The sequence below is a fragment of the Amphiura filiformis genome, chromosome 6, assembly GCF_039555335.1.
Source record: "Amphiura filiformis chromosome 6, Afil_fr2py, whole genome shotgun sequence".
Taxonomy (NCBI): domain Eukaryota; kingdom Metazoa; phylum Echinodermata; class Ophiuroidea; order Amphilepidida; family Amphiuridae; genus Amphiura; species Amphiura filiformis.
This window is the reverse complement of record NC_092633.1, coordinates 65205868-65350046: the sequence shown is the minus strand read 5'-3', so window position 1 is coordinate 65350046 and position 144179 is coordinate 65205868. Positions and strand designations below refer to the sequence as shown.

Sequence of the window (144179 nt, the reverse complement as noted above, 5' to 3'; positions counted from 1 at the left end):
GAATTATTGACTTGAAATGTTAAAATATAATCAATATGATAAATGCGATTATCATATTTTGTATTTGGTGATGAGCATTGTTGAATGTGATATCTTTGGAAGCTGAGGAGTAAAATTATAATACATTGGTAATAATAGGTTTACTTTTACAGTTTTAAAATACTTTATGAGAGGTAGTTTTGAATGGTATTAAAAACAATATAATATTGTTGTTATAGTCATGATTAATGAAAGACGCATAATAAGATAAGTTCGATCTGATGTCAGCAAAAGAAGTGCGTGCGATTGATTGTTGATTCTGCAGCTTTGTTTTGTTTCATTGGTGGAATTGCAGACGCGAACTTATCTTTTGATCTTTGTCGTTTGAGATGTTTTTAATACTACAAGTTTGTCCTTAAAGTTACAAAATAAAACAGATAACATTAAATAGTATGTGTGAAGTGCTAATACTACACTAGTTTTGAATATTTACATAATCATGTTTTGAAGGAAATATTTGTTATGTGCATTTATATCCTTTATGTTATAAGTAGGTGACTTTGTTAAACCTGCTACAGATGTAGTGAGGTTGTGTAACAAAGTAGCAGTGACAATAAGTTATATGTATATGAATTTTGTTGAAGTGCCAAAAAAGTGAGTGGAATTTGTTACCTTTTGTTGTTACAATGAATATTTGTTTTGGCAATTTTTGGTCTGAGCATGACGTGTGCTGCCTTTTTTTATTTGACAAACGTCACTTCTACAGCACCACACAGCTGACATTATACATAAAAATATACCTTACATTTTGACAGTATAAACCAGTTTTGATTTCTTAAAAGTTTAACAAAAGTAAGATATATGCAAAAACAAATTTTGATGTATGTCATCAAAGTGTTAGCATTTGATTATACTAGTATTTGTTTCACAAAATTCACATGGCTTATGTTTGTTGTTATTCTACACCAAATGATCTTGTTAACAAGTTCATAGATAATACAGCAATTGTTTTGTATTATGTTCTGTAATGCTTGAAGAAATTGATATATAATTTACAATACTTTGAATAAATATAGAGGTATTGGCAGAACCGTATCAAGGTGTTTGGTACAAAAATAGAGAAGTCATTTAGTATATTTGATATATTATATTAACATCAATGGTCTAAAATGCTTTATACATTTGTCTACATACATGAAATCACAGTATGTGCTTACATTTTAAATAGCTTAGATACATGGATCTACTGCCTTGTTACGTATTACACAATAGTGGGAGTAGTTGATCTCTGTACATACATAAGAAAATATTTCATATTCATGGGTAAAAAAGAATACAGAAACTGTTTTTTCAGTATTGGAATGGGGTTTTGTTTAGAAATAAACAATGTGATGTATATTGACAATGAGACTATATTGTAGTAGCACAAATGCGACTTCTTTGTTTTGTATTACACAATAGTGGAAGTTGTTGATCTCTGTACATTATATACTTAAAAAAATATTTATATATATAGGTAAAAAAAATACAGGAATTGTTTTCATTGTGGAATGGTTATTTTTAGAAATAAACAATGTGATGTATATTTTACAATATGACATTATATTGTAGTAGAGGTAGTAGTGAAAAATTGGCAAGGTGTCGGTAAATCTAATATTCAAAATTAGGAGTTACTTGCATTGTCGGTTTTTATACATTTCATTTTTGTTTAACTTTATTTGGTTGGTATGCACAAAATAGTTAAGGAATGGTGTCATGTGTTATTATGTCAATATAATAGAAGCTAGGACATTTTGAAGGTTGAATTTCAAAGTTAAAACAATTATTACTGACATTCAAATTTACTTAGACGAGATCGAATTTGATGATACTATTGTGTGCATACGATCAGGCAAACTCAACACGCACATGTGGTGAAACGTAAAACCTGTTTGTCTTTCTCACGTGAACTGTCAAACGAGACCTACTTCCAAGAAAAACAGCGACCGAATGACGTCGAAGGTTATCAAAACCCAAACACATCGTTCAAAACACAATCAGTTCGCTAAGACTAAAATAGTACCATCGCTCACAATATAAAATAAACCCTTTCGTGCTTTTTGACCATCAAAACATCATAAAAGCACAATGATAATCAATATTACGATGACATTGGCATACTGAAGTATTGGACGGCGAACTTGACATTCACGTGATAACACGTCAATATTAAACAACACGCGTACTAATATTAAAAAAATTTCGGTAATTCGCCAAAATTTCCAGAAGAAATTAACGGAGTATACATGAATACTTTTGTAAGAGTTGGGAAAAACTTACCTCGGACAAAAACTTGCCTCGAACATCAATTTTTAAAACCAACCATCAATTCGACGACGTCCAATAACAACAATGCTTACTATAAATTCTTCCCTAACACGTGTAATATTAAAATCTAAACCAAAATAAACAAAAACACCTTCGTACATAAAACATCGTCATTCAACTTTATGATTGTTCCCTAATACGTCACAATCGCCATAGCTTCATCGTGCAAGGCTTTCACGTCATCATGGTCATTGGTGATATGCTGTATAACATGGACGATATACTTACATTTAGGCATAAACGTATAATATTTAAGCCATAAATAATTCAAATATAACTTTGGAAATACTCACTCGTTTTCGTTCGTTGAAACGGCAAAACATACTTACTTTTCCTAACAAATCGAATTAAAATATTTAAAAAAATTTAACCACAAAAAGTAAAAAAAAAATCATTCCAATACCACTAAAATATAATCTCTTGAGTAAACTGACCCCAAACCTGAAACAGATCCAGCCCCGAATGGGCTGGCGAAAAGCACCGACAGTAGCGAAAGAAGGAAGAACATGGGATGCCAAGTCATTGAGCATGATGAGCAAACTTAGCCACAAGTCAATAATCATAGAGGAAGACCTATATGACCACCTTATACTAGGCCACACTGCGAGAGTTGGTGCTATAGAAGGGGTATGACTTAAACCTTGATGTCATTACTTACTGTGGTTGTACTCTTATCCTTTGGCTAATTTTGACAGACAATGAATCATATTTACATCGGTTGCTATCCTGGATGTCCATCTTATCAAAGGTAAGTGAAATACGAGAACCTTTTGGGACCTGTGATTTAAAGAAAGCAACAACATACTACAATTTTGTAATAATATATAGACTAACGCTCAATATATTTGCCTGGAATAGCACAGGTTGGACCAGTTGCTGCGCCTCGTGGATTCGTATCCAAGAATCAACACTTTCGCGTGTATTCTGAATTTAGTGCCTCCAACAAACAGAAACGAATCAACTATTTTTTTAATGTACAGACAATATCTTGTAGAAGCGGCTGACAGGTGTGATCGCGAAGTTGATAGCTCATTGCTGAAGTGAGATCAGGGCTATGCGCAGGGAGAACATATGTGATGCGATCAAGTTAAATCAGTCGGAACTCGGAAATATTGATTTTGAGATATAGCCAAACAAAGGTAATATTTCCTTTTGTTTCCGCTTGTTTTAGAAACTCTTTAATTGGTCATATGTTTAGAACTGTTTGTTCAATTTCAATGGGGTTTTCTGCAAACTGCAGCTTTGTAAATGCTTTTTGCTAACCTATAAGAAACTGAAAATTTAATATTTCCGAGTTCCGACTGATTTTGCTTGATCGCGTCACATATGCATGATATGCGAGCCATAGATGACAAGTGTTACGAGTCGTTAAGATTCAAAGCCAAAATCACCTTTTCCCAGTTCTCACACGAACTTCACAACAAAACACACTGTTTGATTAAGTTAACAATATCTGAATATGTAACGAAAAGTAAAATATGATACATGAATAATAAATGCACACACAATATAATCACAGCAACCATGTGAGGTATAAGAGATGGGCATCCCCTGTTCAAGTAATCATGCAAGAGTTTGTTAATAAAGACAACCCGTTTTTCAGAAGAAAAACTAGTCTAATCATATTTACATGTAAAATAAAAAGGCTCATAAAAATTTAATAGCACTTAGTTCGGATGTAAAATTCACACAAAATGCTTTTTGAGTGATTACAAAGATAATTAAATACTTTTCATGCGGGGGCTATGTGGAATTTTTTTTTAATGTATTCCTTGTACAATGAAATTTCACAATAAAATGTCCATTGGAAACAAAGGTGAGAAGCTCATAGATGACGACTCCCAAAATGATGTTCCTTTCAACAAACATTCACTTTCTCCAGCAAACAGGCATTATCTGCACTGATCCACTTTATTGACAGATGTGTTGTTTTATCAACCAGACTCCAGCAAGTTCACAGAAGAATTCTAATCCCTCGGCATCTCATGTGATCTAATACTCTTCTAGCCTGGGATCTGGGATGAGAACGTGTGCTGGTAAACTGGCAAAGAAGCTCGAGCCGCCTATTTGAAAACATGTGATTAAAGTGGCTTCACCGACTGCCCACTGTTGATGATGTGGATGAATGTGGAGGTCCAGGGACTCCTTCTCCATTAGTCCAACGATTCGCACAGCTCTACTTTATTTTTAATCAATGGGACTTGCCAACCAAATATCAAAAGTTACAACAGGATATCAGGCAATAGAAACTGAAGTATTGTCATGCAATACATGCGAAAAACTAGATTTACCCAATTTATATCTACAGATACCTCGTGGGCATGGTGGGTCAAGTATTCCTTTTACCATTACTATGCTATTGATAATAATGACCGACACCACCCATACTCCTACACCCCACCCCACATACACACACCCAACCACCCCCGCATAATATTTAATACGTCACCTGGATCTGCCAAAGGCATGTTTGCAAGTTATTGTACGGTCCAAATTCAATCGTTGCACATGTGTCGGTGATATAATCTTTCCCGTTGCCACAACCAATGTATTCTATATATGAAACAGCGAAAAAAACCCCAATATTATAACATTTCTGTACAAATAGATTAGTATTTATTTTCCATAAAATGTTAGCTTTTACTGTCAGATATGTCCCCTTTTAATTTTGAGCCGAACAAGTGAGGTAAAGCATAGAAAATTGGATTTACTACTAGCGCCAATGCATGTTACTCCCGCGGTTGTAATACGGTACGATCCTCGGGGTGTGTGTGTATATGTATCCCGCACGCCGTGTACGTACTGTGCATACGTGTTAGACTAATAATTCCATCGTAATAATCAAACGCCGGTTCCATCGTTTTATTCAAAATCTCGGATTTTGACAAAACTACAGCACCTAAAGTCTTGATTTTTGCGGAGTATCTTTATTGACTACAGTACATTACAATCGTGTAAAAACCAGAATTTAAAATATTTTTGAGGGCGTTCTCCTCAGCAAATGTTATAATATGGCTTTAAGTGCATGAAACATTTCTCCTTTTAAAGCATACAATCGGTTTCAGGGTCTATGACTATAATGGCTCACTGGCTATAAACGAAGTTTGCTGTGGCGAACCAGATATGGGGAAAAACCCAAACAACACTATTTTTACATAGCATACGGAAATGACCAGTTCATTGTCATCATCATCGACATCAAACTATAGTTCATCTGTTATCATGGTTGTTATAAAGACATAATCAAGTTCCCACATCGAAAGTCAACAGTTAACAAGGTGAATTAATAAATGTAATGTGAGCATGATGGAGTTTTAATTGTCGATCCTCCTGATGGGAGGAGTAGCCTTCCAGGACGGTCACTTCTGGGTCATGAGGTCAAAGGTCACGAGGTCACTCCCGGTTCTGGGTCAGGAGATCAAAGGTCAACCGAGTCACTTTTGGGTCATGAGGTCATGAATATTAATGCGGTAGGTGTGACTAATTATAGCATTGTTGGCGTTCGACCTCGTGACCAGGAAGTGAACGTCCTGGAAGGCTATGTTACTACTGTTGGGTGGAGTAATGTTAAAACCGCATTCATGCTTAAAGCATGTTTTAAAATATGATCCATCTCACCTGCACAAACTTCTGGTGTAGTTGGTGGTAAACTTGGTGATTGTGTGCTTGGTAATAGTTGTAGTGTTGTCGGTTCTGGTGGGTCGTTAATGACCCAACTTGCTTTAAAACCAGGAGCACCTAAAAGATAATCAGCTACGAATTCAACAACCATTTCACTCCCTATGGACTTGACCACTCCTGGAGAATTGATACCACAGTATCTTTTGAATAAAGAAGGACAATTTATCACATAGTTCGTTTAAGTAACTCACTCACTCAGGAAGCCCCTGCTTCTCATCTCCCTTTTCCCTCCCCGCTTCCATTTTACTTCCTCCTTTCCTTATTGCCTTGCCTCGATTGGACAAGTCCGAGGGCAAGTCACTCACCCGGGAAGCTCATCATATACCTGTTGTCTATGAGTACTTTTGCATTAGTCCGATATTACTTACTTGAGACCTCCGTTAATAAATGGTGGCTCTGTACGTATTTGCACCCAGTCGTAGTCGCATGTTTCATCTTCCTCTATTGAAAACGTCTCAAATGATAAGGTTATGGCGGAGCCTTCGGAACCCTGAATTAAGAAAGGAAATATTGAAGACTGTTTGAACACATCTCAATGTCCATTACATGATAATTATTATCTACACAGGGTGTCCCATAAAAAGTGGGCCTAACGAATGTGGTGATATATTTCAAAATGAGTCTTCAAGAATCAATATGAAAGCCACATATTTTAGATATCATTTACCCCCCCCCCCCTGCTTGTAACTCGAGCTAGCTTGAACCTCGGGACATGAACAACCTGACATTTGTGCGTTGTGAGAAAAGTGGACAGAAGCGGCAATCATGTAGGATGTATTGAAGAGAATGCATAACCATTTACATTTGTTGTAGTCTTACTTTTATATACCAAAGACACTTATCGTAGTTGCCATAGTTTCCAGGATAATTTGGGCTTTCGATGACACCGGTGATGTCGGTTACTTCTTTGATGCATCCTGTAAATATATGTATTAACAGCATTTACTGAAGATGATAATTTTGTCTTGAAAATCGAGACACTGAATGTAAAAGCAAGACGATATTCTTACACGCGACTCCTTGTTAGTCATATAGTGTATCGTATAATGTGCTACAGCAACAAGAGTCTCGTTAACCCAAGACCTTGCTCTACGTCACCATGTCAGGTAGGATTCTTTCCTGTGTCTATAAACGAATTATGAAAATCCTTTGCAATAAATGTCTTTCCCTGATTGGTTGCCAAAAGTTGCTTGCTAATCTATATCTCGGCATTTTAAAATATCCTCCCTTTTTAAACAGATCATGTTTAGTAACCATTCTCCGTGAAGATCCCATCCATTTCTCTGCATCTACCCCGGGCATCTACATGATCTATGCATCTTGTAAAGGTCAAACTGTGTAGACTCTCATTCATCTGGGTATGTTGAAATTAAGATTTAATTTAAATTTGGTCAACCAGACATACCTATTTTTGACGGACGAACCGACGTTGCGACTGAAACCTTCAGTCTTCAGCTGGGTTGTAATACAAATGACCTTGAGGACAAGCAGCCCAAGGGTAGGATCAGTGGAGTGGACTACGGGGTACGCTGTTCGGGTGTGCAAGCCTGTCAGGACTCCTATGAGAAACCGCCCAACCTCTTCATAATCGCACGCTACAACACCGCGGAGCTAGCTCATCAGGTGGAAACGACTCAGCGGTTTTTCTACATCTGAAAGCCAGCGGACACCACTTTAAACACCAAGGATGTCCGTATTTTAGACCATGTGAGCAGCGTTGGTTTGAGCGGGGTGTGAAAGACGCTATCTGGGTGAGAGCGGAGCAACCATCTCTCAACCGTGGAGGAGGTGTCCGGGCCGCTTAATATTTTTCTGCAACCATAACGGGACGCAAACATTTTATAACCCATAGGAACACATAGGAAAGGATTAGGGTTAGGGTAAGTGTTAGGGTTATGGTAAGTGTTAGGGTTAGGGTTATTTATTTATTTATTTATTTATTTAAACTTTCTTTAGGCAGGGTAGCCCCTTCAATGACAAAGCACTGATTTCCAAGGAGGCCCTGCAAGTACATAACATAGTTAAAACAACATAGTAAAACATAACATAATTAATACAATACAGCAAAATGTGAGATGCAGATTTGTACAATGATAATATAAATTAAAACTAATTTACATGACATCACCATGTACAGTGATAACAACATTTTACAAAAATATTATTTTAAGGCAGGTTTTAGGGTTAGGGTAAGGGTTTAATAACATTTTGCGTCCCGTTATGGTTGCAGAAATAATTACGCGTCCGGGCCAAGCTGTCACACGGCTGGGACCGAATCATAAAAGACATTCCTCGTCGATTGTCATCATTACCGGAAGTGTCCGGTACTCAAGGTCATTTGCATCACAACCCAGCTGAAGACTGAAGGTTTCAGTCGGTTCATCCGTCAAAATAGGTATGTCTGGTTGACCAGATTTAAAATTAAATATTAATCTTGTAAAGGTCATTTTTAATTTTTCGAATTTGATCTCTTCGACTGATTCGTGGGGATCCCGGTGGTCTTGGTTTGCTCAAGTCATTCAAATATAGGTTTTGCCGAGGAATACCGTTTTATGTCTTCATGAAGACATGCGAAGCTCCCTGCAGGCTAAGCCAATTTCAAAAGTCTCCAGTTAAATAGCCTCAACGAAAGAGTCTGAGATGGCGTGTCTGTGTCTCGTGAAGTCGTAACTGACTTACTTCGTCTACAAGGGACACTTCACGGATTGATTAACAATGTATTCATATCATTTACAAATGACTTGATTCCCTACCCAAATGCAATAAAATGGATACATTTTGTTGCATGTCTTTTATAATTATATACTACGAAAAATATCATTAACTGATTTGGTTGGATACTATCATTTCCCAAAAAGATACCAACAGGGCTACACCTACCTGTATCTTCGTCTATAACCTCGCACATCGTACCAGAATATCCAGGTGGGCATATACATGTGCAATCAGGTCCTAAGTACCCATCGTGTAGACACGAAATGGAAACGTGATCACAAGCGTCTAGATGGGAGAAAATAAAGAACGTCGGTAAAACAAGAGTTTGGTCGATTATGTTTTGGAGGTACAAATGATAGCCTATAATAATAATCAGTTTAATAAACCGTAAGATAAAGACACATCTTCTCCCAGCTATGCCAAGAGTTGCCGTCGCACATGAACGTTGCAAAACACAAAACAATTCGAGCTGGCAACCTCGGTTCGACTCATATGAGTATAGTGATGAGCAGGTTTTCAACTGCTAGCCTTATACATTTTATATGTTAATATTTAAAAATGTAACTGTTACCGCCAAATCCACCACACCCGTAAACAGCGTTTGCAAGTTTGATATCTGCAAATGAAAGGCCTTCCCTATTGCCCATCTGTATCTGATCAAGTGGTGAGTCCGCCGTAATTGTGGGCTCGTCGTTAGTGCTGAAGTACTGTAATGAAAAATGAAGAAAAGAAGGAACGCCTTCAAATGATTTTAAGGTTGAAAAAAATGTTCGCAGACTTGCTGTTCAATACCGCAGAGTGGAAAAGTAATACGCAGTGGAATTGCAAATAACGGTTAGCAGCTAAATTGTTGAATAATATTGTACTTCTTTCTGTTGTACGTCATGTCATGTGTGTGGGTAATCCAATGATGCGGATCATGATAGTGGGGTAGGCCTATTATGAGCTGTTTAATTACCAGTGGATCTCCAAATGTCTTTGCACTGTGTGCTGCATCGTTTTCCCAATTTTACCAACTTAACTTGGCCACAAACGCATTTTCAAATACTGCTGAATATCTAACTTTTGATTTTATCAATGTCATGTTGCCTCGTTTATTGTTCTTGCACGACAATTTCACGAAATCAGTAAAATTATGCATGTACTTACGTACGGACCGTAGTGCATCACTGAACCGTAATCATACGGTATTTGATGGGTAACGACTTCGAACGACGAGTACTTGTAGAAATTTACATAGAGTGTTGGATCTATGTTGTCATAATGAACTCGCACGTAATTATCACGATCCGGCCTGGTTTGCTCATGATGAAATCCAAGTACGTGACCAATCTCGTGAGCTATTGTACCGAGCTAGAATTATGACAAATCAGATCATCATCATCATCATCATCATCATCATCATCATCATCATCATCATCATCATCATCATCATCATCATCATCAATTCATCATCATCATCATTATCTTTATCATCATCAGCATCATCATCATCTCATCATCATCACCATCTTTATCATTGTCGTCATCATCTTCGTCGTCGTCGTCGTCGTCGTCGTCATCATCATCATCATCATCTTCGTTGGCATCATCATAAACATCATCCTTATCATCGTCGTTGTCTTATCATCATCGTCATCGTCTTCTTTGTCATGATCGTGATGATCATCATTATCATCTTTATTATCATCTTCGTTATCATCATCGTCATCTTCGTTGTCATCAACATCATTTTCATCGTCGTCGTCATTTTCATCATCATCGTCGTCGTCATCATCATCTTCATCATTGTCATCGTCATGTTCGTCGACATCGTCATCGTTGAAACCATCCTATCAAAGCTTTTGCTATACTGAAGTTTGTTATAATCCAAGTTTTTAAGATCCCCGGGTTAAGATCATGCTAGCCATATAGCCAGTGGTGTAGCTAGGATTTTAGTGTGAAGGCATGGCCAAATTTTTGTCTCCATTTGTCTCATTTTTAGTCATTTGCAATGACACTTTACTCTTTGCCGTCCCCATTTTATCCCTGAAAAATATTTGTGGGTGCAATATGCTTCCCCAACGCCCCCACCCCAGCTGGCTACACCCCTGTGAATAGCTATAGGCCTAATCCAGTATTAAACACGTACACCTGCGCATCCTGAATCAATAGATAAATCTTGTCGCCCACCAATTCGACCGACGTTAGACCAACATCTGCGAAAAATAATAATTATTATTAATGTATCACTTTTGTTTCAGGCAAGTCGGATGGCAGGCGCCATGTCCCGTTTTAGCTATTTAACTAAAAAACGACATACTTCATAATACCGTAAAGATTCGCCTAATGGCGCACTTGGGCTCATTTGCCTTGGGATAAATTTCATGTGTAGAGAGCATCCTCCTCTGAAATCCTTACAAGAATTAAGGTTCCGTATCCTTATTTGCTGGTGGGAATTTTACGGGAGGGCACCTTTAGGTTGTGCCTAAAATGCCACTTATGTCAAAGGAGCACATAGCACCATTAGGTGAACTAATACGGTATTAATACATACCAAAATGTTGGGGAAATTTCAAATATTTTGGCTACAATACAGTGAAGCAAAATTTTGGCTATATATTTTCAGGAAAATTTAGATAATTTTTAAAAGGGACCCATCCACATACCAAATTGGCCTAAAAACGGGTCATTGATTAAGGCCAAAAATGGCTGTCCTCTTTCATAATGAAATAATCATTATACTGCATGGATGCCCCAATTTATCAGTTAGTTTTGTATCAATAAATTATGTCACAATGATATATTTTTGCACGAACGTAGAGCCAATAGTTCTTTAACGTGATCTACGATCGCTTGTGACGACTAGTCGTATCCGGGTTAAATATTAAAATGTTCACGAGTGTTGAAGCGATTTTATTCAGCTGTTTATATTTTCTTTATTCATGTAACACGTTCAAGAGATTCTCCCTTTCAAGCATTTTAAGGTTAGCAACTATTTTAAACTGTTGCGATTTGGTAGCTCTCAGTATCTTGCAAACAGTAGTGAGCTTTGGCAAAAAATTGCATTGATCATTTCATAGCGAGTGTCTAGAAGAATTCAAATATCACAGATATACTTTTGTAGGTTCTGTGGTTCTTGAGTTATGTTGTAAAGAGGGCTGAAACAACAACACTTCTGTAAAACGAATAAAACTAATTCACAATCAACATGATCAATCAAGCAAGTTTTTAAAGTATATGATTTGTAGAATGAACTTTTGCAAAACATCAAAGTGTTATTTTCCAATAATATATTGATTTAGATAATTAAAAAAAAATCGATTTTTGTTTGGCTTCTTCGACCAACAATACAGCTGGATAAATCTCAAATTTGAGTTCATTCCACGACACCGCATTATGACCGTTTATATTCTATAGCTGAGACTTCTGACAACTGACTTACCCGTCTTCTCTGATGAAATTAATGTAGTCTGTTTCTTGCGTTCGTTCGTGAAATCTGATACAGGTATGCTCCTCCCAGTGGTACATGGCTGTCTGTATAGCCAACGTATCAGGAGCTTCAAATACAGTAAAAGTTATGTTTTGATGTCAAAACACACATGAGCACGTGTCATGTGCAAATATTGATATTGACGATATAGAAAACAAACGTACAAATGTATAGGCCTACCTCACAACTCGCCGACATTTTGCAAACTGTCAACACAAGGGGACCAGTTTTACCACTCTAACGGTTGAATTTGTGTCCGGTAATTAAGTAGTGCATACACCTGACATACACCTCCTCCTCCTACACACACACCCCGACCCTGCACACACCCTTCGCCGTATACCCAAACTCCGCACACACACACCCACCCGGGCTCATCACCCCAACAGTCCCACATACTACTCAAACTCAGAATGTCAGATACAATGCACTTATCCCATTTCTGGCATTGAGTAATAATTTCATCTTTATTCCTTACCTGATGACAATGATATTTTGTATGGTATTCTAGCTCCTGGCCATAGATATTGTAGCATTGAAGTAGCTTTTCTTTTGCTGATCCCCGTTCCGTTCAGTCTGAGTTGTCTCATTCCCTCCTCTATTTCAGCTCGCTGTTCTGAAGTAAGTTTCATATCTGATTGAAACATACCAGATGATGCCTTTTCTTCTGGTGGTTCTTCTTTGTTGAATGGATCCTGAAACTATATGAGCAGGAGATAATGAGGAAAACAAAAATAGAAAATATAAAGTTGGAAAATAAAGTCGCACTACCAATCAGCAATTAATTTATAGGAAAGTTACTAACATGTTCAGTAAGTTAAGTTGTATTTTGAATATCATTACAAGACCCATAAAAACAACAATGTTGGAAGTGTAAAATTCTCTACAGAATTCTCTAAAAAGTCTAAAAGCACTTTCTTAGCTCTCAAAATTCTTAAGAAAAAAAAATTCATCTCATCCAGTTAGGGCTGTGGAGTGGGGAAATAATTTGTTGGGAAGCCAAGGGGTGGGGCGGAGCAAAACTTTGGCACTAGTGTCGAAAAAAGGAAGCACATTTGGCACACATTAATAATGCTAATGTACGATCTTATAATATGAAATTGGTTAATTTGTTCAAATCTGATATTTTGCCATAATTAGTAATGTTTGCACTCCTAATGGGCTCAGTCAAATTTCGTTGTGTTTGTAGATCAACCCAGCAAACCCAAAACAATTGACAGAAAACGGTTTGAATGTCGCGTTATAAAAAGGACATGAAACATTTTAATAACATTCAGAAAACATTTTTGAAAACTTATTGCAAAACAATTCTAACATAATGTAATATAGTGTTGACAAAATATTTTTCCAAAATGTTTGCCAACAATGTAGTACTAGTGGTTTTTTTTTTCATATAAAACATTTTAAAAATGTTTCGTTTACCTTTATATAATCCAACATTTAATGTTATTAAGGAGGCACACAGGATCACTAATTATCCATTATTATTCACCTCCTAACTCGAAAACTATTTATGTAAAGTATATAAAAGTATACATTTTTTGAACGGAAATGAGCTCATCAATCCATTTAAAATATCAGTTTTGGGTCAAAAAGTACAATTTTCGAGAAAATCCCAAAAACGGCTTTTTGACCAAAAATTTTGGCCCGCCATAAAAAAAATTATTTGAAAATCAAAAACTGTAAAACATGAATTTTTTTTTAATTTAGACAAATAAATCTAGAAAGTGTTTTTTATTTTTCGAAATTTTGCTTAGTTTTTAAAATACAGGCAAAAAATCAGTAAAAACGTATGACCCGTGTTCAAATTTTTGAATCATGGGTGATAAAAAAAAGTTCTAGGCCCTAATTTTAAAAAATGAAAAAACACTATCTAGATTTTGGCCATATCTAAACGTTTGACTTAAAAAAACTTACCTCAGTGATGCTTCATTTAGACGCTATGGCGGACCAAAAATGGTTAAAAGTGGTCAAAAGTGAACTTGCCGAAAATCGCGATTTAGAAAAATACAGCGGATTTTAGGTCCATTTTGAAGATTATTCCATAAATATATAATCCGGTGACTTGTGACGTTTGGTCAAGTTAGAAAATGAGAAGGGCGTCCAACTGCAGCAGATTGGCATTTTTTGGTGAATTAGAAGGTAAAATATACAATTATACTAAATTATCCGTGCACATTCGGCAGATATTTATCCACATGGTGTAATCATTTTATTTACTGCAGTCTTGTTTCCATGGTGCAGCAGAGCTTCCGGCAAGGCCGCGGCGCGCCGCGGCGTCTCGTCAGCGTTTGAGGAGCGACAGGAGGGCGCGCGGACAGACAGACAGGTTACGCGAATAAGTTGCACAGTGCATGGTAGTGTTGCCGCGAACGAAACCATGATTATTTAAGCACAATTTTGTCCTGTTCCGTACAAAAAAAGATCATGCTCTGTATTAAAATTTGCGGACATCAGAACATTAAAAGTAGCATAGAATAACTGACAAGCAATTATTTTAGCAGATAATCAGGAAGTTTTATGAAATGAAGAATAAATTGAGACATATTATAATTGTGATTTCTGTTTTGTCCTAATTTTCTTAATTTTGTTTTAAAAATGCAATGTTTTTAATTTATCGTTTTTGGTGATTTTCTTTCCTTTTTTTTTTTTTTGTGTTGACAAATATTGCATTTTATGTTCATTGTCCTTTTCTGAACCGCAAACATGATGTTGTTACTACTCGTTGCTTTTTCTTTTTAGTTAGTGCTTGAGAGGCACCACAACGGCCCGTCCGCGCCGATGAGATTTTAACGCCCGTTATAGCTAGGCCTACACCACAGGAATCCCAAGTAAAATTTGAAAAGATTCTGATGTGTCGCATTACTCAATATTCCGTTTTTGTTATTGTAATTGTTTGTTGTTATCATATTTTATTTTTAACTTTTTACGGAATATCAAACACGTACAAAGGTCATAGCCTATTATAGGCCTAAAGCTACAATAAAGTTGTAAAATATTTTGTACCGCATAAAAAGTGAATAAAATACAACAACAACAAAAAAAAAAAAGTGTGTCTGTTGTTGTTTTCAATCAAATAAACGTGTAAAAATTGGGGTAAAAGTTGCAATATGTCTTGAATAAACTTCTTTTAAAACGGACAAAAAGTAGGCCTATATATTAGGCCGTATAAAATTAATATTTTGGTTCTCGTCCAGAGGATTTTCATGAATTGATGAGGGAGGGAGGTTTTTTGTTTTGTTTTTTCAGTGTAAAATCAGCATTGTCTGTAGTTTTCGGTCTTTTCCAACAGTGCTCGAGGAAACGATGAGGCACTTTTTTTTTTCAAATGTGAGATTCTGAGGATAAACCCCTAGAGTACCACAAAAGACTTGGAAGTGGTCCTTGTTCTCTAATAAACTTATTTATATGTATGAAAAATTCATCAATCATTCCAAAGTCTTAAATAATTGAAAAATCTAAAAAAAATAAAAAATCTGACAAATCCCAGAAATTGAGGAGGGAGGGGACGAGAACCAAAACATTAATTTTATACGGCCTTATGTTAAACGGGCAAAAGAGAGGTCACAAGAAAAGCTATAAAGAGCGTTTTAAAACACTGCATGAAAACATTCACGAAAAATGCTTTAAAGCAGTTTACCTTTTAAAGTATGTAGAAAACATTATAAACGTGAAAGTTGAAAACCAGGCAAACATTGCAAATAAAAAGGCATTCGGCCAAAACATTCGCAAAAAGTGTTGTAAAACCAAAAGCTTTTATCGCAATCATAATCAATCAGGAGTAGAGAACGTTTGAAAACGAATCTTAAATCCGTGTTTTAATAACACTTTGAAACATTATTCGGGGCCTTGGGTATCTAATATAGGCCTACCGGTAGTAACTGCTTGCCTATTTTTTATGGTCTTCAAAATTAAGACGAGACTGATTTTTAAACATAAAATAATAAGCCTAATGATGTACGGGCTAAGTCTAGCCTACTAGCAAAATATTTAGGGCCTACGTTTTCTATCGTATCTACCAGATTGCGTCATCATTACAGGGCTTCTTACGGGTAACTACTTCTTACAGATAAATTTCATCTTTTCAAGTTCAGAATGAAACTTGAAAAACAAAATAAAAACAAACAAAAAATTCACTAAATTATGTTCATATAAAAAACCTATAATTTATACCACTATATCAGCACTTTTTTTGGCGAAATTTATCGAGTAGGCCTACTGATTCTAGGATGGGGACGGTGTTGGTCTGTCGGCCCGCAGTTTCGCAATGCAATGGTGCAAGCTTTACCTATACCTTGGAAGAGATCAATACGATAAAATACGGTAGTGATCGCGATTGGCGACTCCAGCGCCTCAATCAGCAATCACCTCGCCCATCCAGTTTACCATGTGTGCGTGTCTTTGCTAGCTGTACGCCGCAGTACGCGTTTCGAGAACGCGATATATTGCGGGAAAACAATGATTTATTTGCTTTTGCATTTTGACCAATTTTTAATGAAAAAGGGTCTTTAAAATAGCTTTTCTTATGGTTCAAATTTTAAGATTTCTTTAAAATCTATTAATGACAAGATAAAATACGGTTTGAAGATGACATTAGTGATGAAAACTCAATTTTGGCCATGCAACACTTCAGTGATCCTGTGTGCATCCTTAAAACGCTTTTATAATACGTTTAGGCCTGAACGTTTTGAAAACATTTGTGTCATCATGCAGTTATTGTTAACTACATGTATGCACACAACACAGGGCCACTCACAATAGGCAATTGAACCCTACTGGTAGCGCTGTGTTGTAGCTATATGGGATGAACTAGTTAGCATCATATATCAAAAAGTATAAAAGCTATGATTTTAGTACTTGCTCTATGTTTGAATTACTTATTCTTTTCCAAATAATTGAATCTTCAATCCGGTACAAGCTTTAATAACGGGGGAACATACATTTTTATTAAAAAGAAATCCTACCATCTATCCAAACTCGCCGTGTTATTCCAATGCACATTTTGCTTCACCGGGAAGCCTTGGCTTGGTCATATTTGGAAGATTGGTGTCATAAAACCGTCATAGGTACAAATTTAGTACTTTCTGTCAATCAAGTATGGCTTATTCTCTACATGTCAATCTTTAAATAATTGGCATAGTCCTTATAATAACGGTGGTCCGCCTTGATGAGTATAAATGACAGCAAACAGCTGCCTTTCACTAGCAGTGAAAAATACTCCAAAACTCGGTCAGTGGAGCTCCGCTCGTACATGTCAATAGCGTCATTATCGATTGGATTAGTCGTCCGTAACGGACAATTCGGACGCTCATTGGATTAATATTATCAGGTGGTAATAAATTTGCACTGGACAATAGATTTACTATATAATGGTTTAGTACTGCATATATCGGTTTAATCTTCAATAAGCGGGTTTATGGCTGGAAAGGTCACGGTGAATTTGCCGTGGACGTGACTGCACTATGTTTATGATATTTCACTATAGGCCTAAATGAAATCGGTAATTTTCACCCGCGTCCTGCCCCGCCCCTCTTCGCTTTGTATTTAAAATGATACTTTTAATTTATAGGTTTAAACGTTTTAAAAACTGATTCAGCTAGCCTCTTACCTTTCCATGAGGAAGCAGACTTCTAGCTTTCGCCAGACTGAAGATTGCCAACATCATAGAGAATACGAACACACGCATGTTTTATTTCGTTTTATTTTGTTTGCATCCGTTGATTTGAGGATTTCACCCAAGAAGTTGCACAAATCTTAGTTGCTTAACTATTTGAATCATGCGTCTTTCTACGTTTATTCCTTTTGCACAGCTGATGAGTACAAACTCATAAGCTACCCTCAAAAGAGACAAACCATAAACCTAATATTAAAACTGTAATCTGCATTTGATAAAATGTGTCCTTTTTGTTCAAAAACGAGTTTATCAATACCGTTTGGGACAAGAGACAAACATCTGTTGACGTTCCAATTCAGCTCAATTCAAACCCGGATTTGAAGTGAATGCTATTATTTAGAAAAACAAAAATGCATTAAAATCATATAGAAATAAAAACACGCACACAAGAAAGTTGAAAATGTGACATATCATGCTTGCTGTTGACATCCGGTTCTGAACGCCCAATTCTGTCCGTATGTTAGTTTCATTGTTGTTGTTGTTTTTTTTTGGTTTTTTTACTTTTTCTTAAAGTGGGAAGTTTTTTCTTAAAAATCATTGGGAAAAGGTAATCTTTCTTTAATAAAGCAAGTAAACAAACAAAACAGTTCAAGTTTTTTCTTCGACTTACAAGAAGCTTCAAATAAAACTGTTCGTGTTTTTACCGAACAAGTCACCAAAAACCTTACATAGCCTATTTGTTTATCGGAAACAAAATCGAGTTAGTTTTGAATATTCTGACTCCGACTATGGCTATAGCTTTATCATGGGGCGTCAATCCCCCCATGAGCTGTAGGCCTATACCGGGGGGGGTAACGGCCTATGCCAGCATCCACTCCAAGATTTTGAATTTAAAAGCGCATGCATGATTCCGACAGTTCCAGGTTTTTGATAACTAGGCCTGTCAAAAACTTGGAACTAAAATTCCAGAATTGCGACAGTGGACGCTGTCGAAATTCTTGACTTCTGACAATTCCAAGTTTTTGACAGGCTGCGTCGGAATTCCATAATTTCGACAATTCGCAGCACGGTTGTGAGTTATTTCAGTGTGTAATGTGTTCACTACAGACTCATTACTGGAGTAATGACCAAGGTTGATAAACAACCTCATTGTCGATAACTGATTGATCAATACATGACACTGTTGAGAGACAGAATAGTGGTAGGCATCAACAACAACAACACAAGAAAGCTACTGTTACAAAAACGAGAACTAACTTTAAATGCATGTATAGATCTCTGTAAAAGTGCAGAGGCAGCAGAAACCGAGATGAAAGCATACACTACGACACCGGGGGAGCACGGAGCGAGTGTTCACGGAGTAAAGCAAAGGTTGGCAAAGCCTAGTAGTAGTAGTGGTAATAGGGACAAACACAAGCAGGCCAAGAAACAAAGCATGCAGAACCAGAAGTTAGACTGCAAGTTCTGCGGCCGACAGCACACAAGAAATAAACTAGAATGCCCCGCATATAAGAAAACATGCAGAGCCTGCGGTGGTAAGGACCACTTCGCGATAGTGTGTAAGAAAAAGCGTTCAGTGCACAACGTCATGGAAGACGCCCCCACAGGTGACTATGACAGCGATACCGACACCAGTACAGAGTACATTGGCGCTGTAGATGTGCAACCAGAGGACACAGTAACGGTAAACACGGTCAAGAGTGACGATATCTTCGCTGAAATGTTAGTCGAGGATGAAAACGCATAACTTTTCAAGTTGATCTGCGGAGCTGAAAGTGAACTTGATCTCCGAGAAGTACGTTGACCCCAAGAAATTAGTTAAGAAAGCCACTAAGCTGCATATGTGGAATAAAGCAACTTTGATGTCGCACGCAGCATGTCGACTCAAGATACGCAACCCAAAGAACAACAAAAAGTACTCAGTAGAGTTTAAAGTCGTCAAAGAAGATTTGACCCCACTACTTGGTAGCAAAGCATGTCAAGCGATGAACTTGATCACAGTAAATGATGAAAACTTTAATCGCGTAGCAGCAGTACATGTGAAACAAGATCCTAAGCTCAAGCAGCCTGAGGATAAATATGCGGATGTCTTCAATAAAGAGCTTGGACAAATACCAGGTGAAGTCCATTTTGAATGCAACCCTGATGTAGAACCGACAATTCTACCCCCACGACGCCTACCCCATGCAATAAAGCCAAAAGTTAAAGCCGAGCTGGATCGCCTGGTTGACATGGAAGTGATTGAACCAGTAGAAGGTCCAACCCAGTGGGTGAGTCAGCTGGTTGTGGCTGAGAAAAAGAATGGAGACTTGAGAATTTGCATAGACCCTAGACCCTTAAACAAAGCATTGAAGAGGGCGCACTATCAACTGCCGACAATAGATGATGTCTTGCCTAGCTTAACCGATGCCAAGATCTTCTCCAAGTTAGATTTGTCGTCAGCGTTCTGGCAACTCACACTGGATGAAGAATCAAGCAAGTTGACTACTTTCAACACACCCTTCGGTCGCTACAAGTGGCTACGGCTCCTTTCGGTACATGCGCATCTTCAGAGATATTTCAGTATCGCTACATGTAGCCCTGGAAGGATTGCGCGGTGTATTATGCGTAGCAGACGACATAGTAGTCTATGGCAATGGAGCAACCCAAGAAGCCGCACTTGCAGATCACGACAGTAACCTGGAGAAGTTACTAGAGAGATGTGTACAGCAGCACATCAAGTTGAACAAGGACAAATCATCTTTCAGAGCAAAGGAAATTCCTTTTTTAGGATTTCAAGTCACAAGTCAAGGACTCAAACCTGACCCGGCAAAGGTCACAGCGATCATCAACATGCCTACTCCAACAGACATACAGAGTGTGCAGCGACTAGTCGGCTTTGTCAACTACCTCAGCCGCTTCATGCCGAGCTTGTCAGACGTGTTGGAACCTATGAGACAATTGAGCAGACCAGATGTAGAATGGCACTGGGATTTTCCTCAGCAGGAAGCCTTAGCAAAGATCAAGCAGATGATCACAGCAGCTCCGGTACTAGCGTACTATGACCCCAGTGAGCCATTGGTGATACAGTGTGGCGCCAGCAACAAAGGCATAGGATCAGTGTTACTCCAACATGATCGCCCAATCGCGTCACGCAAAGCAGAGCCCTGATAGACGCGGAGACGCGGTATGCAACCATTGAGAAGGAAATGTTAGCGGTGGTATTTTCCTTCGAGAGTTCCATCAGTATACCTTTGGACGCTACACCAAAGTAATCAGCGATCACAAGCCGTTAGAGATGATTGTGAAGAAAGCGCTGGTTAAAGCCCCCAAGAGATTGCAAGGTATGCTGCTCAGACTCCAGAAATACGACTATGACATTGTCCATCAAGCAGGTAAAACTATGTACCTAGCAGACACTCTCTCAAGAGCATTCATCGACAACTCGCCTCAAGACAGCCATGGCTTTGAAGAAGTCAACATCGTCAGCTTCTTGCCAATACGGGACGAACGGCTGGAGCAAATTCGCAAAGAAACACAACAAGACGAATCCCTGCAACTCCTCAGAACGACGATCCTGAATGGATGGCCAGAAACGCGAGACTTCTTACCCGAGCAAGTTACGCCATACTTTGGCTACAGAGACGAGTTAGCGGTACAAAACGGACTGATATTTAGAGGTGGACAAGTCGTCATACCACAGAAACTCCGACAAGACATGAAAGTTAAGATTCACTCTTCACACCTTGGAACCGACGGTTGTCTTCATGAGAGCTCATGAATCCCTGTTTTGGCCCAACATGTCCAGTGAAATTAAACACTACATGGCAACCTGTGACATTTGCAGGACATATGAGAACTGTCAGCAAAAGGAGAACCTCATGCCCCATGAACTCCCATCAAGACCTTGGGAACAGCGTTGGAACAGATCTCTTCTCATGGAACAAGAAAGATTTCCTTGTGACTGTTGACTATCTCAGTAACTTCTGGGAAATTGATCTTCTTCCAGACACATCCAGTGCAACTGTCATCAAGAAACTCAAGAACCACTTTGCAAGATATGGCAGCCCGACGCAGGTCATTAGCTTACAACGGTCCGCAATATACTTCGGACGCGTTTGCAGCATTCGCCAAAGCCTGGGACTTTGAGCATCTTTGTAGTAGCCCGGCAACAGTCAGGCCAATGGAAAGGCGGAGTCCGCCAGTGAAGACCGCGAAACGCATCTTAACCAAAACCAACAAAGCGGGTACCGACCCATACATTGCGGTACTTGACCATCGCAATACCCCCACACAAGGACTAAAATCTAGCCCCGCACAAAGACTAATGAATCGTCGCACCAGAACGCTTCTCCCCACATCAGCAGAACTCTTGAAACCAAAGATCGTTGATGAAGCGGTAAATATGCAACGCCGCACTGACAAGCAAGTAGCCCAGTTCAACAAGTCCGCTAAAGATCTCAAGCCTCTGGACGAGGGTGACGTAGTCAGAATGAAACCCCTCGTGCAAGGTCAGAAAACATGGACTAAAGCCATTGTATCCAGAAGACTGGATGAAAGATCCTACATGGTAGAAACGCCATTACGCAATCTACAGGCGCAACCGAGTACATCTGAAGAAAACATCAGAACAACCACCAGCACCTAACAAAGACAGCGTGGCAACGGCAAGCAACATGCAACAGTCAACTACAGGCTACAGGCAACAAGCAACGACAGGCAACAAGCAACAGGTAGAGACAGACAACAAGCAACAAGCAACGACACAGAATCAGCATCAACAAGCACCAGAGACCAAGACACAAGACAAGATCAGCAAGCCAGTTCTGAAGAAAGCCAGCAGCACAACAGAGCCAGCAACTGAACAGACTCTAACTACCAAAACCACCAAATCGGGAGACAAATAAAATCCCCATCCTATTTGGCTGATTATGTGAAATAATTACTCCAAAAGGGCATCCAAAATTGATAAAGCCCACATTTGTATTTCAAAGATTTCTGTGAAACAATCAAGCCAAATTTTGACTTTACATTTTTGTGCCAAATTTGGACATTTAATGTATTTGGAACATTGTTAAATCAGTGAAAGTACACTGAATTGAAACTGAGCATATTTAAATCAGTGAAAAGACACTGAAATGTCATGATTTTCTTGAAAATCTCTCGATAACAACTCATTGAGTTAGTAATTTAATTTACTCATGCAATAAAGTTAATGCAAGAGACACTTTAGTAAATTTTGAACTAACCAAAATCAGTAAATCAACAAGAACTTGAACTCTTAGAAACAAACAGACAGAGACTGCAGTTTAAGTGATCAAATAATCACAATTTATTGATTTCAAGTTGCAAAACATGCAAGTCAGTTTAAAAGTTAAGCCATGAAGTACATGGCAAATGTTGTTAACATTTAGAGACTTTACAAAAACGACTTTTAGCAAAGTTACCTGATTTAACTTTAATGGACTAAAAAAGACATGTCCTAAACTTTTATATTCAATGCATATTGATTTTGTGGCAACGATTACAATATGCCAATAGACTTTTGAGACCTCAGTGAATGCAACAAATGTTTGCATAATTATCCATGAACAATGAACATTCGGATAACAGTTAACAGAAAGAAGTGTTAATATTTTCTTTAAACTATGTTGAAAGAAAACATCCTTAAAATAAGGGGGATGTAATGTGTTCACTACAGACTCATTACTGGAGTAATGACCAAGGTTGATAAACAACCTCATTGTCGATAACTGATTGATCAATACATGATTCTGTTAAAAGTCAATCTGATTCATGTGGTTTTGTACACAGTGTTACATAATATATGGACGAATCATTATTGCCGACACGTCCAATTTACATCGCATTGACATTCCTGAAAATTAAATATTGCGTAGGCAACTAACCCGATACCGGCTCATGCAGTCTCGGCCCGGGTCTCGGTTCTTTTCATTCTTGGCCAAATAAGTTTGCACATGCCAAATATTATTTTGGGAACCCATTGCAAATAGCGGCCTAAGATAGTAAACTATGTGAGCCTGACGTAGCGAGCGGTCCGGAAGTTTACACTTAGATAAGCCGTTTTAGAGCCAGTGGCTGCACCAGGCATTTTTTCACCGGGGTGGTGGGGCAAAGTGAAGTCAGGGGAGGGGGGAAAATAAATAAATTTTGCACCCAATTGCCGCAAAAAGTGGAAATTTGTGTATTCTTTTTAGTTTGCCTGCCCTATGCTAAAAAAAGGGGGGGTGTCTTACCCCCTAGTGCCGCCACTGTTTAGAGGGTTTATAGGCGGCTTATCACATGAATGCACGCCAAAAATCTCTTCCCCCCCCCCCCCCCCTGACTTAAACTCTCCTGATGAATTCGGTATGGGTGGGGCAAGTATTAATTGTAATGAACCAACAATTACAAAATGAAGTTAGGCGGCGCGATTAATGGGTGGTGTTAACAGTGCCCGGGTGCCTTAGGGCCCCCTGAGCTCCCCTGTTGACACATTTCAAACTCACTTTGATTGCATTTCTACATGCATCAGTACTGATACAGCCCAGCGTTTGAGCGCATCACAGTTTCATAATCAATATTCTTCTCATCTAAATTTTAAGTACTTTGGTGATTAAGGGTTCCCACTTGTTGGTGTCAACAGTCATTTACTTAAGAATGTTTGAAATACTTGAAATAAACACATGAACAACCCATCTCCACTGCATATATGGTTGGGCGTAAGACCATCCTCTGGCGTTGGGCGTAAGACCATCCTCTGGCGTAAGACCATCCGCTTCTATCAGATGTACTCTTATTGTTTTTTATGATAGCAGCTCTGGGCGGAAAGGCTGCATAGTGAGCAAACTGCGCTGAGCTGAGTGTAGCTGAGTGTCAGAATTACAAGTTCACTACGGTCTAAACCACCTGAAAAACTGTGCAATGTATCCCTAGGGGCTGTGTAATAATTATGAGCCCCCCACCGGGGGGTAAAATTTCCAAAGGGCTCGCCAAAATCGCTTGCCCCGACCCGCCCGCCAAAAATCGCTTGCCCGCCCACCAAGAAATCTTTGCCCCCCCCCCCCCTTGCACATGCCAAATTGTTTGGATCCCAATTTGCAAACCTTAAATGGTCTATATAGCCTATAGCCTACATGTTGCGAGCGTAGCGAGCAGGAAAATTGGCATATTTAAGGTTATTCATTATTTTAAACTGTTGTGATTTGGTAGTTCACAGCGTCTTACGAATGGTAGTGAGTTTTGGCAAAAACTGCATTGCTCAATTCATAGCGAGCGTGTAGGAGAATTACAATATCACAGATACACTTTTATAGGTGCTGCGGTTCTTGAGTTACGTTGTAAAGAGGGCTGAAACAACAACACTTTTGTAAAACGTACATAACTCATTAACAACAATAAATTAAGCAAGTTTGCAAAGTATATGATTTGTAGCATGAACTTTTGCAAAACATCAAGGCGTTAATTTTCAATAATATATTGATATAGATAATGAAAATCGATTTTTAGGTTGCTTCGACCAACAATACCTCGTCTACCCTTAAGCGTTTCCGTACAGTTTTCCTAAGCCTCTTTAGGGAGTGTTCATAAATACTTTGGTGGGGGGGGGGGGGGGGTGGGAAAATATGGGGTGGGGGATCAAAAATGTTGGAAGTGTCAGCGCGCATGAATGTTAAGTATTCAATTTTGTAATCTGAAGCTATACAAATCAACAAAATGTGCGCACTTTACAATTTGGTGTTAACTCCAAATGGTAATTTTTATGGCCATAGGCGTAGATCCGGGGGTGGGGGGATAACCCCTCCCCCCAATATTTTGATAGGATGGTCCATACAATCATCCCCCAATGTTGAACATGCCTGTATGGGTTTCTATCCAAAATTAACCCCATTTGGTCACTTTTAAAATAAAAAGTCAAAGTGCCAATTTTTTTGCACTTCGCGCAAATCAATTCCAGACTATATTTCACTAATTTAGCTTCAATATGGCAAATATTTTTGCGCGCTTCACGCTCATTTGTACCATGAACTTATTTTGTCGGCAAAAGGTGTTGGATTCCGTGACTGGACCCCCATGTCAAAAATGAAATCTATGCCACTGTTAATGATGTATATTTTTGGTTTCTTTTTCAGGACATGAAGGGGGGGGGGGGGTCAAAAATGTGTAGACCATAAAAAAAAAGGGGGGGGGGAGAAACCAAAAATCCACTTTTTTAGGGGGATCAAAAGGTTTTTTTCGTCCTATAGGCTAGGTTCCAACTTTCCAACCCCCACCAAAGTATTTATGAACACTCCCTTTTAGAGCGTTTTATTTAAAGGCGCCCCAAGAATGTGTGCCAACCCCCCTCCCGGCTTGCCAAAAATTCATCCCCCCCTTTCAGATGACTGTTTTAAAATTCCAAAATAATAAGTGTTGTATTAAAATCGCCTAGGAATAGTGGTCTAAACCCGGGGTATAAAACCATGTACGGCCGAAATATTAATGGACCGAGCGAGTGCGCGGTCCAATATTTTCTGCAGGATGTCAACCCTCAGTACATTTAGTATTCACATTTCCGGAAACACTTGCTGAGATAAATGAGACACGTTTACGTTGTTTTTGCATTTAAAAACAGATAGTTTGTGACTAAATGTAACTTGTAAGTGCTATATTTTTTGCTAGATTGTATAACTAGTAATAATTAACTCATATCCATACTATAAAAGTCAGATACAGACACACGGACACGGTGTCCCGTCTACCGGGCCCGTCTACTCTAGTGACTGACACTGACAGACTGTGTCTGTGAGACTGTCATGACTGTGTGGACAGTCAGTCAGTGTTTGTTAAAACTGTTATGCACAACAAATGATTGAGTACATTTTGGATAGTAGTCAACTCATTAGTCCGAATAATCGGACACAGAACAAAATATTAATTTCTGACATGATCCTGTTCTGGGTCTGAACTGTTTCCATATGAAATCTTGATGGCAAATAGGACAAAAGAAGCACATGGTTCTACTTCTTGACAGCTTTTTAATCCCTATTCATGTTACGTGAATCACGCTATTGTGGACCATTTTTCTGATACTTGAGTGTTTGGACAAGCGGAACGGTCTTTTGTCTACCTTTCTGTTTGTAAACAAACCAGGAGGTCGAAATCGTCCTCCTCACCGAATACGAAGTCAGCGTATTAAATAGTACGGCAATATCAACTCATGTACTACAGTCAGCTACACTCGGAGAAGAACGGCAGTCCCTTGCTCAGATTGATGCGAGCGCCTGTTAGAGCGACATGTGTGGAACATTCATGTTTGCACAAACGTTGGTCGGCCGACCAACGTTTTGCATGTCGTGTAATAGGCCAATTCTTCTTCTTTAAGGGGGTACTACACCCCTGGTTAATTTTGTGCCTATTGTTGCATTTTTCTCCAACATTATAGTGCATTGGTGACAAGTAAGATATGTATATTATAGGGGCAAGGACTACAACTTATGCACTGACAATTTTATTTCAGCATAGACAACAGTTGTGGCGTTACAGTCAAAAATGAGGGAAAACCAACATTTGATTAATACATCAATAACTATACTTGTCTTAAGTTGTTGAATTTTCGGTGCAGTAGTTGTAGTCCTTGCCCCTATAATATACATATCTTACTTGTGACCAATGCGCTATAAATTTTAAGAAAAATGCAAAAATAGGCACACAACTGGCCAGGGGTGTAGTACCACCTTAATACTAGTAGTGCTATAGCCAAAATATTAAATTCTCGATCATGAGATCCAACTTGGGTACGCACAGTTATTTGCGCCGAGCGTACTACGCAAATACCGGCGCTTACGGCGCAACCACAGCTTTTGAGAATTGACCAATCACACGGTCGTTGCTAGGCAAGGTCAAGGTTCGGTCATGCAGGTCACGCGATCGTGTTATTCTATGAAAAGTACGCTGACGCAGAAGGTACATCCTCTTATGATCGAGAAATTGTTATTTTGGCTATAGCCTCATATATGTAATATTAGCACACTGCGACTGCATACAGACAAGCTGTACTTATTTTTACTCTGGAACCTAGAGTAGATGAGTGTATTTTTTAGGGTTCGCAGGTTTTTGCCACAGGTGGAAAAAACCGCGGATTTAACCACGGTTTTAACCGCTTGGCAAAAACAGTTTTTGCCGACAAAAATGGAAAAAAACTAATAAAGTGATTTATAGATATAGAGTGTAACAAGGCCAGATTTTGTAATTATAACTTATAAGCAACATATCCAAAAGTGTCTGCTTTTGACATGACACGTCACATATTAAGAAATTAAAGGTATGCATTTTCATTGCTCAAGTGCATTTAACCGAAATGCGACATATATCAAATTCAAAACTTTCATTTTAAGGACTTGATCATCTTGATGAGATAAAAAATATGTTGAATGATTCATGAAAAGTGTTGTGTTACCCGGTACTGTATATTGTTTAAGAGCTTTCTGTGTCACTTTTTAACATTTGAGTGAGTTTTTGCCACTTTTTGCCATTTTTGCCACTTTTGCACACTGTTATGTAAACTGGTTAAAATGTACTTCTTTTTTGAAGCACGAAGACCATCACACACATGTGGAGTTTTGCAATCTCCCAAGAAATTCTGTCCAAACTCAATCCTCCAGCTTTTTATACCAGTACTCATGCAAAACCCATCATCTATTAAAATAAACCATCACTTCATTCACATCTTCACAGATGATGCAAGCTTGGGATTTCCCAAGATTAATTATACACATTAACCTTTCTCATTACATCACTTCCTGGGGGGTTTCCAAATGTCCATTTCACAATCTGTTATCAGGGGTTCCCCTGATGGTGCAACCATGCACTGAACATTCAGCAATATGGAAAATCCCCTATGATATTAATAACTCTGATTCAGTTTGTTTTGAACACCTGATGCATGAAAGGGAATTCCCCTAGAACATGCCATAACACACACACTCTTAAGTTTGTGGGGTTCTAACAATTTTGACATATTTGTCTTTATTTAGGATATACAGGGGTGAACACAACTGGTACCTTAATTTTTTTGCCTACTGTAGACTGTAGTACATATATACACGAGCTCATCACATCTAAAAGTGGGTCAGTCTTATTTTGTAGGTGCAGTTTGGTTGAACCATTTGACAGGGAGGAGCATATTTGTGTTTTACGTAGCCGTTTGTTTCCAAGTTAGCCATAACATGACATGGGAATGTAAAGCAATTCAATTTTGAATTATATTGAAATCTGAAAATGCTAAATTAAAAGTCATTTATATGGTGCAATGAACATGATTATTAATGTATTATGGCAAATTGCAATAAGTACCCGCTACTATGAAGTAATGAGTAGGATGGGCTTCTTCTTCATCAATCTACTAAAGTATAGTCTCGTTCCCAGACTGCATGTGACCCTGCCATGTGGCTTAATCATGAACATTGAGTATCAGGAACGGCAGACACCCAGGTGGGAAGAGATTGTTTTTGCTTTGATATTTATCATTTCTATTCCCCATGTTCATTCAAGTGATCGAGATTTGAATGGTAGAGATTTGCATCTCATGAAGATGCACTCTCATTCTTTAGTAATTAAACTGCCCCATGTTTTCAACATAGTTGTGTTGTGTGCTGATGTGATGATGATGTGATTCAGTAATAACCTATCAGACCTGATTTCATGTTTTTTACGCCATAAACTATGCCAAAATCAAATAGAAAATAAATTTGGAGCTTAATTGAGTTAAAATGTGTGTATAATTTGTTATTTACAGGTTATATTGTATACAATGGAGTAGGATTCCAGTATTTAGATGCATTATGAGGTAACCTGTACAGTTATTCCACCATGGATAGAGCTACTAGGAAGGATCTACTAGAGACAATTGAGCAGCAGAAGGATCAACTGGCCAGATATGAAAAAAGACTCAGAGGTACTGTCCACATATATGATTCACTTGTGAGATCATCAAGGAAATTTCCTAATTTGTTCAGAGTTATGAGCTATGTATACTAGTGTGAATGTGTAAGTGACAAGCAGTCATGCCAATTGGCTGATCAATAATCATTAGGTGGTAGCTCATCAACATCGCTTACCTGGAACAATTGAACAATTAGGAAATTTACTTTCAAAGTAATGTAAGACACTACAACATTATCGAACTGGTCTGTGAAATATATTGCATTAAGGAATGCAAATTTTTAGATCTATTTACCATGGATAGTCTTCCATCATATCCATAATACCTTGTAAAGGTGGTTGTTGGTTTATTTGTTCTTTTTACCCTTTCAACTTATATTAAAACTTACAAATAGAGAAGTAATTGTCATATTTTCTGTTTTAAAAGCATTTTGGAAATGGAAATCAGCACCCCTGAAGGCTAAAGTCCACTAGGGTCCGCTAACTGAGCATTGCAGCTGAGAATCACAGTTCTTATTAGTGGAATTATTATTATAGTATATGACTATGAGCATAAATTATCTGTGTATAATGTTCTCTAGAAGAAAGCTTTACCTCTTACATGTATTCACTATGTTGTTGATTTCAGATGTCGTTCAAGCATATAAAAATTTGAACAAAGAAAAAGAGGCTTTGGAGGCATCTGTTAATGCCCTGAGTGCAGCAGGAGGACAGAAACAACAGAGCTCAGCCTCTGTGTGCAGTGGTAGTGATGGGGAAGGAGGTAAACACCAGGAGGGGTTTGATGATCCACTAGGAGCTAAGGATCAGGTAAGAAAGTAATGATTTTGTTGCAGAGTAATCTTCAGATGACATGATGATATTTGTTGTCAAGGGCTTCTTCTATCTTGCTTGATGTTTCCCAGGGGCTCAATTTTATTGTACTTTGCATGAATTAAAATTGATTCTCACAAACTCATCTGACTAGAATCCAGTGAGAATCGACTGATCATCATAAATTACCTGGTACAGAATGGATATGTTTTGGGCAGAATCAAATCTGATACTCACAAACAATTTAGGAGAATTGTTGTGAGAATTGATTCTCTGATTCATGCTGAAATTTGGGGCCCTGTTTTCTCCTTGTGGTATTTACAAAAGGTGGTGAAATTAATCATTGCTTAAGCCTAAATGGAATTGAACCAAAATGCCATTCCCTTGGACTTAATTCTTATTAATTTTCTTCAATGAATATTTTTAAAGAATACATTTTTGAAGTAGCTGTAACAACATCACCAAAATTCTGCACACATTTATAAATACGATATTTACAGGTTGCAGATTTACCTATAGTAAGAATTCCAATTGAATGAACGCAGCTTTTAACAGCTGCACTCGATCAACCGCGATCGTGATATTGCGTATTTCAAACTACAACGCTGACGCATACGACCTTGGATACAATGCTATCCAATCACGAGTCGCGTTGGCATGGTTGATTCACTTCCGCGTTACTCACGCACAGTTGCACACGCTGGCGTACATCGCGCAGTGTACGCAAAAATTCGTCACGCTATTGAAAGCTGCGTTCATTCAATTGGAATTCCCACTATAAGACATAAAGGCATATTCAGCTTAAACATTGCTATGCAGTACGCACCCTTTGAGAATACCTATATTAAAGACATGAAGCAAAATGACACATATCCTTTACATCCAAATATTTCTGAGGCAGTAAAATGCAATAAGAGGTGAGGCATAGCCAAACCCATTGTAATGTTTTTACTGCAGAGGACACATTATTTATGATAAGGTAGCAGCCTTTATTTATATTCTTGTAATACTAGATTATATAGTACAATTTAAGAGGAATATCACTTTTTTGCTCAAATACTTTTGTTGTTTTACATAAAGATGAAATGTGTGCGTATATCCACAACCCAAGTGACACTATGTATCGCTTAATTTTATGCATAACCTGCTCTGCATAGAATGAACATTTTTCAAATTTAGGACACTCATGTGACACGTTGGAGAAATCACATTGCGCGATTTGAATGATGGAGGGCAGAAGTAATAGAATTCCACATACTTGTATTGATGGTGGATAACGAGAAACAAATAAATTAGTTATAACATAAGGGATCAAAGAAGAACCATTGTCAATCACCATTATCACTTTGTTTGCAGATTTGTCTAACAAAATCACCAAATATACTAACTCATGTTCTCATTTGCATACTTGTTAAATCCCTTATTATATTTTCAATGTTTGTAATGTACATGTACAATACAGATATCCGAGACTGCATCTGATGATGCAAGCTCCACTACATCACAAGATGCTGGGGGTAGACACAGAGAGATTGATCAGCTAAAAGAACAAGTATCAACCCTGATGAGTTCTCTGGCAACTGTTACTGCAGGGAAATCCAAGATGGAGGCCACATTCCAAGCTGATAAAAAGAAAATCAGGGTAAGACAGTGCTGTTGATGTACATGTACTGTACTCTATAATAGTAGGATCAGTAGCACATGGTCAATGTCTCTTGCATCATAGGAAACAAATTATCATTGGACATGGCAATTAAGTATTGATAAATGCGATGCTACAGGGAGATATTTTAACACCAGCCTGACAGCCAAATGGCTGGTTACTTGGCTGTTGGGCTGGTAACATTGCAAAAAGACATGCCTTGCTGGATGTGGGCTAATATTAAGTGTGTTCAATAAGTCTCCAAGATGTCAGGAAGGTAAAAGTTCATGTCATGCTGGGGCAAGTTAAAAGTACATGGCACCCCTGGGGATGCAATTACAGTCTTTCTTTAGGAGTGAAGTTGATATGTAGTTAAGCTATTTGCAGTCCTTTCCATTACATAACAGGTTTTCTGTAATCATCTTATGTGTTATACAGTGCAAAAAAGGAAGCAACGTGATAGTTGAAGCTTGCAGGGCAGCACATTAGCGATAGGATTTGTTTCTATTAAGTCATTCTCTGAATAATACGACTTTTTTTATATATTGCAATGATTTGACACCAAATATGGATGTATCAAATAGTAGAAGGTCATGAAAGTAATGAAATGATCTATCTTTGCAGCTAGAACAAGAGGAACTTACCAAGCAGTTTACAGATGATCGTGAGAAACTTCAGGAAATCAATATGCAGTTACAAGAACAACTTTCACAGGTAAAAAAATTGGCCCTTGCATTTATCAGTCAACAGCATTTCATACAGATGGTTAATGTCATATAATGATCACATTTGTTGTGAGCCAGTGTACAGAGAATCAGCCCATCAGGTCACGGTACATGGCTCTCATATTCCCCAAAACTTACTATATGGCTATTTTACTTTATCTCGCAAATAAATTACCCATTTAGGTGGAATAAACTTCCAGTGCCAAGCGACTGGCCAATGAATGGTTATAAATAAAACCAATAAACAATGATTGATATGTACTTTTATAAGTAATTTTATTTTGAACTTGCGAAGTGAGAACTCCTCAACATTTTGCTGAATGTATCCAAAACCCTGCTGCAGCCTGAAACCTGTAAAAGTAGCTAAATTTCCCAGCCAGCCAATGACAGTGTCAACTGAAATGAATATTTCTTTCTATCCTACAGTCAAAGTCCAAATTGAGGTCCCAGCAGCAAGAAAGAGAGCAGGAACAAATAGACCATGCAGTTATGTTGAGGGAGTTACAAACTCTACTATCACAAGAGAGGACAGAAAAGGAAAAACTGGAACATAAGGTATGTTGTATGTATTTGATATTCTTAGTCAGTGGCTATGGTTTCGCTTGTTAACGGTGAATTTCATTGGTTTCAACATGCTGTCTATCACACGGTAGACGGCAGCAATCGTATCGTCACTGAAGACACTTGTCGAAGTGTGAGTATGTAGCGCACTATGAAACATTTGTGGTTGCTCATAGAAAATAGGAGTGTTTGCTATCTGATAAATATGTGTATGATCTTTTAATGGTGGGAGGGTCCATGCTGACCTTAGTTGTGTTTTGTGTCTGTGTGAAAACACAGTCATTCCAAGGTTATCATTCCAAGGCACGTCGCCTTTCTGAGGACACACATTTCCAGTTTGTTGTCCTATGAAAGGCAGGGATACAAGGGTATGTGGGTGTAACTTTCTAACCATATTAGCATCAGTTTGACAGTTAAATATTTTTGCTCCTACAATAACATGTCATATTTGTGCATCCAATTTGTTGTAGATTGATGATTTAGAAGATGGCCTTGCTAAGGCCAGATCACAACCAGACAAGTAAGTATAATTTCAAGTCTACCATGTATGTGTGTAGCTCATGAAGAGAAAAATAGATTACCCCTGGATTATTTTACCATGCGTCCAGCAAACTTGTTGTATGTTTGTGTTCTCTATGCAATCAAATGTGGTGTACTGCTGTGCCAAACATGTGATAGTTGCTACATATATATGCAAACTTTTGCAAGACTCACAGTATTGAAAATGTAGGAGCATAATGTTGGGAGTGACTCACTCACTCATAAATATCACCAATAGCACAATTTATGAGATCCAATCAAGGTGGCTAAAATGTATGTTTTTAATGATCCAAATAAAGCCAAGTAAATGCTTGTTGAACTGAAAGGTGTAAGTACATAGATATAGTAAAAACTGATCATGTTACTGAAATGGTTTTTCTTTTCACCCAAACAGATCATCAGCATATGAGGACCATATCAAGAGAATGTCCAGGGAATTGGAAGCAGTAAAAAACCAGCTTAAAGAATCAGAAATTAAGGCTTCCAGACCATCTCCATTGTTGCTACAACTACAAAGGGAAATGGCTGAGCTGAAGGTAATGTACACTTAATTAACTTGTATTGCTTGGACTTGGTGCAAGGAGCAGGTTCTCAGATAAACGGCACACAAATATTGTATGTGACTGGTACATGTTTCTGACACATGGATAAAACTGACACCATCAGAAAATAGTGGATAAATATCAAGAAGAGTGCTTGCAGTGTCAGACTTAAGAATATTAGGGGGGAGGGAAGCCAATTCACAAAGACCTACAGTGAATCTTACTTTTAATTTTAAGGTTTTGTGAAACAACAGGCCCTTGAATATATCCACTAACTGTTTCAATTACCTGTTTTCCATTCTTCAGGCTCAGCATCGCATGCAGGTAGATTTAGAGCAACAGAAATCAAAAGAGGCTGAGGAGAGACTACGTAAGGCACGTACAACAGAAGAAGCTCGAGTGGCGTCGTTAGAGGCTAAGCTATCAGAGCTGTCTGCAACTGTGGGGAACTATGACAGGGTGAAACAACAGGACCAAACTGCTATCCAGTAAGTAATCAATGTTTATCATAGCAAGCCCTATTGTTGGCACACACCATGCATACACATCATTGAGTAAGGTAATTGTTATGTATACTTTGATCAGTTCGTAATCAGCGGGCCTTATAACATCGTGGATTAATATCAAAATATTTTATTTTGAGAATTGTCCATGACATCTCGCCAGAAGCATCACAAAGTACTAATTCAAGTCCTTTATTCCCTAATTCGTGAACTCAACCATGAATAAAGCATTTTCAATCCCGCCCCGCCCCTCCTTGCATACCTGCAATAAAACATTAATATACACATATATTGGGGAGCACCGAGCTTCGGTTGATAGACTGAACTGGACGTTGCTGCGGATACAAGGAATAGGTAACACTTACCCTTATCCTGCTATCTTCCTTACCCAACTTCCATCCTATCAGCATCTTCTTGAAACACATAAAGTTGCCTGTCAAGTAGTCTCCGAGTTAGAATTTGTTCCTCTGTTCTTTCTGGCATTCCTTCCCATCTCTTCCATTTATGAAAATCAACACGTCCGTCGTCTATCGTGCGATCTCAGTCAGTGAGCACACCACCTCACTCCGCGCCTCACCACACCTCCTATACCTTGCAAAACATTCTTATGCAAATCGTTAGCTTAGCTATTGATTGAAAATATATTTATTCCCTAATTAGTGAACTCAACCGTGAATAAAGCATTTTCAATCCCGCCCGCCCCTCCTTGCATACCTGCAATAAAACATTAATATACACATATATTGGGGAGCACTGAGCTTCGGTTGATAGACTGAACTCCCCTCCCAATCAGGCAATAAAGAACGGGACAGATCATGGTATAATTTCACCTATCCAAATCTTTATTTACTTATTAATCCAAATACAATTTATTCACCTGCTATGCCAGTCATACATTTCTGAAATTATTGAAAATACAAATGTTTACATAAATACCATTACATTTCTGGGAAATTGAAGCATTCCTGATTCCACACAATGCAAAAACCAACTTACAGACCTAAATTTAGGGAGACAGCAAGCCTATCCTTAGTGCTATCTTTGACATACCCATCTTTTGCGGTCTCCGACTTCCATCTCCCATGTTTCTTAAACAATCTATCAGGAACACCAAAGTTCGCGGCTGCTGATGCGCCTCCGCTACGTAGGCTATGGAGACCAAATTTTTTGGAATCCACCCCTACTTCATCAAGTGCCTCTCTAAACAGCTCTAAGCATCTAGTATAAGACAGTTGACCCTCTCTGAGGACATGTATACCAGTAGATTTACTGAAGTTGAGAGGCCTGAAAAGGTAATTATCATCACTCTCACTGTTCAGCCCTGCAATTAGCCTAGGGAGATAAATGGCAAAGTCAGAATTTTGAGACACCCACTTGGGAAATGATTAAGACCATCAATACAAGCATTTTGAGACCATCAGTAATGTTGTGGCTTTAAAAAAACCCTTGCCCCCTTGAAAATCAAAATTTGCCCCCAAAACACCCACAAACTGTATAGATTAGTACAGGAGTCAATAGGATAACACGTTAATGAAATCGACTAAGGTAATTATGTATACTACTTGACCTCACATGAACAGATTTGTATTCTAAACAGATTTGGGGGTCTTCAGACCTCACTACTACCCTAGGACCCCAAAATTTCAGAATATATGTCCACCTTATGGGGGTCATTGGGTCACCACCACTCTCACGTGCCCATCTGTCTGCAAATACAGAAAGTGTATATAGTTTGTAATTAAATGGGGACTTCAAATAAACTGATAAGTAGGGTCACCTTGTTAAATGATGTTCACTTCTTGACATAAACAATTGCTCTAACAGGCCAGCTTATCGAGAGTCTGCTGGAAGTTCTCATAATATAACAGTGTCCTGCCATTTCTCCTCCCCTCCCCAGGTAGGCCATGAGGGCATCCCCAAAATCCTGCACAGATTTTAATTTCCTCTTTCCACTCGCCAGTGTTACCATTATTCTGAAAATGGGGTCTACCTTAGGAAGGAGAGTGGTACTTTCTCTGGCAAACTGTATCTCAAGCTTCATCCTCTGTTGCTTTGTACCACCATCCACACTTGAGTCTGCTAGAAAGGGCTCAACGTCCACACTGTCCGTGAAGGGACCACCGCACGACTTGAGCTTGTCCAGCATGTCCAGCCTCTTCCTCTCATTCCTTTGAGCCATTTCTTGTCTCTGTTCTGCACCTACTTTAAATTTGTCCTTCATGTATTTACTCCAGTTGAGTTCAAGCTCCCGCTTAGCTTCTGCTGCTGCCTTGAAGCCGTGGAAGGAAGGAACTTGCCCTGCTCTCAGTTCCTGGCTCTTCTGAAGTATGACTGACCTGCTGACTGCTTTCAATGTGCGTATCTTTCTCTGCCTGTAATCTACTGTCCCACATTGTCTCTCCATGCCAATATTGTGAACCGGTATTGCATCAATGTCACTTGCTTGGTTACTCACCGGATATTCCATTGGGAATGCTTCCACATCAATTCGGTAGTCCTTCCTCTGCCTTGCTAGGACAGTCTGCAGGTGGGATAGCATTAAGTGGGTCAGCTTCTTCACTTCTTCAATGTGTTCCTCAGCAAGCTCATTGACAGGGTAGAGGACTTCCTCATTATAGGTCTTCTTCACACTGGAGAATAGATCATCAGATACACCGGGGTATTCAGGCTTGATGCATCTTGTAAAGTCTTCACTGATAGGCTGACTCAAACCTGCATGCAATCCTTTGTAGAATTCTTGGAGTTGAGTATGGGTAGCATCTTTCTCGGTTGTTCTAGCATTGAGCGGCTCCACCAAGTGCACACCCAGGTAGGCAAACACCACAAGAGCTACTTTAAGGTAAGGAAGCTCCAAAACTTCTCTGACGAGGCAGGCAAAGCGGTTGTTGATGTGAGGATTCTGACTAAGGATTGGACTCTGCCAAGTGGTCATAGTTGTAGATTAGGACGGCTGCTGCCCTGGAGAGGCATCTAAATCTGCTGTCCTTGTAGGCAAACAGTACACTGGACACATGCCTTTGTTCCAGGAAGAGAAGGAATTCCTTGTAGCAGTTCCAAGGTTTTTGAGAGTATTCAGGAGCTACCAGCTTGAGGCACATGTCCAGTGCTTGCCCTGCTAGACTGGCATTCTTACTGTCTAACTCTAGATCTACCATGAAACCCTTCAACACCTGTTCCATCTTCATATATATCTGCCTCTACCAACATCAGGCCTCATGACCTTATTCATTGCACTGTTGAAGCCCAGTGTAGTGTGACTGCCACAAAAGAGCTGACCTGCTGGTGTTTCCAGGGAGTACATTTCTGAATTTAACCCTTATCTTTAGTGGGATGTTACATAAGAGGGTATTTATTACATAATATACATATAATGATGTTTCCAACCTGGTTCAGGACACAAACAAATCACTCACATCAAATATTTTAGAACACATATGTAGCTAGCACTTTGCAACCAGATTGAATAGCAGTACATTGTGTAATATAGATTCGTACAATGGGGATTTTGTGTGTAATTCATAGGGTAAATTGCACATTTCGTTTTTTGGCAGGGGGCAAGGGTTTTTTTCATGCAATATGCCCAAATTTGGTATGTAGGTTTCTCAAATTACCCAATGCACCACCCCTGAAGTGGGTGTAATTAATTTCCAAAAAATGTGTTTTTACCCCTATTATCCCCCTACCCTACTGCAATCCAGAGATACTTATTAAGGGCTGCAACTGGACAAGTCGGTGAGTTTGTAGCACCCACAATCACCCATGCTCCTTGCCGATATATATCCCTCTTGCTTTTCATAATGAAAATATTGATGTGAGACACAAATATTTCAAGATCACATCTTCTGATATTAATCAACTCATCATGCCTGAGAAACGCAGCATAGGCCAACAAAACCATGGCGCATAAGCGGACCTTAATGAGGTCGTTTGATGCACCATTGTTATCTATTATAGCTCTTAATATTTCTGGTGTAACCGCCTCTTTCTTAACCACTGGTTTGTATAGCAACCTCTTGAGACCTTGTAATACTATATGTAAAAAATTTTTATCACAAGGGTTATTATCAATATTAGGTCTACAGTCATATTGCCATTTCAGTGCGTAGAAAAATGACTCTATTCTGGAATATGGAGCTTTCCATTGATACATATATAACATATATCGGCTAATGTCCTCCGCAGTTGCAGGAATTTGAGATACCTGATTTATAGTACACCAGTCCTTCCAACCTACTAGCGCTCTGTTGTATTTGTATACGGTACTCTCTGCCCTAGACGCCGCAGTCACTTGTGCAACAATCCTGTCATACTCGTCTACTGTTGAAGATCTGCAAAATATAAACAAATATTTCCACTATACTACAGTGCATGCTATTATCTGCCATCTCACTGAACCAGTATCCATCTTACATACTTATCATCCATGCGGATCAGGTTTGCATCTAGCTATACAGCTTAAAATCTATGCACACTTGCAATCCTTTTACCCAAAAACATAATATTCAACTCTGATCATACATGCAAAAAAAAAAAACTTCAGAAATGCCATCCGGCTAATCTGATAAAACTGTTCACAGCACTGAAAACCCCTTCAATCTAACACATAACACTGGGCTACGGAACCCTGGGCCAAACACAGAATTCTTGTTCCGACCTTGCGTAAATATATACTGAGAGTCATACAGCCTTATTATATGTGAAACAAGATGTGCAAAGGGGCTCTGTTTAGAAAAGAGCAATGGCCAAAAATATGCAGATGGCCACTCGGGCACCACCAAAGTTCCTACAGCTGCACAAGCTGCAATGTGTGCTAATACAGCTCCAACTTGATTAATAGGTGGAACCAACCAGTTATTCTCACCAGCCCAATTGGTGGAAAAAGCATCTACATGTTCTGTTTGTGGGCACCAATATCTTGAATTGAACCTTTTAATCTTGCAATTCAGCTCATCAGCAAACCTATCTACGGTGTGTGGGCCCCACATGCTGTCCATAAAATGAAAAAACTGTTGACAAACCCCCCAATCGTCCAAGTCGATCAATCTACTAAGCGAATCCGCTTGTTTGTTCTCATCCCTGGGGATCCACTGCACCTTAAGAGAAATATGATTTTCTCTACAAAACTGAAAAATTGATAGGCTCAATCTGTGCAACTCTGCAACCATACTACCTTTGGCGACTACTGATACCACACCAGTATTATCGGTAAACAATTTTACTGTCTTACCAGACAACATTGGTGCAAATGCTCGCACTGAAAGTTCCACTGCCTTCAGCTCCCTCCAAGTTGAGCTTTGTGCTGATTCAAGAATGCTCCAATTCCTTTGTAACTTGACTCCATTGCAATCAATCACCCACGCCCCACAGCCTGTATGACTTGCATCTGAATACACAATTACCTGTGGAATCGAATATTCAAAGATCATTCGCTTATTCAATCTTATCAAATTGTTCTTCCAGAAAAACAATTCCTCTATGAGCTTACTGTCACTGTGTACTGAATATATTTTGTCCCAATGTGCTCTGACTAAAATTTCATGATGCATGTATCTAGACATCAATTGACAAATCATACAAAAAACTGGATACAGAGAAATTATCTTGCCAGCCAATGAAGCTATTTGTCTAGCCGAAACGAATGGCAACTTATCTTGCATCGTGGATATGCAATTCATGACATCCAAGATTCTTCTCTGTGAAATCTCAATACACCCTACTTCACTATCCCAATTCAAACCTAACCAGATTAGGGATCTACATGGTGCCCAGTGTGATTTCTCAATGTTTGGCACTAGACCTGCCTGAATCAAATCCCTTTTCACTTGTCTAGAAGAAGAATCACATTCTGCATATGAATTTGCTCTGCCCCACCCGTCGTCCAAAAATAGCACTATAAATGTACCTTGATTTCGCCAGTGTCGGACTAGGGGTTTCAAACATCTTGTAAATACGTAAGGGGCGGTGGCTAGACCAAATGGGAGTACGGTAAAGATAAAATGTCTGCTTCCACTCCCGAAGTCCCAACTGAACCCCAGAAAAGTAGTATGCTCATGGAAAATGTCAATATGGTGATACCCTGATTTTAGGTCAAATGAAAAAAGGAAATCACCTTTCTTGAAATAGCTCAATGCAACTGATCAATCCTCAAATTTGATTTTCTCTTTCCACAAATATTGGTTTACGAAACGAAGATCTAAAATTAACCTCATTTTACCAGAATTTTGTACCAAGAACCGAAAGAGGATTTATCACTGGGGTAAATCTGAACATTCATGAATCAGCCCTTTCAAAAGCAAATCAGAAATCGCATCCTCAACAAACTTTGGCTGATCTAAAGCAGATTTGTTATTCTTGCATAACTTATTGGGAGGAGTGTCAATAAACGGCAGCTTATAACCATGTTGCACCACATCAAGCACAAAGGAAGAATAATAATAATAAATAATAATAAACCATGCTTATATAGCGCTTTACACCAAAGTCCCTAAGCGCTTAAACAAATTATACATAGACAAAAACATAACAAATAAACATTAGTATGCAATTTTAAATAAATAAGTTTTCAGAGATGTTTTAAACTGATTAACAGTCTGAGAGTTTTTCACATGTAATGGTAAACTGTTCCAAAGTTCAGAGGCAGCAATAGAAAATGAGCGATGACCATACTGAAGCACCAATACTCATCCAAAATTGTGCAGCTGCCTTTAATCTCCCCTTTACAATGGGTTCAGTGTTACCCTGTTCATATTCGTAATAATTGTTCATGTAAAAGTCATTGTCGTACCCTTCATTAACTTGAACTTGAAGTCCCTGACTGCCCGCGAAGCTACATGATTGACCGGTCTCAGCCTCTTTCATCCCCATTGTCTTTATCACTAGATTATCTGTATTATAAAGAAAGACAACAAGCAAACAGATTTGTCAACAAGCACATCTCATGTATGTCCTGCCAATGTGCTAAACAAGTTGATATTAAAAAAGAAACATTCGCTTAGTTTTTTATACATAATAATACATCATGCCTTTGCAATGTACTCTAATCGTACATTTATGATCAATCCGATCTTTACCAGGTACTCAACTCATCTTGATATTAATCAATATCGTAACATGGTATACATCCATTCACATTTGCAATGCCTGGCAATCAATGCCAATGATAAATTATCAACATGATTTACGCTGTGACTATCAACACGTAACATCTCGCTTCACAACACATTTAGTACAATGTTTACCGATTGCTACAATACATGGGTTTGCTTCAGCATATGTGCTAAGCCCGAAATACTTTGAACCTGTATTCACCATACAATTACCTGATAGGTATGACTGCATTTCTGTATTGTTTTGACTAGAAGTAGAACAATAATTATCTCTGCCCTGGGCGCCGCCATCTTTGACGCTTGGTTGTTGTGTAAAGGGACAGTTTCTCCTCCAATGGCCGCCTCTGCCACAGGCTTGGGCCTGTCTGATTTTCTTCTCATCATCTGAGTTACTGGCTAAATCGTCGCTCAGATATTCGTCGACCGCTGTCCAGCCTAATAATATTAGAAATATTAAAAAAAAACCAACACCACTATCAATAATAAAAGAATCTCCCTATTATTGTATGAAAAGTATAATAGCTTATCATGCACGCTACACTCATGCTCCTTACACACAATTCCCGGGAATAGGCGATTTTCCGCCAATTATTGATTTTTTCAGAAATCATTAGAGATTTGTACCGGACTTTCAGAATCTCTACGGTTAATCATCTTGAACCTAGATTCATCAGCACATTTACATTTAATAACATAACGTACATCACTATACTGAATTAATTCACACTTCATGTCAAATATTCAACTCCACTAACCTGCGTCTGACTTATCTGCAAGTCTCACCAATTTATTTCTCTTCTTCAAGTCCGCTTCGGTTCGCTTGATTTCTTCCTTCACTAACTCAATCCTCCCGGATTCCAGATGCCCCACGCCTTCTCCAACTTCTCTAACACTTCGAATTAAATTTAAATTGGGACTTGTTCCTTTGAATCTGAAAGACAGCCCGACTCGCGTTTCAACTGTTGAGCCGCCTCCGACAGCTTCTTGTCGCTATCTTCTTTCAATTTTGATATAGAAGTGTCCAGGTAACTCTGAAAATCCTTCAAACTCTCCCTAATGGCTGCGCCTACAGTCGCTGAAATACTCCCTTCACGCTTATCACCCACCTGTTCCTGTTGCTTAGAAGGTCCTGGTATTCCTTCCCCTTCTTCGTGAGACATATTCAAAAACTCTGTGAAACAGTGTAGGCGAGTGACTAGCGCGAAAATCAACACGTCCGTCGTCTATCGTGCGATCTCAGTCAGTGAGCACACCACCTCACTCCGCGCCTCACCACACCTCCTATACCTTGCAAAACATTCTTATGCAAATCGTTAGCTTAGCTATTGATTGAAAATATATATACTTTGTCTACTTTCTTTAACATACAAAACATAGATCAGACAGGTCCACTAATAGCACTCTTAACGTGGGTCTACTTTTCGGTGTAGTGGTAAAAGCCTAACATTTCTCGCCTATTACAAGCGGATCAAACTATAGGCCATAACTGTGTGCAGTCATGTGTCCAAATCAACTTTGACACAAAGTGAAAATTGCAAGTTTTGGAGTTTTGGATCTATACCTTCCATTAGTTTTCTGTAATTTGGAGATTTCTCTATCATTTGCTGTCACTAATATTTCAAATTAAAGAAAACATCCTTGCACATAATGTGGCTGTGAGTTAATGCTCAGAAACTGAAACCTTATTTATCATCAGGGGTAGCACTAGAACTAAACACTCCAGTGTCCGCAGGGACCCCCGAACTTGCAGAAAATTAAAAAGTAGGGGGTCCGGAGTAGAGTTTGGTGAGTCCACGTTGCACAAATGAGTACGGTCTGCAATAGCGCTAGATTGAAAAACTGGGGGTCTGCAGGGACCCATGAACTTGCAGAAAATTTAAAAACAGGGGGTCCGAACTCTATTTTGGTGGGTCCGGGACCCCAAAAAGCAACTTAGCGCTACCCCTGTTTATCATGCATACTGTATCTTGGTATTCAAAAAAGTGTTTGTTTTTTTGTGGTTTTTTTTAATAAGATGAGTGTTGCCAAGATTTTATTTTGTTTATTGTACCTACTAGTTCTGGCTCTAATGTTAAAACTTTCTTATGTTGTAATATTTGTTATAGATATTTTTCATATTGATTGGTTGACTTTTTCACATCTTGTCGATTGTAGTCGGTGGATGTCGCCAGATTTTCCAGCGGCATCCACGGTTGCTGTCGCTTTGTCACTCGTAATCCATCCTTACCCCAATATATATGAAGACTGAACTACAACACAAAATGCTACCTGCCTGAAATTTGTGGTTGTTGAAACTACAACATAGACTTATATTTTAAACAGACAATCCAGCAATGGTCAAATCCAGCATCATCCTTTAATAAGGTTCAAATTGTTCCATGATGTGCAAAAGATGAAAAGAGCTTGTTACCACATATTTGTCAAAGCGTAGCCTTGATATTTTTTGTGTAGACACAAAAGGCAGGCAACGGCATGCATGATTTGTTAGAGTTCTCATTACATACCAATCACAGGGACTTTGCCTGTTGGTGCACTGTCTGTACTTCTTTATTATATGAACTACAACCGCTGTCTAGCAGAATGGTCCACTTGCATGTAGTATAAGACAGGTTGCAAATTGTTGTCACTTTGCCCTCTTTCTTACTTGTAACTGATGTGCTCTAACATTTTTTAAAGTTCCTTGCTTTGTTATTTCATAAGCAAGTTGTTATTTTTTCATTGATAAGACAACAGTTTTTGAAATAATATTATTTTTATCCATCAGGAGGCTGAAAGAAAGGATAACTCAGTTAGATTTAGAAAATACAGCCCTAGCGAGGGCAGCAAACAAGAAGCAGATAAGTGAAGTGGAGGAGATTTCCAATACTGCCACAGTCACAGAAATTATTGAGAAGATTACACAGCTGAAAGGATTACTTAAATTGGCTAATAAAGACTCAGATAAACCAGTTGATATAGATGGTAAGGTGTTAGTCATGAAGCTGAAATTTATCACTGACTACCCAGTGAACACAAACTCATTTCAATGTGTTAAAATATTTTTCTTTTATTTAACTTTAAATGTTGAGTTATTGAAGTATTAAGAAAATGTTTCAAAATGTTCTGTATCAAATAATATTGTCAATGCCTCAATAACATTATGCTCTAATGTTTTGTGGCAATTTTTAAAAATGTTTTATAAATTGACATTTAAATGTTTCCGTAACCTTTGTGTGCACCCGCTTGAAAATGTTACAAAACTTGTGTGTTTGCTGGGTAATAAGGTGAATTGATACTTCTTTTGCATGAAAATACATAATTTTTATATATCCAAGTACTTATTGATGAGACAATTTAGGTTTATCATATCGTATCAATAATGTACACATGCCAGCGGGGCTAGTAGATTAGAGTTTTGCAGACCTGGCATCGACAGTACAGGCCAGTATTATGCGGGCGTGTGTAAAAATCCAGCCCTGTTACCTAGGCCCTGAATCAGAATGATAGCTTATGTCTTTTGACAGTAGAAGTTGAGCAACCCTGTTGTTGATTTTTCAGAAGTGTGCAATATAAATGTAGAAGATGACAGCAGTAGATGTACAAATCCAGATCACCGAGCATGTCAAAATGAGCTCAAGCAACTCAAAGAAGAGTTTGAACGCTACAAGACTAGGGCACAATCAGTACTCAAAAACAAAACGTACAAGGTAAGTAGATGCTTATCAAAGCCTCTTGATCTTATTATTGTATTGTTTATTTCCAGCGTACTCATTAGCTTAGTTGGTAGATCATTAATCAATAATTTGGGAGGTCCTGGGTTTGACTCCTGCAGAGTCAGTGAGATTATTTCACAGACTGTTGCTTACTTAATGCAGTGAAATGTGTTATGCTGGTTTCATACTGCTTGTCGCTGAGTGGCACGATGCTTCATCAAGTCACCAAGCAGCATGCCACTTGCTGCTAAGTGGTGTGATGCTTCATCAAGTCACCAAGCAGCATGCCACTTGCTGCTGAGTGGCATGATGCTTCATCAAGTCACCAAGCAGCATGCCACTTGCTGCTGAGTGGCATGATGCTTCATCAAGTCACCAAGCAGCATGCCACTTGCTGCTGAGTGGCATGATGCTTCATCAAGTCACCAAGCAGCATGCCACTTGCTGCTGAGTGGCATGATGCTTCATCAAGTCACCAAGCAGCATGCCACTTGTCGCTGAGTGGCATGATGCTTCATCAAGTCACCAAGCAGCATGCCACTTGCTGCTGAGTGGCATGATGCTTCATCAAGTCACCAAGCAGCATGCCACTTGCTGCTGAGTGGCATGATGCTTCATCAAGTCACCAAGCAGCATGCCACTTGCTGCTGAGTGGCATGATGCTTCATCAAGTCACCAAGCAGCATGCCACTTGCTGCTGAGTGGCATGATGCTTCATCAAGTCACCAAGCAGCATGCCACTTGCTGCTGAGTGGCATGATGCTTCATCAAGTCACCAAGCAGCATGCCACTTGCTGCTGAGTGGCATGATGCTTCATCAAGTCACCAAGCAGCATGCCACTTGCTGCTGAGTGGCATGATGCTTCATCAAGTCACCAAGCAGCATGCCACTTGCTGCTGAGTGGCATGATGCTTCATCAAGTCACCAAGCAGCATGCCACTTGTTGCTGAGTGGCATGATGCTTCATCAAGTCACCAAGCAGCATGCCACTTGCTGCTGAGTGGCATGATGCTTCATCAAGTCACCAAGCAGCATGCCACTTGCTGCTGAGTGGCATGATGCTTCATCAAGTCACCAAGCAGCATGCCACTTGCTGCTGAGTGGCATGATGCTTCATCAAGTCACCAAGCAGCATGCCACTTGCTGCTGAGTGGCATGATGCTTCATCAAGTCACCAAGCAGCATGCCACTTGCTGCTGAGTGGCATGATGCTTCATCAAGTCACCAAGCAGCATGCCACTTGCTGCTGAGTGGCATGATGCTTCATCAAGTCACCAAGCAGCATGCCACTTGCTGCTAAGTGGTGTGATGCTTCATCAAGTCACCAAGCAGCATGCCACTTGCTGCTGAGTGGCATGATGCTTCATCAAGTCACCAAGCAGCATGCCACTTGCTGCTGAGTGGCATGATGCTTCATCAAGTCACCAAGCAGCATGCCACTTGCTGCTGAGTGGCATGATGCTTCATCAAGTCACCAAGCAGCATGCCACTTGCTGCTGAGTGGCATGATGCTTCATCAAGTCACCAAGCAGCATGCCACTTGTCGCTGAGTGGCATGATGCTTCATCAAGTCACCAAGCAGCATGCCACTTGCTGCTGAGTGGCATGATGCTTCATCAAGGCATCAAGCAGCATGCCACTTGCTGCTGAGTGGCGTGATGCTTCATCAAGTCACCAAGCAGCATGCCACTTGTTGCTGAGTGGCATGATGCTTCATCAAGTCACCAAGCAGCATACCACTTGCTGCTGAGTGGCATGATGCTTCATGAAGTCACCAAGAGGCATGTTGCTCAGATGCAGCAGCATGACTGTTAAAGCCAATGTTGCTGCTTTGTGCTGGTTGATTTGTTCTTCATACGTCTCCTGAATTGACTTGAATTCAGCTCATGAAGGAGTGATCGATATTGGCTTGCTGCTGGTCACCGCAGGCATTGCTAGGCTGATTGCGTACGACATAAAAATTATCGTCAAAGTGGCAAGCAGCAAGAAACCTGCTTTAGGATCAATGTCTTAACCATTTTTTAATATTCTCTATAGGATACATCCAACAACAAAGAGATAGAGACACTGCAGTCACAAACCAATGATTTCAGAGAGCGTGTATCAATATTGAGGCAGCAACTAGATGACGAAGAGGCAAATCATAAACAAACAGTAAGTTCTTTTTCTAAGAATAGCAACATGGAATGGCAAATATATGCATTTAATATCAGGAGCTGACATTAACCATTAGGCTAAAAAAAATGTTTGGTTGCCCTCAACCGACCGACCCAAAAAATTGGAAATCTTGGGTCGTTTTTTTTTGGCCTTATGACAGTACAATTTGCAAATCAAAGAATTGGTTGATTTAGAGTTTGTATGTCAAACCCAAGAAACTTACATTATTATCCACTTGCATTTGTTTACAATAGCCACATTCACAGAATTGTCACTTTGTATCTGCATGATTATGCATACACAGGGAAGTAGTCAAAATACTGCACTCTGATGCTGTTGCAATCGACCAATGACATGTTGAGATGGCCTAATAATATTTTATACATACCATTCAATGGCTCAAATCAATGACATTGTTATATAATACAGTTTAATCAGTTACTGTTTTGTATGTATACAACTTTGACCCCTAAGCCCTATCTGTAAAGTTTTCTGTTGATCCATTTTATTTTCCCTAATATTTTAGGTAAGTGACTACCAAACCAAGGTTTCACATCTGCAAGAAAGATACAAACAAGATCTAATGCAGAAAGAAGTTGACTATAAGGTAAATATAAAGAAGAAAATGGACCATGTGTTCATATGCTTGATTCAACTCCCAATAGACAAGACTGTAGATGTACTTCCAGTGACCTGACCTTGCCTTTGTTTTCTTTATTATTATTATTATTATTATTGTTATTATTATTTCAAGGATTTATTGAGTGCATTTCCACAAAGTCCAATGCGATTTACATAATAAAAATACATACAAAGTATGACTACAAGAGACATAAATACATATCAAAAGCCTTATATAAAAAAAGGAAACATTACCAATTTCAACAACAAAAATGTACATAAACATACCAGCGTGGAAATTCAAAAGAATAAATTATTAAAACCATTGTATTCATATGAAACATCAGAGATATATTAAAAACTAACATACATAAAAGTAGCCAAAGTCCTCCACAGGGCCTTTTTGAAATGTTAGTATTCTTGTTAAGTGATCCACAGTACCTTTTTGAAATTTTAAAGAAGAAACAAAAAAGGAGAGAAGATGAAGAAAGAAGTCACTTATCTTTTTCCATGTGTTATTGCTACTTAGTATTGATCATTGTATAGGTATCTAGATACCATTTTGTGTATGTTATAGCAAAGAGTTTCATGTGTTATTGCTACTTAGTATTGATAAATAGTGCTGAACACTTTTGTTCATTGTATAGATATCTAAATATCATTCTGTATATTGTGTATCTTACAGCAAAGAGCTGCAGACTTGGAGCAGCAAGTTCACAGGCAACGTGACAGAACCATGGCTCTAGTAGCAGAAAAAGACAGAGAAATTGATAATTTGAGACACCAACTGCAGAATAAATATGGTGCTGTTGGAGGGTAAGTAAGCCATTACATGTGGTTTGTATTGTATCTATAAGGTTATGAATTAGAATCAAAGAATGGTCATGAAATTATTTAAGCTTCTGAAACTAATAATGTATTGTCCATAGAACAACATGCCAAAAGCCAACTTCTAAGTCAATTCAGTGAAAGAAACTTGTATCGCTGGGCAGAGGCAGAAACAAAAATTATATTGTTATTCTCTAACTTGAAAGAAATAATAGCAGGTAAACGAAATGAATGAAACGGATAGAATAAAGGCAAATGGAATACAGTTTTTTGATGAAAGACTAATCAAGGGAATATGAATTTGTCAATGCAAGCAAAGAATGTCACATTCAAGTAACATCTCATATACAGCTAGGAAGCAGGGGAATAAGCTCTAGTTTCTCAAGTCTATAAGAATGTGTTTATTTTCATAATATAACCCATTATCATAGTGCAGTTTGGCTAATTTAGATTAGTTATTTATCTTTTTAAACTTGCTAGCTATCTTGTTTCATCTGAACTTAGTTGTATATTTTTGCTGTTATTTCTAGTGACTTTCCCGAGAGACAAATATCTGATGATGCAAGCGTGTTCACAGATGCTAGTGGAAGTGACGATCAACAAATACATTCGGATGTAGATGAAACACTATCACAACTCACAAAAACACCTTCTGCAATGGTAAGGCAATTATGTACTCCCATGATGGGTAACTTAATTTATGCATATTTTACTTTTCTGATAGCTGTCAAAAATACAAAAAATATTTTGAGCAAAAACTCCTGGTTCAACTTCAAATCATAATTCAAAAGTTTGTTTTCTACTTGAAAAACAACAAAATATTTGTTCATTTCTCTCAGCTATAAGTATACCATTAGGTGTAGCTTAGCAAGCCATGTAAAATGTTATGTATGAATACTGTCTGTCATGTAAGGTTATGTAAAATGCTATATTTTATAATCTATTTTAAATGAAAATTAGTTTTTATGGCCAGGAAGGACACTGACAAACACATTTTATTTATGAGCCTTTTTTTGTAGTTCTGGATATGGGCACACAATATTTTTTTGACAAACCTTCTCCACTGTGGTTTTCAACAACATATAACATCTTCCTTGTCATCCTATATCCTTATTAGGTGCAGGGCAATGGTTCTTCACTCCTCCACTTTGCAGAAGAACGTGCACGTAAAGAAGTTGAATTAAGGTCAATTAAACAACAAAAGCAGCAGACAGAGGGCGCTTTACGTCAGTTACAAGATAAGCATATGATGGCTGTAACAGGGTATGAAGAACATGTGCAGCAACTACAGGATGAAGTGGAAAGGTGGAAAAGAAATAGGTAAGGTGGACAGTATGGTGCAGTGGCTAGGTTCAATCCCAACAATTGCGACTTGGAAAAATATGATGAGTTCTCTTGATAAAATGCCATTTAAAATTGGGTAAATGCCCTTGCTCTTCATAGGGGATTTTAAGCTCTTGTTCCCATGTGCAATACCATACTTATCCAGGATACTTATACACTGCAAGATTCTTGTTGTGGCCATCTACACTGTTGCCAAGATACCTGACTGGTGCACACAAAGTACCTACATAGTTCCAATGCTGCTACTGCACAGGACCCAGTAGTGGTACTGCACTGTTACTACACTGATACTCCCATGGTACTGCACAGTACCATCCCAAGTACCTTGGTGACAGTGTGCCTGTGCAGGCTGCCCCAATAGGAATCTTGGAGTGTGTATTTAGCTCACAGTCAGTGTGGAAAAGAGTAGGATATTAACCCTTCAAAACCCACAGTGTGTTGATCTTCACTTAGTGCTTAGTGAAGTTTGCATTATAATAAGAAGGGTCCCTTCCACTGTCCAGTTCCTATTATGGCAGCTTGCTATCTAAGGCTGGTCTGTTATCATATTCTGGCAAACTGTACCAAGGGAATCTTATGTGATATATGACATAATATTTGCCACTTGAATTTCATCAGGAACAAATGACACAACTAAGCACAGGATGTAATTGAAAAGAAACACATCTATCATCTTCATGTAAGCTGTACATGGCTGCCAGCAAGTGCTTGTTGTAAACTACCCAGAGCATCTATAGAAAAGTGATGGCCACCTGCAACCATAATCGTTATCCTAGCCCAAACATCTTATCCTAACCCAAATCATAAACCTAATCTCTTGGGTGGCAGTCTGGCAGATAATCTAAAGTCTTGCCAAATATTTAAAACTATACTCTGATCAGCTTGTAATAGGCGGGCCTCATAACATCGTGGATTGATATAGAATGGCGTACACACAGCTGGGCGCAGCATCTACGCGAACTGCGCTTTGCGTAATGCGTGAATGACGCACGCTTTTGTGAATTTATGTGTGCAGTAACAAAAACCGAATAATTCTCGCCTAATAAGAGCTGATCATAGTATAATACATTTCAGAAGAATCTGTCTTATTCCAGTGCTATCAGAAAAAAAACAAAGCATTTGAGGTGGCAAAGTCAAGTTCTAATTTTGTCTTATGTTTCACCTCTGAATCAGGTTTCAAGAATGTTATATTTTGCTTTGTTGTCTTTCAGATCCAGGGAAGGTACAAACCTTGAATACCTCAAGAATGTTGTCCTTTGTTATCTGCAAACAGAGAGTCATTCCAGTAAAGTACAGATGTTTAATGCTATAGCTGCAATACTCCAATTCACTCCAAGAGAGGTACGTATGCTCTTTACTATCTAGGATTGTTGTCCTTTGTTATCTGCAAACTGAGAGTCATTCCAGTAAAGTACAGATGTTTAATGCCATAGCTGCAATACTCCAATTCACTCCAAGAGAGGTACGTATGCTCTTTACTATCTAGGATTGTTGTCCTTTGTTATCTGCAAACTGAGAGTCATTCCAGTAAAGTACAGATGTTTAATGCCATAGCTGCAATACTCCAATTCACTCCAAGAGAGGTATGTAATGCTCTTTACTATTTAGGATTGTTATCTACAAACAGAGAGTCATTCCAGTAAAGTGCAGATGTTTAATGCCATAGCTGCAATACTCCAATTCACTCCAAGAGAGGTATGTAATGCTCTTTACTATTTAGGATTATTTTAAAAAGTACAAATTAGAAGAAATATCTTTTAAACTGGGTGTGTTCATTTGTTTTAAAGCAGTGATAAAATTAATCTAAAATGATTCAAATCCTGAACTGGTTTTGTGCAGACACCCTGAAAGCTGTGGGAAATCCTGATTAGACTGGATGTATTTCGATGCAAGAGCAGATTGTTCAATTACACGTATGGGAGGCTCTATGCTCTTGCAATGACACACACAAATTCTCACCAGACTCCTATGGACTATTATGGACCTATGAATGCAACTTTTAAAATGGCCTCTTTTTTACATAATGAACCATTGTGACCGAATGCAATGATGTGTGATGCTATAAATTGGTCCAGATGTGTACAACAAATAAGGCTACACATACCTGTTTACATTTTTACATGTCGTAAAACATTTTTTGATTGGTTTCAAAAATCGTCTGGGGAATTCACTCGGTCGGACATCCGGGAACATTGTCCCCTTCGTCCCCTTTGCACAAGCGCGCGCATAGCAACCAGCTCTAGAAAGGGGAACTGCACATGCGCACACTAGTTTTACAAGGCTATTTCCCCTTTGTGACGTCAGCCCGACCAAGAGAATGTATAAGTTGTGGGACCTATATATGTAAGCACCCAAATGATACAGGTGTTAATTTGCTAATATAAAGCTATAGTAGAGGGAAAAGTTAAGCCGGAAAGATATGGATGCCCAAGATGGCTGATATTTTTGGACATTAATCAGAAGTGGAAAACCTATTTTCTCAAGATTTTTGTATGTTTAATCTATCCAGATTGATTATTAGGCTATGATTTGGTAGGTGATCAGACCCCACTGATAATTATATATAAATGGAATATATTTGTTCTTTTTCCATCACAGAAAGATGTGGTTTTGAAGAAACAAATGGCAGGCTGGTGGAAATAACAGTGTTTCTACATGCAGATTGCGATGTGTTTTTAAATGGAGAAAAGTTTATCAACTTTCTTAAAGCCAATGCCAGTATGTATGTTCTTGTCATTGCAAGTAAGTAAAGTGCCTTTGACCGCATACAATGTGAGCTGATTGAGCATGGCTAGACAATCTAAGCTGGACCTACCCATGGAAAATACATGGTGAACACTCTAAATCTGACGTATAACAGTACTGCTGAGGATTTTATTGACAAGTGATATTGGATGCAACATTCTGGGTATAAGAAAGCAATGGTACAATATTTGAATTATGAAGGTGATGCTGATTATATACCTGTTTTTAACAACATGCAATGATCTACTGTAGATGTTTCTTTGAATGGAGCTATTTGGACAGTTTTAGGAAATTGGTAACAAATGAAACACAACAGTCTATAATGTAAAAAGAATAATGTCCATGTTCTTTGTGCCTCATAGTTAAATGAACAGACATAGGGTATTACATAATGTCCCACCTATTCCATATAGTTTCCATTCTAATGACAGTATTTAGACCACTGAGTGCCTTAATTTGTATCTTTATTACAATTTCTGATCACAAGTGAAATTTTGCAGTTGCTTTCTGCATGTGCTGGAGACAATTGTATTGCAGAAAAATCAAAGTTTACTCCACAGGATAAACCAAATTTGCATAAAATTGTATTCTTTGCACTGACATTGAGCAGATCATACTTTTTACTCTTCAGAGCCATATTTGTATTGTGGGTATAATTGAGTGTTGGTGTTGTACAAAATGCTGATTTGGGTTTACGTTGATTGTAGTACAAAGAGAGCTCATGTTCTTAATGTAATAGAGCTGTTCACTTTGGAATACAAGTCATTATGTGACATTGTATACCATAAAACCTCGTCTACAAGCATATAGAGTGTTTTTAACGAAAGCTAAATTAATACGAAACTGCCGCAATTATGCCAATGCAATAAATTGGATATACAATAATACTTGTTTGTATACGCTTGTTTGGGTAATTTATTTGCTCAAATTCCATGATATTATGAAGAGCGCATGGATTAATTAAGCTTTCACCAAAAACACTCTCTATGCTTGTAGACGAGGTTTTGCGATAGTAAGAAATCATGATGGTTAAGGAGACTTATTTTAATTTTGGGTTAATATTTTTGTGCAATGAGTGAAAGAGTTCTAAATAATTGTATGTCTTGGTGAACAGCTGAAATTGCCTCTTACTGCAAATTGTTATTATTGTAGTTTTCTACAAACATAAGATGTATGCATAAAGACAAGATAATTGCACATTTTGTCTGCATCTCAATGGATCTTGGTTTTTATAGCTCATAGGATGGGCATTTATTTCATAATCATGAGATTTAGACAAAAAGTACAGCTATTAGGTCAATTAAATTATTGTTGCCTGGCTCAGAGATAAATACAAAATTTTGTTGTTTTGTTTTTCAACAAATTTATCAAACAATCAATGGAAATGACATGGTTGTACAAAATCTTTGTCAAGAATACATTTTTGGCCTGTTTTCTGTCCAGTCTAGATTTCCCTATTATTTGGAAGAAGGCTATCACATTATGACATAGTGATGTTGTAGGAGGCATGTTGGTACTTCTTGTACATATCACTGAATAGAAGAGACCATATAATGAAGGACAGAGATAAAAAGAATTTATTGTGTCTGACGTCATCTGTCAATCAAACTCGAGCACAGTTTTTTTTACAAATGCCGATGATGACTTGTTGAACGCGGCGGTATAATCAGGCGCCTTATTGTTAATTTTGTACCTTCAAACCGGATACAAACCATCTCAAAAGTTAGGTCTTTATAGTAGGAAACTTTTTTTTGTGAAGGCACCATGTCAACAATGCCTAGAAATTGTGCTTTTTGCCTTGTAAAAAGTACATAATTTTTCGCCATTTTCTGCTATTCATGATCGGCACCAGATAAATCAGCCTTCCTTTTATGCGCTATTAACCTGTGTAAACCAGTGTAAACCTGTGTAAATTGACAGTGACATTAGATGTGATCAATTCTTTTTATCTCGGTCTTTCATTATAGCAATGCATTTGTACCAACAAGAATAGCATAGAATGTTTAATATGGAATTCCAGAGCGGAGTGACTATTTTCACTCTTACTAGTTGTATGAGATGTGAATGGATGATAAACACATCATGGGGGTATCTTAGTCACTGTACTCTTTGTCCCAAAGTAACTAGACCTCTGCATGTTGATAAAGTGAGTGACTACAGTTTATCCACACTGAAGTACAAAGTGACAATGCGCGCGTATACAGCGCGTTAGCAGTGCGTAGTGCTGTGTCTCTGCTGCAGGTATGCGCGTCTTCAAAGTCGGCACAATGTGTGCGTCTGCGTCTGTACTTTGTACTTCAGAGTAGACAGACTGTAGTGGCTGTATTCAATGTTTAAATATTTAATGCAGACTTGTTCAGATATATTTTTTGTTTTATGAACTTTACCAATTCTTCATTGTGGTATCTGGTTTGCCCATTTTATTGTAACTGGGAACATTCTGAAAATAATATGTGTTTTTGAGTTGGAGCCATAAGGCATATTGCTGATAGTGATCGAAAGGCAAAGTGATGCATGCTGGGGACAGAAAGGGTTATTATAACTTGTAAGAGACTTTGTTTCAGTAAACTAGATACAGAGTCAGAGATGAAAGCAATTCTAACTTGGAAATTGCATGATACGCATCATGTGCTTGCAGAATGGTAACTTAACTTATCATAACTTCTAACTAAAACTTCAATTTGCAGACAATTGATGCCATTTTTAAATGGCACAAAAAAGCTTTTGTTTGTGATAAGTTTTCATATTTTCATGTCAAACACACTGGTATGGTATGTTTTGCTATAAAATGCTGCTATAAAAGATTCTGTATTATAAGATGTACAAATCAACGAGTGAGTGCAATATAGTCGTATATTGTTAAAATATTGGTAAATTCACACAGCTATTTTACAAGTCTTAGAAGCAATTATTTAAATGTTAACTAAATAATTAAAAACCAATAAATGAGTAAATAAATTGAAACACAAACAACCTGCAAAATGACCAAAATGTTTGATACCATGATGGTTGACTATATTGCACTCACTCACCCTGCAAACTTAAAGGAAATAATGATGTGATGTGACCAAGCAAGACCAAGCAAGTCCTTTGTTACAGATTTCAAGAAGGCCCTATCTGCAATAGTTGCCCTTATAGACATTTGACCATTATATACTATACATCTGACAGCTATTACAGACAGGGATGTACTTGAACACCCGCCCAAATGCCAGGGGCGGGTAACTTTGCTGTCGGGCAGGTAAATTTTCAAAAGTGCCCGCTCTTCTGGCAGGTACGAAATTGAGGATGATACTGTAGTATCGCAACCCTCAGCTGAGCTATTCTTGGATGTCTTTTCCGAACTTTTCTAGACCACTTACTTTTTGGTGATTGTGTTCAGAAAGTCCAAAAAAGGGCAATATTTAGGGGGTTTATGTCCACTTTTTACCAAAAATTGGCATTAGCGCCTTTTTTTGTTCGAAAAGATCCACATTTTGGAAGTCTCTCCCAATAATTATGAGTACGGGCCTGATGATTCAAAGTGTGTGTGAATCGTTGTGGATAGTGAAATATCATATGAATAGGTTCCTTTTCCCATAGACACACAAAAATAATGCAAAGCAACACTGTCAGTAAGTTAGATGTTTGCAAATTGTGCTTCTTTAATATAACTATTGAGTGTGGCTCAGGCATGCACAATTTTTGTCGGGCTGGTAACTTTTACCTACCCGACTGGCTAGTGGTCAAAAAAGTTAGTGTACACCCCTGATTTCAGATGTGGTCTTCTTGCACTAACTTGTTGATATGTCCAAGAAAAGTGTTTTCAAACTTGTTTTCAATTGTCTACAGCATTAAAAATGATCCTATCATAGGAGCTTAGTCCAATATCATGGCAGTTTTTGGCATATTGTAGCCTATGAACATTATCAAATGAAAAACAAAATAGATATTGCCAGACCAACGACTCTGGATAGAGGTAGTCATTGTGACGTCAAAGCTGCCATCTTGTGGGTACAAGTGCCTTGTTGCTAAGATCACCGCGTTGACGCTTGACTGAAGAGGGGCATCATGTGCTGCGACCTCCGCATAATCGGGGGCATAATGTCTAACGCATGACATGCAGAACGGCAGTACCCACAAGATGGCGGATCCTGCAGAAAAGGCTGACAGCCTCTATTGTTCCATTGTGTTACAAATGCCAATAATTGAACAATTGATGATCTAGTCTGCAATCTCTGCATTTATAAAAAATTTAAATTATTTAAAAATGTCTTCTTGTTTGTATATAATTCAAATATTTATTTTTATATAATGAGAAACATAATTGCATGTATTATGTATTGTATATGATACCACAACAGTAAAAATTGAACCAAAGATCTGCTTGTATTGTAGCTTCTTCAAAGGAACTGGGATTGCCTGCTATTCAGGCTTAATACTATTTAGAAGAGGTATAAAACTATAAAAGTGTTTGTGAAGTCATGAACTGAATGCTTTTAAGCATTTATTGAGTCTCGCTGTGACTTAAATTTAATGATTGGCAAAATGCAATGTGCATGTGGGACACAGTTATTATATTGGAGTTAAAAATATTGTAAAGATTCACATTTTTTAAGTATTGGAATTGTTTTATTTTAGGTGATGCCTCCACAAGAAGATAATGGAGAGACATGTAGTGTAATGGGTCCAAATATTTTATGTTTCACAAATTATTTCTTTTAATTAAAACATGAAACTGAAATCAGTGTTTGTTTTTACTGCAAAGTCAAATTTGATGAAACAAGATTCCATTTTTTTAAATTGTTTTCTTTAATATTTCATGTGAAATCACTCCAGGTAGGGGTTTGGTTTAAATATAATTAAGGTGTTGTGTAAAGCCATAATGTATGATTATAAGTTACGATTATGAAATTGGTTATTTTTTTCCAAAACCTCATTTTTTTGGCATATTTGGTAATGTTCACACACATCCCAGTTTGTACCTAAATGGAATAGGCTAAATTTGTGTTTGTAGTTCAGCAGAGCAATAGAATTCCATGTTAAACAGCATGATTAGCCCACTTTACCTTGTTATTTTAACTTAAAATTGCAAGACACCCTTCCCAGCAGTTATTTCTAATATTATTTCAGCATTTTGGGTAAAGAATTCAAAACCAAATCAAAATTTGACGGAAATCATACATTATATGGCTTTAAGTGTACCATGTAAGATATAAAAACAATAATGGGAATAACAAGTTTCAACTTGATGATTGCTGTCTATTGTGTCCATGGCATTGGTGGAAACAGCCGTTTTTGGATATTTGGTAAATGACAAAAAAATTGAATTTGTGTAGCAGGTGGTAGACAGCTAAATTAAATTAATCCCACATTTCAATAATAACAGAAAGTACATGCACCATAAATATATAATGCACAAGAAAAGTTAATTAAACAAGCAGATAAATGAACCATCTGTGACATTGTGTTTTCTTAGTTCTTACAAGTGGTATGAATGTTTATCAATGGCTCAGCGGCAAAAAGGCGTACATGTCCATTTGGTATTGCTTTTAGTTGCCTGTGATGTGCACAAGTTCATTTTGTGCTGTCCACTCGTACAAGGTATGCATTGCTTTGAGTGAACTCTTGCATATTGCAGCCAATTGCATTGTACCATGGCAGCCAGTGGACATGTATCTTTCTCCGCTGAGGGATCAAAAAATGAAATGTAGCCCAAATGCCCAGGGTCCATGGTAGGGTGTATGAATAACTAAAGCCATGATATTTCCGTGTTACAAAATTTAAATTCTGTGTTACAAATAGGACGATTCTGTGATTTTCCGTTTTACATTATAAAGCACTGAAAAGTGCATACATTCCCATACAAGCATGTTTTTAAAAGTGTAATTTGTCTCATAATTATATGTACCTTTTTACTGTAGTCTCCCGCCAACATCCCCATTAAAATTAAGCATCATCAATTGTCTTGTGTGTACTTACGATAGCTGTATCGGACATGATCTTGCATCATAGGCCTAGAATAAATGCTAGAATGGATTGTTTAATGGTTGATTACTGCTAAATTATCACTTTTCTTTGGTTTTTTTTGCAAATCAACACAAAAGTTAGACATTTTACACAGATTTTCACTACTTTGTGGCATTTTCAAATTTCCGTGAGCAAACCCCGAATTCTGTGAATTTTTCTGTTTTTCCGTATCACGGAGAAATCATGGCTTTATGAATAACCAGGCGTTACCCCAACCGGAACTAGCTACGAGATCTTTGTCATCACCAGTGTCTGCCCCACAATACAAATGCAGTACTAGTACTGTATAAGTGGTAATTTTCGTGAGGGTTTTACTTTCATGATTAGAGCTCCAACCGCCAATACATGTATTTCCAGTATAGGGAAGGACGGGCCAATCGCAAAAATAATATTCGCGAAAATGTGTCTCTCACTCTTATTCGCGAAAATAACTATATGCGAAAATAACTATACGCGAAAATAACTATACGCGAAAATTACCACTTGTACAGTAATAGAGAGAGCTGATATTGAATATGAAATTTGCGTCCATGGGGGATCTCACTGGAGACCTCTCGCACCAAAGATGGACCTAAAAGACCACTGGACCATGTTGCTCATTCTACAGCTATGGAACATTTAGAGATGAACTCTGCTTCCAATGCTATGCTAAATGCTTAATTCTTAGTAGCACCAGCTTATTTCACATACTCTACTTAAAGTTTAGATAGTATAAAGAGATTGAAAGATGCAAATTAAAACACAAACGTAAAATGTTTGTCCAATTTTATTACAACATTTCTTTCCCTTGAGATCAGATGAGATGAGATGAGGTAAGAAGTAAGGTTACATATCGTTATGAATTTGGCAGGCAGCTGAATCCGTATTTGGTTTTTTTTAGCAAATTCATGTTACACATGAATTATTTTTGAATTGGCAAACAAGGGAGCAACACTTCAGATAATAGAAGGTAGCATATCAATTTTTTAAAGGTGATCAGTGTGATAGGTAAACAAAAGAGGGCAGCATGCAGGGTTAGCTAACAGTACAGCACCATTAAAGGTCCACAAACGTTGGCCTGGTCAACTGCCAGGTTTGTGCAGGAACTAAATACCAACGATTACTAAATGTTTATACTAGGATTTGGGCAGGTAACCCTGTCCTTATATATCACAATGTTCTTTTAGATGGTCAAGACCTTGGTGAGTTGGACACTTTTATTATCATGGATTATGTTATGCCATAAAATGCTGAGCTTGTGTAACATTTTATGAATAAATCCAGATGTGCTGTTAACCCTTTAAGAAATTGATATACTGCTCTCTGTAGCTAAAGTGTTCATCACTAATTCAAAAGTAATTCATGTATAACATGAATTTACCAAAAGACTAATATGGATAAGGCTGTCTGCCAAATTCGTAATGATATCAAACAAGCTTACATTCCAAGTACACTTGAGAATTTTGGATGTTTTTTATTTTTATTTGGCACACCCTACAAATGCTATGTGCATATACAGGGTTCAAAAGAAATAACTCCCCCCATAAAATTACAAAATATTTCTTTGCATAACTTGACAAACATTTGGTTGATTTGAAAAATTTAAAAACCTGTGAATAGAGGAAACTTTTTGCTACCCTCCCAATTTTCTTCTTTTTGAAAATCATTTTTTGTTGGTCAAAAATTATCACATTTTCCAAAAATGATGCTTTCAGAAAAAGTTGCACTTTTCAACATCCTATACATGTAATGTACAAAAGCGTTCTCGATATCAATGTGATCAATGTAAATTTTTAGTTAATTGGTCTTAAATTTTATGTATCCGATTACTCAGTCACCCATGCAATCATCTTTCGATATAAAACAATGATTCATTGACATGAATTTCGACATGAATGGGGTTTTCAGTCGGTGTTTCAAAAATGGTAAAATCACTATAGGAGTAAAAATAAGGTTTGCAGTGTGATGCTTATTTCTTTCGCTGACTAGAAGAGATGAAAAATTTACTTGCAAATTGTAGACTGAAACAGTTACAAAGATCTATAGCAACGGCTCACTTGAATAAAGGCGTACATGACAACGAAGAAATGGCCAACAAAGATTGGAGGTTGGAAGTCAGCATTCAGCCAATTAACTGCATACAGCCAATCTCTTGTGGCCACATCATGAGTTTTACACCTTTATCCAAGAAAGCCACCATTTTAAATCAAAATGCAAGATGCTTCAATTGACCCAATACAGGTAAATGTTCAACCTTTTGGTCAAATTTATGCTTGGAGAGCTCATTTCTCCTTCCTAGTGATTTTATCATTTTGAAACAACAGCTGAGTAAAAACTTCAAAGAAAATATCATTTTACGCCGAAATTAAGTTCAACAAATCTTTGGTTTGCACTGAATGATGGTTGCATGGGTGCCTGGAGGATCGGAGACAGAAAGTTAAAGGAACAAACCAAGATTTAAATCAACCTTAACATCGAGAACGTTTTGTACATAATGTGGTAAAGTGCAACTTTTTCTGAAAGCATCATTTTTGGAAAATGTGATTATTTTTGACCAAAAATATTGTTTTTGGAAATGCAACAACTTTGGGAGGGTTGAAAAACGATTCCTCTATATTCACAGCTTTTTGAATTTTTTAAATCAACAAAATATATGTCAAGTTATGCAAAGAAATGTTTTGTAATTTTAAGGGGGGAGTTATTTCTTTTGAACCCTATATTAGACCATGCAGCTGATATTTTTACATTATTTACATATTAAAATCATATCCTTCATTTGTATGAAATAAATATACATGTATGACAATTTTCAGAAGAACATGAATCTCTTGTTCCATATACCTGAGCATAAAATGCCAGGCCATAGTGTAGGTTGTAACTAATACCAACATATAGCTTTCTATTCAAGCAATTAATGGAGCCAACCACCAATAAAGTGAACTGACACATACCGGGTATCTTTATAAATAAGATATATATATAATGCCTTATGTTCATATGATTTATGAATGGATCGAAATTTGGCTGGCAGTAATGCAAGCTGGGCTGGATTTCCCTAGCATCGTAAGTTCCCTAGCACATCACTCCAAACCCATTATAACTCTATAGGATTTTTATGTTAGAATCACAATGGGGTTTGACTTACAATGGGTTAGAGATCTTACAATGCATCAAATTAATCCAACCAGGTGTATGTTGGTATGCAGAAATACATATAATTTTTATATGGCTGGCTGGTCATAAATGCTTAAAACGGTCTCGTCTCAAGTTGAGAGCTGAGTGGAGAGCTATCAGTGCGTTTACATGGTTGTGCCACTAGTGTACAGATAAATCGCCCTTCTATGTGTGTGTATGACCCCCACAGGGTTAGGTTAGCATGCTATCCGAAATCGCTACTGCGAAATTCAACATGGCGTTACACTCAAATTGAGACGAGACACATACCATGAGTTTTATGTTCCAGTTATGTCTTGCATGTTCCCGGTCTGGGAGTGCAATGTCTCAAGCTTCATATGATCTTCAGGACTTTCCAATGAAATATCTGGATGTTTAAATATTTAGAAATGTGGCTTGAACAGGCTTAAGGATTCAGGTAGTTGACAACAAGCTAAATGTGGTAACAACTTCGTTTCTTGAGAATTACGATCTATGTGTAGGACATTTACTTTCTAAAATAGAACCAGATACTCTACCAACATGCTGTGCAAAAATCAATAATAAAAGTGTGCATAATTTAGCCTAAGAGCTGACTGACTGCAAAATGGAGTATTGTGCCGTAACAGTCACTTTCTGGTTTCTGCGTTGTACATATTAAACACCATTTTACAAAAATGGCTACAAATAAAAAATGCACCTTAATTATTTCATGAAATTTGAACATAATGTTTTTCAAACATACAGCTAATAATAGTCATCAAGCAAGGATCTTCCTTTGATTTATAAAATGTCCTCTCTGAATCCATCCTCTCTGAGTCCAAGGTTCGTAATGGTCCTACCATGCAATAAGCCTTTGAACAAAAAGGAGGGATCATAACAAGCTCAACTTTCCAAGATTCTGTTTTGTAACATTTCTGACATCCCGAGGAAGAGGTTGAATCAACAGTGCTGACAGACTGAAGAAGCCATTCAAATCCATAAGATGCTTTGTGGTTTTGTGTATTAGGAATTAGTTCTGGTATATGTTCTCATGGTAATTTAACATTAGCATGAAGAGGTCTGACTCTAGCATATCTTGATAGTCCAAGTCTGAGTGGCTGGGATGGAGAGACTAACTTGACACCTCCAAGGGGGTTATTTGCATTAGAACCTGCAGAAAGTAAAGAAATGATAAAATTTAATAATAGGTTATTTTGTTGTTATTTAATCCCCTTGGCTGTAGCCAAAAAGAGGGAATATTGTATTCCCTGTATCCCAGGATTATTTTGGTATACTGATAGGGTAGCCAACTTCGATCCAAAAATGTGAGACCAGCGCTCCAGATGTCTTGTATAGGGTCTCAAATTCAAGTATCAAACAGGCCAATAGGGTATCTTCGCACTCAAAAGACTGTCATGTCCATTTGCCCATGAGATTTTATATTATTAAACAAAATAAAAATCATCTGAGAGATTGTTTTCTTCAGATTTGACAGTTCTATCCATGTGCATATTCCACCTTTGATATCAAAGTGTACCAAAGCAATAAATACTGCAAGGTCTCACATCATATTATTGTTAATCAGAGCTGGTCTCTGATATGTATCATTTTACCTGTTTTTGGTTGTATAGGATCACTTTTGAAAACCGTGGAACTCACTTGGTTACCAAACTTGTACAGGTCCCCACCAAAATGTCTGTCTATGTAGTGTGTATGTCAGTAACTGATTGTGGTATGTTGTACAGTACAAGTATGGGTTTGTCCAATATAGATCCTCACTGTTTTATTACTGATCCCATAATACACAGCTCTGTTGCCTATTGCTTTTCAACAGGTCATGTGAAAGTTGATATTTTGGTTATAGATTTTATTCAGGGTGTTCTCCAATCAGTATTAAATCCTCACAGTGAAGTTATTAGAACAAATCTGTAAAACACCTGCATCAGGTCATTTAAATCAGGGCCTTTTCTCTCCTATTCAATACTTACTTGGTGGAGAACACCAGCTGGGTTTCCTGATTGATGATTGGCTACTGCTAATTATTGATTGTTGTGATTTCTTATCTCCAGTAATTGCCTTTGACATTGCTGGTGGAGTGAAGCCTTTGACAGGTCCTTTGTGCTGAGGTCTCCTTGCAATAGGAGTTGCTGGAGAGAGCACAGAGGTTTTTGGACCATTTAAAGCTGGAAATACAAGTTAAAAATCAAATTATGAATGCAACAGCTTGAATAAGACAATAATATCTGAACTTGTAAAAAAGGAAATTGAATAAGTGATAAATCCAAGCTTGTTATATATATCTATGTGAAACTCATTCATTGTATAGAAAAAAATACAACAGGATTTCATTAGTATTATGGAAAATGTCAAATCCATTTTAGCGTAGTCCTCGCATAATACACATGTGACGTAAAGATCGTTCATCATACCTTATGCAAAATAATTGACTATAATTAGTGCACCTATCCATGGATCTGTTACCACAAGTATTACTTACCAGCAGTATTTGTTTTCCCCCTGGGTTTGGCTTTACTATTGGTTCCTTCTTTTTTGCTTCTTGATTTGGGACTTTTCTTTTGTGCAGCAGGTTTTGGACTCTTTCCTTTCTTCTTTTTCTTGCTTCTAGAGCCTTCAAAATCACTGTCTGCATCACCTGCGTCATAGTCATCATCACTGTCTGAGGCATCACAATCATTTCCTGGCTCATCTGGTAGAGAAGAAATTCTCAAGATTAATTGATATAATTTAATATGCAAAAGTTATGTTCTTACCATTCAAAGATCATTGCAGTTTTGATACATGAGCAATGGTTAGATATCCTGTTATTAATAAAAAATTTGGATACATTAGGTTTAATATACAAATTGATTAGGCGAGTCCAATATATTTCATTTGAAAAAAATCCTTCCAATTTTAACATTAATATTTTTTTAGAATAACCTTCCCGATTATGTAAATGATGCTACTGTCCAAGTGGTGAAATAGTTGGTCAGTTTGACAAGATTCTGATAACTGAATGATTGTATTTCCAGTTTGATGATGTGATAGGCAGACTTAAAGAATAACTGCTGTACCCGAAGAGTAGAAATAGAATTTATATTTTAGGTTTACATTTCACATTTCAGGGTCAGCAATGGGTTACAATTCAGAGATAAGGTTAGAGTTAGGATTATGGTTTGGGATCACTACTCCAGAAAAGTCTAATAAACTATGGCTGTATGACCGACCCACTCTTCTCAAATTCTTGGTTGGTATAGATCTAATGTTCTACATTGGAAAGTCCAAAAGCCATTAAGAAGGAACTGCTGAGTCACTTCAAGTAATATCTGTTTGCACTGGACACTGTATACAATCCAACTCATTTTATTCCACAGATGGTATAATCTATAAGACCACAATCAGACATCAATTCAATAGCTATATTGTTTTGCAGGTGATGGTATAATGATAAATGACTCCAGTTAATCTAATAGTGAAAAGGGTCAGGAAATAAGGTATAGTGAGAAAAACATAACAGACAGAGCTAGGAAGATAAATGCCTTAATTTGTATGCTAGTATGTGAAGGTTTTGTTTTGATTACACTTACCAGCCTTAAATTCCTCATCACCATCATCTTCTTCCTCAGGTTCATCACTCATCATCTCTCGTTGCTTAGCAACAGCTGCTGATGCTGCCTTTCTCTTCCTCCTGCCACCTGTCTCCACATCACTACCTTCTATTGTTTCTATTAATGTGATGGGATCATCTTCATCACTAGTTATTTTAGGTGGTGATTTCTTAGAGAGTTTATTGTCCTTATCAGAAACATTTTCTTTATTATCATTGTTTGTGTCATGTGTTTCTGTTTCGGGCCTCAGGGGATTTGGTTGTGGAAGGTCTTCAACATCTTGTGTGACATCTGAAACAGAGATGTTTTAGGTTATGGTTAATGATCAAATGTTTTAGGTTATGGTTAATGATCAAATATTTTTGGTAAAGAAACTGCACACAAAATGTATTGTTACACTTAAAATCAAAGACACAATTTCTTGATGAAATCACAGGGCTCATACTTGTTTACCAGTGTGCAGCCTTTCCCCAGCCAAGCCGCTTAAGCTCCCATTGAATGTGGGATTCTCCAGTCAAGCTAGGGAAAGCTGATGGTATTGGCCCTAAATGAGGAAATCAATGAGCAATTTACATAACAAAAGGTACAATTTCAAAAAAGGCAAATCCTGCTATTTGCTATATTCTGTAAAAGTAGAAATTTTCGCGAGGTTTTTATTTTCGCGAATTTCGCGAATAATTCCACAACCGCGAAAATAAAAACTCGCGAAAAATAATGGACTTCCAAGAAATGCGAAAGTGTGCCGTACCAATATTGAGACATTGCGTGTTCACCCTAAATAGGCCCCCAGTAATCAGGTCAGTCGCTCGTGCTTTATAATATTATAATTAGGTCACACAGTCATTGACACGCTGGCATTGTTTCACACGTGTTGATCTGTTTACTTGAATTCTGCCTAGTATAGTTTTATAATATTATAATCACAATTTTAGTTATTTTACAATCACTGTTTGGATTCTCGGGACTTTAAAACATGGATAAATATATTAATCGCTGGCGATCAAGTGCAAAGTTACCTAATCCTGATGATAACAGCCATGGGCTAGAAGCAAGAGAAGTGCGAGCAGCGAATGAGGCAGTGGCTACTTGTAGCAGTAGTGCTACTAGCACTGACAAAAATCCAGCTCCAGGGACTGCTACGGGGAAGAGGCGCGGTATGTACGGCGTGTATACACCAGAACTCAGGGCCAAGATCGGTCGATACGCCGCTCAAAATTCCGTGGCCGCGTGTAAAAGAAAGTATGATAAGGAGCTCCAAAAGACCCTAAATGAAAGTACAATAAGGGGTATGAAGTCGGCATACTTGAAACAGTTGGAATCTGGAGGGGAAGTAGTAGTGGCATCTCTTCCAGGACAGATGAGAGGTAGACCGTTGCTTATCGGTAAAACATACGACGACAAAGTAAAGGCCTATGTGGACGCTCTTCGAGAAATGGTGGGTGTGTCAACTCGAAAGTTGTAGTTGCTGCTGCTTCTGGATTATTGAAGACTGCAAAACCTCCCATCTTGGTTGAACACGGAGGCACTGTTAATCTCGACAAGACATGGGCAAAGTCGATCCTGACCCGAATGGGGTACACCAAGCGCAAAGGAACAAAAGGGGTGAAAACCCGTCCAGAAGATATGGATATAATCAGCGGAAAGTTTCACCGCAGAATCGGAAGAAGAGTGCGCAAATATGACATCCCAGATGAGCTTATAATTAACTGGGATCAGACGGGTGTACACGTAGTCCCCGTATCAAGTTGGACAATGAATTTACGCGGAGAGAAGCAAGTTCCAATCAAGGGAAGTGACGACAAGTGACAATATACTTGCTTGCTTGCATGTACCCTCAGCGGGGAGCTTCTTCCCCCTCAAGTTATCTATCCAGGCAAGACTGATCAGTGTCATCCCCGTGATGTAGACTGGCCACAAGATTGGGATATAACCCACACGGAAAGCCATTGGAGTAACAGTCAAAGCATGATTAGATACATAGACAATGTCATTGTGCCATATGTTGAAAGAACAAAACAAGATCTTGGCCTACCCAACGCACGCCCATTGCTCATCTTTGACGTCTTCCGTGCTCACACCACTGATGAAGTACGAGAGAAGCTGAAAGATATAGGGGCCCTATTTGTCTATGTGCCAGCGGCCTGTACTGATGAGTTACAGCCTCTCGATGCTACCGTAAATGCTCAGTATAAACTTGAACTTAAGGCGCAGTTTTCCCATTGGTACGCTGAGCAGGTAGCACAGGCTATGGATGATGGGCTATCAATGGATGATATAGCCAAATCAGTTGATTTGCGCACATCTTCAATCAAGCCAGTCCACGCGCAATGGCTTCTGCGGGTGCACGATTTGGTTCGCCACAACAAAGACCTCATTTGCAAGGGATTCGTTGAGACCGGAATCATGAAGGCGGTTGCCGATGCCCGCATGGATCCAGTACCCTCCTTGGAGGACAGTGATGGAGAGGGAGAGTGGGAGGAGGAGGAAGTGCAGGAGTTTGTAGCCATTTAAACACTGCAACAGCAGGACATTTTGAATTGTATATGCGTTGAACGTAGAATAGAAAATTGCATGTTGAACACTGGATAGGAGAACAATTAGCGGACTCCAAAAAATGTATATGCGTTGAACTTTTGAGATACCAAGTATTATGAATTATTGAGATATTTTGATGGTATGAATTTCCATCAAATAGTTTCTTTTGAGCACTTCTGCAAGTTTTTAAATGTCATGATATGGATCAAGGACTGAATTTCCCGGGATATTTACACAAGAATAAACAAGACAGGAACAACGGGTAAGTTAGAAAATTATTTTACTCATTTCATTGTCAATTTTATACTACATTGTCGCCAATATTTACACCTACCGGCAAGCTTTAGTACAAATTTATACATGCTGCATAGTGATACTAACTCGTGTTATACTTGTCTACTGCTTTGCATTGCAAAAAGCACGTGCCTGCAAGCGATCATGTACCATCATAGATCGTTATAAAACCATGATTTATAGTGAACAACAGCTGATGTGTAGTAGTCTTCATCGAGTATTACGATGTTTAACATGTTCCTGCTCTCATTTGTTGTTTTTGGAGTGATGAATGGGTGAATCTAAAAATACTTTTTGTTCACAAATTTTGAAAATCGCGAAAATAAAAACTCGCGAAATGTCTGTTTTTACCAAATTCGCGAAAATATCTTCTCGCGAAAATATTGACTTTTACAGTACTCCAAAGCGTTTTGTACCCTTTTCCCACCCCATTTCAAATGGGCTTGGCTGCATGATAGTTAATGAGGCTGTGTGCTATATTCATCATAGCATGTTGGAAGGAAAAGCAGATGGAAATGTTGTCATTTCTAAGTTGGAATGGATACAAATTGAAAGCATTCTATCTCATTGAACTCTTACCTTCTTTTTTAGCATATTTTTTGTCTCATTCCATAAAAATTCAAACATTTTTAATTTTATATGACACATTTCAGTTGAGTACACTTCACACATTTGAACCATTCCAGTTGAAATCCATACACCCATATGGAAGACATGATCTTCCACACGGGGGTGTGAATTTCAAATCGGGTTACCTGAATAAGTGACTCCATTTGAAATCATGTACTTCAACATCAACTGAAATAGCCCTTTGCACCTGAACTCATTTTAATTACAATTAGTTACTACATGTATATCCATACCTGTTGAATGAACAACTGCAGCAATCTCTTTCTGTTTCTTCCCCATGTATTGAATGTCTTCATTCTCAGATTGTGTTGAATTCTGGGATTCCTGCCTTGATATCTGAAGGGCTAACTCAAGGTCACGGTCAAATAACTTGTCATCTAGTGGAGGCCTTCAATATGTAAACAAAGTAATAACAAAATCTCATAAATGACTCTGGCTTGGTACATGTAGGTCATATCAAACTTATTTCACTTGTCAGTTTTATAGTTAGGGTTTTGTAACAAATATAATAATGTAAAAGAAATTACAGAAATCTGGGTTGTTTTGCTCTTCAAGACATGAATTTGGTGACTTCATGAGCTAAAGTAGCTTTTTTTGCATACTACACAATTTCAACTTTTCACTTCATGGACTAAATTTAGATTAATTAAACTAGTAATTTTGTTCAACAACACAATAGTGTGACATGTAGAAATTGTGAGTTTTGTATAAACCAAAATTTTGCCACTTTAATGACAAAATGAATGAAATAGTATAATAAACATACTAAAGCAAAGCTAACTTGTACAGGAATTAAATGTTGCATTACACACGACACTCAGACAGGGTCTAATTCTGCATAAAACCGGGCAACGTTATTTCTATAGATCTGCTGCGCATTCAAATTGCATTGTATTGCATCGTAATTTCATTTGTGTCTATGCTAATTATGTTTACACAACATGAACTCACGTGTTTTCAAGCAAATTCGGTGATAATAGGTGATCAAAAGCGATCGGAATGTTACAAAAGTACAGATCGCATTCAGCTTACTTCATATGAGATGATCTTTGGAAAAATACGGCATAATTTGTCTTGGTGTTTGCGGAATGCCATGCAGTAAAATATTTTACGTTATGGCAATTCATGATTGACAACTAACAATCGGCGTGTCCTTCAGATCCTCCACTGTCAATTTCTTATCCACTCACTAATCCTCACAACAGCTTTGTGTTGATTACGTAATGTGTGGAGGCAAATTGCAATAAGTACAATGAAATAATGAGTAGGGCGGGCTCCGAGGCGGTTTCTTCTTCATCTTACGTAACAGTATTGTTCTCCAAAAAACCCGGAAGCTTGTCGTTTGGAGCTCTAGCTGAAATACAGCAAGATAATGTAAGATAGTAAATGTAAACCTGTATTTTAGCTAGAGTATCTCGAGCTAACGACACTACAGTTGTATGACTTCCATCTGGTAGTACCTCCAGACTTCATCAGGCATCAAATTCTTTTCATCTTTTCACCTTTGCTCTCGAGAACATAATCTACTGGATGCCTTATTTACATTGTTACATTGTACACCAGTGACCAGTACATGATAATAGTCATAATACAGTACCTTTCTTTCCTTTTGTTGCTTTTACTGTTGGAATCTGTTACATTTTTCTCTTTTGGCTTTTTCTCTATTTTCTTGACTGTTTTAAGCTTCTCCTTCTTCTGCTTTTTAGCTGGTGGTGTTGGGTCAGCAAAGTCCTCTAAAATATCAAGAATGCAATCAAAACTAATTTTTGATTACTAGTTATTAGATTTTATTACAAAAACTTAACTGCCAAACATTTCAAGTTTTAGTATCAACAGCCAGTTTAAGAGGAAACAACTACCTAAAATCAGGGTTAACACTTTTCCTAAGTTTACCTCTAAATCATTTATTTAATCATAACAAATTTATTTATAACATTCGGCCGAAGCCAGGCTAATTCCCAATAGTGCTCAGAGGCTACTAATGATGGGACAGGGATATGGGAAGAGGTCCGATTTTAGATGCAGGAGGAAAACCGGAGCACCCGGAGAAAAACCTGCGAGGACGAGCATGGATCGGCAACCAAACTCACATGTGGCACCGCGGGGAATTGACTCCGGCCACAGTGGTGAGAAGCGAGTGAGAAAACCACTACACTAACCCGCCCTCCCTTCATTCTGGCAAGGGTTGGGCAGATGCTGATGTTAAATGGAAACATATTGCAGTGCTTAGGCTATTAAATAAGAGGATCCTATTGCACCACAATTGTCCACAAAGCATCTATGGTATAGCGCGGGCTCCCATCAAACACATACAAGTGAAACATGCAATATTAATATTGACCATATTTAACATGATTTATTGATATGATTTCAGATGTCAACGGTCAGGCGCAGTAAGGGTGGCACGACAATGTATGTGTTCAATGGGAGCCCATGCTATTGCCGCTATACAATCCAGTGTTATACAGTCAATGAAAATAATTTGTATTCTTCGTTTATTTTTGTTTTGTTTGCACTTACCATCACTGTCACCATTGCCTCCATATGTAGAATAGTCAATACTCTTCCGTGAGCTGAAAAAACAACAATTATGCATTAAAGTCACATAATGACATAACAATAAATAGTCTACATGCATGTCATCATCACATCAGCACCTCATTTGCCAATCAAGCTGTGTACCATTGCATGATCTAGGCATGACCTAAATCCAAGAATGTAGGTAGGCAAACCTTACTTAAAACATATCTGTTAGTCAGCCAAACATTATACTGTACATGTATATAATTTTTACATAAAAAAATTAAACAAGATGGTTCTCGAAGTCGAACCACAAGTCTTGCCTGCTTTCGTGACGCCTGCTTCCGCGATTGCTTTTGGTAAAAGAAGTACAAAAATAGGGATAGTGGTCTCAAATAGGGCATTCCGAAGATATCTCGAAAGTTAATTGTTTTCTTTATGGTTAATTCTTCTTTGATTTCTTTCAGCTCTTTTTAAATTGCTAATAATATCCACATAGTTTGTGGTTTCCCTCTTGGTCATTTTACGTGTTGTTCGTATTCTTGAGACTAAGAGGTGTCCTAACCAAAGGAGCCGCCCCTTCTTGATTTATTTACTCCCACTTTGATGATATACATATTTACTTATTTTCCTTGGCCTTTATATAATATGATTTTAGCAAAGCAAAATTAGCAAATCACTAGCGGGACACCCGCGCTACGCGCGGGTCCCCGCTAGGTGAGTAAATGGGAGCGTTCACTAAAGCGGGAGGAATTACTGAACAGGTAGAATCATTGAAAAGGTAAATTTCATTTATCTGAGTCTGACCCTCGTTAAGCCTAAGTTTCCATTTTAGTTTCTTTCTTTCTTTTTAGTTTCTTCTACATGGGCCAATTTTGTTCCATTTTTTAAAAACATTTTGCTGCTAAGCTTGCAAATTTCCGTTACCATGTTTTTTATTTACTCAATCCCGTTCCCATTATTTTCTAAATCTGTCCTTTCTTACATGTCCCTGTTGACTTCATTTTTTATTTGCTGCTTAGCTTGTGATTTCCCGTTTTCATGTTATTTATTTAGTTCTGTCCTCAGTTTAATAGCTTTTTTTATTTAAATCATCTAATTTTATTAGATTTTATTATTCTTTCCTTCTTTAGCCTATTTTATTCCCGCTTTCATTTTCTTACTGTGACTAACTATAGGCTAACCCACATACTCGTAGGCCTACCTGTTTGTCCTCATTTTGTTTTCTTTTTTAATTACAGTAGGCCTACCTCTTCATGTTGTTTGTACTTTTCACATCTTTTCCCGTATTTATTACGCCTACGGTCGGTCGTTCACCCGTATTATCATTCATTGCGCGACTCTGCGTCGTTTACGCCAGCGACATGGCGTAGTGCTTGCGGTACCCAAGGCTATCGCTATCGCTGCGCTTATCGCTGCGCTTATCGCTGCGCTATCGCTAGCTTGTGCGAGCGGCTTGGTGAGATTAGATACGCCCGTCGACGCGCACGGGCTAGCTTAACAACTGACTCCCTTTTTTGTTTACCCAGCATAGCAACGGATCACATTTTCACTGATTTTGAGGCCAATTCTTGACCGCTTTTCAACCAAATAAAGTTTAAACACGTTCCCGTATATTCATCGATCTCCCGTATGAATTTGGCGACATTTGGATCGAAACTGACGAAGCCTTTATGTGCATACATAGATACATACATACATAGATACAACATTTCCCTATTTATAGTAAGATACACAGAGTTAGGCTGCATTATCATATTGATATTCACCTCATTTTTTTAATCTTCTAAAGCGATGAAAGTCTAAAAATGAGAAAAACAGCCTAAAATATACTTGGTGCTGAACCAAGTTTGTTTTGAAAAAGACTTCAATAATCAAGTCGGGCCCGGCTCTTACTCAGCATGCTCAGCAACAACGGATGGAGATTGACAAGCGAATCAAGCCTGCCGATACGTCTTTTGTTATTATAACACTTCTCATGAATATTAATTATATAATGTAAAACATTATATTAAATAGAGCCCAACGGGAATTTAATTTTAGTTTAATATGAATAACCAACATGGTTTCACTAAAGCCTACTAGGCCTATGTTTTTTTTAATAAATAAAAATAAACATTAAAAATAAATAAACGAGTTTTATAATAACAAAAACAACTATATGTCCAATTTATAATATGCAGACTTTAAGAAAATATGTATTTAGGCAAGACACAAAGTACACAGTATTTACTATTAAACAAATAAAACTAGCAGTCAATAGAAGCACATGACATGGTTCTACGTGACAGCTTTTTAATCCCTATAGATTCACGTTACGTGAATCACGCTATTGTGGACCATCCTTCTGATACTTGCGTGTTTGGACAAGCGGAACGGTCTTTTGTCTACCTCTCTGTTTGTAAACAAACCAGGAGGTCGAAATCGTCCTCCTCGCCGAATACGAAAGTCAGCGTAATAGTACGGCAATAAAGTTGCTTTTTTTATTACTTCCATGGTCGGGGTACGCACTGGTTAATTGCGATCGCGTAAAAGTGACGTCAAGGTCGCCTACTACGCGCCGAACAGACAACCAATGGTAGACATGTCCACATTGCTTATTATAGAGGGCGACATTCAATCCAAAAAGTTGTGTCCACAGTAGCTCACAGTCAATGGCTTAACTGTGTAATCCCCATAGGAAATACAAAATTTGAAATTTGGACACCAGAAACTTGACGACGTAGTCTAAAAAGTGCTGGTACTTTATCCTTGATACAGAAGTCAGCATGCAGTGAAAGTTAGATTTCATAAAATAAAATCGCCTTTGTGTAAAATGGATCATCGTGGTAAAAAATGATGCATTACATGCTTTTTTGTACAGTAAGTCAGTGTAAGGCCAATGGAACTCGATTATTAGTTTCCGATTGGATGTTTAAAAAAAATGACGAGGTCGCTATTTCATTATTCATTATTCGGTCTCTTTTCATTATCCATTATGTCAACAAAATCAATGATTTTATGAACAGCTTTCTCCAAATTTAGGTACCCCACCAGTACCAAAGTATATATTGTTGATGAAAGACCATCTCAAAACAGGTATTAATGCTTAGATCATCTTTACAGACATTTTGCAACAGATTGAGAAAAGATTTGAATTTTTTTTCATAAAAATGAAAAGAAATTAGCAATTTTTGTAATCACTAGAAACATGATGAGGTAATCCTTAAATTTCCATTATTTCCTACATCCTCTACCCCTACAACTAAGAAAAAGTGCTGATTATGATCAGCAGGGGATGTTAGACATTTTGAGAGTTTCAATTTTGATTATTTCCATTTCAAAGTTCAGATAATTGACTTTTTTATGAAAATAATGAAAGTTTTGGTCAAATTGAAAAAGTGATGCGGGCGGTCAATAGGAAACTAACAATCGAGTTCCATTAGCCTAAGGCATTGTCAATGATGGGCGCAGAAAGTGCATTTTTTAAAAACAGACATTTGCCCATAACTTCGCTAATTTTTGACCTACAGACATGGTTGACCCCTCATTTTTTAAGTTAAATAATCACCTTTTTAAACAAAATAATTTCAATGTGAAATATCCTACTTGAAAATTTTGTGAACATGCCTACCAATGGGTCAACCAACTTGTTGTCAAGTCATGCAAGTGCGTTGATAAGCCAATCAGCGTGATTGCTTATTTTTTCTGTGTGTACGCTTGCCGCACAGCTCGGACCACGGAAGTTTAAAAAAAATAACTTTAGTTCTGTAATGAAGAAATAGAATTTACTGAATTTATAGCATGATTAGAATAATAAAAATAAAATGAGGAAGCTTAACTTGTTCAAGTCGTGAATAAGATGTGCATACAATTGGCGCCACCATATATATATTCATTGTTTACTTACCGCCCAGACCGACGAGAATCGGACATTCTGTTCACATGAAAAGGGGCCTTTTTTGTTTAAAAAATCAGCCAAGAAAAATCAAAACATTGAAAAATTGCGCGACCACTAACTTGAGGTCAAAGGGTATCAGTGATTCTAGTTCGAAATATTGAGGGATTTCAGATTTACATAAAAACTGTGATAGACCTCAACCTTTTATTTGCTTTTGTATACGTATTAAAATATTTCTGACATTTTTAAAGATGGAATTAAATAATGGGGAAGTTTTGGAAGGATACACGCTGAATGATTTTGGTTTCTTTCTTTAAAGTAAAAAACGCCGAATCGGTCACCAGAGGGCAGAGTTCAGACCTGTCAGGTAATCGGAAGTCGTCTGGAAATCGCTGCTTTATTTTTTCTTGATTTTCTATCAAATTTTTCCCTAAACTGATAATTCCAGAAGGAGCGATGTTAGACCCTATCGAAAAGACATTCCAGTTTAACTTTAAAACCAAAAAGTTGTTATCCAAGTTAACTGTTCCGATACAAATCCCGCTGGATATCAGCACCCGGGAATTTGTAGGTAGACTTGTGCACGCCCACAATTTGCCATGTTTTGTTGAAGAAGGTAAGGTCATAATTTTCACAGTAATTTTTTTTATCAAACTACAACTTACAAGTACTTGTAACTGAAGGAGGTAATCATAATATGTTCTTGATAAAGTAAACCATTAATCCTGTTAGCATGGCTAGCTAGTGTAGTAGTGTTACGTATTTGATGCTTTTAATTATTTTTTTTGAAGCGCCGTGGAAAAGCGTGGTGGTGTGGAAATTTAACTTTAAATTTGATGTGAGTAAATAAAAAGCATCGAACCTGGGCATGTGTCATGATATTAATAGGTTTACCGCGGTTGAACGCGGCGCGTTGTGCGGGGAGTGACGCGGTGAGCATTTGCGTTTGATTTAGAGGAAGAGCTGCGCGAGGGGAAGGAAAAAAATAATAATAAGAGGAAATTCGAAAAGAGGAGAGAGAGGATGGAGAGAGGAATAAGGCACTTGAAACTTGATTCTGAGTTTAGCGTCCACCGTCCGCGTTATGGATTTTGTGCCGCGTTTGAGATGTAAAATCTGAAAATAATTCATTATTTTGCAATACTACTAAACCAGAAAGAAAATTTGTTCTGCAAAATTTTTAAACCCCTTTTTTTGTATTTGAACCCTTCAAAAACTATAGAAAGCCTTGAGAACTATTAGATGAATCAATCTAAATATTTTAGCATTAAAAATATACAGATTTTTGACCCTTGCTCTATCCAATTATTTCAATTATACCTTTGGGATACCAGAGTAGACTAGAAGAGAAATATTAACCTAGCCAAAGTGTTTTTACCAGATGGACATTGTTGATGTTGTAAATAATTTAACTAGGAAAAACCTAGTTTTGACAAATTGGTGCCAAAAATTTATTTCATAAATGTTCTGCATGATTGTTATTTTTGTATAAAATGAGCCAACCCCCCCATTTCCCCTGTCCTCAAATGTATATGGAGTGAAGAAGACTGGCATGGTATACTTCGGAATACATTTAGTTTGTTTTAAAACTTGAAAAACAGTTTAGCAAATTACTTTTATAAATGTTTATGTGTGTTTGTGACATTATACAAATGTATATTGCGACTGGCGATACCCAATTAGAATGAACAAAAGCGCATAAGCATGCCATTGGTAAAAGGCTGCTGATAATGAAACCTTGAAAATAATGAATAATGAAATAGTTGCCTCATTATGAGCTGAAAAAAATGGGACGCTAAACTCAACATCAAGTTTCAATAGCCTAAAGGACTCTAAGTCTAAGAATTATTGTAAAACTTCACTTGATGGTGTGATAATTGTGTGATTTTGACATAGTTTTACTAAGAAGAGAAGCCGGCAAGCACGTAACAGCATGGAATAAAATATGGGATTAAAATGAAACGTGTTGGGTTTATTTCAACTTACATACGCCATTATTAACTCGCGCTTTTTGCACAGGAAATTAAATTAAAATGTCGATTTTCTACAGTTTTCTTACAAGTTACAACCACTACCGGTACAGGAAAATGAAAAATGTTTTTAAATTTCTTTGCTTGGCCTTGGTATTAAAAACTTTGTCTGTAGCTCAAATATCAACAAAAGACAGTTATGGGCAAATGTCTGTTTTTAAAATTCTGCATTTTTCTGCAGCCATCATTGTTGTGCTGTTGTCTGCACCGTTTTTAATGTCGACATGTCGATATAATAACGATTCTGGATGTACCCATCATGAAGAATCCAATTTATCCCTGCAGAGAAATGCTAGCGTCCAATGTTGACCTCGTGTTAAAGGTCATGGCTCGTAGAGGTCATCACAATTGTTTTGATGGCTGGCATGTGGCAACCTTTGTTTGGATCGCGTTTTTTTGGCCAATCAGAGCGGGCCATTTTGTTTGTTTCGTTGCTCAGGTCGCTAAAGAGGAATCACATCACTATCAGCCTTCATTGGGTTCGGTCGGAAGATTTTAATTCAGTGAAGCAAGTCATTTCAATTCCTCAAGACAAATTAGAGAGCATCTAAGTTAAAGTGCGCAAGACATTGAATTCATCAACAGTTTCCTCAAATCTCAAATATCCTTGTTGATATATAAAATAGCAAATAAATGATAAGTTCCCGACATGCTCGGTCAAAATTCATTATAATGCTATAGCAGCAGCATAAAATTTAACTGCAGCATATAGCATTATTACAGATCTGTTTTCAAAAAATTTCTAACTTAGGAAGGAGTCCTCACAGAAGACAGACTTATCAATCAAGAGTTTTACATGTCATATTTAATTAGGACAAGCTACACATTAAACAAGGAGATGTTTGTTTTCTTGCATCTTCCACTTATATGCACCTGTATCTTTATATTTCATATTAATATCAGTCATTGTAGCTTCCAGGTATGATACCTAGAGGCTTAACTCCAAGGAATGTAGCCTTCGGAGCAATTGATATATAATGAAAAGCTGATAGAGTGGAAAGTTTCGGCCATTATAAAAAATCCCTTTGTCGGGTTATTTGTGGGTTCCACGTTCCTCAGTAATGCCTGCTGTAGAATAGAAATTGGGTTGAGCATTTTGCTCTTATTCTAGAGTTCCCCTTTGAATTTGCGATTGGGATTCAGATTCTCCAGTCGGGTGTTTGCTGGAGAACAGAAATTGGGTTGAGTATTTTTGATTTTATCTTGGAATCCCATCCTATAACTTGCTTTTCTGGCCAAAAATATGTTTTGAAAATTAAAAAAAAAAAATGTTTTTTAGAATTTTTTTTTTATGTCAACATGTTGGGATACATGCTGATGTTGACATTATGTCAACATAAGGCATGTCAACGACGGCACTACATCATTGACAATCCCTTGCAATGACTTACTGTACAAAAAAGCAAGTAATGCATCATTTTTCACCATGGCGATCCGTTTTACACAAAGGAGATTTTATTTTATGAAATCTAACTATCACTGCATGATGACTTCTCTATCAAGAATAAAGTGCCAGCACTTTTTAGAGTACGTCTCGCAGTTTCTGGTGTCCAAATTTCAAAATTTTGTATTTTCCTATGGGGATTACACAGTTATGCCATTTACTGTGGTCGGAACTTTTTGAGTTGAATGTCGTCCTCTATAATAAGCAATGTCGACATACCTACCAACTGTCCCTATTTAATAGGGACTGTCCTTATTTTTGCAAAATGACTACAGTAGGGCATAAGGTACCGGGTATAGGAAATTCAGGAATGTCCTTATTTTCAAATTTTTTCTCCCATTTGTCCCTATTTGTGAGGTTTTAGGGTTGGCAGTAGTGCCGTCGTCGACGGCAGTAGTGCCATCGTCGACATGCCTTGTGTCAACATAATCGGGACATGTCGACATCCAAAAAAAATTCTTTAAAAAAAAAAAAATTATTTTCAAAAAATATTTTTGGCCAGAAAAGCAGTTATAGGCCCAAAATGACTTGTTATTCAAGGTTGGAAATCAGAGAATACTGCTACTAAAAAAAAAAAAGCCAATTTTTTTTTTACAAAGTTGGATAAAGTTGTACATTTTGATTACCTTTGCTTCTATTTTATTTTTTGAAAATTAAAAAAAAAAAATTTTTTAGCGAAATCCGACTCATTTCCCTTGATTGGGTCACATGCTATTGTATAATTTTTACAATTGAGTTGGTGGTTTTTTTTTTTAGATATAACATCACAGCTGGATAAATTTGTGGAGGAAGAAACTGAAAAATTCCATGACCAGAATGCAGATGAAGCTATCCAAAAATTACAGACAGCAGGCCATGATGACATCGGCAACACCGCGGAAAAATGGGCAAAGGCTTTCCAACAGGTAAACCTACTCCCGTTTTGAAATGTCTTTCCGCAGTAACAATTGTTGAATTTTTAGTAAATAATACTAACTTGAAACTTATTTATTTACTTCAATATCATCTATAAGACCTTTAATCAGTTTTAATCAACTTTTCAACATCAAAAAAATGCTGGAAATAACGAAACAAACTTTCTTATGATCTCATGAAAAACCTGTACAAAATCCCCATAGGAAAAGTGGCGGTGCTGTGCTTAATTAGCTAATTATGACATCAATCCTTGACGACCACCATAACAACAGATGATGCCTGGGTTATTTGAACTCTTTTTTTAAAACATGTGATGCATAACAAATGATCAAGGTTATGAATTGTCCACTCTGGAGTACAAAGTAGGTATGCTAGGTGAATTCAAATTTGCCATCAAACTGCATCATTTTACATATCAAATTAAAGCCTTTGAGTAAAGAAAGCCAAAACTGAAAACATTTTTGTCATAGCACTTTCCGTAACAAAGTTACATCTTGTCAAAGATTGACTTTCATCAAAAAGATTCTGCTAGCAAAACGGCATTTAGGGGTGTTTCTAGATCTTAGTCTCATGGCGATAGCAGCTTTTTTTAATGGAACTGCTATCAAAATCCTCTAAAATTCCATGTGCGACTTGATTATCACCATAAAAATCATATATTTGGGTCAAGTGAAGTATAGAAAACATATTTATGTAGGTTTCCTTCACCGACCTATTCTCGAAAAAAAAATTCAAATTTCTATGTAAATATGCATTGTGTTTGGGCCCCGGTCTCGGCGAATTTTGCTGACTAGCAAATGTGTTAACTAAGGTTTGCCTGGGATACCTATACAAAGTGACATCTCTTGCGTAAACATCGCGCAGTGCTGCGTCTCTGCTGCAAGTATGTGTGCCTTCAAGTCGGTACAATGTGTGCGACCGAGTTGGTACTTTGTACTTCAGAGAATACATGACTGTAGTATCAATTTGCATTTTGTAATAATTGTAAAGCCTAGAAATTACTCCTTGATTTAATACCAAAATTAATGTTGTAGGATTTAAAAATTTTAAAAAGTTGTGAAAGTTCATTACCGTACTGTCTGTTCAATTAGCTTAAAGATTCTTGAATTTTTAAGATATTTGAAAAAATAAAACGTTGTGGCCAAAGTCATCAAAGAAAAGTGTTAGCACAGCCGTAGACCAAAATTCAATTAAAAACCCCATTTCTTTTCAATTTTGCCTCATTTTAGGCAATTACTTGGTCCACCAAAAGGGTTTGTGACCTTTTTACAAATCAAGTGGGACGGTCCATTCTCAACTTACATTGTAGGGCATAGACCCTATCCAATTTAGCAAAACAATCTGTCCACCAATCTGTCCTGCCATTTCAATTGTGATACCGGTTATTGGATAGGTTCTATAGGTGATGATGGTTCACCGGTTTTTGTTACACAAAATCATATGGCGCGATTATGTTTTATGCATAACATTATTCTGAGCGTTATTTTTTCCTAAACAATGACATTAAGGGGGTACTACACCCCTGCCCAATTTTGTGCTCATTTTTGCATTTTTCTCAAAAATTATAGCGCATTGGGGACAAGTAAGATATGTATATTATAGGGGCAAGGACTACAACTACTGCACTGGAAATTTTATTTCAGCACAGACAACAGTTGTGGAGTTACAGTCAAAATGAGGAAAACCAATATTTGATCAATTTCAGTACAGAAGTTGTAGTCCTTGCCCCCTAAATATACATATCTCACTTGTCACCAATGTGCTATAAATTTTGAGAAAAATGCAAAAATAGATACAAAATTGGACAGGGGTGTAGTACCCCCTTAAAATTATGGATTTTGTTCTTATTTCAACTGGTTTATAATGCAAATTGAGTTTTGTTCAATACCATCATTCCTTCCCAAGAATATCACTTATTATCAGCATTCGCTTGACATTTTCATATACAGTGACTTTACAAGAATTGTTTTCTGTAACCTAATTGTTTTAAATAATATTTTCCTGTACAAAAGTTCTTTTGTTTCCAAATGTCCTTCTCATAGTTTGTATTTACATGTAACAAACAAAACGAAATAACAAATTGAAAATAAATGTGTAGTTTTATAATAGGTCTATATAGGCCTATACCATCTCAGACCCATTCGCACAATAAATAAAAACATGTAAATAAATAAATAAATAAAAATAAAAATAAATAAAAATAAATTTGTCCACATTGCTCTAAATGGATTGATTCAAAAAAGTTTATGGTACCCGACGTTCTATGGCTTTTTATAAAATTATTGCGGGAAAACACCAAAATTGAATTTTAGAATTTGAAAAGTATAAATCATGTTAGGTTTAACGCTGTGCTAACACTTTTCTTTGATGACTTTGACCACAATTTGTTATTTTTTCAAATATTTTAAAAATTCAAGAATCTAAGCTAATTGAACAGACAGTAGACACATTGACAATAGATCTAGAGTTGGGCGACTATCACTTTTTCCCTAGTCGACTAGTCGGCAGCAAATAGTCACGACTACGACTATAGTCGCGACTATCTGTGGTTAGAATTGGACCAAAAAATCGGGTGAAAGTTTGGTGCAAATTTACAATAAAAAGTCAACAAGACCAATCTAATGATGATTTATAGACTTTATGGTTATTGTTTGTATAGTGTTACTATTGGTAAGACAATGACTAATGTTTTTATCACATTTTCACAGTTTATATGCAGGGTTCGGTTTTTGCCGGCAAAAACCTGTTTTTGCCGAGTTTTTGTGGCAAAAACTGTTTTTGCAAGTTTTTGACTGTTTAAACCGGCAAAAATGGCAAAAACTGGCAAAAACTCACACATAGTCACTCAAATATTAAAAAGTGACACAGAAAGCTCATAAACAGTAACACACATCTTTCAACGAATCATTCAACATATTTTTTGTCTCATCAAGTCCTTAAAATGAAAAAGTTTTGAATTTGATACATGCCACATTTCGATTAAATGCACTTGAGCAATGAAAATGCATGCCTTTAATTTCTTAATATATTGCTTATAATTACAAAATCTGGCCTTGTTACACTCGGCAACTTATTTTTGTAACTTAATAATTTGTTTTGAGATGAAAAAATTGAACTATAAATCACTTTTTTAGTTTTTGCCATTTTCGCCGCAAAACTGGCAAAAACTGTTTTTGCCAAGTGGTTAAAACCACGGTTAAAACCGCGGTTTTTTCCACCTGCGGTAAAAACCTGCGAACCCTGTTTATATGTAAGTATTTGGTTGGTTTTAGTGCAGATATCTGGCGCTTTTAACATGATTTTGTAACATTTAAATATAGTTCCATTTGACGACTTTTGGTTTTCAATAGTCGTAGTCGCGACTACCAGTAATAGTCGCGACTAACGACTATTGGCGACTTAGTCGCCCAACTCTAAATAGATCCCTTCTAATATGACACAAACCACAAAGTCAACAATTTTGAAATACTTTTCAAGATCAGATGGTTGAGTAATAAGACAACATGATCTACACTGTACAGTGTCAAACAGTTGCATCATATAATATGGTGCCTCTCATATTATGTTTACTTTCTACCATACCAGGAGTGTGTAGCCTATGCTCCAGATAACAGGCCTAAACCTGATGCCCAGTTTGCTGAGTTATACCATAAGCTAATCCACTCAGCTGCATTGGAAACATTGTTTCACCTGGAGCACACTTATGCAATAGCTGTGGAAGACTTACTCATGCAGAGAGATAATGCAAGGGTTAAATTGCAAGCAAGGTAAACAGTTTTCCTTCATGTTCTTCTTTTTTTTTGTTTTTTTTTTGAGCACTTTGTTCTAAACGTAGCAGCGCTATTGAAATATATAAATGTAAAGGAGGAAAGAAGAAAAGTGATCCAGCCTGGGATTTGAACCGAGGACCTAGCATTTACAAGACCTGTGCCATAACCGCTTGTCCACATGAGCTTCATAATTAGACTGTAAATTTGATACATACGGTAACTTATTTAACTTTGATACATGTGGGCCCTTTTTTAATAACAAGCAGTCAATGTGTCAATCCGCACAAGAGCATTTAAAGGACAATCAAATTCAGGACCATAGGTTTGTGCCATAACCAAGTTTTATAGTAGATAAAAAGGAATGATGTAATAAAAGTACCTGTTGATATTTAACTTTGTATTCATAGGCAAGAAGATGAAATGAAGAGAGCAGTGCAGAATTTAGACATTACACACAATGACAGGCATGTGAATGCACTAGCTGCTCAACATTTTGACACAACACAGGTAAGATTGCTAATTTGCTAATGCTCTTTTGGATGTTATGATACTGCTTCTGACAGATCTCCATATACAGGGTGAATCAAAAGGATATGTACCCAAATTTACTAATTTTGTCTTGGAACACCCTGTTTGAAAATCAACCTGCTCTCATGGTGCAGTCTTGTATTATCCTTCAGAAAAAAAAAATGGTAAAATTTTCACCAAAAGATATAGGGATTTTAAGATGACTCCCCATTTTCTGTAGATATAGATAGCTCTGATTTGTTGTTCAATGCTTGGTGTCTTCTACAGCACCTTTGTATTTATATGGTTTGCTTGTCGTAGTATCAGTGACATCCTTATTGCATCTGGGTGGAGAGCGACAACCAAGAGATAATGTACAGATAATGGTTGGATCATACTTGCAATCAAACACTGATAGCAAAGGTATAAATGCTACCAGCAATTCAGTCATGTCCATTAATACATAGTGAGATTTAGTTGCCTTTACCCAATGCAGGTACATGTTAGTTACTATGCATTATCTATAAATTAGCCTGTGTGAAAGACATCACTGTTGAGTAAACACTTGCACTTTGAAGCTGTGCATAATGAAATTTGCTCTTATGTCACTTGACAAAAAGCAGGAAATTGAATTTCCAGTGCATGTTTTCATCAAGAATGTTATTGTGCTAGTAGTCCAAGGATTATCCAAGGATCCTAGAAACCTGGACCCTCAACCACCCTCCCTCACAAATAGATGTCATGACTTACTGAGAAATACCCTGGGGGAATAACTCTAAAGTATTCCTTGCGAATGCGTTAAACAATCCATTGGCCTCTGCGAACAACATTCCAATCGGAATTATCCACATATCCGAGAAACACAGAGCAAAACCTTTGCTTCCTAAAATCATACCTGCCCGAGAGTAATATCAAGTATGTTATTTGAATTAAAATAGGCCAGTTGTATAATACATGGACGGCTTACGGGGAAATTAACACACTGTGCTTCTCCATACTGAACAGTGAACAGACACGTTCTCTCTTAGAAACAGGGATTAGAAAAGCTGTCCTGTATGTAGAGCCTTATGATTCTATAGTTTTACAAATAAAGGCCACAAAGGATCATTTTAGACCTGATACACGTCCTGTTAAAGTCAGAACAGAATTTTCATGAACCCTATTTTCTTGGAGTTTTACATAGAGGACATCTCAGAACACTTTTTTCTCCCACTGTTTAAAGGTGTGAAAATAACAAAGATTAGTAAGTACAAATAATATGCAATTGAAGTCATTAATATTCATAAATATGCCAATAGCATGACACAAACTATACATCACAAGAGGTGATCATACTCTATTACATTACCAAGTTAGAAGTTCATTGGGAAAAGCTGCATCTAAGCTTCACAGTAGAATAATGGTATTTTAGATAAAATATGCAAATAAGCTCATACATATTCAAATAACATGACACAAAATTATATTGCACATCAGGCTACCGTATACTATCACCATACCAAGTTTAAAATTGATTGGTTATTGCATTTAAGCTGCAGCTTCATGAAACAGCTCTTGCTGTTAAGCTTCTTAACTGCCAGCTGCCTACATGCAAGGTCCCTTTCAATTGTTAATTCAATATGCAGGATGTTTCCAATCTGCACATAGATTGCTCAACAACAGCAGTAATGAGTTTGGCTCCAAGAAGACCATAGACAGCTGCATTTCCTGGACTCTGTGAATCGGGAAGAAATTGCAACTGTAGTATCTTCTTATGGAAAATTTCCAGCTTGTCAAGATCATTCTTTTTGTATGTTGTTATTTTTAGTTCAAAGAGTTTTGTTGTGAAAACATGTGTTTGTTACCCAGATGTGATCTGCAACAGTTTGAGACACACCATACTTCCCATGCAATCTGGCAGCCATCAGTACATACTTAGTTCTCCTGGCGATCAGGATCTGATCACTAATGTTGACAGCATTGGAAGACTCTCTGGCTATACCCAGATGGGTAGATTGCTCAGGATATGGTATCTCCTCTTCATTTATGGAAAGTGGTAGCTTGAAGTCAGTGTTGTAAACAGCAATTGTAGAACTTTTGGCAGCATTTATAGAAATTTCTGTGGTTCCTCCACAAGATCAAGTGCAATCTGGCCATCTACAGGACCAGATGAGAGCACTACCATATCATTCGCACATGTCGGCGCAGGAATGTAATTGGATCCAATACGGTGACTTTATGATGCTCATCAATACAATCAAGAGGGTTTACATTAATTTTGTAGATAGGTGCAGTTTCCAACAGTTTTCCCAACACTCAAGTCACAGTAATACCACAATAGTTGCTTGGATCTATTTTATCTTTCCATTTCTTCAGGATACAGTTAGTCTACCATGCATAAGTGCCGGTGGAACAAAGTGAGTTTTCATCATGTACACTGTAGTTGACAATCTCTGTAGTATCATGCAGGGCAGCAAGACCCATATATACTTTAAAAAAGTGTTCTGCAATGATGTTGTCAATGTTTTGAGCCTTTCCATTCCCAAAAGTTGCAATCATCTTCTCAATTTCAGTAGTAGTGAGAGTTTCAAACTCATCCACACTTAGCTCATCAGAATTATACATCTGATCCGATAATGTAACCTTGAGCTCAGAAGCCTCCTTAAAGTTTTTGGCGTGAACAGCATTAATTTCAGATGTTGCAAGATTCTTGAAGTGCTGCATAAGCTCTGGCATATATTTTCCACCACCAAACTCTGTACATTGACGATCAGTTTATCAGATAAACTCTGTAATTGCATGTTGCAATCAGAGGATTACAAACGTCAAGTCTTTTCTATGATTTATTTTGATTCTTCAGGTGATCCAAATAGCTCTCTATACAGGCCGAGGCCAATGTGCAAATTGTTTTCCTGATAGCAGATTATAAATCATACTTGCTTCAGATGTTTGTCAGTGTAGATGGTTGAGTAAGATTAGCATACTTATTGACATCCACTTTTTGCCAGTTGATCTTGGTCTTAGAAGCACTTCTCACGTTTGGAGAATTGGATGTAGTTTGACAGCTTGACTGGTACTTGATAGACATGCATTGGTACATGTATATGGTCAGACATATTTACTGTAGATGTGAACATAGCCAATGGCATGATAATCAGTTGTTAGATGTTCATCTTGACACAGGATATTTCTCTTTCATAAACATAGAAAACGTGTCCTTAATCAGGACATCTGTCAGGAAATTATTTATATGGCAGAAGTCCAGATGTTTCTTGTCTCTGGGACTTGGGAGTACCTCAGGTGATTGATGTATTCAGGTCTCCCATGAGAATCACTTTATTGCTATCTTCATACTTACGCTTGATCTCTCTAATTGTGTCAAAACACACACTCACAATAGTTGAACTCAGGATCGTGCGATTGATCCCTACATGGAAGGTAAGCACAGATCAGGCACAGTATAGGTTGAGCTGAATTTCATACATATGATTTTAGTGTCACCATCAGGAAGAACATGAATAAAGTGATCAAAATTCTTCTTTCACATGAATGCCACACCACCATAGCCTCTTGGTTTCTGGAATGGACTGATTGGGTTACAATCATCAATGGACCTTGCAGTAGAATTGAAGTTAATGTCAATGTCATCCATAAGTCTTGCAGTTGTATAGCCTGTAGTGTGCACCTGCAAGGCTTGTATATGAGTATTCTTCAGGACTTCCTTGACTGTAAGATGATGCAGGTGATTATTGTTAAATAAATGATGAATATAAAATCTTCATTTATGGTTTCCTTTAATGTGACAGAGAGAAGAGGCTAAATGGGAGAGTGAGCTACGTAACCTACAAGATTCCCAGAGGGTGGAGTTCAGAGATTGGATTCAAAAAATACATGATGATACCCGTCATGGCAAAGATGGACCAATCAGGTAGGGAATGCAAATGCAAGTTATTGGTGAATGCTTTATGTGATCAAACTTACATTTTTGATGGGTGTACAATATTTGCCTTCTCAATTATGTTGGCTTGTTTAATTCATAATAATAAATAAACTGTACAATTAAAAAAAAAAATTTAAACAATAAACACCAGCAAAAGCATCAGCGATAAAATATTGTACTCAGTCAATTTCTACAATGGTCACCAAAGTATTGTGAATAATCTCAATCAGCCAGGTAGATAAAAAGTTGGAATAAATTATATTTCTTTGCAACAAGACTTACTGTTTTTCTGGCTACAATATCACATATCCAACTAATGATCACAATACACAAAACAGTGACAGAACAAGTAAAACATTAAAATTTCAATGTTCATTCTTTCAAAGGATATTGTGTAGAATGTGTAGACTGACAATTTACATGAATCAACTCTTGCACAAATCTTTTTACAAGAATATTTGCAAAAATTGGTTCACTCGATGTTTGCCGATTTCCCATATTATTGCTACTATTATTTCTTTTTAATTTGCTCCCATGCAGTCAGAGGATTCGTGCAATGTCAGATTCCCATCCAGTTGCACCTCAAGAAGAGACTGTGGAACAACCCAGAATGGAGGAAAGCTTCACCATACATCTAGGTACTTATACAACATATATGTAAAAATATAAATAATACTTTGTTTCACCTCTTAGTATGGTAGTGATGTAAGAATGTATTAAGGTTAGCCGAGAGTTTTACATGCGCTTGATTTCAGAGGGCGTAAGTTCATAACAGAAACAGCCATGCAGAAAATGAACAGGCGTGCTGGGATGTAGGCCTACTTACAATAGAATATTGATCCACGGTCAAGACATGAAACTTGGCTTAGCTCGTGCCCGGAGCTCGTGAGTCGGGGGCAGGGCTGTAAACTCTCACGCATTGGCCGTGAGTCTCACGCATTGGGTCACTTTCTCACGGCCTCACGCCAAGGTAGTATAATCTCACGCCAAGGTAGTAAAGCTCACGCAAAAAGCTGGAAAACGAGTAAAATCTCACGCATCGTCATGAATAATTTGTTGCTCCTACCCCCCCCCTGCTTTTTACATTCTCGAGCGCCGCATGGTGGCTCAAATAATCATGGTACAAAATGAACATTGAGTCGGCAAATCCAGTGCGTCTCTGTCTCACGCCAAGCAATTCCAAAAGTTGACAGCCCTGGTCGGGGGTTACATGAGGGGCGACATGCCGGTTCAGATGCCGGTGGAGGGTAGGCCTACAAGCCATTTTCGGCAATTTTCATAAGGATTTTATAAATTTTAAAATTGATTGGGGCACTTCGTCAAGCTACGCCCTGGAAAATGTGTTGATTTTGAATTTATAGCCTTGATATCTTTGATGAAATAAATCAATGCTGCTATTCCCTGATTACAATGTAATAGGGTAGGCCTACAACAATAACATCAACAACAATATCAAAAAGCAATTATTTGCAAATGGAATTTGGGAAGAATATTCAAAAAGACAGACTTAGCAGGCCTACAAATTTCTGAATTATATAAAGTGAAAAACAATCACGATTCACTGCAGTCAGCGAATCAATCAAATAAAACTAAAAAGAAATGAGCAAGAAAGAATATAAAAGAAATGAGTGAAAAAGAGAAAGAAAGAGAGAGAGAGAAAGAAAAAGAACGAAAAAGAAAGTAAGAAAGAAAAAGAAAGAAAGAAAGAAATGAAAAAAAAATGAAAAGAAAGAAAAGAGGAAAGAAAGGAAGTAAATATGAGAAAAGAGAGAAAAAGGAAAGAAAATTCAGCCACATGGGGACTCGAACCCACAAAAATTGTTCATAATAGATTCCCAGTCCAACGCTCTATCCACTGAACCATACATTAGCTTATGCAATTTCTTATTCTCGAAGCGGATATGTAACCATAATTTGATGTAATTACTTGATTACAATCGCGTCCGCACAATGGCTCTTAGAATAAACACGCGTATGTAGCTGAAATTTTGAACGAACTGATGGAGGAAAAACCTCGTTTTTTGCAAAACTAGCTTCAATTTGGAGTGAAAATCAAATGGAATAGCAATTGGCAGAATGTTGAGAAATAATGTAGGTATTCAGATGTCTAAATTAACGCCCCGTTATCAAGATATCGATAATTTCACAAAACAGTTTTTACTCAGACAAGATTCTCAAAATGTTCCCCAAAAAGCGGGCTTTTTAAATTTGATCGGTACTGTATTTGGTTCTTCCCCATGGCAACATTATTTCTTTAATCGATTTGTAGTACAATACAAAAAGGAGAAAACAATCACTTTCGGCGTGGTTTTATACGGAGCGAACATTTGAAAAAAAACTGCATGGAGCGTGTTTTTGATCTTGTGAACATGGTGCGTAAAATGATTTAAGCGAAGGATTTTCAAACGGATTCTAAATTTTTTATAAACACACAAAAATAATGTAAAGATACATCCATGCACCAACATTTGACTCACTGCGATATTTGATTGCTGAGAAAACGCGGTTTTAGAGAACAACTTTATCGTCTTTTATCGTTTTTATCGTTTCTTCGTGTAACCTTAAGCTGGTCGCAATATCAAATTATGCATGCTAACCTAATTCTCGCTATTCACAATAAAGAGCGCCGCCAGCGGTTTGCGATAATAATCGTGATGTATCATGGGAAAAGGTCGACATCAAGTCCGCAATAATCTGAATATTACCATGCTATTACATAGGAACACGTGACAATATTTTTAGTTTGTCAATATAACGGTATTACATAAATCGATAGAGAAAAATTAATTGTGCACATTTCAAATCACATTATTAAGTATTATTGAGCATCGATTCGCGTGTAACACCGTTATATTGACAAACTAAAAAATATTGTCACATGTTCCATGTAATAGCATGGTAATATTCGTATTGCACGGACTTGGATGTCGACCTTTTCCCATGATACATCACGATTACATCGCAAACCGCTGGCGGCGCCCTTATTGTGAATAGCGAGAATTGTGCAAAGTGTATACACAGGTATACAAGGGTGATATGTTGGCACATGGTTCAACTGTGCCATTGATGTTGCTACCAAACTGAAGGTGAAATTGATACATGTAATTTTATCATGGGTTTGTAATTGTGCAACGCAACAGTGAACAAGGGCTGTGACACTCGTGTATTCAAACCCTGTATAAAAAGTAAAGTCACTTTACGGCAGTTTAATTGACACATCGGCAGTTTGAGTGACAGTTGCTAGGGAGTTTGGTACCGTAGAAACCTTTTAGTTTTAGCCTAAAATTTACATACTTGTGCATGACAACGTTGTCCTACTACTTCAATAATGAAACTGACTTGCCCCTTCTTAGACAGTGGCTGGGCAGTTTGTTACCCCAAATATTTCCAAGATGGCGCACATCAACTGCCATTTATTCAGACCCTTTCCGCCAGAAATACAGCTTATTTAGCCAAAGTCAACAGAAGAGCCACCAGTTCAAATCTTTTCCTAGCATATTGAGCTAACACCAGTTTCCGCCCTTCAGATTTTTCTTACAGAACGACAAAAATATGCATCATCTCTTCCACAAGTCAATCTCTTACACAAGACATACCACCACATGTATGATTGCACATTGAGAATGTAACTGACTTCATTTGCACAAACGTGTGGCTTATCCTATAGTATATTATTACCTTGAGTGAACCCTGTGAAGTTGACTACAAATAGATTTCATTCACATTTACTTTATGTTTTTCTGTATTTTGACAGGTGCTCAAATGAAGACAATGCATAACCTGCGTCTTATGAGTGTTGATGTACTGGAGCTTTGTAGACACAAGCCTAGTAGACTAGGGTAAGTTGTACTCATCCATGATAATTTAAGCCATATAAAACATGCATGTGTTGAGTGCAAATACCAGAGCCTTGTGGGCACAACCCAAAGTAAATTTACTAGGATTTTGCAGACATAAAGCGAATTTGTTAATGTGAGTTGTTCACTGTCGCAGATAAGTTTGTGTTCAATACTTTTTCACAGTAATGATTAGTTTTGGTTATAGGTGTTATTAGTCAAGGCAAAAGCAGCACTGGGATTTTGTTTGATATGTTTTTGATTTTTTTTTAAATTCTTATTTTTTAAATGTTAAGTTAACATTTGTGTGGTGACTGTTTTGATCATAAAATCATACCTGTGATGAGGAAATAACCCATTTTATATTATGCATTATACGTTCATAGTGTATACTTGTCAGTTTGAGAACAGGTGATATTTTATGACTATTAATTTAATATTTTCACTAGTTCAGCTGCTCAGTTAAAATGGTAAAAAAAATGAGGGACAATGTTACTTTACCCTCACCATTTATAGTGCTAAACTGTAAGGGTGTGTTTTTTGTGTTTATACAGAGGAATTTTAAGACCACAGCCACAGCGCTTACAAACAGCGATGTCATTATATTCCAACTCATTATCTGGTTTGGTACTGATGGTGGATGATAGGATCAATTCATATACTGGCATCAAAAGAGGTACATTTCAAAGATCATAAAAAGGCTCCCATTGCTTACCCCTTTCTCTCTTTATTTTGTCTATCAGATCACTTTCATTTTTGTTTTCTTGCTTTCATTTTTGCTTTCTTCTTTCCTATTTCCTTCTTTTGTGCTCTGTCCATGTTTTCCTGACAAAGAACTGCTTTAAATCTGTTAATGTTAATCCACAAATTGTTTTTAAAATGTGTAGATGATAGCAAACAGCAATATAACTAATATGTGCACATTGTTATAAGCCTGACCATCGTTACTTTTGATATTGTTTAACAGTTCACAAAAGGAATTAGCCTACACTTGGTTCACCTCAAGTTTGGTAGTGATGTAGGTGCATATTTTGCTGGTCACCGTATCAAATCATGTCTGCTATCCTAATCCCACAGAGTGTATACATACATATAAGGACAATTAGTCTGCACAATTACGGTGCAAAAGAACTGACATCACTATCAAACTTTAGGTGAAACAAAGTATAAATATTTCGAACATTTCCTAGATGTACCTGGAGACATCCTTTCCCACTTGATTACTATGTGTTTCTTTTTATTGTTTATTGACAGATTTTGCTTCAGTTTGCCAGCAGTCAACCGATTTTCATTTTCCAGACTTAGAAACACAACTCAGGGTGATCCAGCAGCATGCATTGCAAGCTAATGCAAAACGAAGAGCCAAGAAAATTGAGAAAACTAGCAATGATGGTGGTGAGTACTAACTAGATCCTTTTGACCTAATCCTTCCCCTCACCATAACATTTATCCTTAATTAACTTTAAAAACAAAAAGGTATTCTACAAGTAAACTATTATTGGCTTTTGGTGAATAAGCAAAATGCTATTGAGGATATTAATGAATTGTAATACATATCGAACTGTAAGCCCAAGGCAATTTCAATTTGTAAGCAGTATTTTCACTCTCTAAACTTTTGAGAAAATTTGCCCAATTGGGTCCAAATGTACACTACTGCATTTAGGGTGGAAGTTTTCTTGCAGTAAATCTCATTTTAGTATGCCAAAATTGTGACATACTGCCAGGAGTGAACTGAACACTGTACAGAAGACATATTTGACGGACAGGCTAGTGCCGTCCTTGATAAATATTATAATACCCTTGTCATTGAATATTTTTCAATGATACACTGTGAAATAAGCACCTTCAGTATAATGTACCCATCAAATTTAAACAGTATGTTTAAAACTGATTCTTCTGCTATGTTAAACCATTATTCCAGAATCCAGCTCTGGTAGTTCCGGTTCAGAAAGAGGTTCCAAATATTCAGATGATGGAGAACTATCATCAAATCTTAAGCCAGGTATAGTATGTGAAATTCATCCCCTATGGAAGATATGGCCTCCCTCACACAGTGTAGATATCAATAGAGCCACCCAGTCAGGTAACCCCATTTGAAATCCACACTCACTGTGTGAAAGATTAGGGTAATTTCTTCCATAGTAATGTATGGATTTTTAACTGGAAGGGCCCATTGCTTTATACTGTGAATGATAACAGATAGTCACACCACAGTATTTTCCCCTAATGGCTATGTTAATAGCAGTTACACCAGATGCTTCTGTGAATGTTTGCCAGGCACAAGTTTGCTGCATTTTGTTTTCAGCATCACTCTCTTTACTTCGTTCAATTTTCCTGGGTGAAAAGAAAGGACAGTATATTGTTTTTGACAATTATCAAATCATATTCAGATTGGACTTTAGGTAAAAAACAAGACTGAGAAGAACTTTTCAACTATTAAATTATGAAGAACTTTTTTACTATTAAATCAAGAAATGGAATCAAGAATAAAATGTGACCGTACAGCCGCGAATGAGCCGTAAATGTCCTCAATTGTATTCTGAGTTACAGTGTAAAATGGGCATGAAGGTCGTATTCATAGGTACCTCAATTTGGTGCTACGTGTACCTCATTTAATGAGATACACGTAGCACCAAATTGAAATACCTATGAATATGACCTTCATGCCCATTTTACACTGTAACTCAGAATACAATTGAGGACATTTATGGCTCATTCGTGCTGTACGGTCACAAATGAATGGTCCAAGATTGTCCGACCACAGTGCACTATGTGGTAAATTTGACTGAGAGAACCCTTTTCCTTGTGACATAATGATATTATCAATTGTTTTTTAATCTTACTTTTTTTTGTGACCATTTCAGGAGATTTTTACATTACCAGACATTCCAACCTCTCAGAAGTACATGTATTGTTCCATCTAGTAAGCAATGACAGTGCTAAAGCTATGGACATCAACTCTAGACACCCTTCCATATTAGCTCTAAGGAATATACTCAAGTGTGCAGTACAGTTTGATATACACAGCATTACACTACCATTATTTCTGGTCTATGAGATGTATGAGGTAGGTTATGAGAATGAAGAACAATGTTAGCTTCTCTTGATGGTTTTCTCTACATCTTTGTGTGTCCATAAAATTGGTTTTGGTGTCACTATTGAAGCAAATAATATGCACAATAGGTTGACATAACAGTGTTCATCTAAATCAGTATGGCAAACCTTTCGGGAAATAAATGTATGTGTGTAGTCAATTCAAATATGAAAATAATATTACTTGGGAAATAAATCAAGAGATCTATGAAAAGATCTATAATCTTCCGGAAATTACCAGAATTCCAGAAATTTGGCTGCTTTTTATTTTTGCATTTCTGGAGTTGGATGATGATAATTTGTCATAAAAAGCCAAAAAACCTTCTTAAGAAGGCGGATGATACCCTGCAGCCCATTCCCCAGACAAACCCCCCTAAATGCTCAATACTGCATGCAAGCCCTTGGCCACCTGTCCAAGGACCAGATGGATTTTCAGGAAATGTTGCCCATTTACATTTTTCTACTTTTGATATCAAAGCTGACCACTGCCTTTTGTAAAGAAGCCGGAATTGGCTTAAAATAAGATTTATGTTTTTTAGAGCATAAGAGACACAAAATAAACATTTCTAACATTTCCAAACAAAATTTCTTTTCTTTTTATAAGATTTCATTTTGGTATATTCCATAAATAATATTTTCTGCAGCAAGGTTCATTATAACAGCACAAGTTTTCCTGTATTTTGATAATTTTAGGAAATGACAATTCAGTGGTGTTTAAAGAGAGCAGAACTTATCTTCAAATGTATCAAAGGTTTCATGATGGAAATGGCTACATGGGGGAGGCAACGAAACAAGAACAGTTCAGTTTGTTGTACCAAAGGTAATTAGTAATTACATTGGACCATCTTTGTATATTTATATCTCTTGTTTTGTTGAAAGTGCTTTGCTGATATTTTGATGTATTTGCACTACATCAAAATTAAATTATTATTATCATTTGGAGGTGATTACAAATATGCACATACACACGAACTATGGTCTGTTACAGATGTAATTACTGTGTAGGCATATACCCACTTTTAAGAATATGGTATCTGCCTATCAGCATGTAACATTAAAGTTATCAAAAATAATCAAATGCCTATATTGTTTGAAAGAGTTGACCTTTCTCCTTTATTCTTTCAACCAAATACTAATTATAGAACCCACACTCAACCTGATTGAGCTGTCTATATTATTTGCTTTTACAATGTTCATTTTCTGTTGGTTTAATCCCTTGCTGTCATTTTCATTGCAGGGTATTTCAGAAGACCTATTCAGTCAGTTGAGTGCTATGCTGCCAAATATCTTCCGCATGTCAAGAACTCTGGATCTTACAGTCACTCAGCGCAAGTAACAGGTGGACATAGTGTATGAATTATGTAAATATATATATACAATATAACAGCTGTATATTTGTGATATGAAAAAACATCAAAATTGGCTGCTCACTTCAGCAGCATCTTGAAACTACTTTTCCTGAAATATTGATCGGAAACATTATTGGTATATGGCAGCTATTGCATAATGTGTAAAACAACTCAAGAAAGTCATATCAACAGTGGCTGCCTTTATGTAAAAATTGTGCTTGTGACCAATTCCTACAAAACCCAGAACATGTTGGCAAACTGATTTTAGATTTAGCTATACTTTGATCAGCTCTTAATCGGCGGGCGGTATAACATCGCGGATTAATATCAAAATATTTTATTTTGAGAATTTTCTTGTGACATCTCACCAGAAGCATCACAAATTATTAAGTGAAATGCTATACTTTGTTTACTTTCTTTAACACACAAAATAGAGACCAGACAGGTCAACTAATAGCACCCTTGTTATGGGTCTACTTTTCGGCGTAGTGGTAAAAGCCTAACATTTCCCGCCTATTTATTACAAGCTGATCAAACTACAGAAATCTCCAAAAATTGTTCGCATTTTAAAATTTACATTGTGAGGATACCTGTAGTATGTAACAAGGCATAGAAGAATTTTAAAAAGATGAATTGAACCAGCAAGTGCTGTTTATTTGGAAAAATTAATACTGCACATCTCAAAATTACATTAATTTCAGAACTACAGACAAATTCTTCAAAAGTATGCATTTGTCATTTTTTAGAGGCTCATTTTTTTAATCTTCACAGTAACATTAAAAACTCAACTTTAGACACGTTCCCGGTTTGTGGGAATTGGTCGCATTCGATATGATACTGGATACAGAAACTACCTAATTGTCATCCTACAAGTCTGCATTTATTTGCTAATTCTCTGGAAGAGAAAGTTGCTGATGATAATATGTGGAGCCACAATTGACACCATGCATCTTTGTCATGTTATAGAAAATGAAAAACAGGCAGCTTTTTTTGTACTCAATGACTTCTAGGACAACTCCAACCTGCATGCATGGTGGCTGATTCAATCTGCAACTGGTTCAATTGAATGTAATCTTGTGTGTGCACTCTGTGACACTTCGCTAACTGAGGAAAGTTTTCTTGACAGCATCAGCTGTCTCAAGTCACAATTTCTTATGTGACCTCTTTCAGATAACTCAAAGGATTGTGAATGGGCAGGTGTGAATAAATACTATTACAGGACAAAGCTTAAAAATCTTGAATATCTTGGATTCCCACCCGGCAATTTGATGTTTTCTTTGCTTTGCACAGTCGGAATTCACCATAGAAGTAGTTATGTAACAGGATTAATTACCACTGTGACCGGTTTACCCTATACATGAAGCTGTTCCTCTACATGATACCATAGAGATGAAGACCTGGATCATAATTCTATAGAAATTTTACATTATGCTGAGTCCATGTATATGTTTCACTTGCACCTGAACGATTTGAAAAGAGCAGTATTGCATTCAATCTATGATTGCACACATACACAGGTGGTGAGTGCAACCTGCTTATAGTGCAGAGCAATGCATTAAAAAGTGTTAACTGGTTGCTATGGTAAATTAATCCTGTCAATACTTCTACTTCAACTTGTGACCTTATTTGGGATCCTAGAACCCTACAAAATTAAAAGAAATGCACACTATCAGGGATGTAAGTGGCAAAGAGGAATAAATATTTTCAGTGGCATGAGCTTTTGTGAAATTAATGGCATCAGATTTAAAAATCATTACCCAGCTTCTGTAAAACATGATGGTACAGTCTGATTTATCACCATTATCACCTACTACTTCCATGGTTATAGAATTGTGTTGTTTACAACTACTTACACAATTCGTACCAGTCTCTTTCCAGAACATAACTGGATCATTATTTAACAAGTCATTGATTTTATTGCATTGATGAAAGCTTTTGCCTCATTTCTTGTTGTCTAGCAAATTTACATGTAATTCACCTACATGTATTCCAAGATGTTTCAAATATGAAATATATTAATTTCAGTATATTTGATAAAAATTGTAAACTTGTATCATAAGGCTGAATTCCATGAAAATTTACATAGACATTAAAATTTCATATTAACTATTAAATATAGACATTAAAAGACACATAAAAAATTTCCTTTCTGATTGGTCAATGTCCCAATGTCAATAGCATTATTACAGCAGGTACACATGCTAACAGAGACATGATTTAGGCAAAAATCTCAATTTGGCTGAAAAGTTAGTATGTACGTGACTACAAGCATCATCAACATCACTGTCTGAATCTTAACTGCTTGCACCACACTATATTTCCTCATCAGCCATGTCCCGATCTTGTGTTTGCTAAATATGCACACTGATACGTCTCACTTTATCCACTTTTTTGTTTGCCTGTGGTGGGGATATTATGGTGGGGTGGATCAAATACTTTCCTAACTTTTTTACTACAAGTTTTCCAAGCTTGCCTGTCTCTAGCAACTCATCCCAATTGTAATTATGATGCTCTTTTTGAATACATTCTGTTTGGACTAGATGTCTCTCTCTTGCCTTCATTTCTTTTACTCGCTTCATGTTAACTATGTGTTGTAGATAATTTATGAGATGCTGTTCAGACACCATGAATGTCTCTCCGCTATATATACATTCATTTGTTGATTCTCTTGTTACTTTCGTTGATGATCATTTCTTTATTTACAAGATGTCTCTCCGCTGTATATACATTCATTTGTTGATTCATTGAGTAAATTAAATTACCACCACGACTGTAAAAACCATTCTACTTCCTTCCCTTCACCTTCTTCATTCTACTTCAATCTGATCTGTCTCCCAGCGGGTCGTTCACTCCAGCACCTGCGCTGCATACTGCCTGGCCGTATATGTTTGTCCTCCTTTGTCAAATGTATTTCTTAAATTCCACTTGGGCTAGAAATCATCTGGTGACCTAGATTGTCTATCTGGTTGAAGATGTGAGCTTTCTTTGACTGGTTTGTAGTGGTGTTCTGGAAGTTTTGTGAAGTCTGGCTCTGGCCTTGGTATTCAATTCATCTGAAATGCTACCCAGGCATTGACACGGTAAAAGTTGCATAATTCAACATCTGTTTCCCAAGTTCCTTTTTAATATTCCATACAGTTCACCTATTTCATAGTGCTGTTCAATGAAATGGAGTATTTTGTTGAAATAAGCAGCACCAGGAATGGCTTTCTTATCTGTTTCACTTGTACAAGATTTGTACTCTGTCAATAAATCCTTATTAAAAAATGTTCACAGTTTTTTCAGATGCTTTGCGGACTATGTATTCCGAGAGCACTGGTGCATCATCAAGCCTGGCAACAACCTGGCCGTTTACAAACCAAGCATTTTTTTCCATGCGCTCCTCGTCCAATGCCTCATATTCTGTAATTGTTAGGGCATCTATTTCCTCCTTGCCGAGGCCTTAAAATTGCTTGAATTTTTCCCAGTGTATTGTATCACCATCCACAATAGCATCTCCTGTAAAATGTAAGTGTAAAATCACTGTCAAATTTTTGGCTGATGTTTCAAGTATAAATGCACAATCACTTGGAGCATAGGTTTTGGCTTTATAAAGCAGATGCTTCTTCTCTCTGATAGTTGGCTTTCCATCAATATCAATGACCTCCTTTTCCATGATACTATGGACTGTAGTTTTTGGTCGTACTTCTTGTTTGACGCATCCACAGTTCTGAGTGCAACAGCTCTGGAAGCGGTGATTCCAAACATCCGTAGCCTCTTGAACATCTGTGTATCAACATAAAAGTTAATTAGTCAGTTGGCTTGATTGCATTGCATTTTTAAAACATAATATATTGCTCATATAATTTGCTGCTTAAAACTGCAAGTCTGGTATGTAATATCAGTGACCTCCTTTTCCATGATCTTATGGGCTGCAGGGGTCCGATACTCCATTTTTTAGGCCAATTAAACTTTAGCAGTTATCTAGCCTTGTCTGTTGTGGTTAATATTTTCACATTGCAGGTCTTCTTAAATCCTTCATAGTAATAAATCATAGGTACCTGGAGATAAGTAGACCTTGTCATCAATTGAATGCAGCATGAAATATATGGCCTCCTCTTTACTTAAGAATAGATCCATCTGCACATTTTTCACATTGCATCTTTGGTGATGTGTATTTACAATGTGCTTGTCCTCAGCTTTGAGAGGTTTCTTCATACAAAAAAGCCCTTTTCCCATGTGAAACTTTGATTGTTTTGAGCGTTTGTTTCTTGGAGCTGACTTATTCCAAGCAGTAACTGCAGATTTGATTTCCTTCTTGCCTCTTCCTCTAAGCTGATAATTAGCAATCTCACACAAATCTCTAACTTTACTCTTCTATTAGTGTACATCACTGTGCTATGGCACCTGCCGTGGTATGTTGCCTTTTCCTCTATTGATTTAACGATGAAATCTTCATCAGAGTCAAATTTTGTGGGTGCCCCAGATCCAAGTTTTCGGTTTTTTCAAGCGATGCTCATCAACAAGGTTGGTTGCTTTACACTTCACCATCTGCCTCAATCTTCTCTTTGTTGCTTTGTCATTTGGATTTTGTAGTTGTTCAAAGATTCCTTTTGCTTTATTAGAGCACTCTTACAATTCATCCATTTTGTCTTGTGACCAATACTCTTCCTTCCTTTTCTATTTTCTTGTCAGTATACATACATATACAATTTATACCATGCATAATCTAATGAAAGGTCTAAGCGCCTTTACAAGCTACAGCCAAGGCTGGCATAGAAACAAACAAAAAATACAAAGGAATAATTACATTTACCTAAAAAGGTGTGTTTTTAACAGTTTTTTGAAAACAATAAGAGAAACAGCTTCAATGGTGGAGAGGGGAAGCATGTTTCACAGCCGAGGTCAAATAACGGAAAAGGCCCTGTCACCTGTTGAACGATGAGTTTTGGGAATATGGAGCTTAGTATGATGAACCAATGAACGAAGGTAATGATGAGAAATGCTTTGAGTGTTGTATAAATCAATATCAGAGGAGAGGTATGTTGGTAGAGAGCCATTTAAATATTGGTATATATAAACAAGCAACTTAAAATGAACACCTTTGAAGGTCATAAATGGCACAAAATAGCACCCTGAATGGTGAAAATCACACATTGCCTTAACAATACTAGCAAAAGTTGGTTTTATTCCCGCAATTATCGCTCCGTGAATATGCAAATTTATGACAAAATCAGGATTTTTCTGAAAACTTAGGGGGTAAAAATTGCCAATTTTGTGAATCTTTAAAAGGCCGTATCTTCGCAACGAATTGTCTGATTCAGGTGATTCAAAAAGTTTTGAAAATCATTTTGTAGATGAAACAATCCTGACTGAAAAAGTAACTCCTGGGTAGTAGGTTTGAAATTTTCATGTGGCCACCCTACTAAAAGACACTGTGAACTGAATGGAGGCTTTTAAAAGCCCCATTCTTGATATTTCCATTTCACAGTGTCTTTCAGTGTACTCTCTATGTCTGCGCATAAAAACACGGACAAGGCATCAATTGAAAGTAAAGGATTAAGGCCTGCTATTATAGTCTTGGTGCCCAACACGTGTAGGCCTGATACATTCCCGCTGCAAAGTGGGGCAATATCTTTGATGTTATCTAAGGTTGCAGCTGGTTCCAGAGGATGATTTAAGCACTTCCCACCACGCCACTGTGTTGACTTGCGGTTAGCACAGCTGTGTGAGTGAACATGACACGACTGCTCGCACACTGCATTGACAGATTGGACTGATATATTTACAATAAAAACGCATTCACAATGCTGGTCGATTTCACATTTTATGTTACCTACAGAAGGTGTGAATTATCCTTCATGCATACATCACTTTAGATCTGAAATCGACCAACTAATAACGACACACGCACAATTCTTAAACAACATCTTTTACACAGAATTCAATGGGATTTGAAAAGTAAAGTGGCAGTTGAAACTCTGGTGATAACACGTTTGCAGTGCATGATGGGGCTTCCTTAAATCATCCTCTGAGCTGGTTCCAAGACTTTCAACACTTTCTCTGCCACCGAGGCCTCTCTCCTTTTCTCTCCTTTTCTTCTCCTCTCCTCTCTCCATTTTCTGATATGTATCAAATTGAAAACAAAATTACAAGGTCAAATAAAAAAGAATGTGTGGCATTATATATCCCTATACGGTCTGATTGATTGAAATTTATGATACGAATCCGAACGGTTCTGATTTTTTCTCTCCTTTATTTATAGTGCCAATTTGCCAGTGCTCCATTTCTTTATTTATGTAAGCCTATAAATCTAATTTGACAGCTACAAATGGCTTCATCAGTTGCATACCTAGCTGTGGCCATCTGCATTAAGGCCAAAAAAAATCCTATTCTTGCTTCTGTGTGACAGGGTTGAGGGGCAGTCTTGTGAAGTTGATCTTCGTGAGACCAAACTTTAAAAAGTCATCCAGGTTTTCCAATACCATGATTGAGTCGTCATGACCTCTGCAAAAGATTTTGCCATTCTTGTTGTAGGCTTGCTTTACATTGTCCAGGGATTTGGCATTATAATACATCATCTTGTTTCCGAGGGGTGACAGGTCTTCGTTTACATGGATCTTTTTGTATTTGTCCATTTGCTTCATTTTCTTTATGGTTTGAAGCATCTTGATGGTGTTAGATCTAGAAACAAACCTAATGATGAAGTAAGCAATCATCTGTCCAGAAATAAAATAGGTCCTCTTCTCCAATGCTGAAAAACAACAAAAAGCAAGGTGATCAATACATGAAATGTGTAAAATGATGCAAATTTCATGAGCAGAGGGGGAGTTGTGCAATTCTTTGAATTTTGTAAATTTTTCCAACTATGAAATTAACCATGACCCAATGGCAATGTCTTGCACTTTGCAGTTAAACAATGTTAATGCTTGACAGATGATGCATTGCTCTTCTCATTTCTTGTGAATTCTGTGATTTTGTGACTTTAAAAATTCTAGTGACTCACCTTGAGGATGTTTTCCCTTGCTTCAATATCTGTTATATCATTTATGCTCTGAGAATCCTGGCCCTTCTTGGAAATATGCCTATATAATGTTTCCGCAAAGAAGTTAGGTGGTGGCCCACGATGGACATTAAAGTAAGAAATCATTCTTCCTAAAACAATATACCTGACATCTGCTTCTTCTGCTGGTCAGAAGCATCACTGTGCAGACTGTTGATATTTCTGTGGCCTGACAGACTACATATAATTCTGTCAGAACCTTCATCATTGTTGAGCACCTTGATTGCTGTTGACCGTATACTGTGGTCAGTATAGATTTGGGAGAGTTTTGCGGCTTTAGAAATGTCTCATCACCCCCCAATGGTATTGTGTCCAAGTGGACAGTTGTTATACCAGATATGGTCATTTGCATTCTTTCTTGGCTGCTGGTAGAACCGCAGACATCCAGGGTGGAGCTTGGATACATACAGCTTGAATGCTTTGACTGGACATTTTGCGTCATTTGTAGCGTACAGCTTTTTCATTCTTTTGGAAAGTTTCTTAAGCGTGCCAGAGTGGTTTTTTTTCATGTTCATTGCATGTGGGTGCAAGGTATTCTTTTCTTGCACCTTCAGTGAGCACTTGGAACAAGTTTTTGGTTAGGTTTCTCAAACCTTTTCTTCCTCTGCGGCAGAACATATATTGCTCTTAGAACTATTTTTTGATTAAATTATACCAGACAATCCCATTGTAATCCTCCATGATTTAAACCATTTAATGTTATCTTGTCAAAATTTTACTAAATTTGAAAATAAAATTGAATAATGAATGAAAAAAATTACAGCTCAAAATTGTGTAAAAAATTACCATCATAATTATATAACATTACTGGGATTGTCCAACAGGATGAAACTCTCAGGAGAATCCACTGGCTGCAAGAGCTTGCTCACATGATAATGTGCTAAAACTTGTTACATGAAAAACACTGAAATGTTGCTTATCAAATTACAGGTAAACTTGTGAACAACTTGTGAACAAACGCAACATAATATTTGCAATATTGTTGGTAGCACAGTTGCAAATCATGGGCTTCAAAATGGCGGGTTTAATTTGGAAAAGTGCTGTTTTGATGACATCCTTCTTATCTTTTGAAATTACAATTTGGTGTACAACAATGTGTGAAATTCTTTGGAACTTTTTACAAATGCAATCTAATTCTGAATTTCTATCACCTGCTTTAGATGCCAAATTGCCAATAATGGGGTGGTTGTTGAAAGTATGGTCAAGTAGGGGCAATATCATCACTGGATGCAAATTCTGGTGTAACATTTCTGGGTTGTTGAACAATATGGTATATATATAATATACTATTGCAAACAGCTGTGCCAAGGAAATCTTCTGCTCCTGGTTCCTAAAACTGTGAGTTAATATATAAAACTCATGATGATCTTCATTTTTCTTTTGTAAAATGTATGTTCTGTGTTCCAGGGATAAGCACAGCACCAGAAATATCAAACTTTGGAAAGCTCTTGATGAAAATATAAAATTGATGTTTAGGATTACAACTTTGTTTGCTTGCACATCTCTGAACACAGCTGACTTGACGTTCCACCAATAGCGTCGACAACTTCCTTGCCATGGTGGCTCTCAAGATATCTAAAAAAATATCTAATCTAATTGTAAAAATCATGAAAGTACACTGATGAAAGTAGATGCAATCTCAGGTCTCCCACCAGTGTGGAAACTCGGGGAAAATCATCATCAGATTTGTCACTACTGCTGCAAGCGCAGTCATTAAGATATGATTGGAAGCTATCCAGCTATTCTTCTGACATTTTGTGTCCAGCTTCACTTCAGACTCCAACATTTTCTGTTTTAATTTTATTGCATGTAAATGTTGTTCAGCTGCTGACCAATTTGAAGGTGTTGCATTATTAAGTGTCTCTTGTAATAAATCTTGGATGTCTTTTAACTGGAAAGTAGTGGGTGTTTTTTTTGCTTGGCCCCCATATTAACTCGATTGGATTTAACTCGCAGTGGTATGGAGGTAATCGTAATACATAGTGGCTGTGTACACAGGCCAACTCATCAATAACATGCTTAGTGCATCTTGGTTTATTCAATTTTATAAGTTCATGTAACTGTACTTTGATCTTCAAATGATCCCATTCAATATTGTTTTCAGTCAACCAGTTTTGCATCTCACATTTCCTGGATTGAAGGGTTTGAATTTTTAGATGCATTATCCATTACTTCATGTTGTGGAATATTTGGTAGAAGTTTTCTTTTAAACCATTCTGTGAATACATCACCATTCATTTCATTGTGATAGTCAGCTGAACCAGTTTTTGATTGGAAACATAACTAGTGTAATTAGCTAACTGATGAAGGTGTTAAAATATTCAGATACAGAGTAAAAGCAGTGACCATCCAATTGTTTTTATCATGAAAAAGCATTATAAAATGAGCGTAAATTAACCTAGTAATGTGTAATATTATAGCATCCAATATGGATTGTGTACATATTGTGGGATAGATGGAGAGTGAGAAAAAAAGCAGGTTATGTGAATAACAGACAAACCTGATAACAGGAATGCAAAGACACAATGCTTGGAGCAGTACTAATTAATAGTAAATAAGTATTTAATTATATAACCAAATTCTGTAAATTAGGTTAAAAGAATCATAAAGGTGGAGAATAGTACTAAAACAGTATATATCCAAATGTCTATACGGTTGTCCTCCTCCCCACATTCCAAGCCGGATTAGTTCTAATTATGTCCCGTCCATCCATCAGTGTAGACAGTGGTCCCTGGTCGGACATGTCTCTTGACGATCTTTAGTAGAGTCTCACTGTCTCTTTAGTTCACTGGGTACATGATCTGCCGATTGCTCTCCCTCTCTACTAAACCAACTATCCAAATGTCTCTACTGGATTGTAAGTGGCCGCGATGATATTTGGACTTTTTGCCGAAATGGCTCTCGTCGATTTCTACAATTCCATCAAGCTTCATTTCCTTCATCTAGATCTACTTATCCTGACTCCCTACACATATTTCAAGGGGCATAAACACCCCCTGCCCCGGGATCACCTCCACACCCCTCAGCACAACAGCGTTTCTGGGGTGCGGGCGAATATCACCGCTGTCTCCCGGGTCACTTTGTCTCCACTCCTTCCTATCTCCTCCCTTCTCCCTTACTATCGACATCTCCCCCATCTCCTTCTGTACCTTCCTCCGCACCTTATCCAACCATACCCTCTCTCTCTTCCTCAACTCTCCCCTAAATGACTCAAGTTGCCTCTCCTCTTCCTCCTTCCAAACTTTCCCCCTTTCCTTCCTCGCCATTTCTCACTCAGCTGCCTGAATCGTATTATCCATCGGAGACTACTGTGATCTGTCATAATCAAAAACATTTTTTACTAGCAAATAATGACGGAAAAGCAATTCTGAGTAGTAAAGTAATTTCTCTGATTTATTCAAAGTTATGCAGTAAAAGGCTATGACTTTCTCTTCTTCATTTTGTACTTTACTGAGTACACATCCTAAGACTACAGCACTTGCACAAAATGCATTCAAATTCAATACATTTTGAAATCATTAATAGACTATGACATGAATACAAATTATCAATTTTCATATAAAAAATAACAAAATATCTTGAAATTTTTTTTTTTTTTTTTTTTTTTTTTTAGGTCAGCCATGAATGATCCTGGCATTTAGGTCTAGGTCCAGGGACACTACAAAACCGAAAAGAAAAAAACTTAAAAAAAAAAAAAAAAAATTTTTTTTTTTTTTTTTTTTTTTTTTAGCAATTTCAGGTACCCGGTTACCCGCCCGAAAATTGCGGCGGTACCCGGGTACAAAATTACCCGAAAATGCCAGGCCTAATTCACACAACATCTAGATCTACTTATCCTGACTCCCTACACATATTTCAAGGGGCATAAACACCCCCGGCCCTGGAATCACCTCCCCACCCCTCAGCACAACGGCGTTTCTGGGGTGCGGGACGAATATCACCGCTGTCTCCCAGGTCACTTTGTCTCCACTTCCACCTCCTTCCTCCTTCTTATCTCCTCCCTTACCAGTCAGAATTAATAGGTAAATTTTCACGGGAAAATTTTCTGGACACGTGACACCCATGGGCGCAGACATATTAGCATTATGGAATGTGACCCCGAGCACAGCGGTGTTCTTCCAATGTATTTGAATAGGAAGAATTCTTCCTTTGAGGCAAAATAAGTTACTTGTCGTAAGTTAATAATGCTATGGTAAGAGTTTCCGTGAGACAAATATTTTTTCCGTGAGATAGATATTTTTGAAATTACGTTTTGATGATATTGTGAAAAAATTAAGATAACATAATATTCAATAAATTTGCAATGCACAAATTTCTATCAAAATTGCGGTCAAAAATACTATTCCAATTCAAAATTACTAAGACTTGAATAGCGAGGTCACCGCCGGGGTCAGAGATCAGGCTCGAGGTTACACTCACATTGATACGCATTGGTCACGTGTCCAGAAAATTTTCCCGTGAAAATTTACCTATTAATGTTGACTGCTTACTATCGACATCTCCCCCATCTCCTTCTGTACCTTCCTCCGCACCCCATCCAACCATACCCTCTCTCTCTCTTCCTCAACTCTCCCCTAAACGACTCAAGTCGCCTCTCCTCTTCCTCCTTCCAAACTTTCCCCCTTTCCTTCCTCGCCATTTGTCACTAAGTGGCCTGAATTGTGTTATCCATCGTAGACTACTGTGATCTGTCGTAATCAAAAACATGTTTTACTAGCAAATAATGACGGAAAAGCAATTCTCTGAGTAGTAAAGTAATTTCTCTGATTTATTCAAAGTTTTGCTGCAAAAGGCTTTGACTTTCTCTTCTTAATTTTGTACTTTACTGAGTACACATCCTAAGCCTACAGCACTTGCGTCACAATGTATGATAAATGGATCTGTCTCATTTGGATATGCTAATCCCGGGGGTGCCACTCATATACCATTGCATGTTGTCATCACTGACCAGACACTTTTATTTTTCACCCAAAACACTGACATGCCCAAGGGCTGAAAGGTAACCCTTACCACTGACCTGCTATGAAAAAAGGATACCCAAATCACTGACCACAGCCATGGTGCAAACAAAGGTACCCATATCACTGACCTTACATGTCCCAAAATGACCCTTTTCACTGACGAAGGTAGAAAGCAATATTTACCTAGTGTATTTCCAATCCCTTTACATACAATTTCTGTTATAATATGAAATAGCCTGGAATATCATCCTTAACACAAAATTGTGGTCATACACAACAAACAAGCTGCAATCATTTCATTGGTATCCAATTAGTACAAGTACATCCTGGGAAGATCATACACCAACAGGTTATTTGTAGTGGAAAAGTTTTATTTCCTATTCTTGGCAATAAATACATGAACCATAATAAGCGTAGCTATTTACCTTTGATTTCAGTGCTGAATCCGGGCGAATCCATGATCCGCGCTAAGCTCTGAAATCTGAAATATAAAGCACTTTTTTTTTTTTTTTTTCTTTGGTTTTGCGCGGGTGACAAACAGCGATGGCAAATGTCACTTCACGATTTCCAAAAGGCATGGTTCCTGTCATATCTGGTTCAGCAGTCAAACGTATGTCGTAATCCATTCCGATTACACAGTATCTGTACCTTGTACAAAATTCGTAGTCTCTACGCCCGTCTCTCGCAGCCCGCTTCGGCAGCATGCACAAACATCACCGAGTTTTAATCATGGTACAAGACCGGGCACAAGACTAATATATTACACTTACAGACACGGAAGTAAGAAGTTGTTTACAATCAGGAACGAAAACAGCGGCTGACGTCAAATGCTGGACTTTGATTTTTCATGAACCCAAAACGCCGACATATCTATTGTAAAAAGGTACCTTTTTCCAGAAAACACCAAAATTGAGACCCTTTTCGCGTCCCGCGGGACGTGGCCTATGCTTAAAAAGATACCCTTTTACCGCGAAATTTTGGTCGGTGATGACTTCATTGATGGTTCAACTGGCACCCCCGGGATGCTAATATTGACTCTTCTGTAGCATCAGATGTTTCTTGACAGATAGCATGGCGAAAAGGCGTTGATGCCTGGAAGACGGAATCATTCAAGTGTACTACCACTTCACCGCAACAGAAAGATCCACCAATACTCTCTGGAATCTACACATCTATGATTCTGGATGGGGTAAGATGACCTTTGTTATGAACATCGTGGTCTGCACCCAAAATGCTTGATGAAGAGGGCCCAGCTGTTGCTTTTCTCGCATGCCACTGGCCATCGCTGTACCAGGTTCACCAGAGTTCTCTTAACAGAGAAAGATACATCGGCCACAGAGATCCCATGGAGGATCATTTCCATGCCTCTGTAATAGCCATTTTCAACTTAGAAAAATGTCTTTATAATCTTCTTAGAATCCTTGGTAGGTGGCAGGCCTTCCAATGCCAACAACAACTTGCTAAATTATTGTGATTTCACAATGTGATGTCCAAAAGCACCCACTTAATCTCTTCTTTCTTCATAAGGTGTGTATCAATCAATCCACTTTTGTGCATAGGATCCCAGAAGAATTTGATGCTGCCTTCTTATATCTCATACAACTCCTCCAAGTGGTTACTAACTGGAAGATGGAAGTATTGACCATCTATGCTTCCTCCAGCAATCTGCTTCCCTGCTTTGTTTTTGCTTGTCCATGGCTGTCTTCCAGTTTGTTGCAATGTTCATGCTGTCATGTGCCTTCACTATCAGGCTGCCAAGAAAGATGTCTTGGATCTGGTTGTCGGATTCCGGGACAACAGTGACAGTTGACATAAATTGTATGTGGCTTTTATGTTTGTGTGTGGCTTTGTCGGCATTGATGTTTAAATTAGTTAACTTGTGAGGAAACCACATCTAGCAGAAAGTTTCTGGCAAAATCCTGCCCATGGTTTATGTTTCCAATTTGGACACCATTCAACTCCTGTAAATAGGGTAAGCTTTCAAAGTCCACAAATGGCTTGCCCTTGTTGTACAGGTGGTAGTATGTCATTGCCATGCCTATGGCGATGTTCTTGGCTCCAGTTCATCTGAATGAGTTGAAGTAAGTGATGGAAGTTCCTGGTCCTCAATCTTAGATGACAGCGAAGGTAAGACATTTTGAACCCAGTGCACGTCCATTTCCTTGCACATGAATAGTTAGCGTATATTCGTACAAAGTAATAGTGAACATTCCGACTCATGTAGATTTGTAAATTATGCTATTTTGATTTTTCTCTGTTGAATTAAGTCCGGGACCATAACTATGGTTTGTTTTGCGGTGAATATCCTCAAAAAGAGTCTCATCAGATGTTCGGAGCGTACAAGATGATTTATTCCAGTTTATATCCATGATAGAAGTTATACAAGTTGTAGCAAAACCAATAAAAAGTTCTGAAATAGTAGCAAAATATCCTAAATATTTCTCAACAAAGAAGTGCGAAGACAGCGCATCACCAATCACGGCGCTAACAGCATTCTAGAAGTTGTTTATCTTTATGTCCGTCTATGACAAAAAGTCATTAAAAGCAGTAGGACTGGCTAGAAAAGTAGTGAATTGAGTTGATTTGTGTTTCAAAAAGATCTGTGATGATTAAACAATCCGCGGTTAAAAAAAGCCCATCAAATTAGAACCTTTTATGGCTTTTCAGTAATTTTTAAACTGTTATCTTCGTAAGACAGCAAATCAGCTGGATGATCATGTTCGCTACCTGCATATGCTGATCATGCACATACAGCATCTTTGTTATGAATCAGGTTTTCGCTCATTACATGGTACTTGTGCACTTGTCTTGCAAGGTGTCTTTTTATATTCATCTGTAATCTGTCATCATCAAAATCAAAATTATTTGTTGATGCTCTTAGACACTTTCCACTGTCGTAGCTCCGCCTGCAGAAAGCGGTAGCTAGGTAGATGGGCCTATCAAATTCATCCATCACAGAACTAAGGTATCCTGGCAAACTTTCCCCTTCTGTCTTGTCCTATTCTTTAGGAGAGTTATTCAATTCAGCTTTATTTGCTGAACAAAACCTGTTTTCCAAGGCGTTTACTAATGCCCTGTATGAATGTCTGGCACTTTTGTCCAGATCACTCAGTACTGGGCAGTAACCTCTAGGCTCATTTTGAGCCAAACAAATAAAGCATAAAACAATGAATAAAAGAAAATCAACATTTTACTCAGATTGTGATAGTTTTGGACAATCTCAGATTTTATATATAGGCCTATATCATATAAATATATCTAGCCATACTGCAAATAACACAATGCTATCTACTGAAGATAGCAATGGGTATTTACTAACTTAGACAACCATGTTCAGTGTTATAAAAGCCTGTTTTATTTATTTTAAATTATAATATATTTTGTTAAATATTACATCTATCATAGACAACTTCAAATCGTATAGACGAATCCAAGGAGCCAAGTCATGGTCAGGATTTGGTCGGACATCTTTGGGTAGCCGCTAGCACCAACCTGGTGTTTTGAGCGTCCAATTGTGCAAATAAAAACCGCCTAACACCTAGAGAAGATGCAAGGACGAGGAGGGTTAATAGAATAATAGCTAATATAATAATGGAGATAATTCCGCAGATTAAATCCCGTCGCATCTATTCATACACAGTCCTTTTGTTCGCAAGTATACATCAATGCATAGATACCGCGTGTAGTTAATCCGATTATTATGTCACTTCAACAGCGAATAGACCATGCTGTGTGTTTGTCAAAGGGAACTGTATTGTGTTATTCTTTTGTCTACCTGTGTTTTCGCGGAAGGTGTAAAACGGGTGATGGAATGCAGTTTAATATTTCCGCCAAGGCCGAATCATTTCACATTTTGAGTGCATTGTAGCCGATGGCTACCCAACTAAAGGCTGCTAGTCAGGTGTAGGAATGCGTGTATTTGGATTCGTCTATACAACTCCTGTATTTTTACTCGAGTATTATTGTATTGGAAATAAAGAATAAAACATCTATACCTTTTATCACTGACTCTGAAATTTGAAACCCATGTGTCGCAGAAGGTCCCAAAGGGTAGTCTTTCCAAATTGAATTTCATCAGAGCTCTCTTCAACCAGTGCTTCATGCAGCTTCCTCAGGGTTGGTAGTTGACGGTTACGGTAAAACTAGTGGACACATAGACAAATTATACCTTCCTGGAACTGGTCATATTTCTTCTTTCTTTCCTGAGGAGGATTTGGTTCCAGAATGTTGAAATTGCCACTGTGTGCATTTCCTTCTTGGATGACTCTGCAGACGGATGAAATGCTTGTATTGAGCTGATAAATAATGGGATATCGTGGTTGATCTCGGGTGGGTTCATCTTCAAAGTACTGATACAGGTTCCAAATAGCTTGCTTCACCTCCAGCGTGAGTGCTTTCTTCTTACCCATTTTCAGAGTGGGATTCTAACATCACCAAACTGATGGCTTTATATAGAACTTGTGAAGATACCGTACTCACTCGATAGTTAGCACATGTGCCTCCTATCGAGGGCTTTTGAAAACGTGCAAAAACGAAAAAAAATGAACAGCGCCATCCACAAAAGTGACAAAAGTGTAAAGGGTTTTGAGCAAATCATCGATACACATAGCTATATACGAATAATTAAACCTACAAATTTGTGTGTTAACTACATTAGCTCAGTTGGTAAAGCGACAGAATTTGAACCATCTTAAGAAGAGCAAATTGAGCAGGAGTTCGAGGCTCGTTATAAACTTTTCCGTTGTTTAATTTTTATTTTGGGATTTGAGCTTTTCTTGATAAATTTAATCTTCTTTGCTTTGTTTTTCATTTTGTTTCTTTATTGTTTCTTATTTGCTTTATTTTGTTTTGTTTTTTCTTTTCTTTTTCTTCTTTCTTTCTCTTTGTTCTATGCATACTGGGGTCATGGGCTATTTATTCAACAATGTAGTTGGGTATGCCCTCAATGTTAATGCGGTGGTCCTCTTTGCCATTACACGCTACAGAAATTCCATATTTTTTAAAGGCTCTGATGATGGTTCCCTTCTATCAAATGAGTATCATTGAAGACTGAGTTCCGCAGTCTATTTCAAAATACTGACTTCGCTTTTACATCAAGAAGGACACAATAACTCATGACTTAAACGTGATATGGACATGCTTTTTAACCGCAAAGAAATCTTTTGCATTTTATAATTTTAACCTTATCCATTATACTTTTATGATTTTGTGCAATACGAAAAGAAAAAAAAAAAAGCGTGTTTATAGTGAGCCAGATTATGCGGTATTTAGCCGGACTGCCACGCAGTCTATATTTGTTTATGTTTTACTAACCATTGCAAATCTAGACTACGCAGTAGTTTAGCTAAATAACGGAAAGATTGTCTCACTATAAACACGCTCATTGTGTAACATGTAAAATCCCGCTCCGATTCAATTGTGCCTGGTACATTGTGTGCTTTATTGAATCAGGGACCTTGTATAGAGGCCCTGCATGAAATTATCGATTGGCTCCAGACAAAGGATTTGAACCGGTGTCCTTCATCGTAGTTATAGCGGAGTGCAGTCTATTCAATCAAATGTTGTCATCAACCTATTTGATCGTAGCGCAGGGTTATGTGTGTAAGACGAACTGTCACGGTGGATTGCAATCATGCTTTTGTTGAATGCATTTGAGTAGTCCGCCATATTTACGGGATGATACGTCACATGCAAGGCCTCTATATGGAGGGACTGGAAACGGCTTCCACCCATTGTACCATGCGAGTTGCTGGTTTACAAATTATCCTCAGTTGAGCAAGCATGAATAATACGTTGATCAATAGACCCTGGTACGAATCCAAGCACAGTTACAACATAGCGCGTGGCTTGTCTTGTACATTGCGAAATGAGCCTACATGTTTGCCTATTATGACAGACTCTAGAAATGCCAACATAAATCTTCAAAGAACATCATCTTAAGAATTATTTCAGTAACTAAAATCAGAAGGAATACCAAGCGTGCGGTGTACACATTCCAGAAAAAATATAATTTTGTTTGTTCTAGCATTCTGTATCTCCACAAAATTATCACATTGTCTTCCAAATCCTATGTAAATGATTTTCCATGCTACACAGAAATTGTGTTCGACAAAGGATAGACATTTTACACAATTTTACATAACCTAAAAAAGATATTGGAATATTTTGATTAAAAAAAAAAAATTTAGTAGGGCAACATCAGACAGGGTCTAATTCTGCATAAAACCGGGCAACGTTATTTCTATAGATCTGCTGCGCATTCAAATTGCATTGTATTGCATCGTAATTTCATTTGTGTGTATGCTAATTATGTTTACACAACATGAACTCACGTGTTTTCAAGCAAATTTGCCGATAATAGGTGATCAAAAGCGATCGGAATATTACAAAAGTACAGATCGCATTCAGCTTACTTCATATGAGATGATCTTTGGAAAAATACGGCATAATTTGTCTTGGTGTTTGCGGAATGCCATGCAGTAAAATATTAATACGTTGCGGCAATTCATGATTGACAACTAACAATCGGCGTGTCCTTCGTATCATCCACTGTCAATTTCTTATCCACTCACTAATCCTCACAAAAACATTGTGTTGATTACGTAATGTGTGGAGGCAAATTGCAATAAGTACAATGAAATAATGAGTAGGGCGGGCTCGAGGCGGGTTTCTTCTTCATCTTACGTAACAGTATTGTTCTCCAAAAAACCCGGAAGCTTGTCGTTTGGAGCTCTAGCTGAAATACAGCAAGATAATGTAAGATAGTAAATGTAAACCTGTATTTTAGCTAGAGTATCTCGAGCTAGGCAACATGAGTAAATAATAAAATTCAAACATAGCGAACTCGGCGCAACTCGCATACAATCGAAGGTCGAAAGGATAATCTGATAACAATAGCTTGACAATTATATAATAGCTATCAATAATCTGTTTCCAGTCCCTGATTGAATGGCCAAAAATACGCCAACAATGACATAACATCAAGCCAAAGACGAATTCTGATCACCAAGTGGGTTGGAGAAGTATGGAAGGACATTACAATGAAGGGAAGCAGACATAGACCTACTGTATATATTTCGAGGAGCATAACAAACACCAATTGGTGTCGTATGACCTTTGACATACATGCATGCTTTTGTCGAGAATGATATGGTCTTTCAATTCGTGCCGAGTGTCCTTGTCAGACTTGATCATGCATCAGTGGTCATGAAACGATTCAATTAACCTCTGCCCCAGTAATCCCAAGCTATTGTCTGAATTTGCTCCTCGGAAGATGTATCATACTCCTCAAATGATAGTCATATAACGACCAAAAGATAAATGACTGACTATCATTGAGGACTAAGTTCGTGCCTAATTTTAACACCGGGATTTTTTTTTCAAATGTATATCCAAGAACTATGTTTTTATTCAACATTTTTTATTCAACATTACTGAAAAAAAAACCCAGTTTTTTATTTGACCGAGAATTTTCAAAGCAAAAAGGCGTATTTCTGAATTGTGCTGAGTTCAACATGTATCGACCAACTTTTAGCACGACTATGCGTAACAATTCGCAAGGGAAATGTTACGTGTAATCCGATTATCACTGCCAGCTGGATCACGCTTTTGAGCTCTGCACCACGATCGATATGATCGCAACACAAAGTCTATGGCTTTCAACGCCATTTATTGTTCTATTCGTCCCAGCAGCCATTGAGGTGTAGCATGGGTGTAGGAATGCATGACATTGGATGTACGGGTGAAATTTTAAAGTTGATCCAATAATTCTCTAGCGAAGTGTTACGTGTAATCCGATTATCACTTTGTCTATTAGACACGAAATGAGCGTATTTATTTGCCTTCAAAAAGGTGTGTGATCCAGTTACCAAGGACTTATGTAACCACTCCACTTTTAATCCATCTGATCTCTAATTGTTCCTTTGGTAAAAAAAAAAAAAAAAAATAAATAAATAAATAAATAAATAAATAAATAAATAAATAAATAAATAAATAAATAAATAAATAAATAAATAAATAAATAAATAAATAAATAAATAAATAAATAAATAAATAAATAAATAAATAAATAAATAAATAAATAAATAAATAAATAAATAAATAAATAAATAAATAAATAAATAAATAAATAAATAAATAAATAAATAAATAAATCACAAAAAAAACCCTTCAAGAATTGTCAAATGTAGGCCTAAAAATCTAAATAGCGAAGTACTGAACAGATTTGAACTTCATCGAGTCTCGAAGTCCGGCGGTTTCCAAACTGAGCTAATGGGGTTCAGACATACATTTGCAGGTTGAATTGTTCGTATATAGGTATGTTTTGAATAAATAACCCATGACCCCAGTATGAATAGAATAAAAAAGAAAGAAAGAAGAAAAAGAAAAGAAAAGAAAAAACAAAACAAAATAAAGCAAATAAGAAACAATAAAGAAACAAAATGAAAAACAAATCTTAAATTTATCAAGAAAAGCTCAAACCCCAAAATAAAAATAAAGCAACGGAAAAAGTTTATAACGAGCCTCGAACGCCTGCTCAGTTCGCTCTTCTTAAGATGATTCAAAGTCTGTCGCTTTACCAACTGAGCTAATGTAGTTAACACACAAATTTGTAGGTTTAATTGTTCGTATATAGCTATGTGTATCGAAGATTTGCTCAAAACCCTTTACACTTTTGTCACTTTTGTGGATGGCGCTGTTCATTTTTTTTCGTTTTTGCACGTTTTCAAAAGCCCTCGATAGGAGGCACATGTGCTAACTATCGAGTGAGTACGGTAGATAGACTGGGTAATCGAGATTACAGTAAAAAGGCTTTACAAATGGCAAGAATAAGTGATTCGGAGGTATGTATGTAATAATATTTAAATGAATGAATACTTTAGATGGTGACTGGCTGTAATGTGTAGCCTCTTTTCTGTTGGTTATGGTTCCTAGTCCTTTATAGTGACTGGAATATATTGCCTCCTCAAGTGGCATGATGGTGGTTGAGGTGTATGGTGGCGTGATGGTGTTTGAGGTTAGTGGTGGCACCACCGGTGGTCCAGCGTTGGTCAATTTTGGCATGTTTGGATGTGGCAGGGGGTTTACTGTTTCTTCAGAAGTTGGGTTGTTGATATGTTTAACCCGGATGTGTTCTTGCATTTGTGCAGCCCTACAGTGTTGATAGCTGCAATAGGGCATAGAAAAGTAGAATCCGTAGCCTTATTAAGTGGTGGTCTGCCAGATCCTGGCCGAGGTTGTTGGTATACCATGACCGTCTGTGACAGGAATAAAAAAATTTAAAAACAAGGAATCTGCAGTGGTTAGTTGTGTGTGGTATCCCATACCATTGTGTTGGTTTCACTGAACACCTGAAAGTCTGGTACTGCTGGTAGTCTGGTCAGTCAGTGTGGCGGAGACAGGACCACAGTTGCTATCCTCGATGAGCTTGGGTATTTTGTACCCAGTGGCCCAAGGTTGGCCTCGAAAGCTTGAAGTTGAAAGGTTAGGCATGTTTATGGTATGGGTTTTGCCATTTTTTTATATAATGTAAAATGAAGTTTCTGTTTCATAAATAAATTATTTAGTTAGGGAGTCCGGCACTTTTTGCATTTTTTAGCAAAACCTACCAAATTTGGAATCATTTTAAAGAGAATTGCAAGAGAAATGCAATGGTGTTTCAATTAGCTCAATAGCTTAAAGTATAGTGAAGTTATGCTAATTTAAATGTGCGTGCGTACAGGTTTTTTGTCTGTCATCTCGTCGTATGGCAGGGTATGCAACATACATCGATTTCTGCCTCAAAAACTATTTTAACTCCAATAAAGGTGGTATCATTGGACAGAGATTAACAAATAACAGCTAATTGTCCTTTAAAAATTAATCAACCAAATACCTATTTGAGTATGGGTAATAGTTACACTTATTCCAAAAACTTGTCCAAATGCGGTTTTGTCCCATTGGTCATAGTTCAAGATATGTCATGTGGTACAATTATACAGCATCCCCATTCCATCAAAAAGTGTAATTAATTGCAAATACTTACCAGAATTTTAAACTAGTATTTGTAGGTCCCTTTCCTGTAATCCTCCTGTAGTTTTATAGAATAGATATCATCACCCTCATCGTACTTGACGTTGTACCATGCAGGGAATCCGGGTACCTGATGGTAACAAGAGGTAAAGAAAATGTCATGTTGAAAGTAAAAATAGTGAAATATTATAAGATTACATACATGTAGTCAGTATATTTATCTACTGCTTTAATTAAAACAATTCAGCACACAGTATTTCAATTTGTTAGTAGAAATTTAGAACACAATGAAAAATAAAACAAACCATCAACTGACATGCATAAATCATCAGTGCATTTCAAGATAAAACAGTGGTGCATTTCAACATAAAACAGTGTATTTTTTTCCAGAATAAATTGTGCAAATTAATAAATGCAGGTAACCCGGTTATCTGAACGGTAGCAAGAGGTAAAAGAAAATGTCACATGAAAGTAAAAATAATAAAATATTATAAGTTTTAACATAGTCAATATAAAGCTCTCTATCTACTGATTAATAAAGCAAAAACAATTCAGCATTAAAAATAATACTTCAATTTGTTACTAGAAATTCAGAACACAATGAACAATAAAACAAGCCATCAACTGTGTATGCATAAAACAATGGTGCATTTCAAAATGAAACATTGGTGCATTTCAACATAAAACAGTGCATTTCCAGAATAAATTGTAGAAATTAGTATGAAGATAATCCGGATACCTGAATGGTAGCAAGCTAATGAGGAAAAAATAATTGTCACATGAAAGTAAAAATAACAAAATTTATAAGTTAACATCATAAGTTAATGTCAGTATAAAACTCTTATCTACTGTTTAACAAAGCAAAACAACTTCAGCAAAATTGTAAAAACAGATTTTATCTGTTAAAAGTAGAAATTTAGAACAACATGGAAAATTATGCTATCAACTGTGTGCTACATGCATAAAACATTGTTGCATTTCAATAGGCCTAGAATTTCGGCAAGAATCAGCCAATTGATTCCCAAAAAGATTGGCGAAAAATAAATTTGTGTGACATTTTAAACTTGATTCTCGTAAACTTTCTATGTTTCTTTACACTGGAAAGACTTGGCAAGAATCAAATGATTCTCACAAACAGCTATTGCAACTCTTGCATTATGTGACGAAATTCTACCCCTGATAAATCAATTGTGAATTTCTCAATTACATTTGGTAATTAGTACAAATACTGCCATGCATGGAAGTAACTCATGAGGGTTATCATGTTGTAGTCTGTCACTGAATGATGATGTTGATGATGCCAAAATTCCAGCAACAGATGTGGTTGAACTTTTCTGTATCTAACCTGGGAGATTACTTTTCCTGTCCACCACACTTCCTCCTCTGCACCATCAGTCTTACAAAGATGCTTAATGCGTTTCCAACTAGCAGTGGTTCACTTCCAGTTGATGAAGCCTCACCAGTACTGGTCCCAGGTTGGTCCTGCATTGATTCCCTGACAAGTTTCTTCAGGTTTAAGGCAAGCTCTTCTGGGGTGAAAGGGACATTGTTTTTGGAAAATGCATACAGGTTGTCTTTCTTGTTGGATGGCTGTTGACATAGCACATGGTGTCTGAAGTTTAGCTGTGATTTTAGATCTTGCAGCTTCGAAGTTTTTGTAGGTATTGATGCCAAGACTTCATCGACTTGTTGTTCACTCTGCCACAGACCCCAGTACATGATGCTCAAGGTTTGGTCTTCTTTCCTCTTTACTTTCTTCTGCTGAAGCTGTTGTTCATGTTCTAACCTTTTCATTACACTTGCCCGTTGTGCTGCTTGTATCTCAAGCTGTCGCTGACGAAAGGCAGCCTTAGCACTCCTCACTGATCTCCTTGCCTCTGCAAACAATTTGGCTTTTTCTCCTGGGGTCGTAGCAGCTAGCCAAGTGCTTGTCTTGTTGTGCGTAAACATTATACAAGCCTCACTTGCAATTGTAGTAATGTTTGGCTTGTTCTTCATGATGTGATCTAGATGCCCAAAAATACTCTCCGAAAATTTGTTGTGCTTTGGTAACCCAGCAAGTCGCTCTCTTTCATTATCTGGCACATCGGCCCACTTTCCTCCTTCAAGGTGGTCACTGAACATGTTCTAGCAGTCGAGCCATTGCAGGGAGCATAACTTGGAGAATTACCATGACCTTGTCATCATGGTCCCATGCCTTGGTCAGATTGCGATAAATGACACTATTTTCGAGTGAATGGGTGTTAGCGAATGACAACAGTAGATCTCCATTGATGAACTCTTGCAGACGGTTGCTAGCCATAGTCAGGAAATCAAGAATTTCTTGATATCGCTTCCCTATGTCCAAGAGATGGATGGAAGTATCCTCGATGGATGTCCATAATGGCATAGTTATCAAGAAGTACAGCTTTCAGAAGTCGGTTAGTGGCTCCACCTTCTAGGTATGCAGTCATATGATTGGCCAAGTAAAAGACACCACCAGCATAATAAGATATTAAATCGATTTCCACGAAAGGGATCCAAGGGCAAACGGCGAAAACCATCTGCCTCAACTCAGGGCCTAACATACTCAAAAAAAAAAAAGCGCAGTGATTTATAGTGCGCTACGCACAGGCACAACGCCTAGACGTTGATCCACAAGCCTCAGCACACTTTACAGGTTGTCGCTGACCACTACGGCCCACATCATTCCACAAACCATTAAACAACAAATCAGGGACTTTGCTGCTTCAAGAGCGCACACCCTCGACATTCCACAAATAACCATCGCAACCAGGATCAGCTCCCGAGTTTCAGTGCGGGTTACAACGAGACAAATTAGCAGTGAGTTCCTTGTCCAGGGGCATTTCAAGCTAACTCAATTTTTCCACGTGAGTGTACTAGGCAGTAGGCACCGCCAGGGTTCGAACCCGCAACCTCTCGCACCAGAGTCGAACGCCTTATCGATTGAGCTAACTTGACTGCTTAAGGAAAGCTCTGCCGTCATGGCCCTCCAGGAGGGAAGCTGCTCAAGGAAAGCTCCATGACACCCACTCTTTTCATCTCCTCCTTCTGCCATCGCCTTGCATGCTGTCCGAACCAGTCTTGTTGTTCCAGGTTCTCTGGGTTTCTTGAATGATTTGTCTAATATTGGTGCCTGGTCATCATATGTTGCCTTCTCCACCTCCATAAGCGCTGATGATGCAGTTTCTGCAAGGTGCACAAGGGCGTGCAATCCACAAAAAAAGTTGCATAATTTGGATATGGAAGTCCGCTCGTCTGGTGTAAGGGCTTCAAAGTTGTCCACAACTTCAGGAAGAATTTGTAGCCTGTATTCTTCAAGCAGCTCATTGAACTTAATTTGTGTGGCCGCTCTATCTGACACTGTACTACTTATTTTGCAAAGAATTTCTTTGCCTACATCACTTTCACTGTAGAGCGCTTTGTCATCAATGTCTCTAAGTATTTGCTGGAATGTTCCTAAAACATCTTTCCCGGCCTTCGACGAAATATTCCTGAGGCCCAGCACATATGTCCTTCCAGTTTCAATCAACTGCGTGGAAACCTTCAAATTTCTTTCCGTACTTCGATGTCTCATCACTAAGCAGGCCGAGATGAGAAGTTTGAGGCATTTCCTCTGCCAACTGCTGAAGTGCGAGGGATCTTCTCATAACGTTCCATTCGTTGACTGTTGACTTGCTGGGTACTTCTGTTCCTTTCTTTCCAGCCATTTGTAGTACACTCTCAATAACAACTCCAACATTTCCTGTTGGTACATTGCAATTCAGAAGCTGGCACACACATTCCTTCATTGGAACAGTAAAACTTCCCCCATCATCTTTGGTAACCACTTCTTCCTGAACCATCTCCCTTAGCCATTCGTTTTCCTCTATTGAATCTTTCAAATCACCTTCTACGGCTTCTAACTTCTCCTCAATCTTAGTTTACTCAACTTCAGTGCTTTCCAAAGACTGTTTCCTTTTCTCAATCTGTCCTTCCATTCTTGACTCTTTCTCCAATAAATATGTTAGTTTGGATGATTTTCTTTTGAGTTCTGCATTTTTTTGTTTAATCCTGTCTTCCAGAACTTGGTTTTGATTCCGCAGATGTTGTGTTTCAGATGTCCCAGCTATAGAGGTTTGTACTTGTGCTGTTCTAGTCTTTGGAGTGGCAGATGGTTTCGCAGTTGGGAATGTAAAATTGGCCTCTAAATATGTATCCTCCTCCTCCTGCGTGCCTGGTTGCGACTTATTTTTTGAGAAATTGCGCATTTTTTCTTTTAAGTTGTTTAGCTGTTTCTGGTAGGCTGCTCTGCTTGCCTTTTGGTCTGCATCAACTTCATGTGCTTCCATTATATAATTAACTACACGAGCATTGGTGTATTTGCTACTCCCTAACATTTCTACTATTACTTTGTTTTTCATCTTCCTTACTTGTAGCTAGCAAGTTTTAGTTTAAGTTGTGCTACTTGTATTTTCAGTTCCTGGTTTTCTTCTTCCAGTTCTTTTATACGTTGTTCATCAAATGAAGCTGTGGTTTGTGTTCCCTTTTACATGACAAATACAAGTAAAAAGAAAATAAACCACAGGTTCACGTCAGGTTCAGACAAGCAGAAAAAAAGTGATCCCGCCCGGGAATTGAACCCAGGACCTCAGCTTGTCTCCTTTATTATTTGCGACAGGGAACCTGGTGAAAAATTATGTTTATTTATATAATTCCTGTTTTTCTATGTCACAGGTTAACAATTGAAACAACAATTGTCACATTAATTAGTCCAAATCTGGCTTAAAAAATACAGGTAGAGATGTAAGCATTAGCAACATTATGAGTTACTATTTTTGGCATAATCTGTTAAAATACATATTCCAGGCATTGAGTTTTGAAAATACTAGGCGTGCAATTAATAGCACTCCTTGAAATGTTAAGGTGAGCAATCAGGTGTGCTATAAACCGCACTTGTGAAGAAGCTAAGGCTCTGGCAGATTTTACAAGGTGATCTATAAATCACACTCGGATGAACAACTTAAGGTGAGCCATCCGCGAGCGTTGCACTCGCTCACCTTAAAATTCAAAGCCTGATATTCATTCAACAATCAGCTCTTTAGTTAGTGCAACTTAGTGATGAACCAAAGTCTTCCCATCTCTTTGTAATAAAGTACAGCGGAAAAGACAAACATCAATGCTCCTAATTAGTTACCTGATCTTGTGTAAATTCCAAGCTCACTACTGATGGTGACCTGCTACATGTAGTGTCTAGATCTGACTCCGGTATGGTGTCTATATCAGATGGGATAGTAGTGCAACTTGATTCAGAGGTGTCCGATATATGTGTTTTGTCACTGTCACTGTCACCTGATGATCTTAGGACATCGTCCAGCAAACTACACGAAGAATAGCTGTATTCCAGTGTCTCTTGGCTATCACGCATCTGAAGTAAATGAAATAATAATTATAAATGGAATTTTAAAAAGAACAGAAAAACATACAAGCGATGAGAGGGTAGGGGAGTGGAGAAAAAAACAAGGAATGTTTTTAACACAAAATAAATGAATAACAATTAAGAACAACAACAAATTTCAACAACATCACCACTTTGTTATCAAACAGCAAACAATATTATTTCATCTGTCCATAAGTGTATGTTTATATCTCATGATAGTTATACCCTAAACCCAAACCCTTCAACCCCAATTCTTGCCTTAACAACCTTTCGGAATAATGACCCTTCAGAATTTGACGAACCCCATACTTACACGGTGCCCTTTATTGTGCTTATTCTCATCCGCATAAGTTTCCCAGAGTCTTTTGTCGTAGTACTCCCAACTGTCGCTGTCGCTCATTACGTCTTTACGAATTTGGAAGAAAAAAAAAATAAGTGTACATTAATTGATAATGTTTCTACTGCTTTTGTCTTACAAATAAATAAGATCTAAAAAAAACTGTTTGATTGACATAACCGACCAACCCTAAAATTAGGCCCAACTCGGACTGGTTTTTTTTTTTTTTTAAAGAAAAAGAAAAAGAAAAAAAAAAAAAGTTCCTTAAGGCCTTTATCAAACACAATTTACAGCTTGAAAAGTAAAAAAGTAAAGGCCTAATCATCATATAATCAGATGAAAAGAAATATGCACTAACCCACTACCCATTCTGAATGTTTGAAAAATCACATCACGCAATGCAGTATGGGAGGATAATGAGTGCAATGTCGGCAACGTCCCTCGCACATCACTGATAATTAAGATGTAAACAATTCATATCCCAGCATGCATCGCACAAAGCATTCGGCAGATTCCGACTAACTTCACCGATCATCAGACATCAGTGTGATGAACAATCACTTGAGACAGTCAATTTTAGCATGGAAAAAAAAATACAAAAAAACACTTTTGTCCTGTATATTTATATGAGTGATTCTCAAACTATCATAAAGTAGATTAAAATAAGTAACAAAAATAATATCACTTCAAAAAAGTATTTTATGTTCTTTTTTTCGCAAGCATTCGAACAGAAAATTTCTGCCATTTTCAGCGACCCATCTCTGTCACTTCCACAACTTCAATATGAAAAAAAAATATAAGATAATTAAGAAAATAAACCAGATTTATTAGATAGATTCATAAAATATCATACAATTAATTTAAGTTAACAACCAAAATAATATCACTTCAATTAAGTATTCACATACCATTTTCTCCCCTTACCCCACACCATTTTTGTCGTGAGTTTTGACGACGACGCCATGCGCTGGAACTGGCCAGAACTTTCCGGCCAAAACAGGTGTCATGTACTTGCACACAATGACACTTTGCATTTATTCGCAATCACAGATTGCAATGAAACTAGGACAAAATCTTCTTGAAATTCCATATTTTTACCCAAACCCAGTTTCATATAGGTTTCATCAACTCCTTGTATGATATTTTAAGCATTCTTTATCACCAAATTTGAACAAAATTACCTTGATTTTGGCTAGAAATTCTGAGTCCAATATAATCTCTCTGTATAAAATTCCTATGGAATGTTTGGTACGGCTGCAAAGATCTGTTTCTGAACTTTAACCTGATATGAATATTTATTAGATGACATCAGAGGGTCGGATACAAGAGCTTGTCAAAGATCGTCCGTAGGAGGCAGCATACTTCCTTTCCAGCCGGCGGCGACAAACCAAAATGGTCGCAAGTTTTACTGCTCCGAAGGTATGATTTTTCCAATGTTGTTTTGATCGATTTAAAGCATTTTCGTGCAAAAATAATAACACGGATGAACAGATACACTATTTTTCTCTACATATATGTTTCCATTGTCATTTTTGGAGCTTGGGAACAATGTAAAAATAAATGAAATTGAAACGTGTTTTCAGCAAATTCTACACGCGTCCAGATACAAATGGGAAATTCCCTCTGACGCTGGGCTCCCTAATTTAGTGCAATAAGTAAAACCATGGACCAAATTGAGTCTCATATCATTGGTTTTTTTTATCACATTTTGTTCAATTCTGCTTTTTAGCAGTTTTCTCTCAGTCTTTTTAAAAACCTTTATGTACCTTTGGTTGTTATGGCAGAGCTCAGCTCAGAATAAATGGAATTGTCTTCTGGGGTAACTTGCAAATGTAACTGATTTATAACTGCACAGTGCAAGTAAAACATGTAAGAGTCAATTAGTTTCTTGTTTTTTAGGTCAGACTCACTTAAGTTTAAAACATCATTTCAACAGTTTGAAACTTTACATAATAAAGTTTTCAATCCCATCAAATGAAAACCACAATTTAACCCCTGCGGAAATGAAGGTAATCATTGTGGACTGGTCACTAATTTCATTTGCAACTTGCCATGTTTACCATTGTCATAGCTTTCAGTCTTCAACCAGACAAGTTGTGTTTTGGAACATTCTTTGTGCGATTCACTGTCCCTGTTTTCTTTATTTCTGTCTGGGTTAATGTACAGTAACTCACTATGACTACTAAATAATTAAAGTTCAATGACTGAAAGAAAGATTAGAAATCTTTTTTGCTAAAACAATACTCTGCCAATTTACATATATTCAAGTCAATTTAATTGAATCGAGTACAATTTGATGTCTGTTGTGCTCTCATGTCCCACAAAAAATACTGTGCAAACATTGTTACCAGAGCCCTTAATCCCTGGATACGAAAAGAGAGGGTGTCAACAGTGTGTTGTTTTCATATTAGTATGAATGATCTTTCAGACCTAGTAAGCGATTAAACCACTACATAATGTAGAGTGTGATTTGATCACTCGCCTAGCATCATGCTAGCAAGTGATGGGATTGACCACTCACCTTTAAAATCTAGACGGCAAGGCCTGTATGTGATTACATGTGGGTATTACTGTCAACTAGAGAAATGCACACAGTCTTGAAATATGAATCCAACTGCAAGGCTATAGTATTTGCTTGAATCAAAAATATATCAAATTGTAATGTTAAACTGGTCCACATTGTGTGACACTTTTATGAGACAACACAAGTCACTCGCAGTTTGGATCAAATTTCCTTTCTTAACTGCTAGGTCAGCACCACGCTTCACTGACCCCTGACGCGATCAAATGGGCCTTTGCCGTGACCACTTTCGAAGTATTGCCACATTGCGTTGATCCCGAACAAATCTTTGTGCAAGGCTGTAATGTTACACATTGAACAGTTCCTGTATTGGCATCCTTTGTAGCGTAATAAAAAATAAAAACAAGACATGTACCTGCAGACATTTAGGGCAAATCCAACCATCATCGTCAACAACATCACCATCATCGTGATCACCATTTTCCACAGGAAGGCTTACAGCACACGTATCATGATAAACACCACAATTTCTACCATTGATACTGCACGAAATTACACCACTGTAGATGGATTATCATACATTCCGCATTTCTCTTCGTTTTCTGCAGTCAATACATTTTAAGGCGTGCGAGTGCGATCGCGCGCATAGAGCTCACCTTAAATCACTTTACCGAGTGCGATTTATAGCGCACCTTGTCACCTGAAGGAGTTTCCAAAGTTGCAGCGGTTCCCGGAAGTGATTTGCATAAAATAAATCGATGTCATGGCCTTTACAAAAGTGACGACCCAAACAATATCTTTTCTACTCGCTGATTGGCCGTTTGTCAATTTAATATGTAAATTACCTGACCTTTCTTGTGAGGTCACGCTACGAAATATGATAACGCATGCGGTTCATGTCACAACAAAGACGAGACATGCCATTGACCACCGTAGTAAATGTGGTAATGTTTATGCATTCAACTGAACTGTATAATTATTTAGAAGCTGAACAAGGCTGATTTAATATTTTGACATGACCGACACACGTGCGATCTGTCAGCGGTGAGTGTAGCGCTATGATAAAATTGTACCGAGGTTTGCCGATAGAAATATCAGTTTATACTACTCATCATGGCGGACATAAAGAACAAATGGGTCCAGTATAAGACATGGAAAACCTACAAGCTTAATGATGTAATGGGGTTTGAAAAAACCGAGGCAGACGGGACGATATTCGTGTCGAAAGTTTGGTGTTTGAGTAAGCCCATCCCACGAACGAACTACCCCCATTCAGTTCCGTTCGGAAAATATTGCCGTTTGAAAATTGACTTTTTACTGGCGTCAAACGAGCAAAAATTTTGATGACTGAAGATACTCAAATTTCATTTATCTGTAATTTTGGTTATAATTTTTTGTTGGACATGGTATATTTTTTCTGACTTTGCTGGAAGTTTATTTCAAGTGGTCATGGTGGATTTTACTGCGGAGGATCCAGTTTTTCAACGGAGACGGACAATATGCACGAGGTGTTTCTTACCAAATTTTACAAAAATTTCACCGATCCTACGCACACGATTCTTCAGTTCTGTGCACGTGATGTCATGCAGTGGGTGCGTGGGGCAGTGGTAGGAAATTTGCATAATTTTAACTTGGTAAGAAGTTTGATTGCCCACCTATAGTACATTGTAGTCCCACATTCAACACCAATGCTTCTTATCTGAATATCAAGTGCAATAATTCAAATAGCCCACCTAAACTTCTTACCGAGTGCAAATGATAGCACACCTAAAATCCTTACCGAGTGCAATTAACAGCACACCTGTAGCTCGCCTGACTATTTCCAGGAGTGCGATTTGTAGCACACCTGCTTTTTTCAAAATTCATTGACTGTTTCTGTACATCTAATTTCTTCCATTGTTGGAAATACGCTTTCCATATCAGCAAAAATTGCTTCATTTGTTGCATGAATTGTTTCATGAAATGTCAAGAGTGACGACGTCATTGAAACAGTCTCAGCATGCACTATTTCCATGACTACGCACACACCAGTTATCGGCGGATTTCGGCTGGTTTCGGTAATTTACGGGCCAATCGGACATATCGGAAACTAATGGAAATTTACAAAAAATTTGAGACTTGCAAATTTATGACGTCATCAAATCGATCGTGCTTGATAGGATTGCGGCAATTAGGGATAATGTGAAGTGTCGGCAAGTTGACTTGTACTTTTATCACCATGAAGTTGTGGTTCCCTCTTATTCTCTTATTTCCATGATGAAATGCATATGGCTAAAATACGAACACATTTAAATTTTGGTAGACCTATACTAAAATATAGTGGCACGCCCACATTACTAAACAGGCCTATAAGCATTACAAAATTTACAAGAATATAACACATACCTGCTAAGAAAAACAGGGGTAGCCATCGCCCAGTTGTTACTGGTACAGGAATCGAACCATGCTCCACCATATCTTGTGAAGCAACCCAGCATTTCGCTGCCCAGATATCATTGCGACTAAAGATACACTGACGATTAACAACAAAACTCCCAGTTACCCAGGAAAAACTCATGACACACATCAACGAGAGACAAGTAAATCACACGAAGAAGCAGATACAATACCTTGCATGAATATTAATTTAATACACATAATAATAAAACTCGCCAGTGAACAAAATTGATACAGACATACTATTGCATACGTGTTTAGCTGATAACACATGGGCGGGGAGTACCACCTAATTACGGAACAAAGGCCTTGTATAGGAGGTGGCGTAGTAATACCAAACTAGGAAAGATAAAATAGTACCTACAAATAAAGAAATCGCCATAACATTATTATTCATCTTTTCATTACTAGTTCATGAGCTTTCATAAACAACAAACAATACTAAATATACAAAGTTACCTCGATCGATGGCACACATTGACCAATGTTACACGCTAAGCTGAAAGAAGCTTAAATTTTGATTAAATACATGATTTGCAACTCATTTACAACAAGTGGGGATCAATAGGGCTAAAACAACACCTTTTGGCCAATGCCCCAGGGCAATTTGATCCCATTTGCTACACAAGTGTAACAATGTATTTAAAGTCAAGATTGGTATAAAAAAATATGGCAAAATCTGACGGTCTCAACGTGATAAAAGCAGCGACAACTCGACCATGTACAAAAACAAACTTGTTGGGAGACAAGCTGCCAGGTTAATAGGTCAGAAAGCTGAAAATTGACTGCGCGTGCGCGGTCAACGCGTTCCAACGATGCTGACAAGAGTGACAAATCGTCACACATGGAATTATGTCTGAAAAATACAAAATATAAAACATTTCATAAATGGGTTTAAGACACAAATGAGCAGTAATAAAGTAATCACAAGTTACTTTAATGTCTTAAGGTAAATTTGAGTTAGACATATTATTATGTGGAATCTCCAAAGTGGTGAATTTTATAATTGCAGAAGTGAAAGGCATCGACTCAAAATTACAATTTTGGAAGCAGACGATATCATATCATAATTTATGATGAAGGGATCAGAATATGTGAATAAAAGCCGAAAGGTGAGTGAGTGAACATTATGATTATGGATGGAACGATGACCAGTCTGATATTTATGATGAGAAATTGAGAAGAGAGAGCCTAACTTATTTTTGAACTTACAATTTTGGAATCACTGCTGCACCTGTGTATATATATATAAAAAAAATTGAATATTATAATTATTTAATCAAATTTATTTCTCCCAGCCAGAAAGATAATAAGCATTTTTGCTTTATAATGTAATTCATACCAATAAAAACACCAGAGACGAGTCTCAGAGTGGTAGAGGGTGACCAGACCTCACTACAGAGCAATTTCTCCCTGTCTCTGCACCTTGCTCAATCATAAATATCAGAATCAGAATACAATTAATCATTTTAAAATAAAAAGGTTCATTATTGGATCATCATCTTCATTCGTCAGGCACCTGGGACTGGTCAATCTTGATGGAAGCCGTAGCTGGAAGTTGAGTCTTTCCCCATCTTCACTTCATCCTTAGAAAAACTTCTTGGGCAAGGCTGCTCCAGCTTGCTACTAGTGACATCGATCCTAAACACCCCCTCATCAAAGGTGCAATTCAACCCTAAAGTAAGGGTCAAGGGAATAACTACTTTGCTAGTAGTAGTCGCCTTTGATGCCTGCGTCACTTTTCCTGCCATTGGTTCCACAGGACTAGGCCTGTGGTGGCTCGACGGCTTACTGGCTAACAACTTTCTTGAGCTCTTAGGCTCATCTGAAATCAAAGGGGAAACCGGTTTCATTTCCCTGTCTAGCTGACCCGGACTTGGATGCAATTGTATCTCCACAGGAGATCACTCTGCTTCCGGTAGCTTATGGATGATACTGGTAGTGGTAACCTTCACCTTTATTTTTCCTTTCTACCCTCCCTTTTCCCTGCACACCTGTCAACCCCTCCTCCTTCTTCACCCCTACCCCACTAGCTCTCATCCGCATCATGGCCATCTCTGCTTTTAACATTCTCTGCCCCTCTCTCCTCTCAACCGCCTCCATCTTCTCCCTCTCGCTTCGTAACTCCCCCCATACCTGCTCCAACTCTTCTTTCAACCCTTCCTGTCGTCTCTGATCCTCTCTTTCCCGTTCGGCCTCCCTCATTACTTTACATTCGGCTGCTTCCCTCCTTCCCTTCTCTAACTCCAGCTCCCCCCTCATCACTTCTAATTCCCTCGCCATTTCTCCTGCACCTCCCCATAGGGGGTCCCCAACCATGCTCGTCACACTCGAACTCTGAGTGGGTCGCCACCCCGGAATCGGGTTGGTGACCAAACGCCTTACATACCCTCTGCCCCTACTGGTTCCTGATGACATCTTCCTGGTTCTTCCGTCTCCACGTTACTCTCTCAATCTCCTTCTCCTCCTTTTCTTTTCCTTACACGTACTTTCTCCTTTCACTCAGTAACTATATATAGAAGAGAAAAAAAAAACACAAAAAAACTAATTTAGATAAAAAGTCACAATTAACTATAGGGAAGGAACGGGTTATATAATTCCAAAAATAAAAATAAAATAAATAAATAACACAAGTTAGAACACACAACACCATTAATTAACCGGTAAGATTGAGGTTAATTAACCGACTAAGAACACTGCTTGAAATATGTCCTAAAGAAGATCCGATTTGATGAAGAGCTTAATGACAGGTATGGTTTCGAAATGAAACCCTCAATTAAACTTGGCTCCAATGAATTGAGAATCAAAACCTATTTCATGTATGATGATCCAGCTGATGGATATCAATTATCCGCTAATTCTATTCAGAAAGAACTACAATCCCCGAAAAATGTCGTTGAAACGCTTTACGCATCTTGAATGAAATCAAAAGTGTATATTTAATGTGGATAAAAATGTTCAATATTTGGAATTAGAAGAAAGCTGGGCCATCAATTAACACTGTTCCCTTCCCCACCCCCCATCATTCAATGTTGCGACACTTTGGAGACACGGTGAACATATTTGCACGCTTCAACATTGCACGGGGGGAGTGGGGACTAATTTTCCCTAAAGGCGCTTTAATGTTTCAAGACATATTTCGGGGATTGTAGGTAATGGTAATGAGAGTCAAGCTCAGCTTCGTATCTATCGCTATTTGCTGACCAAATTGTGGGAACTTGGATACAGACTGTATGAAACCAAAACAGGAACAATCACTGATGAAGGAAAAAGAATCAAGGAAGGTGCACCACTTATCATAATAAATGGTGATACATTTTATTTCAAAAACCCTGCATGCTAATTTGTATGATTGGAGCTGAACGCACAGTGCATCATCAGGCCTACCGGTAGTCATGTTTTGTTTCATAATGTAGCAACAGAAATTAACTGGTTTTGGGGCACCCCCTCAGTGGAGGCCCGGAGTGGAGGTAGCCTACAATATGTAGCTCTTCTAAGAGTATCGAGATTCAAGACAGACTCGTTTTATATGGAAAACAGAAGGGAACTTCGCTTCTTAAATTTTATGCAATATACATTTGTGTACATACCACCCGTATGTATAGAACTTTTGCATCAGAGAATTCAGAAAAAGAAATTGAATTTTTAATGGTGCACAAATGCATGCAAAATGTTATCACTATAAGAAAGTTCAGAGGGTGCAACTGGACTGTGAGATCATCATTTGATATTTTTAGGTGAGATATTTTGGCCTGCTGTTTTTTTTTCAACATAAAATTAATTGACTTGCCTCACAACACCCCTTCTTTTAATACCAAGCCATCCAAACTTTCCCAATATCTACAGAAAGTTGGGCTACGATCTCCAGAAAGTTGGGCTACAAATACTCACTTCTTCCCATTTTGGTTTCTTATTACTCTCGGAATAACATCTTATTTCAGGGTCTTCCAAATGACATTGTTTAAGATCATCTTTGCCGCTCTGGCCTTTGATTTTCTTCATGATTTCGATTTCCTGCCTTTTTTATTTTTGGCTACATGTACCAATTTTTCATTCATATTTTTGACCATTCTCTCACATTGAACACAGTCATGTCCATCGCACAGTCTTCTAGAGAGACCATCTGCATTACCATGAAATCTACCTGGTCTGTATTATGTCAAATTGGTATTGGCCTAGTACCTCTATCCAACATGCTAATTGGCCTTCCTGGGTTTTGAATTGTGTTATCCATCGTAGACTACTGTGATCTGTTTTAATCAAAAACATATTTTACTAGAAAATAATGACGGAAAAGCAATTCTCTCTGAGTAGTAAAGTAACTTCTCTGATTTATTCAAAGTTTTGCTGTAAAAGGCTATGACTTTCTTTTCTTCATTTTGCACTGGACTTAGTACACGTCCTAAGACTACAACACTTGCGTCACAATGTATGATAAATGGGTCTGTTTTGTTTGGATATGCTAAAATTGGACTGGAAGTGCATTTTTCAGTGTCAGAAAAGCTTCTTGAGAGTCGAGACTCCTCATTCCATACAAACGGTCTGTTCTTCTCAGTGAGGAGAAATAACGGTTTTGCTATCTGTGCGAAATCCTTCACAAATTTGCGATAATATGAACAGGTCCCTAGAAAACTTCTCACGTCTGTTCGATTCCCAGGAACCGGCCAATCAAGTACAGTTTGTACTTTTGATTGACATGTGTCTATTGCATCTTCAGACACTTCAAAACCTAAGCATTTTATAGGTTCATCCCACGTGGCTGGCCAGTCGTTTAGGTCTTGAGGTTGTGGCGTCGTCTGTCTTTGGCGTGTCCTTGTGGGGTCTCTCTGGTCTCACGGTGGTCTGTTCTATCTTGTCTCGTCCTTGTCCTGCCTTCCCTCCTCCAGTCTCTTTTGGTCTCACTATCACTATCGATACCGCTTATCATTATTGTATAAGGTCTCCTGGTCTCAGTCTATTATAATAGAAAAGATAAAAAAGATACAAAAAGAACTTAGAAGAATTTAACAACAACAGTATAATGTTATTCACACAACATCTAGATCTACTTATCCTGACTCCCTACACATATTTCAAGGGGCATAAACACCCCTGGCCCCGGGATCACCTCCCCACTCCTCAGCACAACAGCGTTTCTGGGGTGCGGGGGGAATATCACCGCTGTCTCCCTGGTCACTTTGTCTCCACTTCCACCTCCTTCCTATCTCCTCCCTCCTCCCTTACTATCGACATCTCCCCCATCTCCTTCTGTACCTTCCTCCGCACCCCATCCAACCATACCCTCTCTCTCTTCCTCAACTCTCCCCTAAACGACTCAAGTCGCCTCTCCTCTTCCTCCTTCCAAACTTTCCCCCTTTCCTTCCTCGCCATTTCTCACTAAGCGGCCTGAATTGTGTTATCCATCGTAGACTACTGTGATCTGTCGTAATCAAAAACATGTTTTACTAGCAAATAATGACGGAAAAGCAATTCTCTGAGTAGTAAAGTAATTTCTCTGATTTATTCAAAGTTTTGCTGTAAAAGGCTTTGACTTTCTCTTCTTCATTTTGTACTTTACTGAGTACACCTCCTAAGCCTACAGCACTTGCGTCACAATGTATGATAAATGGATCTGTCTCATTTGGATATGCTAATATTGACTCTTCTGTAGCATCAGATGTTTCTTGACAGATGTAGCATGGCGAAAAGGCGTTGATGCCTGGAAGACAGAATCATTCATAAGTGTACTACCACTTCACCGCAACAGAAAGATCCATCAATACTCTCTGGAATCTACACATCTATGATTCTGGATGGGGTAAGATGACCTTTGTTATGAACATCGTGGTCTGCACCCAAAATGCTTGATGAAGAGGGCCCAGCTGTTGCTTTTCTCGCATGCCACTGGCCATCGCTGTACCAGGTTCACCAAAGTTCTCTTAACAGAGAAAGATACATCGCCACAGAGATCCCATGGAGGATCATTTCCATGCTTCTGTAATAGCCATTTTCAACTTAGAAAAATGTCTTTATAATCTTCTTAGAATCCTTGGTAGGTGGCAGGCCTTCCAATGCCAACAACAACTTGCTAAATTATTGTGATTTCACAATGTGATGTCCAAAAGCACCCACTTAATCTCTTCTTTCTTCATAAGGTGTGTATCAACCAATCCACTTTTGTGCATAGGATCCCAGAAGAATTTGATGCTACCTTCTTATATCTCATTTAACTTCTCCAAGTGGTTACTAACTGGAAGATGGAAGTATTGACCATCTATGCTTCCTCCAGCAATCTGCTTCCCTGCTTTGTTTTTGCTTGTCCATGGCTGTCTTCCAGTTTGTTGCAATGTTCATGCTGTCATGTGCCTTCACTATCAGGCTGCCAAGAAAAATGTATTGGACCAGGTTGTCGGATTCCGGGACAACAGTGACAGTTGACACAAATTGCTGTGTCCGATGTTTGTATGTGGCTTTGTCGGCATTGATGTTTAAATTTATTAACTTGTGAGGAAACCACTTCAGCCACATCTGGCAGAAAGTTTCTGGCAAAATCCTGCCCATTCTTTATGTTTCCAATTTGGACACCATTCAACTCCTGTAAAAAGAGTAAGCTTTCAAAGTCCACAAATGGCTTGCCCTTGTTGTACAGGTGGTAGCATGTGCTATCAATTGCCATGCTTATAGCCATGTTCTTGGCTCCAGTTCATCTGAATGAGTTGAAGTAGGTGATAGAAGTTCCTGGTCCTCAATCTTAGATGACAGCGAAGGTAAGATATTTTCAACCTAGTACACATCCATTTCCTTGCACATGAATAGTTAGGGTATATTCGTACAAAGTAATAGTGGACATTCTGACACCCGTAGATTTGTAAATTATTCCATTTTGATTTTTCTTTGTTGAACTAAATCCGGGACCATAACTATGGTTTGTTTTGCGGTGAATATCCTCAAAAAGAGTCTCATCATATGTTCGGAGCATACAAGATGATTTATTCCAGTTTAAATTCATGATAGAAGTAATACAAGTTGTAAAAGCATAAACAATGAATAAAAGAAAATCAGCATTTTACTCAGATTGTGATAGTTTTGGACAATCCTCAGATTTTATATATAGGCCTATATCATATAAATATATCTAGCCATACTGCGAATAACACAATGCTATCCACTGACCACTGAAGGTACATTGTAGCAATGGCTATTTACTGAAGACAGCAATGTTCAGTGTTATAAAAGCTTGTTTTATTTATTTTAAATTGTAATATATTTTGTTAAATATTACATCTATCATAGTCAACTTCAAATAGTATCCAACTCCTGTATTTTTACTAGAGTATTATTATATTGGAAATAAAGAATAAAACATCTATACCAATTATCACTGACTCTGAAATTTGAAACCCATGTGTCGCAGAAGGCCCCAAAGGGTAGTCTTTCCAAATTGAATTTCATCAGAGCTCTCTTCAACCAGTGCTTCATGCAGCTTCCTCAGGGTTGGTAGTTGACGGTTACGGTAAAACTAGTGGACACATAGACAAATTACACCTTCCTGGAACTGGTCATATTTCTTCTTTCTTTCCTGAGGAGGATTTGGTTCCAGAATGTTGAAATTGCCACTGTGTGCATTTCCTTCTCGGATGACTCTGCAGACGGATGAATTGCTTGTATTGAGCTGATAAATAATGGGATATCGTGGTTGATCTTGTGTGGATTCATCTTCAAAAACAATCATAGTTAAAGTCATTCTTTAGTTCGCCTTTACTCTGGCAACTTATTTCCATTGAATCATTCTTTAGTTCGTCTTTAGATGGTGACTGGCCGTAATGTGTAGCCTCTTTTCGGTTGGTTATGGTCCCTCATTGAGATCAATTAATACTATTTTCCATCGGGGCTGCGCCCCTCAGGAAAATAGTACTCTTGATCTCACCTCGGGCCCATAGTTTTGACCAGAACCTCTCATGGCAGTATATATTTGTTTTATATACTTCATTCATATGTTCTTTGTTCATTGATTGGTTAAAAGAAAATTATTTGACGTTTTGACTCTCCAGCTTCTATCCTGAGTGAACAGCACGATCAATTTCAGCACAATCTATAGTTTGCCCTTCAAAAAATCGAATAGGCTAAAATCAAGCTAACCAATTACAGCAGCACGAAATCATGCTATGGCAGTTTCGGGTGCGTGAACTGTTCCATCGCATCGAATGTGCGCACGCGGAAGGCATGGTCAAAAGTACTATTTACGGCTTGAAGGTACTATTTACGGCTCATCCGGGACATTGAAAATACTATTTACGGCTTAGAGGTAGTATTAACGGATAGGAGTACTGGTGGTAGAACTATTTTTGGTCATGTGATCCACATTTAACCAATCAATGAACAAGAATATATTAATGAAGTACATAATCCTTTTTATATACCTCATATATAGATTCCTGTCATCTGATTGGTTAAAAGTGCAGTCATTGAATTAGCTATGCCCTCCTTTTTAAGAATTACGTAAAAACTGCACTATTCCCCGGGCAATAGTCTTTTAAAAAGACTATTCCCCGGGCATAGTCATTTTCACGTGTGTCCCGATCAAATTCTACGCTGCGATGGCGTGTTCGCATTACGCATGCGTGGCGCCAACAAGCTGCCTGCCAGTTGCGGTGACGCGATCGGTTCATAACGAAAAAACTTTCTTTGTAAATTTTACCATTAGCCTATGAACAATAAAATAGGCCTTTTAACCAATCAGATGACAAAAATCTATATTAATGCGGTATATAAAACAAATATTGACTGCTATGAGGGGCATGGTTAAAATTATAGGCCCAAGGTGATCTCAAAACCATGCTATGACCCGAGGCTGCGCCTCGGGTCATAGCATGGTTTTGAGATCACCTTGGGTCTATAATTTTAACCATGCCCCTCATAGCAGTCAATATTTGTATAATAGTGACTGGAATATATTGCCTTCTTCTTTGGGTTTGGCCCTTGTCCATGGAAGCTTAAGCCATGTTTCGACACTGCCACAAAAGGGCAGCACCGGTATGGAAAGCTCACCATATCTTGGTTGGCCTCAATGGTACTGGTAGTGGTAGTAGGCATAGCCTGTTTTATTGCTCTTTTGGGGGTTTCAGTGGGTCCTGTTTCAGGTGGCATGACGGTGGTTGAGGTGTATGGTGGCATGATGGTGTTTGAGGTGGCGCCACCGGCGGTCCAGCATTGGTCATTGTTGGCATGTTTGGATGTGGCAGGGGGGTTTACTGTAAGTTGGTTTGTTGATATATTTAACCCGGATGTGTTCTTGCATTTGTGCAGCCCTTCAGTGTTGATAGCTGCAATAGGGGCACAGAAAAGTGGAATCCGTAGCTTTATTAAGTGGTGGACTGCCCGATCCTGGCCGAGGTTGTTGGTATACCATGACCGTCTGTGATAGGAATAAAAAAATGTAAAAACAAGGAATCTGCAGTGGTTAGTTGTGTGGGGTATCCCAAACTATTGTGTTGGTTTCACTGAACGCCCGAAGGTCTGGTCATGCTGGTAGCCTGGTCAGTCACTGTGGCGGAGACAGGACTATCCTCGACGAGCTTGGGTATTTTGTACCCAGTGGCCCAAGGTTGGATTGAGTACAATTCGATATGTCTGTTGTGCTCTCATGTCCCACAAAAATACTGTACAAACATTGTTACCAGAGCCCTTAATCCCTGGATATGAAAGAGAGGGTGTCAACACTCAACAGTGTGTTATTTCACATTAGTATGAATGATCTTTCAGACCTAGTAAGCGATTCAACCACTACATATAATGTAGAGTGATTTGATCACACACCTAGCATCATGCTAGGAAGTGATGGTGATTGACCACTCGCCTTTAAAATCTAGATGGCAAGGCCTGTATGTGATTACATGTGGTTTTTACTGTCAACTAGAGAAATGCTTGAAATATGAATCCAACTGCAAAGCTATAGTATTTGCTTGAATCAAAAATATATCAAATTGTAATGTTAAACTGGTCCACATTGTGTGACACTTTTATGAGACAACAAAAGTCACTCGCAGTTTGGATCAAATTTCCTTTCTTAACTGCTAGGTCAGCACCACTCTTCACTGACCCCTGACGCCATCAAATGGGCCTTTGCCGTGACCACTTTCAAAGTATTGCCACATTGCGCTGATCCCGAACAAATTTTTGTGCAGGGCTGTAACATTAAACATTGAACAGTTCCTGTATTGGCTTGTTGGTGAGTCATTCTTTGTAGAGTAATAAAAAAAATAAAAACAAGACATGTACCTGCAGAACATTTAGGGCAAATCCAGCCATCATCGTCAACAACATCACCATCATCGTGATCACCATTTTCCACATGAATCATGATAAACACCACAATTTCTACCATTGATACTGCACGAAATTACACCAATGTAGATGGGATTATCATACATTCCGCATTTCTCTTTGTTTTCTGTACATCCAATTTCTTCCACAGTTGGAAATACGCTTTCCATATCAGCAAAAATTGCTTCATTTGTTGCATGAATTGTTTCACGAACTGTCAAGAGTGACGACGCCATATTGAAACAGTCCCAGCATGCACTATTTCCATTACTACACATGCCAGTTATCTGCGGATTTCGGCTGGTTTCGGTAATTTACGGGCCAATCAGACATATCGGAAAGTAACGGAAATTGACGAAAAATTTACGACTTGCAAATTTATGACGTCATCAAATCGATCGCGCTTGATAGGATTGCAGTAATTAGGGATAATGTGAAGTGTCGGCAAGTTGACTTGTACTTTTATCACCATGAAGTTGTGGTTCCTTATTCTCTTATTTCCATGATGAAATGCATATAGCTAAAATACGGACACATTTATAATTTTGGTAGACCTATAGGCCCTACAGTAGTTATCCCAAAATATAGTGGCACACCCATATTACTAAACAGGTCTATAAGAATTACAAAATTTACAAGAATATAACACATACATGCTAAGAAAAACAGGGGTAGCCACTAGCCATCGCCCAGTTGTTACCGGTACAGGAATCAAATCATGCTCCACCATATCTTGTGAAGCAACCCAGCGTTTCGCTGCCCAGATATCATGGCAACCAAAGATAAACCGACGATTAACAACGAAACTCCAAGTTACCCGGGAAAAACTCACGACACACATCAACGAGAAACGAGTAAATCACACGAAGAAGCTTTTTAAATACCTTGCATGAATATTTAATGTACATAATAATAAAACTCGCCAGTGAACAAAATGATATGGACATACTATTGTATACGTGTTTAGCTGATAACACATGGGCGGGGACTACCACTATTACGGAACAAAGGCCTTGTATAGGAGGTGGTGTAGTAATACCAAACTAGGAAAGATAAAACAGTACCTACAATACAAATAAAGAAATCGGCATAACATTATTATTCATGTTTCTTTTCATCACTAGTTCATGAGCTTTCATAAATAACAAAGAAGACTAAATATACAAAGTTATCTCTATCGATGGCACGCATTGACCAATGCTACACGCTAAGATGAAAGAAGCTTAAATTTTGATTAAATGCATGACATGCAACTCATTTATAACAAGTGGGCATCAATAGGGCTAAAACAACACCTTTTGACCAACGCTCCAGGACAATTTGATCCCATATTGCTACACAAGTGTAACAATGTATTCAAAGTCAAATACTTACACAAGATTGGTATAAAAAAAATATTGCAAAATCTGACGGTCTCAACGGGATAAAAGCAGCTTGACCATGCACAAAAACAAACTTGTTTGGAGACAATGAGCTGCCTATACCGGGTTAAGAAAAACAGGGGTAGCCATCGCCCAGTTGTTTATACCGGTACAGGAATCGAACCATGCTCCACCATATCTTGTGAAGCAACCCAGCGCCTCGCTGCCCAGATATCATGGTGTCAGAAAGCTAAATATTAACTACATGTGCGCGGGCAACACGTTCCAACGATGCTGACATGAGTGACAAATCATCACACATGGAATTATGTTCTGAAAAATATAAAACATTTCATAAATGGGTTTAAGACACAAATGAGCAGTAATAAAGTAATCACAAGTTTAATGTCTTAAGGTAAATTTGAGTTAGACATATTATTATGTGGAATCTCAGGCCAAAGTGGTGAATTTTATAATTGCAAAAGTGAAAAGCATCGACTCAAAATTACAATTTTGGAAGCAGACGATATCATATTGTAACACGGTTCGAGGTCACGACTGGAAAGAATAAGAGGAATTTGTAAAGATCAAGGGGCTGGACAACACCATAATATTTTTACAGAGCCATTATTATTTTGGAAGTAAAATCAATCAAATGATTGTTTTGGAAAACTCATGCCTTGCTCCCTCTGCCGTTCCTCAAACAGGGCCTTAAGACTCCAAGTGTTTGATTAAGGCCAGTAAACAAAAAGGTCGTTGAACTTTTGGTGTGTTGCTAATCTTGAGTTTCGAAGTTCGAGTATCGAGTTTCGAGTTGCAATTTTCGAGTATCGAGTTGCAATTGTCAAATATCGAGTTGAAATCTTCGAGTATCGAGTTGCAATTTTCGAGTATCGAGTTGCAATTTTCGAGTATCGAGTTGAAATCTTCGAGTATCGAGTTCAATTTTCGAGTATCGAGTTGCAATTTTAATTTTCAATCTGCTTTTGAAGTAGGCTATAGAATGTCCCCTCTCCGACATGAAGAGAAAGCACAAATGTTTAACCCTTCTCTATCCAATTTGTTATTACGTTCTCCACGGAATTCGTAAAAGCCCCGGTAAAAGCACACTAGTTGTTCATAAAAAGGGGTAGGCCTACTAGTGGATAGGTATTAACCTCGGGGGTCTTACCCTCCCGAGTAGGCCTACATTGATACCAGAATGACTAATTTAGACTAGGGTTAACTTATATATATACCGGGATATATACACGTTACCATTATATTAAGGGCTCGTGGATAACGAGAAAAAAGGAAAATCTGCATCAGAAAATTCAAACTAGAAAATCGTTCATTTTAGCATACTTCAAGTTTCAAACTCGAAAACCTGCAAAATGAGCCTACTTGGAGTTTTATACTCGAAAATCTGTAAAATGTTTAATTTTAGAGTTTCATTTATACCTATTATAATGAAAAGCAAACTACTTCACATCATATTAGATTAACCCTACTCTAACGCAGGGGGTGCATGGTACTGTGGTATCCAACTCCCCTTATGGATGACTTTAACGTAACCCTAAAACGCTTTTATTTAGTTTTAGCACCCTCTACTTTTTATATAGCTTGAAAATCGTTCATTTTGGCATACGTCGAGTTTCAAACTCGAAAACCTTTAACATGAGCCTACTTCGAGTTTTAAATTCGAGAATCTGCAAAATTTTAAAATGTTCGAGTTTCATTCATACCTCATACCTATCATAATGTAAGGTAAACTAAATTGACTTCAGATCATTAGGGTGGTGCAATAATTATGTGTACCCGGGGTGAATTATAGGGGGCAAAGATTTTTGGCAGGCCAAAAGGGGGGGGCAAGCATTTTTGGCAGGTCGAAAGGGGGGTCAAGCGATTTTGGCAGGTCGAAAGGAGGGGCAAGCAATTTTTGGCACAGATATTTTGGGCACCGTTTCTATATTACGCCCTAAAAAGGCGTAGCAAAACGTTACGAACACATTCAAATATGCAAAATTTCCTGCTCGCTGCGCGCGCATTATATGTTAAGACAATTTAAGGTTTTAAATTGGGTTCCCAAAATCTTGCATGTGTAAGGGGGGGCAAAGATTTTTGGCACGTCAAAAGGGGGGGGCAAAGGTTTTTGGCACGTCGAAGGGGGGGCAAAGGTTTTTGGCACGGCCAAAGGGGGGGCAAGCGATTTTTGGCAGACCATTTTGAGAATTCACCCCCCCGGGGGTACACATAATTATTGCACCACCCCTTAGATTAACCATATAGTCCAACGAAGGGGTGGTATCGTGGTATCCAGCCCGGGATCCAACACCCCAACAGATAAGTTTACCGTAACCCAAAACGCTTTTATTTAAGCTTTAGCACACATTTCTTTTGTGCATGCGCATGTGCGAAAAATGTATCATTTGTAACAGGAAAGTTTAACTCGAACTTCGTTCATTTGAGCGCATTTCGAGTTACAAACTCGAAAACCTGCAAAATGAGCGTTCTTGAGTTAAAAATTCAAAACCTGCAAAATGATTAATATTCGAGTCTCGTCCATATTTACTATATATGAAAGGCAAAATACTTCAGATCAATCTAGATTAACATTTGGCCTAATAATATGTGTTTACCACTTTGATTAAGGGCCGCATGTGCGAAAAAGTGTATCATTTGTAACAGGAAAGTTAAACTCGAACTTCGTTCATTTGAGCGCATTTCGAGTAACAAACTCGAAAACCTGCACAATGAGCGTACTTTGAGTTAAAAACTCAAAAACCTGCAAAATATCCAATATTCGAG

The 144179-nt window shown here is 37.8% G+C and overlaps 5 protein-coding genes and 1 long non-coding RNA gene across 6 annotated transcripts in view; 2 read left to right on the top strand and 4 right to left on the bottom strand.

Moving 5' to 3' along the window:
* LOC140155838 (blastula protease 10-like) overlaps positions 1-18113 on the bottom strand; it is a 23803-nt gene extending 5690 nt beyond the window's left edge. The window contains exons 1-12 of the mRNA XM_072178825.1: positions 17823-18113; positions 12693-12915; positions 12167-12281; positions 10874-10940; positions 9892-10095; positions 9314-9449; positions 8908-9027; positions 6847-6944; positions 6396-6517; positions 5965-6167; positions 4796-4899; positions 3005-3123 (exon numbers count right to left, since the gene is read on the bottom strand). Of these exons, the coding sequence (XP_072034926.1) occupies positions 3005-3123; positions 4796-4899; positions 5965-6167; positions 6396-6517; positions 6847-6944; positions 8908-9027; positions 9314-9449; positions 9892-10095; positions 10874-10940; positions 12167-12281; positions 12693-12915; positions 17823-17900 (1589 nt within the window). The 5' untranslated portion in view covers positions 17901-18113. The remainder of the gene's footprint in view (positions 1-3004; positions 3124-4795; positions 4900-5964; positions 6168-6395; positions 6518-6846; positions 6945-8907; positions 9028-9313; positions 9450-9891; positions 10096-10873; positions 10941-12166; positions 12282-12692; positions 12916-17822) is intronic.
* An 8237-nt stretch (positions 18114-26350) lies between these two features.
* On the top strand, positions 26351-56576 carry LOC140155836 (GRIP and coiled-coil domain-containing protein 1-like). Its single transcript, XM_072178824.1, has 18 exons — positions 26351-26445; positions 29584-29742; positions 30358-30539; positions 32005-32184; positions 32809-32898; positions 33336-33464; positions 33941-33990; positions 34405-34546; positions 34859-35040; positions 44926-45122; positions 45699-45847; positions 47892-48008; positions 48538-48618; positions 49318-49448; positions 49991-50120; positions 50578-50780; positions 52016-52145; positions 53403-56576. The coding sequence occupies exons 2-18, from the start codon at positions 29658-29660 to the stop codon at positions 53445-53447; spliced, it is 2223 nt and encodes a 740-aa protein (XP_072034925.1). The 5' UTR covers positions 26351-26445; positions 29584-29657; the 3' UTR covers positions 53448-56576.
* LOC140154108 (uncharacterized) lies at positions 38735-40040 on the bottom strand. Its single transcript, XM_072176716.1, has 2 exons — positions 39739-40040; positions 38735-39383 (listed from the first exon to the last, which is right to left on the bottom strand). Exons 1-2 carry the CDS (start codon positions 40038-40040, stop codon positions 38735-38737), a joined length of 951 nt encoding a protein of 316 aa, XP_072032817.1.
* On the bottom strand, positions 40289-42439 carry LOC140155837 (uncharacterized). Its single transcript, XR_011859433.1, has 3 exons — positions 42375-42439; positions 41840-41939; positions 40289-40454 (listed from the first exon to the last, which is right to left on the bottom strand). It is a non-coding gene; the product is annotated as an uncharacterized lncRNA (long non-coding RNA).
* Positions 56577-62258: 5682 nt separating the features above from the next.
* LOC140155835 (uncharacterized) lies at positions 62259-76272 on the bottom strand. Its single transcript, XM_072178823.1, has 8 exons — positions 76149-76272; positions 72260-72312; positions 71337-71472; positions 69973-70127; positions 66260-66571; positions 65170-65379; positions 64661-64855; positions 62259-63843 (listed from the first exon to the last, which is right to left on the bottom strand). The coding sequence occupies exons 1-8, from the start codon at positions 76172-76174 to the stop codon at positions 63722-63724; spliced, it is 1209 nt and encodes a 402-aa protein (XP_072034924.1). The 5' UTR covers positions 76175-76272; the 3' UTR covers positions 62259-63721.
* A 218-nt stretch (positions 76273-76490) lies between these two features.
* On the top strand, positions 76491-97644 carry LOC140155834 (FERRY endosomal RAB5 effector complex subunit 3-like). The gene is given in 14 exon segments (XM_072178821.1): positions 76491-76755; positions 80370-80518; positions 84114-84295; positions 84706-84805; positions 88591-88712; positions 89265-89362; positions 92479-92563; positions 93115-93236; positions 93815-93955; positions 94482-94562; positions 95425-95627; positions 96347-96430; positions 96432-96473; positions 96891-97644. Coding segments are annotated over 14 exon segments (1668 nt in total). The 5' UTR covers positions 76491-76595; the 3' UTR covers positions 96990-97644.
* The last annotated feature ends 46535 nt before the right edge of the window (positions 97645-144179 follow it).

Excerpts from the sequence above, each read along its gene's own strand:
- LOC140154108 (XM_072176716.1), bottom strand. The coding sequence starts at position 40,040 with ATGTGGGGCCCACACACCGTAGATAGGTTTGCTGATGAGCTGAATTGC. Across the intron at positions 39,384-39,738 it reads GTTTCACATATAATAAGGCT|ATCTTCAACAGTAGACGAGT; the intron begins GTATGACTCTCA and ends TATATTTTGCAG.
- LOC140155835 (XM_072178823.1), bottom strand. The coding sequence starts at position 76,174 with ATGTCCGATTCTCGTCGGTCTGGGCG. Across the intron at positions 65,380-66,259 it reads TGATGAGGAATTTAAGGCTG|ATGAGCCAGGAAATGATTGT; the intron begins GTAAGTGTAATC and ends CTTCTCTACCAG. Across the intron at positions 63,844-64,660 it reads CAGCTGGTGTTCTCCACCAA|GTTCTAATGCAAATAACCCC; the intron begins GTAAGTATTGAA and ends TACTTTCTGCAG.
- LOC140155836 (XM_072178824.1), top strand. The coding sequence starts at position 29,658 with ATGGATAGAGCTACTAGGAAGGATCTACTAGAGACAATTGAGCAGCAG. Across the intron at positions 32,185-32,808 it reads CTGATAAAAAGAAAATCAGG|CTAGAACAAGAGGAACTTAC; the intron begins GTAAGACAGTGC and ends CTATCTTTGCAG. Across the intron at positions 34,547-34,858 it reads GGGAAATGGCTGAGCTGAAG|GCTCAGCATCGCATGCAGGT; the intron begins GTAATGTACACT and ends TCCATTCTTCAG.